General features: G+C 31.9%; 2 protein-coding genes across 6 annotated transcripts; one reads left to right on the forward strand and one right to left on the reverse strand.

The window, feature by feature from the left end:
- Positions 1-25,361: 25,361 nt before the first annotated feature.
- LOC132723427 (BMP-binding endothelial regulator protein-like) lies at positions 25,362-69,607 on the forward strand. Of its 3 annotated transcripts, none has more exons than XM_060708149.1 (14): positions 25,362-25,680; positions 32,159-33,151; positions 49,060-49,145; positions 51,489-51,597; positions 52,523-52,605; positions 54,335-54,425; positions 58,490-58,572; positions 59,084-59,183; positions 63,982-64,091; positions 64,690-64,827; positions 65,370-65,526; positions 67,276-67,945; positions 68,390-68,520; positions 68,890-69,607. In XM_060708149.1, exons 2-14 carry the CDS (start codon positions 33,046-33,048, stop codon positions 69,075-69,077), a joined length of 2,052 nt encoding a protein of 683 aa, XP_060564132.1. In that variant the 5' UTR covers positions 25,362-25,680; positions 32,159-33,045; the 3' UTR covers positions 69,078-69,607. The 3 variants fall into 3 exon arrangements, with proteins under 3 accessions (XP_060564132.1, XP_060564134.1, XP_060564133.1); XM_060708151.1 differs by lacking the exon at positions 25,362-25,680 and adding an exon at positions 28,504-28,650; XM_060708150.1 differs by lacking the exon at positions 25,362-25,680 and adding an exon at positions 28,722-28,975.
- Positions 69,608-96,917: 27,310 nt separating this feature from the next.
- On the reverse strand, positions 96,918-117,556 carry LOC132723424 (uncharacterized). 3 transcript variants are annotated; one of them, XM_060708141.1, is made up of 2 exons: positions 108,522-108,790; positions 96,918-98,082 (listed from the first exon to the last, which is right to left on the reverse strand). In XM_060708141.1, the coding sequence occupies exons 1-2, from the start codon at positions 108,560-108,562 to the stop codon at positions 97,557-97,559; spliced, it is 567 nt and encodes a 188-aa protein (XP_060564124.1). In that variant the 5' UTR covers positions 108,563-108,790; the 3' UTR covers positions 96,918-97,556. The 3 variants fall into 3 exon arrangements, with proteins under 3 accessions (XP_060564124.1, XP_060564126.1, XP_060564125.1); XM_060708143.1 differs by lacking the exon at positions 108,522-108,790 and adding an exon at positions 117,395-117,556 and having other exon boundaries at positions 96,919-98,082; XM_060708142.1 differs by having other exon boundaries at positions 96,920-98,082; positions 108,142-108,783.
- Positions 117,557-123,637: the final 6,081 nt, after the last annotated feature.

Here is a 123,637-nt window from a genome sequence, read left to right on the forward strand (position 1 = left end):
CACGGGAAGATATGCAACAGTTCAATAAAACTTAGACTCAGAAATATATATTGAAAATTTACGTTTGTGCTATTCTTAGCCCGATTTACGTGAAAAGCGATGCAACGCTTTTCATTTTTGGGTCATTTTTTCACAATTACAATGATTATTCTAGAAAAACTGATTGAGCGAATGATCTGAAATTTCGCACACAAGTTTTTAATAAAGACTAACATCTAATAGAACAAGATCATACGTGATCCATTTTCTACTGATGTGATATCAAACGTTCAAAGAACTTGCTGAAATGATCGTTGTTTCAGAGACCTTCTGAAAGCAATCAATGCCTTAACATTTTCTATATTTTCATTTAACAAATATTCATTTGTGTACTTTCTTATTTTTTTTTTATCCAATTGATAAGAAGTTTTAATAATCTTCGTTAACAATTCATCTCAGACTTTATTCCGAGTTGCGTTTGGACGGTTCGTTAATAAAACTGTGAAATCCGCAGTCTGTGTGTTTACGGTAGACCAGTCCTATGTCTATCCATTGTAATTATTGACATACGTCATTGCGCAAGTATAAGTCGTTACTGTGCAATGTTATTGTTATTGTGCTAACGTGCCTCTATGATATAACAATATAACATATTTCATAACAATCATTATCTTACCCGAGTAACTGTAGGCATCCACTTATCGGAATCACATTCTCCTATCATTAAGATAACATACTTATTGTTACCCAAATATATTCTATATAAAATTCACATGAGCGTAAGTAAATATCTTTTTACATATAAAAAGGCACTAGATAACAAAATTAATCTAAATATTCCAAAATTATTTTTAAATTTTTAGAGCTCTAGACAATATTTTCTTTTATAATAGATATATTTAGTTAAGTTATTAGTGATAAAAATTATAGTGTATAAAGTCAGATCTTTAATTGTTTTGTTTAATTATTATCTATTATTTATTACGATTTATAAGCTCAAAGACTTGCAAATGTACTATTTCGAATATAATTTATAAATGTATAGACTAACGTATTTAAAAAGATCTTGATAATTTAATTATTTCCTGTTTGACAAAATGTATTTTCTTAAATATTTATAGAAGCCTAACTAAGTGGTTAGTACTTCACAATTAGAAAAGTTTTACACAGGTTATTAAAAATCAAAATACATGTATGCAAAACCTGTATGCTGAATTGCGAGTCTACGGAAGTTGAAATTTAAATTAAATTATATTATGTTGTGAAAATTATTTTGTTTCGCAATAATGTTTGGAACAAAATTAATAAATAGCCAAGATCACTTTTAGGATTTTAATGCTCGACTAACAGGTAAGCTATTGAAGAGGGTCATTCAGAAGTGTTTACAAACACTATTTATTATTTACCAAATGTATTACGCAAGTTATTGAAAACGAGTATCACTTTTTTGTTAATATGTCCACGCTTTTCTGTTTGAAGATCACTTTTTATAAGTATAATTAATACAAATAACAATAAATTTTCTGGAAAGATTTTTATATAAAATTAATTTATACCATTATATTATGTGTCCTTTTTTTAATATTGTTAGAAAATATGTCATATTTATCATGCTTTGTACATTTATACATAAATGTTAAAAACTAAACCGAAAATTTTGATATTTGATGATGAACAAGTAAATAGTTATGCCAATAAACATTTTGACTTTGACTTTCCTATGGATAAAAATATAGAGTCATGCCAATCTGTTCAGCATTTAATATACAGCAAAACTTTATTCCGAAATCCTTTAATTCAAAAAAACGTAACTCTGTCACAGCGGCTAGTGCTCTGTGTGCCACGTATGCTATGTAAATAACTGTTTACTGCGTTAAATGTAGTATATATGTAGTAATTGTTAGTAATGAATATGTAGTATTTTTAAACATTTTTTTCTTCAAAATTACTTGTAAAATGTGTAATTAATGCATATATTTTTACTACGGAAGAGTATACTGACCCCACTTATATATCTTATATGCCTTAGAGAAAACAACTTTTTCATAATACATGTACATATTTTTTAAAAAATGACAGGTTATATGTTATTTAAATGATAGATCTTAAAGAGTTTCTTCTGTTATTATACACCCTAAAATTTCTTCGATGATACTTGGAAATTTATTGATTATGTCATCTCTATATCTGCCCTGAAAACATACTTTTTCAAATAAACGAAAACGGTTTAACACAAAGAAACGTCTGCTTTACAAAGTTACATTTCAATTTAAAGAAGAAAAAATCATATTTCATATAAATAAAAGTCTTAAGAAAGTCTTAAGTTTAAAATACGTATCTCTAACAGTATACGTTAGCCAAAGAAGAGAAACGACCAATATAAACTGTATAAATAACTTTAAAAAAAACATTACGAACCATGTTGTAATCGTGTATCGTCTTATTTAAAACAGGCATTTAAAATATATTAGGGGAGTCAGTTTACTCTTCCGTATTATACTGCTATACTGCAGCAGTCCTCTAAGTGGAAAGAAAGACAACCCTACTTTCCTTATATAAATAGTGAGTTAAAAGTAACCTCCCTCATTCTATCAGCGATTGTTATATCTTAAATAATGGTGTAAAATTTTTACTGCAACATTAATCCATCGCTTAAATAGTTGAATATTGTAATCATTATATTGATTTTCTCTTTTTCGAAAATGCAACTTTCACCATTTTGAAGGTCTTTCTAAAATATAATTTATCTGCTGAAAACATTATTTAAATTTTAATCTGATTAAAAATCTTCATCTTAGATATTGAATAAAATTTTATTATATTCCTATGGTTCTTCGGGATCATTGATTCCAGCACATTAAGTGATGAAAATTGAGTGCCGCTCAAGCCGGTGCTAGGGGTACGTGAGGAATGTTGCACTTTTCCATTATCCCTCATGTACATACTAAATCAAACCAAGTCTACAATTTTTATGTAATTGTGTTATTTTTTAACACTTTCGATGCATCTCTCTTTTTTCCAGATATTTACATTAGAAATGGAAGCAGACAATTGTTCGTGGACGAATTTTTTATTTCCAGATAAGTTTTTCGAAATTTATATTTATAAAATGAATCAAGATGGGAAATATACAATGAATAGATGGGAAACTAAGTAAAATGATTCTAAACAGTGGTGTTTCATGACAAAAATACATTATGTGACATTGCATTATTTGCTGGTTTAAGATAATGTTTAATGCTTGAAAAAATGATTAAAGGCTAAATAATGTAATGACTGACAAAATTGTTGTATTTGCTGTTGCTGTCTTTATACATTAACACGTTATAATGGAAATTAAAACTTTTTTCACAGGTATGAATCCTGGTGTCGTGATATTCTATTTCTCTTAAACATCATCATTTCTCAATTTCACTACAATTGTTAGCACCTGCAGTTTACATATGAAATGGAGGCAGGATTATGAAATGGTCATAAGATTTATGCAAACAATTGCACAGTGATATAATGACCATTGATTACGTTTAGCTTGAATGTTTGCTGCAATACACACATTAACTTTCTGTATACACATGTATATACATAAGAGGTTTTGTTAAATATATACAAGAGATATTGTTTACCGCCCATTTTATAAACATTTGCATACCTTTGGTAATAGAAAGAGCATCGACACACGAGGCTATCTGATTTGTTCGAGGGGCATGGTCCCTGAGTATAAATCAGATTGCTTTTGATTTTCTTTCTTTTTTTGTATCATAGGCAAAAATAAAAACACTTTCCCCAGTGTCGTCAAGTTATGAAACCCTAGAAAAATGAACCAATTTAAGAGCATCTTAATATGATTGTTCTGTCATTGTCCCTTTCCTTGTTGCCCCAGAATAATGAAGCCAATCAACGAGCATTGCTCTATGTTAATCCCCGACAGACAGTGCGGTAACCAGAGTGCGTACCCCAGTTGACGCCCCGTGCATTTTATAGGTATACGCTTTAACTCTGCCACATTTTCAATAGAAAAGTTTCCAAACTGTAATGCAAAAATGTTTTATAGTTCACATTTTATACATATATTAAGGTTGCATGCCTATTGATTCTATACATATATACAGAGGCTGGCTGAAGTGGTACATCTCATTAGGTCCAAACCTTAAAGTTCCTAATTTAATTTAACATTGCCAATGTAACAAGAGGTAACTGTGGTCAAGGGCGTGCAAACATAATTACACGTTTGTCAAGTATGTATATATTCAAAATATTTAAATTATATAAACTGTCGACTAGTTTATCATAAACCTATGTTTATTTATTAAGAGTTTATCAGTATTGTTTATAAACTTAATATGGATATGTTAAAATATGTAAATAACGGATTTAAAGACATATTTATCGTTATTATTCATGTTTGTTTAAAATCTTAAGTGCTTGCATTTCGGATGATCTCTGTTGTCCGAAATGTTGATTTTATCACATTTAAAAGTACTATACAACATACCAAGTACTCAAATACTGATTGGTTGTCATAAGATACTTATTTGGAGGACCCTACTAACTCGTTTCTTAACATAAGCCCCTCTGCATGCTCCTACTAATATGTATAGAAATCATAAATATGTTTTAATAAATCAAACTTAATTTCAATAAAGTAGTTAATGAATTTAGACACACCAATATTTAGAAAATACAGGAAGCGTAAAATATCCCGATTTACCCGTCGATCAAAAGAAAAACTTGTTCCCGGCGCAGCATGGTTCCAGTTGTCGGATGTGATTTATATAAAAGGATACTTTGTTTAATAGGCTGAAATATTATATTTCTTAGTGTTAGTCTCCCCCAGTTAACTGGTGCGTGTGTGTGTGTGTGTGTTTTACTAATACTTTTATTAGGTATATTCATAAAGTTTTAGGATGGTCATTTCTAAATGAACACTTTTTGAAAGCATTTGTCTTAACTAGACTCAGCTAACCCTGAAAGAACTAAGATCTTCATCTAATACTGCAATTAAAGCAGTGTCCGCTTTGTTACATTTGCATGGACAACGAATGAACTCAACAGAAAGTATAACGCTAGTAGTACCAAGGTGCCAGGAGAAGCCGTTGCATCAAAATCATTACGTCACTGAACCGGATGACGTCGAATAGGTAGCTTTCAATATCTTTTCATGAGTTCTCTTTTTATACATGACTTCATAAACAAATTATGTGTGAAATTTAAGTTCGATTTAAAACTGTTTGAAATTGCACTAGTTATTGTATGATTATTAGTTGGGGAATACTTAATAAAATGGAGAACCTTTAAAAACACCTGATTCGATATTCGAGGATAACTTTAACTTTAACTTTCAAGGCGTTTCAATGAAAATAGATGATATTTTTTCATAAACATTCACTTTGTTTTGTACTTTGTAAATAAACAGTTCCTTTCATATACACATTAGAGCAATACATTTTAAAATCAAATGCAATGCATGTAGCATCTGTCTTTGCATAAACACACACACATACACGCACGCACACACACACACACGCACACACACACAGACGAAACAAAACAAAATCCATGGTTTTATTTCTTAAAAACAAATATATTGTCAGTCACGTGATATTTATTCCTGTTTTTCCTCCAATCATTGTAGGACAAACTGGAAGCCATATCATACTAAAACAAACGTCACAGTCGTAACTGAAAGTAAAATAAGATAAATCATTTTAAGGTATGGTTGTTACCTTCAAAGCAATAAAACTCACAGTGTCACTTTTCAATTTTCTTAACAAGGTTACGACATTTATAACATTTATAAAAAAAAACCAGAGTCATAAGTGAGTAGTCAAATTGTCTGAAATTAAAATAGATTGCTTTATCTGTGTTATGTGGTGGTGAATATTATCATTATTGTTAAGGTACTTGGGAAAATAGCTTAACTTATTAACCCAACGAATACATTGATTAATTCACTCATTGATAATGAGAACAAAATATAAAGCACACACCAAAACGTTCTTTATTTCATGTATCATTACGTAATTCTATTGTTTCGACTTATTTTCATCTTTAAGGGTTTAAAAAGAGCATGTACATGGACAATTTTTGTGGCAACACCAATTTAATATGTGTAAATCTTTTTAACAAGATGGGATACTTTTGGATTCGCACATGGCCTGAGGATTCATATGAGGCTCGCCTGGCTGCTTGTTCAATATGTTTTCTTTAGCTGTGTACTCGTCCAAATATTTCCTATATAAAACCGTTCTAAATAAGCTATAAATATCAATATTACCTATAAATATCGTAATATACATCTTTAACATAAATGTATTATTGTATAAACTGACATTCCAGTGATGTTCCAAAAGGTGTTACTCTTACTTAACTGTAATCAGTACAGAAAAAAACCGTTACCGCCTATGAAACGGTGCCCAGTGGGTATTAGAAAAAAATTGATACAAAGTCACCATTGAACTCGGGCATCGTATAATGTCTGGGTAAACAGAACCCTTAATGCACCTGCTGCCTATCTTTAACCTTTGAGTAAATAGACCATCTTTCATTTACTGTGATCATAAAACGAAATATTAAATTATTGCCATACGCAGTACATAAATATAGCAATTAACTAAGAGCAAAATAATTGTAAATATACTATATAAATAGTTGATGCCCCATATAGCCAGAAGAGACAACGTTTTTATATAAAATACTGTCCCTCAATGCCAAAGAATTTCGACGGTTTTTCTACAAAATACCACCATTGACTGTAATGCCAGGCTTTGGATAACGAAAGAGGTCGGATGAAAGAGATTCGTCAAAAGTTAAAATTAGTGTAAAATATCTTTAACATGTTTATTGAAAATGTAAACGCTAACATTGAATGAACCATTTCATTTGCCTCTCTGTGTGACCCTTAGATCGTTAAACGTTCTTAAAAGATTATATGGCGTTTAAAGGTTTATTTAGTGCGATAAATTATCCAAACTCTTTGTTAACTTAAATGCATCATCTTAATATATATTTTTCACTGATGAAAGAATCATTTATGTGTATCAGTTGCTTTACATTTAACGATTTAACTTTCATATTTATTACCAGTTTTTATAAATTTTACTTAAAATAACTCATTTAATAACTCAAAAATAGTTTATTTTATCTTATACAATTCTTTTGAAGGATGCTGCTCTAGTGAAAAAGTGGGATAAAATATACTAAAGATAAAGATATTTTAGTAACTTTCTATAGACAATGTGGGACCACATAGATTGTCTATCTTATAGACTACCTTTTTATCATATCCATAATTATAATAATTATTATAAGTATCAGTGTTATTTGTTTGAATTGTCTTTCCATTTTGAATGGAAAAGGTTTATCTGGATTTGAAATTGACAGATAACTGAATATAATTTGAACAGTGAACACAGTCGTGTGGGGCGCTGTTTATTCGGGCTTTAGCAACGGTGCATTTTTTGTTGCACTTATCTATTAAGTAACTTAATAATTTTTCCCTAGAAGAGTCCATTGTTTATTTCTTAACTTAGTTTTCAGAAAATTTATGGTGGTTTAAAAAAAAGAATAGTAATATTACCGGTGATTTTAACTGATTAAAAGAAATAAAAATCTGGAAACAAAGTGATCCCTCGGAAGCATTAATCACAACAAAATTACAAGAGAACTGCAGACTAGGTTTGATTGAGTCTGTACATGAGGGATAATGTGCAGTGCAACATTCCTCACGCCCCCTAGCACCGGCTTGAGCGGTACTCAATTCTCAACACTTAATAGTGCTGGCATCAATGTTCCCAAAATCTGAATTTGAGAAACAGAAGGGATTCTATGGAAGTAATTGCTGTGTAAAATGTTTTATCATTGAAAAATTCTAAAATAGAAACTTATGTGACTAATATAGTTCGTATTATAACACGTTCTAGCCGCTATATTTGTAATTTTAGATAAACAGCCATTACTATTTAGTACATTGCAAAACACAAAAATTCAAAATCTAATGAATAACGTGAAAACCTATTGATAACACTAAGGTTCGAGTCGTTCAGGGTGAAGATGTGAGATAGTGATTAAAGGTGTCCGACTCTTATGCAGTTGTTGCGGGTCCCAGTCCTGTATTGTCAAGTGTCATAAAATATCAGCACCTTTTGTCGACTGCCCGTATATGTATTATATATAACAAAAAAACGGAACTTAAAAACGGCAAAATCGAAAATGTTGTAGGCTTACTTTGATGTAGCCTGTTCATAGATGAGAGTGAAAAGAGCAAATTACTGTCCTAGGAGGTGAAAAAAGCGAACTACCGTTCTAACTCCCCTAGCACCGGCTTAAGCAGTATTCAACGTCAACTTATGGCAATGGTGAATTGTTTAGATCATCGAGGCACAACTGCATGCATATAAAACATTCAACAGATAATAGACTTTTTGACTGTGTTAGTATTACATTTAATCCCCTAATCTGCTGAACTACGCATATAAATTACCTTATTAACAATTTACCTGCGGTTGTCCTAACCACATCAAAGTTATTTCCGTAGACTTATATTATTTTAGATAATACTTATGATTACAAAACATAATATTCATTACCATTATTCTGTCTAACTTTGGTAAATGAAGTAAGATATTCTTATCTTCAATTTCGTATTAATAATTGATAAAGTTGAAATTCCACTTGCCCATTTTTTCTGCATTTTAGTACACGTACAAATTAAAAGGTTTTCCTGCAGGGATAAATGTAAATTCCCGATTTATTATTGTTGCTAGTGGCGTTATAGAACAAATATTTTCGCAAGTTGCGGGATCCGAACACACAAATGAATTTCTAGCATAGCCATAAACTGTTTGCTAGTCTACCAAATAGTAACTCAAACATCATAAACACTTTCAAATAAATATAACTGCATACATTAAAAAGTTATTCTTGTTTCTTTAATATGAAGATGACTACATATGCATTTCCCAGTAGACTTCATAAACGATTTACTAAAAATCAATTAAACATGGTCGCTCAACCAATCATTTGAGGTTGACATGCCATGAACCCCTATATGTAACATAAACAGGCCATGTGTCCCTCCATTCCTCCATGCATCCAATACGATCCTTGATATAATCATCGTACAGATGTAGCACCTAACCAAAATTTAACGTCCTATCTTATCAAGCTCAGGCTCATGTCACATGTGGGCTTCTACAAGGATCTATCCCATGACCCCTCATATTTTATTATTCATGTTGTAATTCATATGTCAACATGCTAATGCTACAGAAACTCTATGTTTCCCCTCTTTGAGTCTGATCTAAAGTTAAGGTCTGATTCAAGTTTGATAATTACCCGTAATTGTAAAATATTTATGCTGCCAAGTCATCAATCAGGGTCTGTTAATGCCTGTTAAAATTATAATATCAGGAGAGTACATTTCTTACTCCTCATACCATAGATCTTCTTCAGAAAGTTATGGTTAAAAGAGTTTTGCATCCAATCGTTTTCTTTTGTAGAACAGTCTTCAACGATATGAAATAAATATTAGCTTCAGCATCAAATTAAGGGCTGGTCTACTTTAGTTTTATTTTTTTGTTTTATATGTAGCTGTTTTTTATTTAGTGTTGTTGTTATTTGTGTTGTTATTGTTGTTTTATTTGTTTGTGTAATATAAATCAGTGATATGCTTATCATAACAAAAATGCCATACTTAAGTACACACTAAATATTAAATTATAATCAAGCATAATATGCATAACTGAGATTATTACATACTTATGTACTTCTCTTTAGTAGTTAAGAACAACTATAACTAAAAGGGCATGACATATATGTCTTCCACATTGAAAATAAATTGATTATTGTATCGCCTTCTTTTTGACTAGCATGTCCGTGAAACATTTGATTTAATGTCTATTTTAATGTATAATTGCCTATTTAAAAGGCAATAAATAACAAACTATATAAAGTATAATGTATTCAAATGACGAAAGACAAAAGACAATTTAGAAATTTGACAAATGAAAATAAGACAGGTGTTAGATATGTTTTGTCAAGTAAGGAATGCTTAACATAGCAGAATTAAACAAATTTATCTCTCGGCGAACATTGTAAAGTTTGTACTTTTGTTGCTGTTGAATTAGACTTATTTATAACAAGATACTTGCCATTTGAAGACACAAATGAAATAGCATATTAACAAATAAATAAAACAAATCATAGTGAATGACAATAGGCAACATTGTTAAACTTGATATGTCATCAAAACAAAGAGTATTCAGGTGAAGCTGATGATACAGCAAAATTATCAGAAAACAATCCACAAATTGAGGGGTTTTTCATTTAAAAAAACAGCAACAAAAAATAAGAAAACAACATCAGACAAACGAACTCAGAACTTGGAAATGGCTTTACAGCAGGTGTCAAGTCAAGTACTGTGACGTTGCAACTGTAAAAGATTGTCCTGCACTTCATCTCAGTGTTCTGATACTGCTCAGAACAATCTTGTTCAATCCCTTCAGGTACAAGATCATTTATTTTAATCCTTTGGTGGTGATGCTTGAACGCTTGAGAGAGTTGTACTTTTCATACTTTTTTATTAACAACTTCTGTCAATCAGAGTAATCTTCAACTTTTATCCATATTACTGCTGCCGAGGGATCGCCGCTTATTAGAATGTTTTTAACTGATGGTATGGTTTTAAAAATAATTTCAAAATATATGGTAAATAACTCAATAAAACAAAATCCGATTTACGAAATGTTGGTTTGAATGCTGAAAAGTAAACACGGACCTTTTCATCAATGAAATAGACAACCTGAAAAAAGAAGAATGCCAAAAGAAATAACAACAATCGTCTTTATGAATGACAAAAAAGAAGAGTTAGTTAAATCTTAGAATAGTAAAGAATACATGTTTATTTCCTTTCAGTAATGGATCAAAGTTTGGCAAAAAGTACTTGGAGCCGATTTACTCGATAAAATCAATCATGAACCTGGGTAAGATCATGGCATTCAAGATGGAAATATTTGACTGCAAACTGTACAAAATGGAGCATCATCTCCCGAAAAACTGATGCAGTGTTCGTAACTCAGTATTAATGATATTTAAAAAGACTATATTAACTGATCAATCTTAGAATATTGGCATGATTTCATATCTGTTTATAAATATTATTACTGAGGTCAAGAAAAACGAACAACAAAATAGGAGAATATGTTGGTAGGTTGAATCTTCAGTTTTCTAATATTCATATCTGCTTACACAAGGTAATAATTATGTATATCATCTGCCAAAACATTCAGTTGTCTTCAATGTTATATATCATAGCGTATCTCATTTGTTAAATGTAACAATCTTGGCAAGAATTCAGTGAAGAACAAAAGTTCAAAACATATAAAGCGTTTATGAGGTAAAAGGGGTTTTGAAAGCAAATGCGGGGGTTTATTTGTTGTAAAAGGGAAAATGTCTAATGAAGTTTTTCAGAAAGACGTGATCTTGTTAATAAAAAATATTTTTCTTATAAAACTTTTTTATCTTTGCTCTAATATTTTTAATTACATTTTTTAAAAATTTTTTTTTTATAACATTACATTTTTTCATTTTTGAATTTCCCTTTTGACAAATCTGTGTCATGCAAATTACATAACATCATATTCTTCAGCAAAGAACATTGAAAGTTGTTGTTAAGACAAAGAAAACATTGCTTCCAGGTATGAGACCCAATCATGTGTACACGCTACAGAGTAAACTTTTGAGCTGATACAATTACGTCAAAATGAATTCCAATTATGTTGACCATTTTTGAAGTTTGTATTCGGAACTACAGGATGAGACAAGCAAATCTGATTGTGACATAGAAAACCTGAAGTTTTGTTTCTCTTAACTTTGCTTTGGTAACTTTTAAACCAAGTGAAAATTTATAGAAACAAAAATGTATGTCGTTTGTGTTTTGAACATTGTCAGCAAAATCCTGAAATCTCGATTCTTAATTCTCTTATGTATGCCTAAATGTTAGTTTCTTATATCCAACATAATGCCTTTACGGTTTGTTTTTTCTTGTTTTAATCATTTAAAAAGATGGATTTGATGAATATTCTATGACAAATCATGGTTACGCCTTGACGAGAACCACGAGTTTTTTTAATCTTTGACGAAGGGGGAATACGTTAAAGAAATTGAAACATTTTAAGCGAATGTGTAACATTTTAATATTCTTACAGCAATGTTAACTATTAGGTTGAATGAAACATTTGTGTTGCCAGTCAAAGCGATATTTCAATGTTCACCTTTTTAAAGGATTATACGGCGTTTAAGGGTTTATTTAGTGCGATAAATTATCAAAACTCTTTGTTAACTGAATTGTATCATCTAAATATATATTTATCTGATGAAAGAATCATTTATGTGTATCTACAGTTCGCTTTCTTTTTTATAAACTTTTGTGTTAAAATGGATTTAAAGTCACTTTACTTTTTTATACTTTGTACGTTTAAACATTTAGTATATTTTTTAAAATATTTTAAATTCTACGCTAAATCTATTTTATTCAATTGTGTACTCATTTGTAACTTTCAAATAAGATGTTTCATCTAAGATGGTAAGAAATTAACGAACGAAAGCCGAAAAGGGATGCACATAAGATAATTTTAACAAACAATGATTTTACAATGTTCTTTCATGCTCCAATCAGACAATATGCAATTGTATGCTGCATTGTCAAGTTATGCCACTCTATCTATATTAGAAACGTACATGGCATAGTTTTGTTTTGCCATATATACTTTACGGTGAATTTCATATAACAACATGCAAACAACACGGTCATATAAGATATAAAAAACGTTGTAAGAAATCTGTAATTCTCAATAAATGAATTTTTAAAGAAAATAAAAATTGATTTTACAACAGTTTAACATTTAGATAATGCCTTTGCTCATTGTTCGCCATAAAACGATTGCTTGAACGTTCGAAATGAAGTTTTTTATCAAAATAAAACTATCATCATATTTTAAAAGCTCCGAAATATATATATTGCTTGAGTTTAGAACGGACTGGGTCCATATGATGAAAGAATGAGACCTGGGCGATCTGCTCGTCCTATTTTAATTGTTTATATATCTCCGTAAAGCCTCGCACACGTCCGGAATGAGGATGTTTAAATTTGTTTCATGCACAATGCACTCGTTTAAATTTCAATAGGTTTATTACTTGCGTGTTCATAGTTAACATTCTCTTGGATATTTATCACAACCATGATAGTTTGAACTGGATAAAATCATAGTCAGATTGTTGCTTCAAACAGTAGTTTGTGTCTTAAGGACAATTTTTTCTCTAACAATTCAAGACCAACTTTGTCTTTTACCACTCTTTTAATAAATGACAAGTTTATAAAATATTTTGCTCATTTTATGTAAATATTCTTATATATTAAGGTGGAGACTATATTTGTTCAAAAGATAATATATTATGGTACTTTAGCCCAAGTCCATGCCTCCCGTTATAAGTTTAACGGTAACATTTACTTACTTGGGGAAAAAAACAGGGAGTGTACAACAAGATGTATTTGCACCGGTTCTTGTCTGTAGTCAAATTGAAGTATACCATCAACGCACGACTGCATTCATATACGAGATTCAATAGATAATAGACTCTTTGACTGTGTAAGTATTACATTAAATCACTTAATCTGCTGAACTATGCAAATATATTACCTTATTAATAATTTACCTGCGGTTGTCCTAACCACATCAAAGAATGTTCCTGTCACCTTCTTGCAATATTTAAAGAATTTAGGTACATAATGAATGAACATTGTGTTGACAAAGGAACACGAAACCGAAATATTGGTGCTGATTAAGCAAAATAGAATGATTTTGACTACTGAAAATTTTCTGTTAATGGGGTTTAAACTTTATAAAGACTGTAGATTGTGACGTCATTGAGGTTTGAGCCGAGAGTTACCGTATGTAAGCGCACAATGTTAATTTATAGCAGGGCAACAGAGTGGGTGCACTGCTCTAATGGTAACATTGTCTACAAGCTACAAAAGCAGGGTCGCGAGGTTCAATAACCCGATACTCTTGACCAAAATTGTTTACAAGTGTTTTGAATAAGACCTCCTCGGGCTTAAGATAGTTTCGTGTGCGAAAGCTATCCAGCTAGCTTACGAAACGTCGGTGGTTTTACTTTTACTTGGGTGCCGCTTGTGGCTTAATGCACGGAGGGGCACCTAAGGTCTTCCTCCAACCAGTAAAATGTTGAAAGTCGCAATAAACATTGCTCGTTGTTTCTCCTAGAAATAAGTACTGTCTTAATTTTCTATTGCTCTAGGTCCCAAAGCTAAAATTACAATCAGTCGTCCAGAGATTTCAGGATTTTATTAGCATGAATTTCACCGGCTCTTCTGTGCCTCGTGAGATCCTAGGTGGCAGGTATAATCCTCTCGAGACAAGTCCAAGGTCAAGGAACACTCTGGCTGTATGACAGATTATGTCGTTTTAGAACTGATTATCCCATAATCTATGTTGAAATCGGTTCGGAATGTCAACTGTGTTATTACTATTACCCCTTGAAACAGTTATTTTTTACCTTATCTGTGATCATTATTTCAAAAACAATCTAGACAAAAACCAATAGAAAAAGAAACAATACAAAAACCCATCATACTTTTCATTTCATTTTTAATCGATTCACGTTTGTTTTGTTATCATATACTAGTAATCTATGTATTTAGAATATGATATTCTTCTAAATGAAAATCTCAGACTTAAACATTCACTCTCATGCCTAATTGCCTATTTAAAATGTAATAAATAACAAGTTATATATGCAATGTCCTAATTAATGTATTCAAGTAGCAATAGACAATAGCAACTTGACAAATGAATAAGACAGGTGTTAATTATGTTCCTGTCGTATGCGGAATGATATTTCATGACTGACAAAATCAACTTTTTGTCACTTGACGAGAGTTGGGAAACACGTACATTCATATACAAGCAACATTTACAAAGAAAAGCAAATTTGCACAACAGCATATCTTAAGTTTTCCTGTATACTCGTATAAGACCTATGCACAAATATATAGACTTCCACAAAAAGTGTCAACATATTTTCTCTATTGTTGCGGCCATTTCAAACAATGTGTTAATAAAACCCTACCAAATAATTCAAATGGGGTCGATAATGACTTCGGTATATTTGACGAACATCCTCCCCCTTTTCGTGGACGGGACAGCTATAATTTGTATTTTGCAAAGTCCTTGCCAGAGGACAATCATATAGAAAAGTTGTATTATAATTTCCACAGGCGTCCGGTACATTTGCTTTGCCAATTATGATCAAATTATCATAAATAATATCCCCTTGATCCTCAAGAACAAAATTACTATCCAGTACCCGTTTACTTTATAAAATATATACAAGGTATTTAACTCGCCGTAGCGTAATACGGCCACGGTCAACATTTTGCTCTCGCATTTTTTTTTAAATAAGACCTATTTTCGTTTTGATACGTGCAAACATAGCAAAATAGATATATCTTTCAGTAACCGTTAAAATATTGAGCCATCTATCTGAATTTATGATAAATAAATTATCAAACGTGAAAAGTTACCTTAAAATTGCGAGGTCGACCTGTTTTGTGCCAAGACAATTTCCAAACAAATTTACTGGCAATCGTGCGACATTTAGAGGCAAATGCGACATTTAGCGTCGTTGTGACATATAACGCCGCCACAATGCCTCTGCTTGTATTGCATGATTTAAACACATATCACTTTAAATGTGTCATCAAAAACAGTCATTAGCTACTCGTTTTGTTGCTCTTTATTGTTATACAGAATAACTTATAAGTACATTAGTTTTCCCTCTTAACATTATATGTACCCTTTTACCTTAACCCTGTCTCTAGTTTTTACAAATAGATTCCCTTTTATGCATTCAAGTTCATCCGAAGCTATTCTTCTTATTTGAGAACAGCATTGAATTTCTCTTTATTTTGTCAAAAAATTCATATTTCAGATAGTCAGACGTAATCCGAACCTAAAGCATGCCACTTATCCGAAAGAAAAGCAATAAGCGCAACAAAAGAAACGAAAAGAGTAAAAATTCTAATTGATTTTATTTGTTCTCAGTGAAGAATGAGGGTATGTGATGCGTTCATAGAGGAATTTTCTTTTTGTAGGTACCTCGTCATAGTTTCATGCCTGATTACATGTAATTTATTCCTTTCCTGACATAGGTATGCACGAAATTCAATGCAAATAAGTACTAATAATACATGGACATGGTGCGGAACAAGGTAATGTTAAAACAAAATGATGATGCTGACGGTGATGGTGGTGGTATTGTTGTTTTTGCTATTGTAAAGATAAACCTTAATGTTGTTGTTGTCGTCGTCGTTGTTGTCGTCGTTGTTGTTGTTAATGATGATGAAGACGACGACGATCATAGTGATGATGATGATAATGGTGATGTTGTTGTTGCTATTGTTGTGTTAAAACATTATTCTTGTGGTGTTGTTGTTGCTTTTGTTGTTGTTGTTGTTGTTGTTGTTGTTGTTGTTGTTGTTCTTGTTGTTATAACTGATAATGATGATGGCGACGACGACGTCGACGACGACGAATATTATTATTTTAATAATTATTGTTCTTATTATTATTATCATCATCATTATCATAATCATCATCATCATCATCATCATTATTATCATTATTATTATTATTATTATTATTATTATTATTATCATTTTTTTTTCTTAATAGCAGTGCTGTTTATTGATGTAAATATTTTTTCCGTTTTATCAGAACATTATAAAATGAAAAGTGAAACGATGGTTTGAACGGAGGCCAATTTCTCAAATTGACACACGTACATTTGACAATTATGTGATGATAACTATATCCAATGACATTGATACTTATGTAATTGACTTTAATTAACTATTTACTCAGACTTCTGGATTAGTCATACTAACACAAACAATATTTTACAATATTTATCTAGCCCATGTAACCGCAGGCCGATAACGATAAATTTTACAGTCGTGTATTTGTTAACTCGGCCCTCTTCAGACGTTGCAATTGGACGCTAACAAGCTATCTGACCCAATGATCTGAAGGCGGCACCAATTTAGCAAATGATTCTAGATAACAAGAGGATTAACTTGAGTGAAATTTATAAAGATTAATGTATAAATATCTTATGCCAACATAACGTTTACTTATCCGAAATAAACTGCAGGACGATACTGCGTAATTGTATTTGGAAAGTAAGTATCATGAACTGTTAAAGAGATAAACGGTGAAATCTTCAATAAATTGTACAGTAAATCTTTCTTTCTTTCTTTGGTTCTTTCACTCGTTCCCTCACTCTCTCCTTCTTCGATCGCTTGTCCGCTCATACGTTGATCAGTCTGTCGATCACTCACTCACTCACTCACTCACTCACTCACTCAATCAATCAATCAATCAATCGATCCATCGATCCATCGATCCATCACTCACTTATTCATATATTCATTTATTCATTCATTCATTTATTAATATTTACTCACGTTTTTTTTAGCCTGTTGGTCACTCACTTATTCGTCTATTCATTCATTCATTCATTCATTTATTCGTTTATTTGTACATAAGAATTTTATTTAAATCTGACTTAAAGAAGCTGTTTCAGTTTCATTAAACTGGAAACAAAATTCATGTACAAATTGAAGTTTCTATAAAATAAATGAATATTACGTAAGTTCGTTATATGACTAAAATCATAGTCAGACCGGAAATGAAAGTATTGATTCATAACGTTTTTAGCTGTATCTATGTGTTAAAAGTTTTATATGATAGTTAAATGCAATAAAACAACTGAATGAAATTAAACTTCCGATGTCGAGTTTTTCAAGTATTACCAATTTATGAATATTTTTTATTCATTTGTTTGGTGGTAATTCAGTTAAAAACTTTCATTTGTCCTTTAAGGTTAAGATTGAAAAGGGCACCAGATGTCGCTTCATGCACCGTCTATGACCCAGGTTGGTACTTTGTACAGATACATGAGATATTTGTTGAGTCGTGCCATGTTTATATAAAAATTAAAATCACATTGTATTGTCCTGACAACATTTATAAAAACAATTTCGATATAGAGCAATTAAAGTGCTAAATTGACAATTCGTAGCGAAATAAAAAAAAATCAACACAAATTAATACAGGACATAAAAACAAACTTTCCTTTCTTTTTCTGACGAAATTGATTTAAAAAAATAAAACACTCTTAATTTATAACGATTACTAATCATTTTTGTAAAGAGATCAATAATGTCAATTTTTAAGACGACAATGTAGATGACAACGATTCATCAAATATGGTAAAACACACGGACTATATTTAGCCCTAACCTCAATATCTATATAGTTAATTAACAACGAATGAAACTTTCGTTCAATATTTGACTTTCATTATGAATGGAAAGTTTGTTTTCTGAATGAAAACATTCATCAAAATTCTACTTTTCTTTTTGACAGAATCGGAAATTGCCTCGTTCTGAATCATTAGAGAGGTACGCGTGACGGCGGCAAAAATTGTAAGTCTAAGACATTCCAATACAGTCTGAAGTCTAAGAAATTCCGATACAGTCTATGTAAAAAAACAACATAAAAAGCACCAAACTATTGTGTTTGGAGCACAGTGTGTATTTATTACGGAAAATCATCAACTATTATATTCTGTGATATTTCGGGCCTATTCCTGTAACTACACCTTTTAAGAGATGGTAATGAAACAAATACTGGATTACTTTGTTTTTTGCAATGTATATGTTATAAGGCAGCCTTAGTTAAACAACAGTACGCCTCAAGATTCATGCTTATTGTGGTGAAAATTTTGAAAATGTATTTAAAAAAATAAAATATTGTCAAGTGAATAAAGAAAATACACATTGCAAACGGCATATTCCAAATATATTTAACTAGAGCTTACTGCGTTATTCTCGCAGTAGAAATATGGTGATAAATACTGAAAATTCCGACATTAATTGTATATAACATAAATCTTTACTTAAATTGTGAATATCTTTTACTTTTCTTGAAATCTTAGTTTATTTTTCTCAAAGTTGACATTCTTGAAATATTTTGACTCATTTGGAGGCATGCAGCTTTAAGTGTATTGCGAATCAATGGCATACTTGAAAATTAATATCCAACAACGTTGTATATATCAAGAACAGGTTCGAGTGTAGTCTAAAAATGAACCAGGTTTAAAAATAACAATAAAACTTAATTCAAGTTACCGGCACGAGGCTTTAATCTATTTTACTTTTTTTCCGTCTCATGCGAGACCATTGTCTTAAAAGATTAGACAATACTGCCATAAAATGCAATAAAAATTCGTAAAACATTTTAAGTTCAATAAAACATGGCGTCAGTGTTGCTGAGGCGCTGACTCAGCGATATAGAAATAGAAAGTGCATAATTACTGATATGAAAAAGGTAAGTAATATTTTGATAAAATTGATTCATGTTAGAAGATAATCCGAAAGAAATAAACCTATTTTTATCCCCGAAAGCGCCAATAAATATCGTAGTATTTTAACTCACATTTGTTCTTAAATTCATATGTACAGCTTTTAAAAAGCTCTGGATATAGTAGACGTCTATTTCTATTAAAGTCCTAAGCATTATTTTAAATAGAGACCACCTGTCCATTACGACCACAATCTTTCAACCACTTGATGGTAGTTATGATTAAATGAAATATATGTTTCTGAAGTCGATATTAAATAATTAATATGTAAAAACAGCATTAATTTTTAGCTTTTCTTTTTGCGAGATTATTAAGCCAATAAAGTTCTTTGATTAGCGCAATCAAATGTTCACACAAAAACAAAAAGTATTGTTCAGAGTTACAAATTATCTGTCACAAATAAAACGACGGTAATGTTTTTATCATAGTTATCTAATGTCTGCCTGTAAATATTAATTACCTTCGAGCCTCCAAACTAACTCTAAACACATTTTTGCTCAAAGATTGACATCTAACCGTCAAAGTTATGATTTTCATTACCACTAGGGGGCGTCTGCGTCTCGACATGCGCAGTACAGTGGCGCGTGCCTAATAATCTATTGACGTCGATAAAATTAGACATAATCCGAATATAAAAAGCTTTCGTAACTAATAGCGGCTTGTTAAGAGATTAAATTTACAATATCGCGCAAATTTAACGTAATTTCGACTATGTCGGCTTTAAGTGTATTCTAAAATATTTTTAAGCATCCCTCTCTACAGGTGTAAACGCCCTGTCTGACTCCAAACAAGTGTCTACAATGTTATCATTAACCATATTTTATGATCCGAGAGATAATTTACACACAATGAAAAAAAACCCTACTCATCTTCTGATACAGGTTTTCAATAATTTTTTTTCAACCTATAGAAATACCAACCTGTATATTAAGCAATAGTTTCTAATCTTATCAACTTTTCGGAATTTCCACTTGATGCAAAATAACAACATACCCTAACAAATAAAATTTGTACTGCTTTGAAGTTGAACTTTTTATTTATGAATTGTATGTCAATCTACGATATGAAGTCGTGTTCTTGTACAAGGGTGTTGGAAATATTACCATTTATAAACAAATAACTTGATGTGTTGTATATGAATATGTAAATTGCAAAAGTTATTCTAAATTTGGATAATTCGCCAGTTTTCCCTTTAATCGATCTAGAAAATATACTTAAAGCAGTATCTTATTGCAAATGTCTATATAAAGGTCTATTAAAACAGTCAAATACAATGTCATGTAATTTTACCTTACCGCCCGCATTTGTCAAACTCTTATTACCTAAACGCACAGTCGCACATAATATTTTTACTCAAGTTAGCCACGGTTAAAAGATAGCTGCGTATATTACAGACTCAAATATAGAGTTGAAATATAATAGATAGGACAAAAATCACGAAAATAAACCCAATTACCATTTATAAATGATTGATCTACTAGTAGTTATGTCATGATAATAATTGCCAATCTCATATTATATGTACATGTATTATAATTAAGACTATTTACAATATAATTTGTATTTGGTGGGTGTTTTCTCTTACTATTTTCATCACTCAGTCACTCATTCACTCGCACGCACGCACGTACTCGCTCACTCACTCAGCACACACTCACTCACTCGCTTGCTTGCTCGTACGTACGCACACACACATTCACTATACTCATTTATTTCACTATGTGATGTACAACTATGCGAACAAATCCATTTCAATCAATAGTCTACTTGAAAGTAATTAATCAGTACAAACTAATAAATGCAAATTACCTACTTCCAGTCATCACATGTTTAGTTAATGACAAAAGCAAACATAAATAAGGTGTGTTTAGACAACAAATATATTAATAGAATCGTGAATAATTTATCGTTTATTCTCAAGTCTTAATCAGTGTGACGATTTAATTACTAAACTTAGTGAAATGAAACCATTGACTTAATCACACAAACAACAAATCAAATAACTTATAAATCATTGAATACCAACTCTGGAAAATTAAAGAAAAAAAGGAATAAAAGTGTTTTCTCGTTCAACGATGAAAATTTTATCATGATTATTGCGTTTCAGTGGATATCTCAACGATTTTCTTGCTTTTCTTTTACTTTTCGCTGGTATCTATTTGTAAGCTTATGCAGATATTTTCGGTGACACAAAATTAGTGACGAAATAAACAATAGTATGTTTACATGGTTTATATGTGGTTTTTTGTGTTGTTGTTTGTTTGCGTTAATTACATAGCATCGACAGAAAAGGGATCACCATTCATTAAAATTGCTGTTTTAGAGCCATCAATTGTACAGGTACATGTACTTGAATTTCAATCATTACAAAGTGCTACATTTGAATATACTCATATACTCTCCCCAAAATCTCAATGAATTCTTGAATGTCATTTCGGGTTAAAAATATACCAACAATTTTATTACAACGTTTCCATTTTCAGGCGATAAACTGCAGTATACCTTTTTTACAGCTACCACGTGGGAAATTAGAATACATGAAACAAATTGTACTAATATTTCTTGCAAAAAAAACCTGAAACAATGGGAGCGGGGGTGTGAAGTGGATCAATATCGTTACAGCATTGACGCATGTTGTATGTGCCAAATAAGAAATACACAAACCAAACACGAAACCTCTTGTTCGTACAGTTGCTGAAACACATTTTTTATTTAATTTAGACCTCTGTTAACAAGTTCACTTTGGGTTAAAGCCTGTCAAAACAACAAACAAGGTTAATTCTTATGACACGTGACAGATTACACAATTATTAAGTTCATTAACATTGTTAGAAGAGAAAGGAGTTATATTTTACATTTAAAACTAATTGTAGACAAATTTTGTACAAATGAAATTTGATGTAACCCGCAGACGTAATCAAAAGAAGTGTTACGAACGGTGTAGACAGCTACGATAAAATCTAAAACACTCCGCATGACCCTCTTCCTGCAAAAGAAAATGGCGGTCATAATTTGAAAAGGTGTTACATGGGTTAGGTGATAACATCTTAATCCCACGGACTAGGAAATATTTGATTTTATGTTGCCGTGTATAAAATGCCTTAAATACAGACATGCCGACTCTGAAAGCAGCAGGAAGTTTATGGCAAATTCTTGCATAAAGTTTGAGCAACATTTAATAATAAAAAACATTTTTATATCATAATAATTCTTATATAATGAAATTGTAACTCAAATACCGTCCTTTTTTTATTATGCAACCATTCCTTTCTATAAAATTTCATTTTGTTCGGGAAGCTATATGTAGTTATCTGCCTTTTATAAAAAGGAACTATCTATAGAGGTAATTAAATGGTTACATTTTTGTTTTGTTTCTTTTTGGTTTTCACTCGGGCATGATTAAACATAAATTCGCAGTTCCTTATACGTACGGACCAATTAATAGCACAATTTGTCTCATATAAAATGAATATTTTTTTACTTCTTTGGAAAAAGGACAAGAATGAGTTTAATAACGTTTAAACTATGGTTTTCAGAGCATGTTAGAGGCTCGCTACCTGAATAAAGTAGTTCTTAATGTGAAATCATTTGTAATAATTGTAGCACAATGAAAAACAAGATAGTATGACTTTCATACAAAATGCTAAACCAATATAACGTTACTAATTGCTAAAAAGCAACAGAAGAAAAAGATAGTCCAGGTAATTTGAAATGAGTAACATTTTGGAAACTATAAATTAAATAAGCTTTTGAGTAATGGAAAATAATAGCATTAATTGGGCATAATGGGCCTTTAACAAAACAACGTATTCCAACTGAACTTTTTCTTTCTTTCATTTTTACAATCGTCACTGTGCCGCAGTTTTGTAATTCCTTTTCTTATTTATTTTTTATTTTCAAGTGTTAACAAAATTATCGGCATCATTTGAAAATAAAATTGCCAGTTTAGTTTAATAATACCATTCGTTAAGATATTCATCTACGTAATATTCGACGGATAAAATATATCTTACAACTAAAACAACTCACCTATATTTTTCATTTGATAAGTTTTTAATTTAAATGTTAAAAAGTCAGGGTCAGAAATGCATGAATGTTTCGGAGACATTTTATGTCACTGGACGACATAAATTATATTTTTGTAAGGAAATGTAACATATTCAAACAATAAAACAGTACAAATTTATTTCTCGTAACCTTTTTTCAACATTTGTAGGTCAACAGGTCAATTTCAGTCAATAAACTTTAAATTGATAAAAAACTGAAAATTATCTTAACATGTTTTATTAAGAACCAATTCATATTGTTGAGTCATAACCACAAAGTTTTATTTTTAACTTTTGTAAACATTTAATGTAAACTTTACACAAGAAAAACTACGCGTTACATAGCTAGGAATATCGAGACGTCCGCATTAAGAGACTTAAAGTCTATCTTAACATAAATGAAACAGCCATAAAGTTAAGAAATTACATCTTAAGAAGTTAAGTGGGCGGGGCTTTAAATTCCCTTTCACCAATCACAGTCACCTGCCTAATCAATATTCATAATTTATAATGGTTTATTTTTGTTTTGTTATATTAACGTGACTAAAATTTTTCAACGCTCATACAAATATGATTATTAAAATGTTTAATGTATATATAATTATACACCGTTGTGTTGTATTGTAATCTATCCAGTGCCCCCAAATAAATATTATTTCGAATAAGTCCTCAAGATTTATGAGCACGGTCCTTTTGAAAGGCAAACGAGAAGGTAAAATTATTTGGCTAGTGGTAGACGCCACTTTAAAGTCACGTTAGATCTACTGGGCAAATGTGCTCGACCTATAAAATTTATTTTCTTTACTTTTTATGACTTAAGTGGAGGAGAAGGTATTGAATAAAACGTAAATGTTTTGTACATGCTAGCTATAGAAGGCGAATAATGATTGGCTACTAAACTAAGGTGAATGTTTGCATATGTTAGCTATAGAAGACAAATGATTAGTTATTGGGTTGAGACAATATAACTTTATGTGTTTTTTATTTATTTTATTTTCATGCCTGCTATAAGAGTATCTTAAGATACACTTAGCATTATGCCAAAATACGACATTTCCTATGAAAAAAGAAATGTGCAGTTTGACTTATACAATCTACTCCTATACGTAAAAATGAATGATTGTTATAGAAGAAAAACAATAGCAGCAACAGCAGCAGCAACAGCAACAACATCTCTGGACATTTGTAAGAAACATCACTACCATACCATATTTTTCTTTTCTAGTGATGAATTGTTTAAAAATAGGTCACATAAACGAAATAGAGTCTTCTTTTTCACTTACACATACTCATTGTTTCGATATATTTTTTTCTCTTTAAAAAAAGTACACATTTCTCAATTTACGATGTAAAAAATAAACTGAAAGTCCCAAAATTACATCAAATATCGAGAAGTTTTCATTAGTTTCGAAACATCTAAATTCATTAATCTATTGCATTTCGTCGAGTTGAACGTTTTAAATTTGTTATACCATTCCGAATGACACGCCCCCGATAAATATATTCACGCACCATCTTCAAATTAATTTAAACACGTTTTTCTAAATCAAAACAGCTTTCCAAAATTGATTTTTACAGAAGCTTTGAATTCTGAAATAAAGCATGTCAAAACATCATATTTCAAATTAAAAAATAAACAACAAACTACGATAAAAACGGTTTGTTTTGAAGAGATCTTAAAAAGAAAAAAACACGCGTTTATATACAAAGAAAAAAGACAGCGAGATTTACTATACAAAATAGACCCTACTTACGATGTGAATATAGGGAAAGTCGGACATTTAGCTCAGTATTCGTTAAGACTGATTGAATTGAGATAGTATCAGTTATAGAACAGAGTCTGCGCCGGCCGTATGCGCACTCGTTCTGTCTATGAAGGTGTTAGGGATCTGATAGGTTGGCGACGATAGTACAGTCGTAGCGGCTACGGGGAGTTTTTCCCTCTGTCGCTAGTGAGCGCAATAAACGATTAAACCCAAGTCAAAAATAGGTGATATGACGGTACTTGTTGGATAATATATTCCTCAGGTGGGAGAGATTTTTTTTAGGAGAAGAAAACCGTTTTCCTTTTAATGATGTTTATTGTTATTTACATTATGATAACTCTATTGGAGAAAACTCGGACATAGCTGATGGGGGATTTACAATAGTAATGGTAAGAGAAAGTAGTTACTATGTTAAATTGATGTAGATATGTGTTAAAATGTATATTGTTTATGTTAAATGTTCCAGTTTGTTTAAAACTTTTACCTTTTCCACTGGTAATTTCAGAAAAAAAGCACTTTAAATGTGATATTTATAACTGTTACAGATTTTTAATGGAATATCGCGAATTCAAAGATTTTCTAATTAATCTCTTAATTGTACAATGTAAGCTCGACTATTAAAGACCTCATGTTTTGTAAGTATGTCAATTAATACTAATTGATACATGGTTATATCAATTAATAAGTTCAACTATAACACGGTTTATCAATTTTCTAGTAATTATATCATTTAAGGTAAGAGTATTCTTACTGCAGGGAAAATGTATGTGATTTTTTTTTGATTTTGTTAAGTAAAAAATTAATAGGAAAAATGGTCGAGTGGGCACAGTGGTTCAGTGGTAACACATATTTCTACAAATGTAGGGGTTGCAAGTTCGATCCAACATTTTTTTTTAAAAATCGGGGAAAGTTTTTTAAACTGACGTCGCTTTTAATGGTTCTTTACATATTGCACGTGAAAGAACAGACCTTGCACGTGAAAGAACCGTTTGTTTCGTCTGGAACTTTCAGAGTGGGGAAGTTTTTTTTCATCTATTGCAATGTCATCCATTCATAAAAACATGTAAATTAAGATTACTAAAAGCATTCTGAACTGATTCCTATCTCCCGTGACATAAAAATAAACACATATTTTATCTTATTAACTGACAGGAAGAAAATAATGTTAATAATAAGTTCATACACATGTATAAATAAACTTTTCGACATACATTTTCTATACTAGAAATGTAATGATGTACATCTAAGCGTGTTTTATAAACGTGTATATCTGTTAGTAAATTTATCTTAATGGATATTTAAGTATTAAAGAATTTAATGGTAAAGAAAAGTCAATATTTATATGCAAATTTTATAATTTCAAAAGTTATTATGAAGGGAGTTGCTGAAAGGAAATTCTTTGAACGTTTTATTTTATTACATATTTTATCAACAGGAAAATTTCGAGGTGGGGGCGTAAATAATTTAACTGTCCTATAGAAGTGTCGTTATATATAAACTTAATATAGTATTGCATGAAACTATTTTATACAGATACACCCCTCACATATAACTCAAAATTCATTTTCTTGCTTTTTGTTTCGTTTCGTTATGTTTAAGTAAGGACTGGTTCGAACCAACGGCAGCACCTAGCAACGCAATAGCGGCTAAGTTTGTCCAAATCTGTCCGAAAACAGACTATAAACTTATCTTTAATTGGTAATAATAAATAATGTAAAGTCTTTATATTTAAATATCCCTCCTACATATAAATATTTCTAAACATTTGAACTTAGTAACCAACAATAAAAACAAAAGAATCTGTCGTAACGTCAAATTGGGGACAGAAAGGAATGCAATGATTAAACAATTAAACTTCTTCAACATAAAAAATGTGCAAATGAAGACAATGTTTAATTTACCACGTGCAGCGAGAGAATGATCTTGGTGCAACGTAAAGGCAAATGCCACTCTTTATTCTAGATTAAAGTATATGTGTGTGCATAAAAACGTTCGGATCTGAAGTCACTTTAAACAGAATCACTCTTGTTACAGGATAGAAAATGATATCAAGCGACAAATAAACGCATGCTTATCAACATATTTAGTTAATATATGAATAAAGTATCATGTTTAATTTATAGCACGTGCAATATGATATGATTAAAATGCAAACGAATGCAACGTTTGCATGAACGTCCGACCTTCTGTGCTGGTAAAGTTAGGTTCGGGACGGGGCGCGTCGATTCCGGAAGTACTTAATGTTCAAATGATGGTAAGCGCGTCGATTCCGGAAGTACTTAACGTTCTTATGGTAATATGTTGCAGCATGGCCGTGTGGCTAACACGTCGGACTAGAAATCTAAGAATCGCTAGCTGTGTGGGTTCAAACCCAGTCAGGGGCAAGCCGTTGTTTCCTTGAGCAAGAAATTTTACACTTATAGTTTAGCACTGGTTGGTTCCAGAAATGAATTCGAAAGTGTTTCTATAGATTTTTTTGCTTTTTATATAATCTGACTAACATAAAGGAATGGTAAAAATGATGGCAAAGTTTATCAGTGAAACAGTTTTTTTCCCAGTCTATGTCTTTTATAAGTCTCTCTTGTATATGACACATATCAATGCGCTAGAGGACTTTAACCTATAGGAGAAAGATAGAATCTTCAAAATTCATTTTTCTTGTTCTAGTTTAAAATCAACCACTAAAATAAATTTGAACACAAACGCAATAATGTTGAAACTGCGTACACACGGACGTACACATGTATTACTTGATCACAGATAATTATATTTAAAATGAAATATTACCTATAATATTATCTAACAAGTCCCCTTAACTTAGTGTCAATTCTAAAGACTTAAGAACCCTATATAAACACCTTTAACATAATAGCATTGAATATTGAGTGTAGCGGCGGACATAGAAACAAATATTTCTTTGTAACTTGCCTTAGAGTCCTGATCGAAGTATATAAGCGGTTCCGTCCCTGACTTGAATATGAAATCATGTTAAATGTTAGTATGATTATTCATGCAAATGTACGGCTGTTCCTTTTGATCACATCTATGATAAACGTACAGTTTTACTTTTTTTACTTGTCACCAAACGTCTTCAACTATGTAAGATTAAGCGTTTTTTTCCTACTAAGTATTCGTGTAAATTCATTAGATTTTATGAAAATATTATTTCGTATGCTTAACATGTGTGCGATACGTAAATGTTTAAATTTGTTTAAGTATGTTTTAAAGTAAGAATGTGAACGTTAAACTTTGTCAAAATAAACTTCGCACTCGACTGGTATTTCGACAGATTTTGTTATTAAAGAACATTGTGGAATAAATATAATTGTGTACTTATAACACTTCTCCTCTAATCATACGTACGTATTAATAACTTATAATATCGTCTTCATTGGCATTAACTTTATATTTCTATAACCTTGATTTTCATTGGTAGGAGTACTATTACAGTGCAAAGTTTTTAAAGTGTCATATTTGCTTAAGTTACGTGAAATTATTTCTTAATTTATCATGGTAGTCTGTCGGCGAATCATTTCAATTCATTTACAATTTAGATTGCACGAAGTAATGTTTCTTAATTGCGAATTACTTGAGGGGAGAAATCGAGTATTAAAATATATACACAGTGACTTTTTAAAACCATTAATGGATTAAGCGAATAAGGATATAAACATAACGAAAAAGGTAAATATGTAATGTGTGTACTAAATTCTTACGCTTACATTTATATAAACGAAAGTGAAAACAAAACGACATCCTATCTGTAAACTTTACAATTTGATTGAAGTGTAAATATTTATATTTTTACGAATAAGGTCACCAAACGATATTTATAGGATTATTACAGACTTAGGCATTTAGTCGCCATTGACCTAAAGACATTATTTGTTATTATCATGCTCGTGTAAATTTAACGCTGCAGTCAGCTGGCATTTTATCTTGTATCGGGCCAATTAATAAGTCTGTAACAAAAATTAATTGCTCTGTCCGATCCAATAAAAAGTACCGTGTCTCCAATTTATTGAAGTCTACATTGAACCATTTCGGCTTATCTATTTAACAAAACAATCTTTTAGATTTATTATTCCAATAAAAAATGGCATCTACCACGAAGTACTCGAATGAGGACCGAAGGCACCCAATTACCGACATTAGAACTAAATTAGCGCAACGACAAACCTAATTAGCGTCCATTAACAGTTTTGCGGGCCAACCAATATATAACACTGTCATTAAACTGTCAACTTGACTCCCCAACAAAGACACCGTTTTGATACTTGTAAAAATATTGATAGATTTCTCAAAAGCTATCAAATGTATCTCGGACTCGGATTTACGAGATCTTTAGGAAAACTATTACGTCACTTCCGCAGGGTAAGTTCAGCTTCGGCGTTTTTGAGTGTGTGTGATCTTCAGATCATTATCAAAGTTTATTTAATATTTAATTTCTTATTCAATATTTTGTTAAGCCGATATAATGGGTAGGGAGAAGCATTTTGTCTCAAAGGCGTTTAAAAAAACACGCGCGCATCTACCATGTGGTCGTCTGCTTTTTACCTTAAGATTTTAATCATCGTGATTCGCCTTTTGTTGTATAAAAAACACATTACATACGCATCACATTATCACATTATCCTAATATTATCTTTATTTAATATCTTATCTGAACAATAAATATAAGCTAAATTGAATACGAGTATTAAATTGATTTCTTTTTGTCTTAAAATAAAAAGTGAAAATAAAAACGTCCACTCATATAGATCAGTTATTAAAGTATATTAATATATGCCATATTGAATATATCAAACGTGTTTTATTGATGTCAATATTTCACTGAGACGATATCAGTTTTTATTGCCCCCTTTTACGTCAATATCAATCGTCAATGTATGTTGTCATAATTTAAAACGAATTGTAAGTCTGTTTAATATTAATTAACATGCAAGAATGTTAGTCAAGGATATTTTGATATATCTACGTAACCTACGCGTTGAAAAATAAAACCACCGACTTCTTTATATCCTAACTCCCATTTCCTCAATCGCAAATAACGGAAGGGATAAACGAATGGACGTTTTACCCGCATGTAAATGTTCAACGTCTACGTCACGTACGTCATTCAAAAAAAATAAAGAAAAAATGTTTTTTTAACCTTTTAAGTCAGATCTAAATAACTTATATATTTCAGGAATTCGTCAAATATTAATATAAATATATTTTTTTCGTATAAAATAAAACGAATTACTCAAAAGAAGGTACTATTTTGAAAACTGGGGATGGAAAAAGTGATATATTTCACCTCAATAAATATGCAGTAAAAATCTTTTTAAAAACATTTTATGTGCAGGAATTTAACTACCTGTCCACTAAAGTTGGAATTGTTCTGTTATATAAAAATTTCATTGATATAGGCAATGATTATTGAATTGTTGTATCATACCGAAATGTATTTTAAAGATGGTTTCATATTGTACGAAAGGCCGGTGGGGACATTTCAACTTCATGAATTTTCGATTACATCTTCGTGAATTCACAATTTTAACTTCGTGAATTCACGTGTTCACCATACGAAATTACGAATTTACGATTTTAACTTATTGAATTCAAGATATCGTCTTCATGAATTCACGAAATTCACGAATTCAAGATTTCATTTTCATTTTCACGAAGATGAAATCGTGAAATTCAGAACGTAAATTCTTGAAGTTGAATTTTGAATCACTGAAGTTGAAATCGTGAATTCGTGAATTTAAAATCACGAATTCATGACGTTGAAATTGCGAATTCGTGAATTCTGTATGCTGAAATCGTGAATTCATGAATTTGAAATTTTGCATTTGTGAAGATGAACCCGATAATTCAAGAAGTGGAAATTTCACCATCGGTCTTGCGTAATATTGTCACATCTTACAATTCTTACATTGTTCAAATAAGAAAATGAATTTTACCTACAGATATTGTTTCGGAGTTCAATATTCTCTTGAAAATTCTTTATGTTTTAGTATTGCGTGTTTTTCTTTCTTTCCCTCTTTTTAATTCTATTACTCTGGCTTTTATGGGTTAACTGTTATCCGACGAATCTTTTTTCTCTTTAAACGACCTGAAGAAACTCCGTTGAGGTCCGAAGGTCTAAAACTTAAATTTTGAATCTCTTACAAAAATCAACATATGCATTAAAGCGAAACAAAAACTGCCCAGAATTAATATGAAAATCAATATGTTTTAGCACGATTTGAGTTAAAACCGAGTGATTAACGCGTTGGACTAATAATTTTATTTCAAGAACATCTTGTCGCGTGCATGAGTTCAAATCCCATCAAGGACAAGGCGTTGTTTCCATTAGCAAAATACAACTTTAGACTCATACTGCTCGGATCAAGGAACTGATTCGAATCTGTGTTGTGTTTCAATAAGCTTTTAGCTTCCGACTCAATCGAACTAAATCAAATTTAGTATCAACTAAATGGTAAACGAATCACGAAACCCTTCATTACAAAAAAATCAGTGTAGCTCTTCTATGATAGCCCATTGCATCAGGGACAATCATATTATTTTCCTGATTACACGAAATTCCTGGTTATCATTTTAATAGTGAGAGTTTTTTGTTTACATGCAAGTTGCGTGTAAATTTAAATGATTTAGCATTTAAGAAATAAAACTAGATATTAAAGGACGTTAAAACGAAACAGTCTAGTTAATATGCTTAAATTTTGCGATATTAAATTTTGATTTATTACACAAAATTGTTTTTTCGCAGATCATTCATTTCTAGTGCAGTCCCGGATTTTAAGTCGAATGCATTTTTTTTTTGTTGTTGTTGTTTTGTAAACCAGTTGCTTTTAACGAATGCGTTTCTTCTTTTTTCAGTGAAAGTGTGGGGAATGTAAGTGCGGAATCAATCAGTCAACACTCCCGGTATAATACTGGAGGCCAACATGAAGTAAGAAAAAAAGCCGTAAAAAACGACCGACTGTCAAAATATTTAGTCTGTGTGAAGTCATACATATTGTTATTATGGAACCTCTTTTTAACGGATATCAGTCGGGCGAAAACATGTAATAAATACATGTATGTAACCTTATGTCTGCTACACAGAACCTGAACGCAGGGAAAAGAACGATAAAATATTTTTCATAATCGGCAATTGCCTCGGATTACAGGAACATTTTCGATGGCGCCGCTGTTCGAACATTTCACATACATTATGACTGATAATGCGTTTGTCGAAACTTTAAAAGGTATATGAAACGGTGTAGAGCGTAATAAAAGTGCACCATGATAATCACTTTACGAATATGCATGGCCGACTCTGAATCGATTAAATACTGACTTGTTTAAATCAAAGAGAGTGGGGGTAAACCGTTTGCGCCGTTCATGGTCATGAATTTACAAAGAATGTGTATCTGCATATTTTTTGTATTTTGTTAAATAAAATTAAGAGAACAGAATGGTTCTTTTTAAAGATTATGAAAAGACATAGATATTTAAAAACTTGCACCGTTTGATCCTGGGCATCACGTGGTATTGTCATGTGACCTAAAGTTTTAATTTTAATATTATTTAAAAAGGGATCTGCAGAAGAAGATACGCGTTTTTGGTGTGGTTCGGAATTAAAAATATAAAATAATGGTGAATAGATGTACGTTATTGTTTGAATTAACAGACATTGAGGTTTATAAAAAGCTGATAATATAAAAACTCGTATTGGATATGAACGTTTACATGTATGAAAACGAAAGACCTGCGAAGCTACTATGGTTACACGAAATGTTGGAATAATTAACAATTTTGTTGGATTTTACTGGTGTTTTATTTTATTAATTATCATGGGATTTGGAAGTGTGCAGTCTCAATTATCAGGTAGGTAATTTTTTTTTAATTTTGTTGCATTTGTTTTAACTCTTCACGAAAAAAAAAACAGAAGTAAAAACATAAAGAACATTTAATAACGAAATCTTCTCATATATTTGAAATGTCTGATATGGATAATTAAGAATGATTATAATGATATGCATTAAATGTATGTAAAATACACATAAACTGTTTCTACTGTAAACTGTTGCGGATACAATTTTCTATAGGGATATCATGCACCTTTTTTACTATGTTAATATTTTTGATATTTGTTAAAGATAACGAGGATGGTATTTAATATTTTTTCTCGGTACTTAACTCCCGAAGCTGTATTGGACTATTTGATTGGGAAGAAAACTTATATTTTGCTTATAATCATAGAGCGGCATACCACTTATACTTAGTAACCTCAGTACTTTCTATCTTAATGCTTACTTTCTCCGCGATTATTTTGGCAATTCAGTTTGCTTAAATTAGTTTACATCCCCCAACCACGCCCGAAAACAAAGACAAATCAAAAACACATTCATTTATTTCACACATTTTTAAATTGTTTGATTATAATATTCACTTATTTTCTCGGATTTTTCTAAATCCAGAAATTTCACCATTTTCATGTATCGCTAAAGCCGGTGCTAGGGGGCGTGGTCGCTAGCTTGCACTTTTTGCTAACGACAATGAACAGGCGTAATCAAACAATGTCTTTAACATTTGCGATTTTACCGTATTGGGCGTTCTTTAGAGATTTAACACTTTCCTATTCCTTGGACCATTTTTGTTTTTATTTTGTTAAATTTCTGCTGTTTCATTTGTTTCGGAAAAAAATAAAGTCATCTTTAATGCATAGCTTTTAATACTATAGTATTTTCTTGACAAACCGCTATAACACGTTGCAGGGATGTAAAATTTTCATTCATTATTTATGCATTGAGTGAGGAATTTCATTATCACAATTAATACATTAGCATTATATTCTATAATTAAACTATCAATTTAGAATTTGTGTAATTCTAAAGTTCGTATCTAATATTTACGAAACAATAAATCATTTCCGTATAGGTATTTATCATGTTTATGCATATTATGATTATGTTCAGATTGACAGGAAAATATGATATGTTGACTTAACTGAACTTTTAATATACGTAGAATTATATTTCTATTTCTATGTTGCAATGAACAAAACGGGACGCACATGCCATTCATATGTGACGTCAGAGAACAATATTGTAATAAGAGTGGTGCGTTACATATTGCACGTAAGCTAAACACTTCAACACTCCTGGAATGGAGTTCAAATGGAAATAAATAAATAAATAAATAAATAAATAAATAAATAAATAAATGAATAAATAAATAAATAAATAAATAAATAAATAAATCTCTAACTTGCATCTATCATTTTTTTTTGTTTCTGTAAAAATGCATTAATCAAAAACACATATTAAAATGTACATTCCCGTCTTTCTACATTTAAAGCATATAACTTAACAGATTTTTTTACAAAGAACAATATAAATATGGTTTTTAAAAAAATTGAGTTTTCAAACATTTACGAAACCCGTTAAAAGACATATAATAAATATAGAATAAAACGTTAGTGCAAAAACACACAAAAAAGAACAAGAAATAAAAAACACTTAATACTATTACACAGTGAGTAAATCGCAAACTTCACCATACAATATTAATCATCTTAACTTCTCTAATTGTATTCTAATTGCTATGTTTGAACATTTCTTAAATAGTTTTAACCCTTTTTTTTCTCAACCGTCATTGCATTGGCGCCACAATTTTTTACCTCTAAATAGCTATAATTTTGTGAATTGACGATGAAGACATTATCATTAAAACCCCTAGAAGCGTAACTATCTTCAACTGTTACTTTTAAATCATGTAATTACTAACATAATGTAAGACGATGGATTAGTGTTGCTTAAAATCAGTGAAAACAGCGGAAAAATGTTAAAAAGTTAAAACAACCGCAAAAAATGATATTAACTACCTCTGGGTTACTGATTTAACATGGAACAATGTCCAGTGATTTTTTATTTATTAATAATGTGGCTAAATTAGAATCTAAGGTTAAAAAAAAACTTTTTTATTTTTGATAATTCCACAAATACTGGTATTTATTAATTAGACCAACCATTCATTTAATGCTTAGCCAAAGATTCATCGCTTCTTTTCAAAACAAAAATAACTTAATATTTAAAATATTGTTAAAAGTGGCGATAATTATCGCAACAAAGACGTTACTTTTTAGACATTTTTTTTTAAACTTTGGTTGGACACTTTGATAACAACTCATTAATCTTTTTTAGTTAGTTTAAGGATATCAATGTTAACAAGACAAGGACTTTTAATATCAGATCATTTTCTGCGATTGATTTCTCCTCTGCCAGTTGGTATATCGTATTTCACTTTGAGCTATCACATATCGGAACCACTCGCTGTTTTTCGTACCCTATTACACACAGAGATTATCTAAGTAGACAGCAGTGGAATCTTCATTGTCACCTAACCATGAAAATTGTATTGTTTTATCTGACCCTGTCAACCATGTGTGAGCTACTGTCTTGTTTAATAGGTCACTAATTTTGAATTTTTGTTTTGTAACTGAATACTGCAGGGCAGTATTTTTTCGCATATATTTTTATTATGTAATACAATTCCATTGCAGGGGTCCTTTGGAGATAATTGCGCACAAACCCTTTTGAGGTATAAAAAAGTGACATTTGACAAATTGACACGTGAGACATCGAAGAAAGGCTTGAAACAGATGAATGATAAAACATATTTGATAGAAATTGAAACTCTTTATCCGCGAGATATATTATAACATTTATACCTCGTAATCGACATTTCTAAAATCTATTCAAAACAGTTACGATCTTTTTATTGTTAAAAAGACCTTCGGTTTATGACACTAAAAATGGAGACATCGCTAAACACGTGTATTTAATAAAGCCATCAGGGTCCATGGTACAGGTAGAGTGAAAGTAACATGAAAGTTTAAAAAAATGATTTTCATGCATTCACGTATAATGGTATAAGAAATAATAAGAGTCAAACAGGAAAACAATTTTGTGCTTATGAAATCATGAACATTTCGAAATATATCATAATAAATTATGTATTAAGCATTAAATGCAAACATTCATGGCCATATCAAATTGCATATTATACAAACATATAAATATATGTATTTTTTGAGTCAATGGGCGAATCAACACAAGTTTGAAATAATTACTTCACAAATCATAAGATTTTTCTGAAGAAAAATAAACAACAACAACAAGAACAACAAACAAACGTTTACGTATACGTTTTTTTAATTACTTTTATCATATATTCCTTCTACCCTATGCAATCTACATTGTATAACGTATGGGTACTCTAATATTGCACATTGATGGAATTTTATTTCAACAGCAGCAAAAAAAACACGAAATATTTATATTAGGAAATAAATAGAACATTTTTTTACAATCCTAAACACAATTTTAATTGTATGGTTGTTATGCAAAATATTGCATATTTTGTTGTATTAATCATTTTATTTTTATCCCGTTACTAACGGAATAAGGTCCATTTATGCATAATTAGTCTGACCCGTTTTATGTTACTTCTGTTACATATTGAGAATTCTTGCATGAATCTCAGGATTTGCATTGGTCAGTGTACATTCTATAATAGTTTTTAACCAATCAAATATCTGAAATCTGAGTTGATTCTAGAGAATTTCTTGATAACATCGGACTAAGAATTTGAACGACTGGCGGCAATTCTTTTATTTGAACAACTCTGGCAACATCTTTTTTCTTTTAAACGATTTTGAAATTTCCATAAAACATATAAATCTAGAGGCGGGTTGCTTTAAAACGTATTTTTTCTTTATTAAGTTTACTTTTTTACATGTAAAGTTTCGCCTCATATGTGCACGAATCGCTGAAAGAGATTGATCTGAAAGTTTTAAAAAAATCGTAATTCAAATTACGATCATAAAAAACAGAAGTCGCTTGTAAAAAGCTTGTTAAAAATGACTAACAAGTGTAATTAAAACTTGGCTAATCTTTTTCGTCAGTTTTTATTTCTTTTTGCAAAGTCACCGATCACATTTACATAATTGAGCCGCGTCACGACAAAACCAACATAATGGGTTTGCGACCAGCATGGATCCAGACCAGCCTGCGCATCCGCGCAGTCTGATCAGGATCCATGCTGTTCGCTTACAAACCCTACTACAAGTAGAGAAACTGATAGCGAACAGCATGGATCCTGATCACACTGCGCGGATGCGCAGGCTGGTCTGGATCCATGCTGGTCGCAAACCCATTATGTTGGTTTTGTCATGACACGGCTCATATTAATTGTGACACGCTTGAATCGTTTTTAAACAAATAACGAATTAATAAAATACATGTATATTGACTTAAAGATACAGACAATATTGTTTCTGGTGATTTTTTTATAGAATTTGTTTGAAATATATTAATGTGAAGGTTTTGCATATTTAACCTTTTATAAAGTTAATACACGTTTACTTATATATTTTCAAAGAAACTTTGAGAAATGTTAAAGGCCTATTAGGCCTCAAAAATGCTTCTTTGTTTTTATCATTTTCAAAAGCATGTTATTTTTGGCGTTCCGTTACATTTACAGAACCCACAAAAAATTTTAACTCCTTATGTTTTTGGCATATAGTACAATTTTAGTGATTAAGTATTATGTTTGTTGAAGTCAAAATACTAATTTGTTTATATTTTGCTACTTTTACGACAAATGGTGTCACATTCAGTGCAACTTTCCTCCGGTAATAGGCATCTTATATGTTCCAAATCCAGTATTCAAACAGTATTAAACACGTGTTTGCCCATGTTTAAGAAGACAAAAATTAATTCCTGAGACATAATGTGCCTTTAAAAAGTATTTATTTACGTGCTTGGACATACTTTGTTATAATGCCCTCATGGACATGCGCAACTGAAATAACGAATAAACTTCTATTTAATGCATGCACAAATATGACCTGACAAAAAGCAAATCCGTAATATAAGAGTACAGAACGGGTGTGATCCGGAATGACGTTGCTGACGTTATAAAGTTACGTTACGGCTGACAATTCAGTAGGTACATATTAGGATATTTAAATCTATAACTGGTATTTGGCTAATTGTCAAGAACTTTTACTAGAACGGGTCACTCAATCTGCGCTTTGGGGTCGCATGGGATCAAAGCACGGGTCTCTTGGATCAAAGCCCCAGTGTCCTGCCGGGTCTCCTAGGATCATAGCCCGGGTCTCCTAAGATCAAAGCCCGGGTCTCCTAGGATCATAGCCCGGGTCTCCTAGGATCATAGCCCGGGTTTCCTAGGATCATAGCCCGGGTTTCCTAGGATCATAGCCCGGGTTTCCTAGGATCATAGCCCGGGTCTCTTGGGATCATAGCCCGGGTCTCCTTGGGATCATAGCCCGGGTCTCCTTGGGATCAATAGCACGGGTCTCTTGGGATCATAGCCCGGGTCTCCTAGGATCATAGCCTGGGTTTCCTAGGATCATAGCCCGGGTCTCCTGGGATCATAGCCCGGCTCTCCTGGGATTATACCTCAGCGTAATCCATTCTATTGAAATTGAGTTTAGTATCGATCGTTCAGTATCAGTACTAATTATTTCATTAAAGGGACTCTACTGGGTTTTTTTATGACATGACAGAACTGAAAATAAGTTTTCGAGATTAATGATCCATTTGATGTAAATCTAAACCCATAGTTTATGTGCAAAATCACAGATCATTTTTCCAGAATAATCGTTCTAATTGTAAAAAATGATCCCAATTTGAAAGGCATTGCAACGTGTTTCACTCAAATCTGTCTTTTAAAAGGACTTAAATACGATTTTCATTTTATTTCTGAGTATATACTCAATATATTCTTTTGTATATCTTTCTGTTTTAAGTACTCCATCAGATCTATGTAAGAAGTTCAACTTTCTTGCTTAAGACTTATGAACCTGAGTGGAGTTCCTTTAAAGTAAAGCAATCAGTCAATTACAAATAGCTAGACCTCTGCTTGCTTTTGACATTAATATTTTACATTTTCTTTTTGAACATCATACACTCCCACCTCTTTCTTTCCCAATAGTTTCGATATTCCCAAAACAAACAGAGTAACCGTCGATCTAAAGCGTTTTTTTTTACTCCCCTAGTCTTTTTAAGTTTTTATCATCATATTTTATCAAAACTGTACTGCCTTCATCGTGTCTGTTACTTTATCTATAGACATTTTTAATCGCCTCAAAGTTGCTCTAAAAATATGGGTGGTAGACCCTTTAACAGTAAATCACGCTGCTCGATAGCTTTTCTGTATTAAATGCCCATAAAATTTGGTAAATCACAAGCGGGGTGGCTCCATCACTTGAATTAATCCCCGACCAATGAGGCGCGAAATTAACATTTCATTGATTTATGCACGCTGGGACCAGAAGACTCTCATTTCATATTTTTATTCCCCCTAAATATTTTCATAGTTGTCTGTTATATTTATATATATTTAATACATAGTTTAAATGGTTTTATACTTTATAGCTTTTGAAGAAAAAAACTCAAAGAATACAGGGGCGGTAAAAACGTCAACACATTTGTACAAGTCACCGCCGTTTTTTAAAGGCCATTGAGCCTCGGAAATATTATTTTTCTTTCTGTAAAAAGGGCAAACTTTTGTTTTATAATGTTGTAAATATGGATTAAGAACATTTTAGATGCTTATACCTATAGTTAATAAGGTCTACTGTGAATAATTTCTAATAACGGTAGCAAATTATAAACAGAGTGGTATTTTGTCTTCCATACAAAATACTAAATCACTTTAACCATACTAATTGCAATAAGATAAAGGAAGCAAAGGACAGCTCAGATATATGGCCAATTAGTACCATTTTGAACACTTTAATAGGACATTGAAAATAAAAAGCTTTTGGCGACTGAAAATACTTCCAGTTTTAGACAGGAGGGGCCTTTAATGAGGCAGGTTTTTGTTCTTGAATTTAAAACAAGCTCAGTGTCAGAGTTTAAATCCAACTTTCAATCAGAGCTCGGTACTGGATGATAAACGTGAATTATTCGAGTCTGATAACTTAGAATTGACGAATAGACTCGCTTAGGTCATGATAAATGATAAAATATGTTTATTTTTAATTTACGTAACAATTATAAATTCTTTGTCACATTGGCCAGGAAACATATTTCAATTGTGACGACATATTTGACGTGTCGAAATTCCATTCTTAAGATTTTGCATATATGTCTTCAGATAATGCTTGGCAGCTTGATTTAAATATTGACTATACAAGTAAATAATGTGACCTTTGCTTGAAATATGCTGCAAAACATGTCAACTTGTCATGAAGTTCTGAAGAAGAGAGGCCGAATTCTTCTTTGATCAAGGTCAAGGAGTGAAAACTGAATTTTCATGGTTGCCCCCAGTTCGAGTCTTTTGAAATACTGGCATTTATTTCCTGATATGGCTAGTCAGTGCGGGCACAATGCTTATAAATATACATATTTTCATGACAACTTGGTTAAAGCGGCCTTCAGCATTTTAAAGGTTAATTATGTTATTTTTGGATAAATCGTTTCATTTAATTGTCAAATCAAAAGAATTAAGGCCGTTCATTAATTTCATTAACAATAAGAACCCCCCTACAGGCCCGCTCTCAGTTAAGGTAGTACACCCCTAATGGGCACTATAAGGAATTGTAAATTTGACAACATAGGACAGTCATATGCCTTAAATGTCACCTGTATGCAAAATTTAAACAAAATTTACCGTGTAGTTTATGAGTTATGGACATTTTTATGAACTAAAACTTTGCCATTAGAAGGGTTTTTTTCAGAAATGAGGACACTTCTAAAAAATCTATAATATCATCATTATGAAAAATGTTTTCCTTTTGCTCATTGTTAAGAAATAAATAATGACATTTAGGTAACAAATTAAACAAGCAAAATGATTGTTTTTAAACGAAATGTTTTAATATGTATAAGAATGTAACCCTACCCCACCCACTTTTAACACTAATTTGACAATTTTCCCTATGTAAAAACCTTATTTAAAATATCCCTAAAATTTTCCAAAATGAGGGGCTATTTTCAAAGTTTTTCCTAAATTTTTCTTTAAATGTATATTGGTTGGTCTTGCAAAATATAAAATACTTTTACCGTTAGTTTTTATTTTATTAAACTTTGAAAATATCTGGTAGCATATTTGCTATTAAATTTGGCATTATTTAGTAAATAAATACCTACAATAATTATATAATTAAAATAAAACACTTTTTTCTTCCATAGGGGGGTCTAAGAGATTAAAAAAATGTGAAAAAGAAAAAAAAAGAAGAAAAAAAATTGCGCCTTCTGGGGTTTGAACCCACGCCCCCTCAGTTTCAATACACTTTACATTGATTTTAGCCTATTTGAATACTCTTCAAAGTGGAGACAGTGCATTAGGGGTGTACTACCTAAAGCCATTCGTTTCCCGATCTTCTATTTTTAGAAACGAACGTCACTGGCGCGCTATAAATAGCTCTCGTGACGCAAAAGCTTAACAGTGATAATTTTTATGATGCACTTTTTGAAATTACTGAAACACTTAGTTTGAATCAACACAGAATTGTGTTTCAAACAAAAAAATCTGATGGCCGCTTTAAAGAAAGCTAGCTGATTTAAGATGAAAATAAACATGCTCATGTAGATTAACATCTTCAAACATTTCATTAAAATATTTATAAAAAATACATAAACAATATTTTCATTCGAAAAAATCGATGTGTATTGATATCAAAAGATGGAATTTAATCTATTAAAATAGTCCATGAAATCGAGGCTGTTTCTATAGACTATAGCTACGCCACTGTTTATATCTGAAAAATGGCACACTATTGATATAGGGTGAATAAAACTCTGCGGGGTATTCTATATCGGTATATTAATTTATAGATCTAATTTCATAATATCTACATAGCTTTCGATAACTGATATGTAAAGCCAATATGAAATGTTTCACGTTCTTTTTTACATATTAGAGTGATACTAAAAAATCTAATTTCATTTGCAAATTTTAAATTATTTCTCTTTTCTATATACTTTTTGGCATAAATGTTGATGATTGCTTATATTTCTGTAGATCGCAAGCTTCAAAATTTTCGATTAGGGGATTATTTATATCGAAATGTATCTACATCCCTTTGATGCAATGATTTTTTTTAGAAATTTAAGACTTTAAACAAATGTACTTTAACATTAATATCTTGATAAGTAAAGTGCTTTTTCCCATCAAGAATATAATAAAACATGTGCAAGGTGGGAAAATCATAAAAAATTAGTGATTTAAAATTAAAGAGCCAGCAATTACGAGTACAAGTTCACGATGCGGTATCATTTGACATGACGGGTCAGGCATGGTTTTTAGATCCCACCTAAAGGCGGACGACAATGTTTCTTTCCTTCTTTTTTTTTTTTCGGCCGACGGCCGTCTGATTTCACCTTGACTTCCGCTAAAATTAACAGTAAAGAAATGAATATAGGCAGAATTTTCATTGGTCATTTTAACACTAATAGCCTGTTCGATTGATACTTTAGAAGAGCTTCCGTTATAGGTAGAGGTCTGTTCGATTGCGCGATGGCAAGAAGTGTTGGAAAAAATATGTCAGAATAAATATAAAAACACAAAAATGATATTTTTTTAGACGTTTCTAACAGCTTTTCAATAAATAAATATATGAAATTATATATGACAGATCGCCTTTTTGATACTTTTGCGTTCGATCGGGTTTCTCTTCTAACCTGTTCTAGTCATTATATTTTCTTCTCGAACCGATTGAAACGAACTTTCGACTAATTTACAGTTGAAAAATTCTCCGTGGAAATAGTTTACAGTATCTACTAAATCGTTGTTTTATTTATATAAATTCCTATTCAAATCAATTCCATTTTGATTAAAATCAAATAATGTAAGTAATATAGTTTAAATCTAAGATGACAATTAATGGAGAAAAACATTGCGGGTAAAAATGAACTGAAATAAAAAAAAACTATTGAGGACGAATAAAATGTTCTGTTTGCGGTTAGCATGGTAAGAACATTTGTAAGAACATTTGTCCTATGCAAGATAACAAATTTGACTTCGGCCGAGTATCTTTTTAAAGATACTTCTTGTTTATTGTATCGTGTTAATGAAATAATCTTCATATTTTTTTTCACATCTATTTTCATTTACAACAATTAATTACCCGGATTTAAAAGAAGATCTGTTTTTCAACGTTTTTGGTGTATGAAATAATTGTGGAGCCTGAAACTCTGTACAATAAATACTTGTTTTAGCGAACTTTTTTCTTCGGGTTAAGATAACGCAAATATTCTTTGTAATTAATCAAATAAAAGTTATGTTTTAAAGCGATATTCCAGAAGGGATTAATCAATGCTGAAGATTAAAATGAGCCGCGTCACGACAAAACCAACATAATGGATTTGCGACCAGCATGGATCCAGACCAGCCTGCGCATCCGCGCAGTCTGATCAGGATCCATGCTGTTCGCTATCAGTTTCTCTACTTGTAATAGAGTTGGAAAGCGAACAGCATGGATCCTGATCAGACTGCGCGGATGCGCAGGCTGGTCTGGATCCATGCTGGTCGCAAACGCACTATGTTTGTTTTGTCGTGACGCGGCTCAAATGTAATAAAGGTATTATAAGCCTAGTCGGCAGGGCGATTTCTGGAATTAGTTATTCATTTGATGATGAAAATATATTCCGAGGAACGTGTGTGAGTTTAAATCCTTTAATATTTACCAACGCTAAATATCTTAAATGAGCTCGTCCATGACGAAACCATTTCATCTTTTTAGGGGATATTAAAAAAATGTATTGACTGAATAGCGAACATTGCAGACCATGACCAGAAAGCAGGAATGTGCTTGCTGCATTTGGTCTGCACTGGTCTGAACTGGTCATGCCAGTTGCCACCAGCCTGGTTAAGGGTGGATATTTTCTTTTTCATTTAATATTATAATAGGATAAATATTATAATAGGAAAGATTTCAAAGATCTTGAACTCCTGCTTGTTATGCTTGTGTTTCTCTTCATTAATATTGATGCTAATTGCTTTTAAAAAGAATATGATGTTGGTAGACTAGTGATTTGATCTTAGACAAGTGTTAGAGTCTTCAGGTTTGTTTTTTAATATCACCAGCCCCTAACACTGAGGTAGATGCGTGGCCCTTTGCATCGAGACACATAATTACAGCCAACACTTGTTTTAACATCACTAGCCCCGTAGTTTCAGAATAAATTATGTTTTACATCACAAATATCACTTACTTTTCCCTTTAATATAACCAGCCTCTTTCTGGGGAACGGGTTCATTCCATATAAATTTCACATTACATAATGTCGTTTAGACTTAAAGCATGCCGGAGTTTTCAAAATATGCTAAATTGTGTATGAACCCCTGACTTAAGTCATTCCCACCCAGAAAGATTGATCCCCACCTTGTCGAGGTGACGGTATTTTTACAGAGTGCAAAATGGGTTTAATCCAAAAACATTCGTTTTATTTTCTCTATTTTGCTATGCACAAAGATGCAATATAAATTTCATTACTACGAATCTCAAGGAGAAATCAAAATCCAAACCAATGATAAACATCAACAGTGACATAAATGGGGAAATAAACACGTCGCATCTGGCAGAAATATATGTAATATCTCATAATTAATGCCCTGTATCACTTTAAATCGTGGCTTAGACACACTTTATGCATAGATACATCGCTCATCTTTAAGAAAAAAATGGGAGACACGAAGATGTGAAAATTGATAATTTGTTACGTATTTCATGTGGAAATCCTCACTTTATATCGTTTTATAACGTCTTGAAAAATGAATCGATTGAAGAAGAAAAACAAAATGCAACAATTTAAAAACTGCTGACCCCGCAAGTTCAAGAGAAAAGAAATCTAGTAAACGAATGCCTCATTTTTTATCAACATTTTTCTTTGAATCAATGTGTGAAAATTGAAAACTTAGGGAACGGCCAAAAACGGCAAAAAATGAAATCGTCCCGGATACCGGATATCGGAATGGCAGTCTATGAAGAAGTATTTTTAAAATAAGAAAAAGTCGGTGCAAGATAATAAATGTCAAAAATATCAGTTCCATACGTAAGACTCTTTAACCCTTTGTGTTGTTTTGATAAATATGATTCAAAAGATGTTTAAAAAATTTAAAGTTATCTTTTCTTAACTTAGAATGTCTTTAATTCATGATGAAATTGTAACGGTACTGAACGGTCATCAACATGTAAACAAGCAAACAAGCATTTCCTTTAAGTAACATTGGCATAATTTCATTAAAAAATTGTAAAAAAAAATGATAAGAAAAAAAAATCAAGATTTCAAGAAAATGAGAAACCATTATTTCAAAATGTAACCTATAATTGTAAAACCGATCTTTGTGTTGTTCTTTAACAATTTATTCACTTAAAATAAAAAGTGTAATCTTGCCGGTGGAAACAAAACTCTTTATGGATTTTTTACAGCCACGTTTAATACACTAATATTAGAATAACAAAAGGACTGTATTATAATTAAATTGATGAGATGGAAATTCGTTGTTTTCATCTCTATTGATTAAGCTGTATATTAAACATGTATAAAATGTCATTGTTTGGTTCTGACAGTAAGATAATTTAGATGGTTCTTGTAGATATAGAGAGACATGATTTTGAAAGCGGCTGTATCTTTTTTTAACGTGTTTTTGATTATCCTTAACGAACTTTTAAAGACCCAATAGACAGATAAGAAAACTCAATTGCCGCTCATTTGCAAGTGTTTATTCTGTTTGTTGTTAAGTTATAAAGCAGGTAGCAACTGTGGCTGCATGCGACAACTGGCCAGTTAATGGTCATCTGCAGGCAGCTGACGGACCTCGTGGTCAGTTTATTGTCCGGACACAGTGGGCAATGGTCATTTATGTGTCCATAATCACAAAATTATAGACTACCGAAAACACCATCAGATAACGCACAATGAGTCGAAAGTAGCCGAAAGTTAACAAAATGACCGGCAAGGTCATGATCCGAGTATTTTAACACATTAGCAAAAAACAGGTGGTCATCCAATAAAAGAGGTGGTCATCTAATAAAAGACCTCCGCTGTCTTCTTGAAAGGTAATTACCGGTGTAACAAGTATTCGGATACACGAAGTATCACTTAACATTCTACTAAAAAAAGTGATGTGAATTTTATGAGTTTTCAGATGTGTCAGTGATAAAAATTATCATCTGATCTGAATAAAAATAAATAGCGACCTTGACTATGGGACGAAAACCTATACGCAGTTTTATTATATTTGCTTCTTGTTTTTGTTATCCCAGAGATATTATTCCTATATATCGAAGAATATGAAAGTAATGCACAATTTAAAGGAGCTAAACTGACGACCAAGAAGTCTAAAAAATATGTTTTGAAATCCTTACATATATAGATCAAACAGAACGGAATAGAAGGGTTGTTGTTTTTTCGTCGTATGCAATGTCAAATTTGAGCACATGAAAATCATACAAAATATCAAAAGGAAATATGTATTGACTGATTTGAGTTAAACGATTTTAAACAATCTCAGACTTTGGGTCATTTTTGCAAAATAACAATGATTATTCTGGAGAAATTAAGAGATCGAATCATTCAAAAAATTACACAGTAAGTAATTTAGTTCAGACAATTATGATATGATACACATATCGAAAAGATATTTCAAGTTCCACCATGTCAAAGACCTCAGACCAAATAAATTGAGATGCAATCTCGTCGTAGTCTTTTTTATCTTTGTGTATATATTTATTTTCATCAGTTTTGTTATAAAGTATGTTCTTTGTTTACTTTTTGGTTATTTTTTGCTCATTTAATTGTTCACTTACAATCTTTTTAATGACAGAAAACATAGTTTAAGTGTTACCGCGACAATTCGAGTATTTTCAGATTTTATTTATGATATTAATTTTTCATGCATTATAGTATAATAATGCACGGTATCGTTCAAATGCTTAGTTTTAAATTAATCAGTTAGGTCTATCGGCCTTCGTTATTATATATTTCTGCCCATTTGAACTCGAACCGTGCATTATTCTGCAACAATACACTCAAAATTGATATCTGTTTCCTAAACAACGAACAAAAAGTATAAACGTGAAAAAAATGTTAAAAATGAAGATATTTCGGCAACTCATTGAGAAGATATACGGGGCTGTGAAGAATGCGTGAAAAAAAGCTTGGTAATGATTAATAATTAGCATTTTTGACACATACTAATTACTGACATGTCAAAAAACACTGTATTTATATTATTAATATGTTGCTAACGTGATAAAATACGCGCCCGTCTGTTCGTAACTTCGGATGAATTCCAACAGACATTTCGTTTATAGGAACTGGCAAAAATGTATGAAAAATATATGCGAAAATTATCAGCAAACTTGTTAATGTTTCAATAATGGGTAAACTATGTTTTGATTTGTAAATGAGCCCAATCAAATAGGCCTACCACACAGCGAGATGCATAAAACATTAAAATAAAAGGCTGTTAATTTTCCATAATCCGTGTACATTACTCTATGGAATTGTCTAAGAAAAAGTTTTTCATTCCGATATTTTGTTATATTGGATGAAAATACATTTATTTGAAAACAGCTGTAAATATTTCTGTTGAAGTTGTTATTTTTCTTGAACATATTTAGGAAAAGAATTTACAGACTACATAATACCGAAACATTTTGCTGTGGAAATTTCAGTAAATCAGACGAGGCAGTTTGCGATTACGTTTCTTAAAATTTGAAAAAAAATGACATAAATTAACTCCAAAATCGCCGCAGAGTGACAATCTATGTTTTCTTAAATGTAAATAAAGCTGATGTGCTTTTATCTCTCCCCTTTCAAAGCGCTATATTTACATGGAATTTTAGGTCTTTGCGATTATGGTGTGTATATGCTATGAAATGCATGTTGGCCACTGACCTGTGTTACAGACAGGTCAAGATGTTGTATGTATATATAAAATGTTGTCTTACACTAAAATCGTGATAACCAATACGTTCATGTATTACTCCGCCACCTGGTCAACCGCTGCCGGCCTACTTTTCATATTACTGACTCCCAGGCCGTGACCCGTTGTAACCGCAACATTGTCTGGCTTGTGAAAATAATAAATACGGAAGCGACGAGGAAACCGTGTAAATAATGTAAAATAAGCACATTACAATAGTGTCATTTTGGTATAACAAGTTTTAACCGCAAATGTTATTGATTTGACATACAAATTATTGGGGTCACAAAGGCAAAATTATAACATTATGTATTGAATGAAAAAAATGAACAATTGACTTTGTACTCTTAATGCCAACATTTTTTTCTAAAAATTATTCATTCAGGGAACAGATCATGTTTCAAACTCATAATCGGTCTTGTTTTCAAATCATTTCTTAATTAGAGTGAATGAAAATTCTAAGTTTTAAATTATATTTAATAAAATTTAGGCTTTAGACTTTTAAGAATAAGAGATTGTGTTCTTCAAAAGAATCAGGAAAGGAGTTTTTAGACTTTTAAGAATAAGAGATATTATTCTTAAAAATACCTCGGAAAGGAGGATCCCTCGAAAGCAACGGAAACAAAGTTTAAGAGTGAAAATTGCAGACTTGGTTTGATTGAGTCTGTTCATGACGTAACATCAATAACGCCCCCCCCCCCCCGACCAGCACCGACTAAGTTGATACCAGTAAAGCACGTGCATAATAGTGGGCATTTTATTTTTAAATGTTTAAATATGTAATGCAATAAAGTTATAAACAATGTTGATTTTTGTATATTTTACAGGAAGTTTCGCATCATGTAAAAATGAAGGAGAAATTGTTGAAGTACGAGGCATCTCAGAAAACCCGTGCATCACGTGCATATGTATGGTGAGTACCTATATTTGATATATCAATATATATTTATATTTATTTATCATCTTCATTTTACATTACTAAAATTTGTAAACATTCATAGCAATCTAGGAAAATGTGCAAGTATACCCTTTTCACATTTAGACACATTTTATTAGTGAGCGATATTGATGATGATGTTGTTGTTGGAGAAGAAACAATCGGTTATTTGTTAATTTTTGTCTGCGGATTACAGTAGACATCGTTTTCTTTCGCAGAAAAATATCATTTTAACTAAATAGTGGTCCTCTTAGTTTGAGTTTGTAGGTTTTGAATTTGTATGATACTTTCAAGGTATTTTAGATAGAAGAACTTGAAAAAAAAGATAACTGTTAGACTTCGAACAAACTTTGAGACTTAACTTTATATAAAAAAGGCTACTACAGAATTTAAAGTGTAATAAAAGAAAAAGAGGGTAAAATGAAATAGATATTTTTGAACTCACAAATTTGTCAATGTGAATTTTTTTAAGTATATGACTGAACCTTTCAAATGTGTCTTATGACATAGATAATTTTATGTTACGTATTTATCATTCATGTGATATACTTAAACATATAAGTCTAATAAAAGGTCTTTTCTGTTCTGTTTTGTTCTGATGGAAGAGTAGTTAGTAAACTCTACACTATCCATGTATATATGAAAGCGTATATTGATATAGGAATCCATCTAGTCCGCTTAGTGGGTGATTAAAACTTCATCACAGACAGAAAAGGGGGTCCAAAGTTCCTACCGAAATTACCATTCCTGCGGTTAAGGTAGTTCCTGGGAGGTCTATCCGAAAATAAAAAGACTAGTTACCTATTTTAGGGCTTTATATTTTCTCCAACAAAAAAGAAAATGAATATGTTATTGAATAGGAAAATGAATGCATGACGAGGACTCTATTTGGACGTTTAATATAGTATATAGTAATTACCCTAAAACTGATTCAAGTTATATAGGATTCAAAATTATAATTATCTTTTCCTCTATTTCGTTAAATAGCTTTCTATCATCTACAAAAGAATATTTTCACCCCAGGGGTAAATTGACGAGCAATTATATTCCGCCATAATGAAAATATCTTTGGTAGCAATCTTTAAAAATATAAGAATGTGTCTATCAGCGTAAAACACCCGTATTGTAATAAATAATATATTTGATGACACTTTTAAACGCGCAATAATACTTTAAAACCGTTTAATCAAACGAGATTTTGTTTTGACAAAGGGGGGACGTGCGTGATTTGTAAAGAAGACCGATGAAGAATTTACCTTTAATATGAATGAAAATGATAAATGAAAAGTGTGCAATGCAGTTTGAGCAAAATCAGATGATTTTTTTTAACAAAATTGAAATATTTGTATTTTATTAACTTTTATGAATGTTTTGAACCATGCTTTATTAATCAACACATATTAAAAAAGACGGTTCAGAAATATATCTTACCCCAATTGAAGATTTGTTCTCTGTTTTAACTGTGACAAAAGGTGTAATGAGTAAACGCATCTTTGGAAAATGTCCGTTCCAAATTAAGGAGAACAATTAGGCCATCCTTAAAAATATCTTTGTTTCCCCTCCCGCGACCCATGTTATGTTTGGATAGGAAATATTGAAATATTATTTTTTATCCAAAAAAATGTTTATATCTAAATTAAATCTAAATGTGAATTCTAAGCATCTGTTTTAAGTTTAGAACCATATATTTTAACATAAGTTTTATTCAACATTATACCTAAAATTCAAAAAATGAGATAAATATAAAGACATGATTCTCATTGACTCTCTTTGCTTCCATGTTTAGTAAAAACAGTCGGATAGCTGTGATCTTTTTGGGTAGGTAGCGGGAGGGAATTCTAAACAAAAAGATTTAAAAAAAAAACATTTTCAGAAAATTGCCCCTTATGATATAGTGCCATACAATATTAGACATGTACTAGTATACAATCTCTGGTGCCAAACTGTTTGAACAACAACAACAGCAACAAAACAACAACAAACGACATGTACAGTACTTTTATTTTTTATGTCGGACACATAAATAAAACAACATGACAGAAGATATTTTAATTAATAAATATACTGTTACGTGTGACATTGATAAATAATCTCATTATATAAGATTTTATTTATATATATTATTTTCATATATATCGCGCAAAGCAAAACAACAGAGACATATGTTTAGAGACATATTTACAGAGACATATGCTATGCTTGGACACCAAAAAGAAACAAACCTTGGGGACAGTGCCGTCACTTTATTGCACATCTTGACAAAAATATTTCATATTTAGATTTAAAAAAAAAATATTATGCTACCATTTTCTTTTTCAGAATAAAATTATTAAATGCACGCAGACACAATGTCCGAGTACGGAGGGATGTCATGTGATATTGTTTGACAGTTTTCGCGAGGAGCGAAAATGCTGCGAAGTATGTAAAGGTACGACAGTTAATGGAAGACAAAAAATGTCTGAAATTATATTTTAACACAATTTTTCTAATAAGAACATTTTTATCAAATATAACTTCAGCGGTATTCGTCAAAATAAAGTTACAGCTATTTTTTTTAAATGTAAAACACTAAATGTCAAGTTAATAAAATTGCGAATTGCTTGTCAAAAATGACAACATTTGTGAAACGTATATGTCATTTTTTACACATTTTGTTCTGTAAAAATCTGATGTACTTTTTAATCGCTTTATTTAAAGATTTTGATTTTTTTCTTGTCCAAAAAAATAAGTTGTCACATTGTCTTTTTTAATAAATCAAATTTTAGTCTTTATTATTATTATTATTATTATTATTATTAGACTACAATGTATACATATTTGACTTTACATCATAGAAGCTATTATAAAGTCGATTTGGGACTGAATGATTATTTGTTATTGAAGTGAAAATAAATAAATAAATAAATAAATAAATAAATAAATAAATAAATAAATAAATAAATAAATAAATAAATAAATAAATAAATAAATAAATAAAAGAAAAAAGAAGTAAGAAATCCATATATTTATGACAATTCTCTCTTCTCGAAAATGGCAGAAATTTAATTTTATTTCATAAATTTCGTGAATTATATTTAGAAACACAAGTAATGAAATTAATGCTTCGCCACTCATTAAAATGCAAATTCAAAACACGGAAGTTTTGTCTCTTCATGTTAAACAGGATGTTTATATTTTTATATATTTTAACAAAATTTGTCTAATTCTTTTTAGAATTCTTTATCATATCACAGGAGAAAAGAACAATATACTGTACATATATTCTATACATTTATATGCATATACATGTATTAATCTTAATGTTAATTATTTGAGATGATTCACAACATTCTAGTTTTCCAATTTGTTTGCAGGATGTGATTACGAGGGAAAATCGTACAACAGTAGCACAAGTTGGACAGATGTGAACGACTCGTGCACCCAGTACACGTGCAGGGTAAGACCGAAAACCTGATATTTCTAACCTTTTATTTCTTTCAAGTATTAAACTTCGGTTTGTGGTCATTTTTGGATTTAAGGCGAGCTCATATGATCGGCTTTATGTGTACATATTTGTGGATTTCTTTATCTGGTTTAATTGAAGGCCATATTGTAAATAAGACATGCATTTCTTAATAGGTTACCTTCATGAAACAAAGTGTTTACTATTATTATTATTATTATTATTATTATTATTATTATTATTATTATTATTATTATTATTATTATTGTTGTTGTTGTTGTTTTTCTCCGCTAAATATATGCATTCGTCAAATCAAGGGGCAAACTTTTCCCGCTAGTATATTACAAAAGAAAAAGTCAAATAAACTGTTTAGCGTTTCTTGACTCAAAGCTGTCTCAAATTTGGACATTTTCGACCATAAGTTATTTTTAAATGCTCAAATGACATCGACCTATACATCACACAGGACAAATGACTTGTTCCCCTTAAAAAGAGCCGAACAATGTGTTTATACCACTGTTCTAGTAATCACTTACAGATTTTTAAACTGTCTATTTTAATTACCCGCCGAAAGCTGATATTTTCCATGCACGGGCCATACCCCCACTTATCCTTATCAAATCTAGATCTAAGATCGAAACAAATTCATTGACAATGCACATGGGAAGCCTATATTTTCATTTTCAAATAGATAAGATCAAAATATTTTAATTGTCTCAAGAAATCCGAGGATCCGACAATTTACCTTGACAGTCCGTGGTAAAGGTACAATTATACTATAGCGTTACCTTTTGAAAATATTAATGTTCTTTTTCACTCGTAATCTGCCAAAAAATCTATCAATCTATGAAGTCCCATCTGCGCATCTTTCTTCATTATGTCAAAATTTGTTTTCTGGTTTTTCAAATATTTGAGCGATTTTCTTGGTCGTGAGAATTTAATATTGTATTGGACATGTTTATTCTATGACGGGATGTGTCATAGTGACACTATCCGAAAATAATTCATCCGAAAAATTGAAAATGATTTAAAATTGGACAGGTGGCGCACATTGAATATGTCAATTTCTTTAGGATACAAAATTTACACTGACCACCGTACAATATCTGTCAGTCTGACTTTCAAAAGTTTGTAATCATAATAATAGTATATCAATCTTAACAACTAAAATTGGCCATATACACGAATATCAGTCAATTATGTTAAGTTTTGCAGATATTTCATAGTATCAGGGGATATATTTATTATACAGTGATAAGATTCAGTTTCGGCTGCTGCAGACTTCATTGCATGTCCCTGAATACACATTCCTGATATTTTTCTTCTTATATATGTTTTAAATGACAAGATATGTGTTAAAAACTTCATTAAGAGTCGTTTCTATTTATTACACAAAATTTCAAGGATTTTAAATGCTTAGGATCCTTGGACGATAGCTTGCCAACTTCACGCTGCTAGGCCGTTGGGTCGATAGGCCAGCAAATTAACGACGCTAGGCCATTGGGCCGTTAGGTCGCCAAATTCACACACCTGAGAAAAAGTGTTGTTTTATTAAAACACATGTTTAGGATATACATCTATAACCAGTCTGTCGACATAATGAATAATATCCGATATAATAATAATAATAATAATAATAATAATAATAATAATAATAATAATAATAATAATAATAATAATAATAATAATAAAATAACTCAAATATTTAAATATTATTTTCCAGGCCTCCGTGGTAACAAAATTCAAAACTCAATGCTATACACCGTGCTATGACCCAGTTCCCGTACCCGGACAGTGCTGCCCGTCATGTAAAGGTTGGTATATATTTTTATTATCACGTCCCTTTACTCATACAAATGTCGTATTTAGAATTGATTTCAGGTTAAAGACAGAAATCGTAAAAAAACTATAAAAATCACTATAAATTTATTTATTACCAAAAACAGCAACAGAAACAAAAATGGGCCAGGTAAATGGCCATGGGAAACTTTTTTGAAAATAAAACAGGTCACACAAAATAAAAATAAAAACTTTTGAGAAATAAAAATAATGTTATTTCTGGAGCATAATGGGCTTTTAGATTATCTACTGCATTTAAGACAGCAAAATATAAATTACGAACGCAATATAAATACGAACATAAGTTCAAAACATTATTTCAATCTAGCTTTGACAAGTGCACCTTTTACAATTGAAGTGAATTATTAAAATCCATTCACATAAAAGTGAAATCTGTAATTTAAGAAAAAAGAACACCGCCGAGATTTTAATCTTCAAACACTTTGATGTCTGAAATCTCAGGACATAGACTTTAGAAACAGGGGAAGGAGACGTTGATAAAAGCACGTGCATATTTTCTTGTTTTATCAAACGCTGTCATCACATGTACTGTCTGTGTGAACTTCCGGTACAGTGTCGAAATGTATTATGGGAGCATGATGTTTATTATTCTACGTGCACAGCTCTAATTGAAAGTTACAGTTATACACATTTAGTTTCAAAATATATTTTTAATTTTTTTCTCTTTCGGAACGCGCATACTCACAGTTTTTTAATATTCTCCGGGAGTATGTGGGCCAGCACCCAGGAGTCGGTGCTTTGTATATTTTGCTGTTCCGTAATGACACAATCGAAAGAACATGCGCATTTTGTATAGAAATATACATAATAATAAAATAATGCAAAAATACTTAATAAAATGTTTAATGAGTAAATAATTAACAGTGTCTATACCTCAATCCACGACATGGCCGTGAGAGACATAAAATGAACATTTTGTAAATTAACTGACAACATCGATTTATAATGCATTACAAACGATTTTTCTATTTATTGAGCACATAATTAAAGAGGATTTCAAACGGCTAAACGTCAGTTATGTTTATTGAGAGAAAACTGGAAGCAATTTAAACATTCATCTACAATATAGTATATTTGATATCAAATATCTCTGTAGGTCACATTGTCAAAAGTAAGTTTTTAGCTTTTGCCATCTTAGATAGGCTCTGTTTTAAACAGCCATTCATGTATCTCAGAAAAGAATAATTGCCTTTGCAGAACAGCAAACTTTCCATAACACTGACTTAAAATGGAAACATGTTCGGAGCATTCAAGTCTCCGAAATCAGCCTATAGTAACCTCTTTGCTATTGAGTAACCATGTCAATCGAACTGCTTTAGTTCTTTTAAATAATATCCATTTCCTTGCAAAGAGGTATTCGGAACAATTTGAAAAAACACGTGACTCTATATTTAAGCTTGGTTTACTTTTTTTAATCAGATTAAATATGTCTGTCTATCGTTCATGGAGATGTACTCAAACATTCCGAGACGATTTGCACTTATAGTGAAGTGTCTTGGGTCATTTGATGATGCTTTAGATAAACAATTATCATGTTAAATACGTTTACTTCTGGGTCAAAACTGGGTGATTAGGTCATCATACCCGTCCTGGTTGTTTATTTTCTTTCAAGAGCTTATATATTTAACTTTATCAACTGTACATAATAAATGTTGAATGTCGTATCAAACATAATTTCTCATCGTGATTAAAGTAGACAAAACTTCACTACAACTCGTCAGATTTAATGTTTAGACTTTTAGCAGGGATATTTATTTTATTAGTTTTGAAGAATTGTTGCAAATTATATGCCCATATATAAACATGCTCGGGTTATATTATATGCAAACAACCGTTTATATACGTTCATATATCCTGTCAAGAATATTTAAACCGCAATGGCCCTTTTTTAAGAATCAAACGGGAAGACTTTTTAGTGCGCAAGCGCTGGTTCTGCTAGTCCAACACGCAAGAAAGACATGTTCTACCAATATATTTTATATGTGAACAAGTGAAAAGTTATTAAAACACTTCGCTTAATGAAATGCTATTTTCAAAATAAGGAAAATCAACTATAGGAATTCTCAAAGAACGGAATGTAAACGGAATGTAATGTAATACAATAAAATTCGTACTAAGATAAATTATCTTACGTCTCATTCAAATTAAATACCACGTTGTATAAAAACATATCACGGTTGATTCCAATTGAAATATACCCCCAAACACTCATATAAGCCTCTTTGAAATTCATTGTTAATTATGTCAACAGAAATTTCAAGGGTTCTTCAGAAGTGAAGGGGTACTTCAGGGCGGGGTTTTATGTCTGTATTTGTTTAGTAAAATAGACTCGTGTATCGGTATAGAGCAACATTATCACTAGGTATAAAAGACACTTTGTTAGGATTGTGTTTATAGATGCTCGATTTTTATCATTACATTGACTGAGATTGTCAATGGCTGAAAGCTAATGCTCAAAAGCTTGTTGTAGTCAAATAATTGCATTATTTGTGCTGAAACACTTTACTATTCACACAAAGTTTACTTTATTTCAAATTCATTTCATTTGCAAACATAGTTTGCAATTTTCAGGAGGTCTCAAAGTGAAATAAAATGATAATATTCAAACGTTATTACTACATCTGAATTTTTTTGGTTTGTTTTGAACTTTACTAGAAGAGGAAAGATCTTTCAGTTCCGAGTTTGTGCCCGAGTAGTACTGCACATGTACCATATTACGCCAGGTTGCTCCTTGCATTAGATATGCGCGATTTGACCTGTAATGTGTCAGTGTGTCGTGTCGTCACACCAAGCAATTGAATCAAAATTAGGAAAAATGGGCCTAATAGTAATGAGTGATGACAGGCTAATAACCAACGATGGTTCGTTGTCATGGAAACCCGTCTCCTTGAAGTAATGAGTTTGATACAGTAAGGATGATAATACCTAATTCATATGTAACCCCTACTCCAACTGCATGGAAGTTTAGGCGTAGTGAGGTGTAAGAGCCAGCCAAGCTGTTAACGCCCAGCTTTTCCTACGCTGCCGGGCAAAGGCAGTGGTTTTGCTTTTTGGCGTCACAGAACAGGGGATATGCCCGAACATGCAGTGTGGTGACATCTAGCTGGGATTTTTTATATACGATAGGATTGATTTAAACATATTTTATTGCCAAAGAAGAAACATATAAATACATGTAAAGACAGTTACAATTCAATGGTTTAATTGTAATAATGGTAAAATATGTTTGGAAAAAGGGTTTACCCACAAGTGCTCTAAACATTAGCAACGGGTCTTCCCTGATGCAATAAGTTACAATAACATATTTTACAAGAATGACTATCAGTTAGATAGAAGTAACAAAAACACACACACATATATAGTACTTGGCTTTCAAAAAAGATGATTTTAGGTAAGAAAGAACAATAAAAATGATTGGTTGTACATGTTTTCTAGTTTGAATAGTATTGAACAATGTTAACTGTTTTTTTATACAATTTACGTTTGAATGACTTAAAAAAAAAACATGCACAATTGCCAAATATAACAAAAACAATCAGAATGCAAATGATTTTATGATTGGATTGACTGTCCCGTAGGACAGTTCTTAAACAAAATGAAATAAATGGCTTGTAAATGTGATTATTGAAATGTGAATTCTAAGAACACGTTATCAACACGGAGACAAACGAACTGTAAAGTCACCGCTCATTGTCACCGCTTTCCTCAGAATAGGTTTTGAGACCGGATTTTTTAATGATTTGTGCATTTGTCACGAACTAGGTTAACGGTGTAGAGTCTACTATAACCTGTGTGACATATTGTAATTTTGGTAATTATAAGACATATTAACCTGTTTATGTCCCATAGAAGAATTGTTTGTAAAACAGTTAAAAGTGGTCAACTATTTAATCCGTGCCCTTGGTGATTTCTTGATGTCAATCTGGTTGATTGAATAAAAATGTTTATGAAATGGATTGTACTAGAATTTACACAGTGATATTTTGCACGTTTTTCACGTGTTTTGTGTCTACTTCAGGATGTTATTTTGACGGCAGAAAATTTTCAAATGGAGATAAGTTCAATTTATCAACAGATCCGTGTGTCCATTGCTCATGTCAGGTCAGTTTAGTTACTTTTTTTTTTATATTTCAGTTCAAACAATTTTACATACATTTATTCGTGTTCATTGTTTGTTTATTTGCTTATAAGGAAGCATTTGGCCTGTTTGGAATCGAAACCACGACCTCCATTTAAGGAGTTATGTGCTCTATTACCATGGAACCACCCTTCGCGATAGTTTCTCATGCTATACTATCAGCCATATTAGATTTATATTGCTTATTTCATACATTATGAAAAAGAGTCATATCGTCTTTCTTGAAAAGATATCAAAAGAAAGGAAGAGAGCGGAGACCCTAGCGGTACGTGCGTCAGCGCGTCAACCCAGGGATCATGGGTTCCAACCTGTATCTGGTCACAAGCATGTTTTTACATATGACATCGCTACTGGTATGGTTCATAAAACGGACGCAATTGCGAAGCTTAACTCAAGGGAGGTAACAGTTGTAAACCAACCTAACTGAATTAGATTAATTTATGTCCCTTTGATTATTTTTGTTCATCTCTTCAGGAAGGTAGTGTGTCTTGCGTGAAAGCGACTTGTCCAGTGTTAAACTGTCCTACAGAAAACATTTATAATGTGACTGGCGATTGCTGTCCAAGATGTCGAGGTAACTTATGTTAAACCAGAATTATTTAGTCTTAAAATGTACAAATGTATTAAGGTGAAGTATTTCATGTTTCAAAAGTTTACCTCTGTAATGAAAATTTCTTTGCACTGGTTTTAAGCCACACGGACTTTGTAAAGGTTGTTTAGTAACTTTTGGGGTTTTACTGGTAGATCTCGTATTCTAGTTTGTATTGAATTAGTTTCAAGCTTCGTGACATGAATAATTCTGAAGTCCCTGACAGGATTCGAACTCCTAGTGGTAAAACACATCACTTGAAAAAACGACCTGAACCACTCGACAACGAGGAGAGGGTTTCCGTCCTCTCCTCTTGCAAGAGTGATGCACAGGCGTATGATACTGTAACAATGAACTTGATACCTACAAATTGAGAAAACAAGATTCATCCGTCCGCTGACAGACTGACAGAGTATTGACCCAGAAAGAAAGGACTCGAATCCGAGTTCCGCGGACATTTCACATTCCCTATATACATGTTACATGATAATCGGATATGTTCTAATGAAAAGGACATATCTACATTTAAGATATTTTTAGATATTGTCAGATTTGTTTTCCACTTGTTGTGACGTACATTTGAATTACTTTTTATCGTAGATTTGGCGATACTGTCTTGATAAAGGTCTCATCCTTGATTACAAATTTGAGTGGGAGAAAAAAAAATCAAAATAGTTATTTAAGTCTTGTACGGATAACGCATATCAGTTCGTATGTGTGCGTGCCACAACTCTCACAGAGTGAAATGAGTAATTAGAAATAAATCTCTTATTGATCGGTATAATTTCTAATCAATATGACGGTTTCATAGTTTTATTCCATACAGTACGGTCCAAAATTCCCGGTTATGTAAAAGTACGGAACTCATATCAAGTACGGGCAACACTTTTTAGCATTGTGTCCAATGACAATCGCAAACTCTATAAATCGACAGAAATGCCAATCTGATCTCCTCGGCTTTTATGCTTCGCAATAGACTCTTATCCGAGAGCTGATTTTTAACTATTGCAGAAATGTTCAGTTTCAGTTTTTATTAAACCAAGGCATATAATATGCAACTGGTTATAACAAACAAACAAACAGAAAAATAACAGTCAAAAATCATTAATATCACAATATAAAAATACAATTATGACTAGCTAAATAAACAAAAAGGAGATCATATTGTTCATTTCAAGTACTGAATTCAATACAACATGTATTTTATATTGTAACAAATGGGAACGGAGAATGAGAAGTATTAGTTATCTAAATTTTAACATAATGTTTTTACAAAATAAAGATAATTTTAGTAGAATATTTTTATCACAACTATTCATTAATGTGTCAAGTTTAAAAATATTGGGATGAATGTAAAACCTGGGAAGAAGAGATTTACGTCTTATGTCATTAAAGTACGAACATTCAAATAAGTAGTGAAATTCATCACCAATAGCTTGATACGGACATAAGAGAGCTGATGTTTAACTATTGCAGAAATGTAAAGGAAAGAAAATAAGAGAAAAAAACGTAATGATTTGGCTTTATTGCAAGAATTTCAAAATGTGTAGGATGTAGGCCTCAAGATTTGTGTTAATTGTACTAAAAAATTTAACCTGTTCATATGAGTAAAACTGTTAATTGAGGGATTTGATAAACAGTGGATTAACGAAATTACTGTATCATTTCTTGCATGCGTCTACCATACCTTGCGATTACAACACCTGTTATTTCCGGTCTCTGTACCTTTCTTTGGAGCCAATATAGTTTAACTCGTATATTTCTTACGAAAAAACATATAGAGAGACTCATAAATCCACTATGGCACTAGGATATTGGTCTTTTCAGAAATTGCCTATGACTGTCAAATTATACAGAAATCTCTCTTTTTAACGTTAGTAACGGTGTAAATTTTGTTTGTAAAAATTGTACATTCCGGCATAATTTTTCATATATTTTAAATTGTCACCTTATATGTGTTTTTGTGAATATCTAAGTATTTTCTTAAAGTATAATTATATACACTGTACCATATATTAGTTTGATTTTCTTTTAATTTTGTTGAAATTCTTCGCGAATTTGTGTATCAAAAGTTTGTATTTTTTGTTTCTACACACGTAATGAAGACAACAAGTTTGTTATTAAAGATCTGTTTTCTTTTTTATCCGCCTTTTCACATTCGAATAGGCGTCGAAAAACATGTAATATTTTTTTCATATCATTTCTGCAACTATTGAGAGAGATAATAAGGAACAATTAAATCAAAATATTTTCTTTACAATGCAACGTTTTGCCACAGATTCCGTAACGATAGCCTAATTACTGGAGATTTCTCACACAATTGGACGTAATCTTGCACAACTGATATTCCGTAATATTTTCCGTCTACCGCATTTTTTTCTCTCAATCAAATTAGGTTTTTCTCGGCGAATTCATGTAGAGCCTGACAAAATGATTTACAAGATATTATCAGTAATTGGTTGACAGATTCGTAGATCAAAGTACAAAGGGGCGACAAAGTTACATTATTATTAGCGATTTATATTGTCAAGAGACCTGTAGATATGGCAGATTGTTCGAGTTACTCATGCAATTGTAAATGACAGTTACATGTACATCCAGAATTAAGCTTTGGTGGTCTGTGACAAGTCAAGTATTATGCATGAGTATGTAAAAAAGGCAAACCTGCTCAAGAAAACTGTCCTTATTGCTCTATGTTTAGTATCGCCGACTTTGGAGCTGTGAAACATTGCCACCTTGTTTATATCGCCGACTTTGGAGCTGTTAAACATTGCCTCCTTGTTTATATCGCCGACTTTGGAGCTGTTAAACATTGCCACCTTGTTTATATCGCCGACTTTGGAGCTGTTAAACATTGCCACCTTGTTTATATCGCCGACTTTGGAGCTGTTAAACATTGCCACCTTGTTTCTATCGCCGACTTTGGGGCTGTAAAACCTTGCCACCTTGTTTATATCGCCGACTTTGGGGCTGTTAAAACTTGCCACCTTGTTTATATCGCCGACTTTGGAGCTGTTAAACATTGCCACCTTGTTTATATCGCCAACTTTGGGGCTGTTAAACATTGCCTCCTTGTTTATATCGCCGACTTTGGAGCTGTTAAACCTTGCCACCTTGCTTATATCGCCGACTTTGGAGCTGTTAAACCTTGCCATCTTGTTTATATCGCCGACTTTGGGGCTGTTAAACCTTGCCACCTTGTTTATATCGCCGACTTTGGAGCTGTTAAACATTGCCACCATGTTTATATCGCCGACTTTGGAGCTGTTAAACATTGCCACCTTGTTTATAACGCCGACTTTGGAGCTGTTAAACATTGCCACCTTGTTTATATCGCCGACTTTGAGGCTGTTAAACATTGCCACCTTGTTTATATCGCCGACTTTGGGACTGTTAAACCTTGCCACCTTGTTTCTATCGCCGACTTTGGGGCTGTTAAACATTGCCACCTTGTTTTATATCGCCGACTTTGGGGCTGTTAAACATTGCCTCCTTGTTTATATCGCCGATTTTGGGAGCTGTTAAACCTTGCCACCTTGTTTATATCGCCGACTTTGGAGCTGTTAAACCTTGCCACCTTGTTTATATCGCCGACTTTGGGGCTGTTAAACCTTGCCACCTTGTTTATAACGCCGACTTTGGAGCTGTGAAACATTGCCACCTTGTTTATATCGCCGACTTTGAGGCTGTTAAACATTGCCACCTTGTTTATATCGCCGACTTTGGGGCTGTTAAACCTTGCCACCTTGTTTATATCGCCGACTTTGGAGCTGTTAAACATTGCCACCTTGTTTATATCGCCGACTTTGGGGCTGTAAAACCTTGCCACCTTCTTTATATCGCCGACTTTGAGGCTGTTAAACATTGCCACCTTGTTTATATCGCCAACTTTGGGGCTGTTAAACATTGCCACCTTTGTTTATATCGCCAACTTTGGGGCTGTAAAACCTTGCCACCTTGTTTATATCGGCGACTTTGGGGCTGTTAAACATTGCCACCTTGTTTATATCGCCGACTTTGGGGCTGTTAAACCTTGCTACCTCGTTTATTATCGCCGACTTTGGGACTGTTAAACATTGCCACCTTGTTTTATATCACCGACTTTGGGGCTGTTAAACCTTGCCACCTTGTTTATATCGCCGACTTTTGGGCACCTTGTTTATATCGCTGACCACTTGTCACGCTATATTGTCACGTCACACTTTAATACACCACTTAACTGTAACACGTCTGTCAGCAACGGTGTGCTTACACACACTTTCACACCTTTTTATGTTACAATATAATGTCACAATATACTGTCACACCTTTTTGTTAAAATATACTGTCACAATATACCGTCAAAACTTACTGTCACACCTTTTTTGTTACAATATACTGTCACGATATACCGTCAAAACTTACTTTCACACCTTTTTGTTACAATATACTGCCACAATATACTGTCACACCTTTTTGTTAAAATACACTGTCACAATATACCGTCAAAACTTACTTTCACACCTTTTTGTTACAATATACTGCCACAATATACTGTCACACCTTTTTGTTAAAATATACTGTCACAATATACTGTCAAAACTTACTGTCACACCTTTTTGTTACAATATACGGTCACAGTATACCGTCACGTTATTGTGTTGTCACAACACACTGTCACATGGCTATGAATGTTATGCTCTCGGTTTTTGTTAGTTCTTTTTCTGTAGTTGATACTCATTTTATACAAAGCAGTCTCAGCACAGACTAAATACTTATATCATGGATATTTCTTTTTTTCCAGGTGAAAGAAAAATCTATAATCTACCAGGTGGGAGGTGTTTCTACCAGAAGAAAATATATAGTAATGGGAGACAATTCCGTCCGGATAAGTGCACGAGATGTGCGTGTAAGGTATGCCTTTTTTATTTTATTTATCCACCTGATTCTATATGATATTTTAGTCATTGTGTATATTTTTATTTCGTTAATCATTACTTCCGCCGCTACGAGAATAGAAATTATCAAAATAGCAATATGTATAGCACATAGAACAGAACAGGACTCAACCATAAGCAATGTTAGATTTCATCATTTCACCCTTTATGTCTATTTGATACACGCATTCAACAGATACCTTCCCGCGTTAAATCTCTATTAAACACGTGTAACAGATAGTTTGTCCCCTTTATGTCTTTTTAGTAACACGTGTAACAGATAGTTTGTCCCATTTCGTTTCATATACATACGTGTATACATTTTTATAGTAAGTCTAAGATAGTTTTCCCCCTTTTTGTACAGATAGCCTACCCCCTTTCGTATTTTTCATACATATATGTAATATTTTTTGTTCTTTATGTGCCTTTTATACGCACGTGTAACAGATTAATAATGTCTCATGTGTGAAAGATAACTTTACCCCCTTTATGTCTGTTGTATACCTACATGTTACAAATAGCTTGCTTTCATATTCAAGTGCTATTTTGGTGATACATGTTTCACTGTTATTTAGGAAGGCACGTCTGTATGTGAGAGGGAAACGTGTCCACATCTTTCATGTACCGAAGAACAGAGAGAGCACGTGCCAAACTCGTGTTGTATGAAATGTCCCGAGAAGAAACAATGTCTGTACAACGGAATATTTTATATGGTACGTTTGCTGATTGTATGATTGTTTATTTGTGTTTATAACGAACATTTAAAAGGATTTAACTCATAACAGAAAAGATGAATTAGACCTTTCATGTGTAAAAAGGCAAGATTTAAGCATTTTATCATTCAAGCGCCTTGTCCGGTATATACCGGAATACGGTATTTAGTGTCGTGCTCCAATCCTTTTTTTAGTCACACTTCATTTAAAAATTATATTAGAGACTAACTTCGATTAAACTTGTTGTGAGAAAACACCTTACAAATCCTTTCTTTACTAACAGTTTTGTGAAATTCTAAACTTTGCTAAGAAACAATCAACTAATCATGAATATGTGTAAGTCTTTTTTATGTAAATGAATAAGATGATCTTGAAGATTGTTTAAAACATAATTAAACCTTAGTCATATTATATTATGGACAGTAATTAACAGTTCGATTCTATCAAATTGAATTACTACTGATTTATGGAATTACTGAATGTAAAAGTTATAAATGAAGAAATTTATATAGAAATCACGTGATTTGATTTTAAACTTCCAGCACGAACAACAGTGGAAGCCTGACACGTGCACAACGTGCGATTGTGATAATGGCGTCACTCACTGTCAGACTCAACATTGTAACAACGCCCTCTGGTGTCCACAGGGGTTTACACTACAGTTTGATGACACGGAGTGTTGTCCTAGATGTGTAGAATGTAAGAAGAGATTTTAATCTTAATTTTTACCTTAAGATAATTCACTTACTACAGTTCGTATCCGGACACTGCTCTCGGCATAACCGATTCATGATCACTTTCTCTCATATGGTCCAGCTAGCTTACGAAACGTCAGTGGTTCTACTCAGGTGCCCGTTCGTGCCTGAAATAATACACGGAAGGGCATATGAGGTCTTCCTCCTCCAGAAAAGCTTGAACGTCTTCATATGACCTATACTACGTTGGTGTGACGTAAACTTCAAACAAACAACTCTCGTAAGGCACTGAGGCACCAAAGCGCCATTAAAAACCAAAGGGCAAGGTCAAAGTTAAATACAGCATGCACGTGTTTTCCCAATTCATACGGCTTTCTTTGGTATTCTTGCATTAGAATATTGAATTTTGTAGAATTTTTTAAAAATGTAAATAATGAAATTTGAATACCTCAACCGCCATACTTTCAAAGTGACCTGTTGATATCAAATATATCTAAAAAATCTGTTTTGTCAATTTTTGAACCGAATACCTGTGTACCTGTGCTGATGATGGAAAAAAACTTAAGTTAATACATTTATCATTGTTTATTTTAAAATGTGTGGGAATAGCTCTAAATATTACTCTCGTGACAAATATGTATTGAACAAAACTATCCCTTAAAATGGGAATAACCCTTAAATGATACAAAACTATCCCTTCAGATAAATAATCTATTACAGAAATATTGTAGAATTGGCCATTCATTTAAAATTATTGAAGAAAAATAGCTCAAGTTCATAATTACATGAACTACTTCGCCTACAGGACCGGTGGACTAGCAAATACCGTGGTAAACTAGATTATGAGGAGAAAATGCGTATTTTTGTGGAGATAATTAAGCGCTTAATTGGAATTTAATCAGAATTTTCTCGAGCATTTTGTTTTAAATTTAGAAATTCACACAGAACGTAGGCAGAGTTTTACTTCTTCACGCCAGAGATAATGTCGACTTTGATTAGATAATGCTATCTACTGGTGGAAAAACTACAACATGCACATTAGCATGCATTGTAATGCGAATAATACGGCTTCCGTGTTATTTTTTATAGCCGATTAATGCGCGCACGCCTTCAGACTGTTATTTACTGCTATAAAAAACATAACCGTTACACAATTTATCGTGAATATTAAAGAAATGAACTTATAGAATTAAAGAAATACATTCATTTTTCAACAGTTCTTACAAGGTAGACAATTCTCAAGGCAATTTACGATATATGAAACATGAGGGCTTATGCATATATAAGAATTTCCTGATGGGGGAATCTGCTAAGTGTAAATCCCGTGATATTTAGTAACTTACAATTTGATTATAATCAAATAAATCACTTTTTTTTCATAAGGAACTTCTAAAAGTAAAATGTTTGGTTATGCTACAATCTCTCATTTAATTCATTTTTACGCAATTATTGCTGGCATTTCTTTTTCTTTATATTAAACTGAATGTTCCGCGCATGTGTAAAAAGGCATGGTCGGATAAGCAAAGGTGAACATGGAACAATATGACTAAAGTAATATTGTGTCGGGTCTTTCTGTGCAAATGAATGTTTTAAGTAAGTTCCTTATCATTTTTACAACGGGTTTTCACATATGTGTAGAACAAGTGCCAGTTTGTTTGTTTGTTTTTTGTTTGTTGTTTTTTTTTTTGTTTTGTTTTTTTTGTTTTTTTTTATAATATATAATTTTACGATTTTACAATGTATTTTCTTACAGCTCGAGCGGTATGTACAGTGTATGGTGACCCGCACTACAGAACGTTTGACGGAAGAATGTTCAATTTCCAGGGCCCTTGTAAATATATTTTAACTGAAGACTGTTTTGAAAAATCATTTTCCGTGCGGGTACGAAACGACGCGAGGACGAGTAGCAGCTTTACTTGGACGAAAATGGTGGTGATATTTATACATAACATTAAAATCAATTTGCATAAGAATTTACGGGTAAAGGTGAAACGAAAAGGAGTCAAGTTGCCATACAAACATAATGAAATACCAAGTTTTACTATCGAACGCAGAAACGACATGGTAGTGTTTAATTGGTCTAGTGATTTGACAGTCACGTGGGACGGAGACAGTTTTGTTGATATATCTGTTTCTAGTAGATACAAACGAAAACTTTGCGGTTTATGTGGTAACTTCAACGGACTCGGATTCGATGATCTCACAGGAAAAGATGGCCGCCAATATTTTACCGGTGAGGAATTCGGAGAAACGTGGCGTTATGGAAGTCGTAGCGCATGCGTGATTAAACCGGAAGTTCCTCCAGAATCTCAATGTTTGAACAATACTATAGCAAATCTACGTGCAAAGAAGGAATGTAGCTTTCTATTAGGATCTGTCTTTCATAGATGTAGGAGACAAGTTGATGTTCGTTCATATTATAGGTAAGTTAAGCATGCATCTCCATAGTTTTCCTATAAAACATAAAACTCCAACAACAATAATTGGGGAAGGAAGGTATCAAATTGTATAACACGTGCAGAAAACTATTAGGAAGTCGCGTGAATGCCTTTTCTTATGCAAAAAAAGCAAACGAGTGAAGATTAAATTCTGTGAATTTCTACAATCTTAACTGAAACTTACTCTTACCCTTTTAACAAAGTAGGGAGATTTTTCTTATTCTTAAACCGCAGTGTGTATTGCTTGAAACAAGCTAAATTTTCTTTTGAAAATAGCTTAATGATTTTCCTTATGGTTACGTCCATTTAAAGTGTACTTTCTTTGCCTCGTACAGTTTTAAGTCGTTAAAATATAAATATTATTATCTGAAAACATAATTTTTAATGTACCGTTCATTATAATTTTGTGTCTTCATTGTTTTTTCACAGCTCCTGTATAACTGACACGTGTGAATGTCCGACGGACAAAAGATGCGAGTGCGAGGCATTTCGAGCATATGCACGCGCATGCGCTCAAGATGGTATTCATATAAACTGGGAATCTGTTGCTCCTTGTGCCGGTATGTTTTTGTTTCGTGTTTATTGTGTTTTTTTACTTTCATTTACTAGACATATATTTTTAATTCCTCTGTTTTTGTTGTTGTTGTTCTTGTTGTTGTTTTTGACGAGCATGTAGTCAAAAGTTACCATTTCGTACATTTTTAAAGACGTTGAGCTGTGTTTCTTTGAAGAAAAGTTCCTTATTATTTTTTGTTTTAAATTACAAAACTGCATTTCTTTTGTCTTTATTCCATTATTATTCATTAAATTTTATGAATGACAATAATAATGGATTTATAATCATCGCATAACCATGGGCCTTTCGTTTGCAATGTTTGTGAACTAAAATGACTTGACCTAATATTTGTTAACTATTTTGTATCTTTTAGCTGAAAGCAAATGCCCAGTAGGGTCAAAGTTCAAAAAGTGTGCCACACCATGCCCTAAAACGTGTGAAAACTACAACAAAATAGAACCATGTTTAAAACCGTGCATTCAAGCGTGCCAGTGCCGATCCGGACTAGTTTTACACGAGAACGCGTGCATAGCACCAAATAAATGCCCGGCACGTAGATGACGCCATTAGAAAATTAGTTCGTTTTATCATTTTATTTAAAAATTTCTTTTCATTCGTTCTATTATTTATATATGTAACATTTGTGCAGGACTTAAGCACCATTTGCGTTTTAACAGATTTTCATTTTTTTTTTCAGCTGAACAATTTTTGTAATGTTTACGTTAGCTGATTCGTCAGAAAGCGTCAGTACATTAATTTTATAATAGTGCTATTACTAGAAAAAAATCCCCACAAAACATTGTTTTCATTGTGGTGACACCGCTTGAACTCGTGTTTTATATTAAGACATATTATGCATGGTTTAAAATAAAGTAAATTATATTTTATGAATATTTTTTCTTACTGTCACTCATTAGTAAATGTTTTTCCTTTTTCATATAGCTAGAAGAAATCTTAACGTAAATGTTTCACAATGAAACGGAATACATTTATTTTCAAGGGTTGTTCCTTGGAAGGTTTCTGAAATCAACATTTTTATTTATTTCTTTCATCACTGCAGTTTAATTATGTGTTATTTCTGGGACTTTAAATATTTTGCATATCATAAACAATAGTCTTTCTTATGATTGTTTTACAAATGGCCAGTGATATATTTTTATTTTATATTTGTAATTGGTTTGTATTTGTATATTGTTGTTTTAAATATATGTATTATTAAACGTTTTAGCATATCAATGGCGAACAACTATATACATGTATATAGTCCGTGGTTTTAAAGGGACTCGGCTGAGTTTTTTCCTCACATGATAGGACTATCAATATTTCTTTCAAGATTTTTATTCCATTTGACACAGGATATACCAATAGATTTTGTGCAAAAAATTTCAGATCTTTTGCACACACTTTTTTTCCCCAGAATAATCATTTTCATGTGCAAAATTATCTAAATTTAACTCAAATAGGGCTAAGAATTGTATCGATTTTCAATTTACTTCTGATGATAGTTTTCTACAGTTTTTCTACTTTTAGTGCACCAAGCGGTCTTTTTCAAATTTTATGTTTTTAGGCTTATGGACCTCAGTGGAGTCCCTTTAAACTTTAGTTTGAGCCCATATCTTTCTAGTGAAGCCAAACAAAAATGGATTTTTTTAGATATTTCAATATTTGAATTAGATAAATAGTATTCGCATTAAGATTTTGAAAAAAAAATGTATTTGGCAAGTCAGTTTTCAATAGCTAGATAAGTAAGGCGTGATTGTCTTTAAGGTGTTTAACTTTAACAGCCATATTTATTGATTTTATTGCGATCTGTTTTATATGTAATCTAACTAATTTTCCAAATTCTCGTACTTTCTTTACCTTTACTTATGAACTTTTTGTATTTTAAAACATTTATATATTTTACTATTTAATTCTTTTAAAAATTAGAAAAAGGTTTTATGTCATTTTCAAATAGGGTTTTCCCTTTTTTTGTTAATCATGCTAACTGTATTTTTGTATTTTCAAATGTAAGTTTAAGGTTTAAAAGGAGAAATAAAATGACTAATGCATCATCAGAATATGTAGAAACCTGTCTTGAATTATTTATGTATAAAAAAAGAAAAACATTATTTATTCTTTGTTTGGTACTAATATTACTTTAGAGTTATTTTTTGCAGTGCTTAAAGCTGCATGCCTCCAGATGAGCCAAAACATTTATAGAAAATCAACCTTAAGAAAAATGGACTAAGATATTAATAAAAGTAAAGATATTTACAACTACACTAATGATTTACGTGTTACATACAATGAATGGCCGATTTTGCAGTATTTTTCACCATATTTCTTCTGCGTGACTAACTTAGTAAGGGTTCATAGGCATATTTTTATTCTCCTTTTTTTTTTTTTTTTTTTTTTTTTTGGATTGAAAGTGAAAGTGCAGATGAAAGTGAAAGTGCAGTTAGCAAAGTGTGAATCATTTTCTTTGTTCACTAGGAAATAATTTAATTTTGAACACATTTTCAAATTTTTCATGAAAATTCGCATGAATCTGGAGACATGCTGCTTTAAATATGACAATGTAATCAGAAAATGAAAGAAAGTATCCCTTAAGAACCATATATAAATTGTTAAGATTTTAATGAAGAATTTTTAATAATTATTTTAAGAAATTATGGTGGTTATATAAGTCTATCTCTTATTTACCTTTTATATCACTATTCATATGCATACACAAACTTGAAAATCAACATTTTTAAATTAAAACAAAATATCAGGTATATCCTTGAAAAAAAGATCAAATTATTTAACAAATTTACCTAAAATATCAACATTTTACACAGTTACTTAAAATATCAACATTTTACACAGTTACCTGAAATATCAACATTTTACACAGTTACCTAAAATATCAACAGTTTACACAGTTACCTAAAATATCAATATTTTACACAGCTACCTAACATATCAACATTTACACAGTTACCTGAAATATCAACATTTTACACAGTTACCTGAAATATCAACAATTTACACAGTTACCTAAAATATCAACATTTTACACAATTAAATAAAATATCAATATTTATATAATTACCTTAAATGTCCACATTTAAACAATTGATATCTTAATTGTCAACATTTTCACAAGTACCTAATTTATCAACATTTTCACAAGTACCTAAATATCAACATTAAAATTTTACACAATTACCTAAAATGTCAACATTTACATAAAATATCAAACTTTTTAACCCATTGACAAGCTGTTTTGTTTGAATAATTCTGCATTTCATTCTTATTATTTGCTGAATATCTGTGGGTATGAAACTATATGTTTATAATTCAGGTTATTGTAAATAAGTACTAATTTATTTTATAAATAATAGTTTTATGATATACTTTTAAATTCACATTGTATCTTGTTTATCAATTTTGTGCCATTAAAACAAACAACTAAGACATAACTTGTTTTCTTCTTGAACTTTACATACATTCCATTTTCCTCGTCCCTCATAGACAGTGTTTCCCGTCCCACCAGCCCTTCCCCTGAAAATCACACAAGTTAATACTCAGTTATTGTTCGTTTGTACTCAGAACTACAAAACCCCCGTTTTAGTTGAGGAAAATTGCATGCATCAGAAAGGCATCTAAAGATTACCTCACACGGCCACGTTCTGAAGGGAAAGGCCATCGATGGCGTCTCGGGTCTTTTTATTTTCCACATAACAGTCGAGATCAGTATACTAGAACTGTTTTACCGCTTGATTAACAAAAAAAAAATTTCATTACACATGCAATTTTAATTCATATTTCTCTGCCTTTAATGAATTGATAGATCCCTCCTCTGACTTTTCATTTGAATAACAATAAATTTTAATCACAAACATTTGATAAAAAATATTTTGTGGTGAAATTCTTATTGTAAACCTCTAATCTGACAATTCAAATTGAAAATATTAGCGTCATGTATTTGGAGTACGGTTACTTTTTTATGGTACATATAAATTACCATTCCAAAAGATGGATTTAAAAATTGAATTTAATGCATGAGATTTGTATGAACTCAAGAACATGTACTTGAAAAAAAAAGTTGAAAGTGATATAGTTTTTTGGTGACAGAGGTACCCATCACCGAATTTCTTGAAGGAAAAAGGTCAAATAAGTGTCCCATGCTCTAGATTACCTAAGTTAACTACATGTATCTCAAAACTGCGTGCCACATCCCCATTCCCAGTCTCCATATATTTACTAACTTCCATTACAGACACGTGACCCGTAAAGTATGGCCAACAACGACCAAAGAACATCAAAAACAAATCACCGCAAAATATTTGGTATAAAGCAACATCTAATTGTGTTTTTGAACTCGTTAGTTGCAGAACAACAGCTTTACTAAGTTTACTATATCGGTGATTTTGTAATATATTTACCTAGCCAAAATATTGAGTAGAATTGAAGAATCTTCTAAAATAATTATTTTAAAAATTGCTCTATACATTCCCTTTTAATCCTCATAGAATGTGTCGTGAATTGTTGGCCTTGGGTATCACTTTTTAAGAGTTTGAGTTGTTTTTCTGTGTGAATTATGAGAAAAAATACGATGTATCATTTAGAGGTTTAATTATTGATACACAATCAGTTTAAGAATTGTAAATAAAATAGATGGGTGACACGTTTTTGCAGGAAATCGTTAAATGTAGTGTCAAATATAACTTCTTCTACCTAAAGAAGGAAGTTTATGATCGATATGAAATTCTTGACAAAAAGGCTTGGGCCTATGAGGGTAAAGTATGGTATTTTACAGTAGTCTTATGTGCTAACTATGTTAGAGACATTTACATAAGCTGTCAAATTGAATTCATACGTCCCAAATACTGGCATTTCAGACTCTATTTGATAATCAGCCGTTTCACGGGAAATCTTGTTCAATGTTCCTTGTTTACCAGGGGAAATAAAAAACAACATGATCAAATATTAGGCGTAGAAATATATAATTTATATTTTCTTCCAATAAGAAGTTACTACATCGACGTTAAAAGTGAAGCATCAGGGAAGAGGTATGTACCAACACTTTTAAGTACCTTGAAAGATGTATCTAACAAGTTAAGGAATTGCTAGATTCAATCCTAGATATGTTGCTTAAAGGAACTCAACTGAGGTTCAAAAGCATTGCATTAAAGCATTCAATCTGGATTTTATACACTGATCAGTTGGAGCACTTAAAACAGAAAGGCTTAAAGAATACAATATAGAAATATATCTTTCAAGCGATTAGAAAATCCATTGTAATGTATTGGGCAAACGAGCTATCTATGCGTTCTTGAAATGTTCTGAATCCGAAATCTTGATCTTGTACAGAACGTGGTGATTAGATTTGACCCCGGTTTGTACAGCAGAGAAGGGCACTGACACAATTTAACTTGGTGACTCTGGCAGCAGAGTGTCCGATGCGCACCTGCTCCTTTGTGTGGGATACAGCTTCAGATCTGATCATCACATCTTACAGGTGCACTTGATATCAGAGGTATATCCTATTGTTTGTGGACTTATGAACGGACATTTTAAAAGATTGTGAAAATTGTGCAGTTATCGGTCGTGTTAAGGAATAATATTTCCAAAATCTCTTCATCGTACCAACCTGTTTCAGACAAAACTATCTCTGCTAAGCCTCGATTCTTGGTCCCAGGCTGGGCATTCGATACAAAGATTTGACATTTCTTTCAAGTGAGCAGCGTATATGTTAGAAACATGCCTTAATGATGCTGTTCAATGTCACTGTTTTAGGAGATTTTGTAGAGGCATCTACATGTACTAGGGACAGAAACTCGTATTCCTGATGTCTACATAAAGTAAACCTTGTATTGATGAACTTTCTGAATCAGTAAACGAAGACATAAAGCCTCGGAACGGTAGATAAATATGAGGTTCAATTTTCCAGTATATCTCAGGTTCCGAGATTGGTTTTAGGTATCTCCGCAACATCTGTGCCATCAGAAAAAATATTTTCGGCGGCCGCACTCATTATCGTAAAAGTTGTTAAATCGAATGTCAACGAACTAAATGACACAATAGTTTTTTTTGAGAAAAGTTAAGATAAAATAAATAAAATAAATTTTCATTCAATGAACGAGTATCATACAAAGATATTTTACAAGATAGCGAATCATTTGAGCTTAATATGTGTTCAACAGGTAAAACTTATTTTGTAAAACAAACCAGTAATTTTCGTTAAAAAAAGAGTAACAGTCCTGTATAATGAAAGTGTTTGTCCTATACAGTAACTCTAATAGTTTGCGAAATGCACATACCAAAATATAATACAGCTACATGTATACAGTGATATCAAACCCATGAAAATTGTTCAATTTAGCCGTGTCTATTACTCCTTGAGCATTCTCATATAAGAAGATCTGAATACGCCGTTAAAATACGGTCTTATTATAAATAATAAGAACCGCGCTTTTTTTAATGACAGTAAAAGCATTTTTGATGATATATGTTCTGTTCTTAAGCAAAATGTCTTCTTCGACATTGATTCGTTGAATTGTTTTAAGAAATTAAAACTTGGCTCAGTTTCTACAGACCAAGTGATTGATTGTTCGCTGACAGCAGAAACGTCTAACAATGAAAGAAAGAGTTGCTAAATGATTCAACACTAGACAAAAACTATTCTTATAAGCGTCTCGTTAAAAGTGGCTTATACAATTCTATAAGTTTTAAGGTTATATGAAAATGGTATAAGGTCTGTGCTAGCTGCTATCCGCATCTGCTTACAGGCACGCGTGTTTTATGAGAATATGTTACTTCAACAGATACTAAATTACTGTATACTGTCTCTTGCAAATGTCATGACGAGGTATGGATGCACTCCTTTGAGCCCGAACGAAAGAGTCAGAAAAAATATCGACAACAATGTCTGGCAAAAGGTTATGCGTTATAACTATAAATGCCAAGAATGTAATGTATGACATTATCTTCACAACACAATAGTTCCAGTTGTTGAACAAAAAGGTAATCGGTAAGTGCAAAGTTTAATTTAATTCTTAGAAAACTTAAGATGTATAAATATAACAAAAAAATGTTATGCAATAGAATTGGCTAAAGTTAGATTGCTAAAATCGTATAAGGCGTCTATTGTTAGGAAAAGGTTTCTCTGCTCCTTCAAACTTCGTTTTTGTCTGACCTTGCCTTGCACAAATAAAAAAAATCCTTCAGTTTGAATCGGTTTGCAATATTTTTAGGTGTTCAAAGTTTACAAATAATATTATAAAAATTCACTTCAATGATTTGTTTAGAAAACTGAAACTTATGTATATCTCTTAGAGGTAAATACTTCAATGGGATCAAAAGCTTTGTATTAAAGATACATATTTATTTGCTTAAATGCAATGATAGTTCAGTATTCCTCAAACGCATTACTTCTGGGCTTGCAGAAAGTCCGAAAAGTGTCCGTTTTTAGCTGCAAGTCATAGTGTTTGGGTTTTAATGAACTACATGTGTAGCTATTTCATGTGAGCCACTTTTGGATACACGTAGGTCTTGTGTGAATTTAGTTTGATCTGCCATTTATTACCTCTGAACTAATAGTAAATTAAGGAAAATGTCTTTCCAGATCTTTGATACGTTTTTGAATTTTTCAAATCAAAATGTTTGCATAAGTAAATTTAGGAAAAATCTATCCAAAACTTTTTGAATATATCGAGTCAAAATGTACGTACATTTTAATCAGCAAAATAATGAAAGCAATAAGAACATTGATAACACGTTACCTGCATTAGAAATTTAAATTGACTTATTAAGCGCGGGATATTTATTGTATGAAGTTTTTTCAGGAATCCTTTCATATGTACATTTAAATTGAAATAATTACAGCCTGTACTGCGTCATATGTGGATGAACTTCCGATTCCAAGATCCCCTGTTTTACCCTACATGTACTTTAGGGGGTGGGGCATTTAGATTTGCCTTTGTCAGTCCGTGCCTCTGTTCTTTTCTTGTATCACATGTACCTCTTAATGTACTCCAGCTATTGTCATGTTATTGTTTTCAGAAAATATGGTGGTTAATGGTTATATAAGTTAATCGCGCATTTACCTTTTATATCACCATTAATATACATACACGTACTTAAAAATCAACATTTTCAAATTAACCATAATATCAGGGGTATATCATTAAAAAAATCAAATTATTTAACAAATTTACCTAACATATCAACATTTACAGTTACCTAAAATACAAGATTTTACATAGTTATTTAGAATATAAACGTTTACACAATTAAATAAAATATGAACATTTATATAATTACCTAAAATATCAACATTTTAACAATTAATATTCAAATTGCTAACATTTTCACAAGTACCTAAATTATCGAGATTTTCTCTGTTTCCTTAAGATTAAAATTTTACACAAATACATAACATTTCAACATTTACATAAAATATCAAATTTTTAACCCATTGACATGCTGTCGTATTTGAATAATTCTGCATTTCATTCTCATTATTTGCTGAATATATGTGGGTATGGAAATGTATGTTTATAATTCAGGTTATTGTAAGTAAGTACTTATTTATTTTATAAATAATAGTTTTATGATATACTTTTAAATTCACATTGTATCTTGTTTATCAATTTTGTGCCATTAAAACAAACAACTAAGACATAGCTTGTTTTCTTCGAATTCTTGAACTTTACACACATTCCCCTTTCCCCGTCCCCCATAGACAGTGTTTCCCGTCCCACCAGCCCTTCCCCTGAAAATCAATTAGGTTAATACTCAATTATTGTTTGTTTGAACTCAAAACTGTAAAATGCTCAAGTTTTACTTGAGGAAAATTGCATGTAAAAAAATGGTCAGAAAGGCATCTAGAGATTTTCTCACACGGCACGTTCTGAAGAGAAAGGCCATTGATGGGGTCGAGTTCGGTATACTATAACTGTGTTAGCCCTGATAAACAAAGAAGGTAATTTTCATCAGACATGCAATTTTAATTCATATTTCTCTTCCTTTATAATGAATCGATAGATCCCTCCTCTAACCTTTTATTTGAATAACAATAGATTTAATCACAAACATGGACATGTGTTCTTTTGATAAGAAATATTTTGTGCTGAAATTCTTATTGTAAACCACGAATCTGACAATTCAAATTGAAAATATTAGCGTCATGTAGGGGAGCTATGCATTTGGGGTACGGTTACATTTTTATGGTACATGAAAATTACCATTCCTAAAGATGGATTTTAAATTTAAATTAAATAAATACGATTAATTTATTAGTTTTGTATGAACTCAAATAAAAAATGAAAGTGATATAGTTTTCCTCGGTGACAGTGATACCCACCACCGAATTTCTTGAAGGAAAAGGGTCAAATATGTATCCCATGCTCTAGATTACCAAAGTTAACTGTCCCAAATCTGTGTTCCACGTCCCCATCCACAGTCTTCATATATTTAATAACTTCCATGACAGCCACGTGACCTGTAGAGTATGGCCAACAACGTCCAAGGAACATCAAAGACAAATTACTGCAAAATATTTGGAATAAATCAACATTTGATAGTGTTTTGAACTCGTTAGTTGCAAACATCAACTTTACTATCTCGGTGATTTTTAAGATATTTACAATGTACCTACAAATTCTGGACCCAACATTTTCAGTAGAATTGAAAACTCGTCTAAAATAATTTTTTTAAATTGCACTAAACATTCCCTTTTGATCCTCATAAAATATGTCGCAATTTGGGAGGTATCACTGGATACGAGTTTGAGTTGTTTTCCTGTGTTGATTATGAGAAAAAAAATACGATGTATCATTTTAGAGGTTTAATTATTGATACACAATCAGTTAATGTGTTGTAAATAAAACAGATGGGTGACACGTTTTTTGCAAGAAATCGTTAAATGTAGTGTCAAATATAACTTCTTCTAAGAAGGAAGTATATGATCGATATAAAATTCTTGACAAAGAGGCTTGGGCATATGAGGGTAAAGTATTGTATTTTACAATAGTCTTATGTGCTAACTATGTTAGAGACATTTACATAAGCTGCTAGATTGAATTCATACGTCCCAAATACTGGCATTTCAGACTCTATTTGATAATCAGCCGTTTCACGGGAAATCTTGTTCAATGTTCCTTGTTTACCAGGGGAAATAAAAAACAACATGATCAAATATTAGGCGTAGAAATATATAATTTATATTTCCTCCAATAAGAAGTTACTACATCGACGTTTAAAGTAATTCATCGGGGAATGGATATTTACCAATACCTTTAAGTACCTTGAACGATGTTTCTAAAAAGTTAAGCAATTGCTAGATTCAATCCTAGATATGTTGCTTAAAGGGACTCAACTGAGGTGCAAAAGCATTGCATTAAAGCATTCAATCTGGATTTCTTACCTTCATCAACTTGGGCACTTAAAACAGAAAGGCTTGAAGAAGACAATATAGAAATATACTAGTCAAAATTAAACTGTAAATCGTATTTTTGTGCAATTCTGAGACTTTTCATTTGTGGATTATTTTTTCACAATTTAGTAATCAATTTGGTAAGACGAAGTTATTTAATGACCTTAAAATTTTCACACAAGTTATTGCTCCAAACCTAAATCAAATGGTACACAAATCTTGAAAAAATCCACTCTCGTCATGTCAGAAACCCCTTGTGAAGTCCCTTTAAGATTTCTGCATTATATTTAATTTTTATTATCACTTTATGCACTTGATGCACGATTCATCTTCAACCAACAAAACAACTGTGATCAACTCAATACCTTAAATTACAACATATAAGAGCAATGAAAAACAATAGGTAAGTATGAGAATTGTTAACAAAATGCTTAAAAATAAATCGCAAGACGACATTGACACAGACATGGACATATCATGGGAAACAATTAATAAAATAACATAAGCCGAGAGACAGTCTTGCTGCTGGTCCTAAAATTATGACCGCACAATGATTTAAATATGTTTAAGGTCATACAATATTGTGTGCATCATAATGTTCATCCATTCCAGGGTCAGATCTTAAATTATCATTAAGATATGCACGTGACAAGGTGTCAGCGACGAACATATGTTTTTCTGGAACTAGCGAAAAAATATAGGCGAAGTCAAATTCATACAGTATTTATATCATCGTGGAAATTATAACAAGTTTTTGTAGTAATACTTGTCAATGACTAATTTAATTAAATCTCACAACTACAAAAAAAACGTGGTGAATAAACAGAGTTACTCGCAGTTTCTAAGACAAGATATCGAAAGAAATCATTTTATATTAAACGGCCTAGACAAAATAAGTTATTTGTAGTGAATGATCTAGACAATAGACCACCATCTTTTTAATGCTTTAGGACATTAATCGCCTGATGTTGTTAAGAATGCTTGTGACAAAAGCATATCAAGTTTGTCATTTTAGAATGAGATACATCATGCATGTGAATCACACGTTGTAATATGCAACAATTAAACAATAATTTATAGGCAACGCGATTGCTAACTGTCCTCCTTTCCTGTAAGGCGCTATTTCAGTGCTTCCAATTTAATTTACTTACGATATATTGGTCGGTTTACTTACCATGTTTCTCGTAACGGCCATATTTTACACATATTTGGCATTACTATCATTTCACATCCATTCGTTACGGAATATAGTAAGTAATTTATAGCGTAGTTCGATCCTTATTTGTTAGTAATCTTGTGTTGATTTCAAAGAAGTAGAACACTTTATAAAGCTGTATATTTATGGACTATAGAACCGTTCACTTGGCAGCTTTTGTCACAATACATGTATTAAAATCGACTTTATTTTCTGGTACAACAAGACATTAATGACTACGTTCAATGATGTCATCACAGCACAGGAATAAAAAGAACAAAAAATGAATAAAACAAAAAAAAATCAAACCTAATGGCTAGCTTTGATAACTCGTCAAAACATCTGATCGGTGTACTAGAGATACTTAAGCAATACCAGAACGCGGCGATAGCAACAGAGACGTGGACGTCAAATACTACAGATAGTTACATCACAGTCACAGAGCATCATGTTTCAAGTGTCTAGGAAATCCATGGTAATGTTTTGGGCAAACGAGCTATCTCTGCGTTCTTGAAATGTTCTGAATCCGAAATCTTGATCTTGTACAGCACGTGGTAACTAAATTTGATAGACAAAATGTTTGGACGGATTGCGCAGCAGAGAAGGGCATTGACACAATTTAACTTGGTAAGTCTGACAGCAAAATGTCCGATGCGTACCTGCTTCTTTGCGACAACAAGTGGGATACGGCTTCAGATCTGGTCATCACATCTTACAGGTGCACGGAGTCTTATGTGTGGATATCAGAGGTATATCCTATTGTTTGCGGACTTATGATCGGACATTTTAAAAGATTGTGAAGATTGTGCACTTATCGGTCGTGTTAAGGAATATAATTTCCAAAATCTATTCATCGTACCAACCTGTTTCAGACGAAACTATCCGCTAAGCCTCGATTCTTGGTTCCGGACTGGGCATTCGATACAAAGATTTGACATTTCTTTCAAGTTAGCAGCGTCTGTTTGCAGAGAAAATGTTAGAAACATGCCTTGATGATGCTGTTCAATGTCACTATTTTAGGAGATTTTGTAGCGGCATCTACATGTACTAGGAGACGGAAACTCGTATTCCTGATGTCTAAAGAAAGTAAACCTTGTATTGATGAACTTTCTGAACCAGTGAAACGAAGACATAAAGCATCGGAATGGTAGAAAAAATTAGGTTCAATTCCTCCGTATATCTCAGGTTCCGAGATTGGTTTTAGGTATCTTCGCAACATCTGTGCCATCAGAAAAAATATTTTTGGCGGCCGCACTCATTATCGTAAAGTTGTTAAATCGAATGTCAACGAACTGAATGACACAATACATTTGTAGTTTTCTTAAGAAAAGATAAAATAAATAAAATAAATTTTCATTCAATGAACGAGTATCATACAAAGATATTTTACAAGATAGTGAATTATTTGAGCTTAATATGTGTTCAAGAGGTAAAACTTATTTTATAAAACAAACCAGTAATTTTCGTTAAAAAAAGAGTAACAGTCCTGTATAATGAAAGTGTTTGTCCTATACAGTAACTCTAATAGTTTGCGAAATGCACAAACCAAAATATAATACAGCTACATGTATACAGTGATATCAAACCCATGAAAAGTGTTCAATTTAGCCGTGTCTATTACTCCTATAAGAAGATCTGAATACGCCGTTGAAATACGGTCTTATTATAAATTATAAGAACCGCGCTTTTTTTTAATGACAGTAAAAGCATTTTTGATGATATATGTTCTGTTCTTAAGCAAAATGTCTTCTTCGACATTTATTCGTTGTATTGTTTAAAGAAATTAAAACTTGGCTCAGTTTCCACAAACCAAGTGATTGATTGTTCGCTGACAGCAGAAACGTCTAACAATGAAAGACAGAATTGCTAAATGATTGTTTCAACACTAGACAAATTACTATTCTAGTAAGCGTCTCGTTAAAAGTGGTGTAGCGCCGATATATGTCCAAACGTCGAAAAATGTCCAAACGACGATAAATGTCCAAAAATTGACGATAAATGTCTCAATCGCCTATAAATGTCCAAAACTCCTTTCACGATAAATGTCCAAAAATTAACGAAAAATGTCGCAACAAATTAGGTGCTCATAAATGTCCAAATCGGTCAACGATAAATGTCTCAACTTTTCATATGTTAATTGCACTTATTTCTATGATCAACAGTAATGCATCAGCCAGTTATAAAGGTTTCCATAGGGATTAAAAGTACCGATTTAAGTAGCGTTCTCACCAGCATCCCGGCAAAGCCCAGGACCACCCCAGACGATCCGGGATGAAAATATTGTTGCAGTCTCAATAACCCCGGTAGCACTACGGCGATACCCAATTTCCATACTTATAACAACCAGGATGAACGCTGTTAAGTCTTCGACCAAAGAGATCATAAAAGCTGAGATCCATGCTAGCACAGCCCCGGATGATGTCGGCAGAGTCCCGGATGATCCCGGCAGAGGCCCAGTACGGTCAGATAGAGTGCCGACAATCACCGGTAGAGCCCCGGCAGAGCCCTTGATCATCCCGGACGTTGCCGACAGAGTTACGGACGTACCCCGGTCGTTCCTGGATCACCCGACCGACCACCGGGACTCTAGCGGGATGCTTGTGAGATTGTTAAAAAAGTTTAAAAAATGTATTTGAAAATAATTTGATTGTTGGATACAGTCTATCTCCCTTACTATTAAAAGGGGGAAAAATAAGTTAAACCGAGGTGCATTGTACTGGTGCTTTACACCGGGCACTTAAAAGAACCAGGGTCGCCTCTGGAACGGGGCGTCTTCTGTATCATGCACTATCCCCCCGAAAAATAATATACTAACAATCTTCAGGGGACGTTGGTCATATGGGCAACCGGTACCAACGATAAAAAAGTCAAATAAAATAAGTTATTATGCCCCCTTCGAAGAAGTGGGGGTATATTGCTTTGCCCATGTCGGTCGGTCCGTCGGTCCGTAGACCATGCCATTTCCGCTCAATAACTAGACAATGCTTTGGCTGATGGTCCTCATATTTGGTGTGGAGGTTGGTCATGACTAGTAGATGACCCCTATTGATTTTGGGGTCAGTAGGTCAAAGGTAAAGGTCACAGTGACCTCACCATGAAAAGCTTGTTTTTAGAAGATATTTTGTGTGTAACATTGTCTCATTGACAACTACAGGGTTTACTCAATTCATGGACCCATGGGTCATATTGGTTCTGCCCCATGGTAATGATATACATGTATTCCATAACAAATTTACTATGCATTTTTTATACACATTTAAAAATATAATGTTATAATATTAAATTGGCTGTGTTTAGGGGGGCATACATGTTTTACAAACATATCTTGTTAACATCTGCATTGCGCTACTTTACACTTATATTCAGTGTCGTCACTCGAACTCAACCTCCACTCAAACTCGGGAAAGGCTTCCTTAACCCATTGCTTCATGAGCATTTTGTGAAAAAATGGCTGTTTTCATTGAAAAGTCTCCCGTTACAAGTTCAAATTGCTATAATACTATAAAAACTGCTTCAACACTAATCAAACTTGGCACAAATGTTGACTGGACCATTGTCCTTGCAACAACATGCTCAGACTTAAATTTTCTGTTACCATGGCAACGAGGGGACATCTCAAAATTGCCAAAAATCACTATTTTGCGTTGATTTTTTCCATCAAAATTGATTTCAAAGTGCTGCAACTTATCAATGGATTGAGATAGAGTCAAATGCTTTTCAGCGTTGGTTACACGTTACCTTATGATCAATCTGGGGTCATTTACAGCCTCTCACAAGTCCAAAATTTTCTTGGCGATGAGGGGGACTCCGCCCCCCTTCAAACCCCCCAAAACAGAAGGGGGCACATCCCCCTTCTGGCAACCCCCTGATGTATCTTTTGGTTGGGGGGCCGCGCCGAAAAAGAGGTCAATTTTTTTAACAACATTTCTCAAACAAAAACAAGTGTTTGGGGCCTAAATAAGGCATTTTTTCATCATTTGAGACAACAAAAAGGGGGGGGTGAAAAAGGCGTTAAAAGGCGTGTATATGAAGTAATGGGTTAAGGACGAATTGAGGACGCCTTGGTCAATGTGAACTTAAGTGTAGAATTGGTATTCATATTTAAAAGTCTTCCTCGACTTACCCGAGAAAAGTTTGAATAGCAAATCACCCGTAAAACACTGTTATAGGTGATCTGTTCAATAAAATATACACTAATTACATAATTCGTACTACTGATGCCCTTTGTTGGTACGAGATTGCAGATATATGGTACAGAAGACCGTAAGAAATGGCATCAGTACATTACCGAAGTTGCAACCAAGACATAACCAAGTGTAAACAAGTTAATGTATGTGTAAAAACAGTTTAAAGATGAAAATATTCATTGACAAGTTGTGATAATTTCAAAATAACGTTTGTCGAATGGAGAAGAAATGTTAAAAGTTTTTGTCAACAGATTAAAATAAATATTACACAGTATTCGAATAGTAACAATATCATTGCTATATGATGGTGTCATTTAAACATTTATATTTTTATATCTCAATATATCCTTCAATGTAAAACTCCCATAGGGCTACAATGTGTTCTGATCGAATATCACCCTCCTAGAATATATTTCCCGGGGAATATTTCTTATATCACCTTGGAGCACAAAACTCTTACATAACTCATTCATAAAGCGAAAATGCCTTAGTACCCAGTTAGCATAATATTATTTATTTCCTAGTCTGTCTGTCTGTCTGTCTGTCTGTCTGTCTCTTGTTTTTATCTATATACATTATACTATTTTTGTGTACAGTCAAAACTGTCTTATGTGACCCTACAGGGGACTTTCTTAAGAAGGTCACATAAGACAGTGAGTCTCTTAATACAGGTTTACAATAAAACATCCAAACACTATTAAAAAGTTAAATAATACTAATACAGCATATACATTTAGTGTTAATACATTTATTTATGATAAGAGCAGTATAAGTGTGTACAGTGTTAAAATTGTATACATGTAAAATGCTATTGAATATTTGATTGTAAAATTGATTATTAAAAATTAATGTTCATATATTTAATAAAATTATTAAAATGTCATAATTATATTGTTTCTTTACCGTGTTAAAAATTTATACATGTACAATGTTATTGATATTTAAAATTCATGATTATGAAACTAATAAAATAATGTCAGAATCACATTGTGTCTTTCATTTAAGTTGTCCTATTGAAAAAATCACTTATTTTTTTACTGTTTATTTTTGCTTGCAACTAGACCTCTAGTTTTGACAGATGCTATATTATACTGGCATGTCCATGATGCAATGCATAAGATTTCAGTTGTAACACCATTTCATTTGCTTGGGTCAGTGATGGAGCATTTAGCATGACAGACCCTTGAGCGTCATACATTTCTCAATTTCATCTTCACTGTCATCAGAATCTAAGTTAAGTCATTGATTTTCTCGTCACCAGTTGCATGTCTCCGACATTTAGAATTCAATGGAACATTATTTTCAAAGTCCGAAATTACTTCCTATTTACGTAAACAAAGGTTTTGGATTTGTGTTTTTCCAACAAAAAGTTCTTCTGCCACTTTATACGCCGATATTCCTTTATCCAATTTTTGTAAGGCTTCATATTTCTGTTGAAGATCTAAAACAATACGTGTTTTCTTTCTTTCCGACATTTTTTTTCAATGAAACAGGAAGTAGGAACAGAGTTATCTTTCATAACAAAGTCGCTAAAAACAGTGCTTAGCCCGTTCCGGACCGTTCAAATCACGGTCGCTAGTCACGTAACACAGTGAGTCGTTTAATACAGTGCAGCTATATAGCCAAAATCGTTGGGCGGACCCAAATAGGGTCACATAAGACAGGAAGTCGCTGAATACAGTGGGTCACTATGGCAGTTTTGACTGTATATCGAAAATTTACAGATCAAAATAGCTATAATTGTGAAGTGATGATCTGTATTTTCTTTCAGGCAAAGACTGCTGACATAAGGGTGTTTTTTTTTTCGGTATAATAAAATAAATAACACATGGCTGTCGGGGTGATAGAGGATATTGCCAACCCTTGAACTGGCATACTACCCTCGGCTGCGCCTCGGTGTAATATACCAGTTCTCGTGTTGACAATATCCTCTATCACCCCGACAGTCATGTGTTAATTATATATTATTATAACGTTACTTCAATATATCCTTCAATGTAAAACTCCCATAGTAAAACTCCCCGGGGAATATTTCTTATATCACCCTGGGACACAAAACTCTTACAAAACTCTGTATTCATAATAGCGATACTGCCTTAGTAACCAGTTAACATAATGCAAAAATACACATACTAATAAAATTTAAATAGTTTATAAAAATCTTTATTTAGCAAAGAATCCCACGTGGAAAGCGAAAAGTTCTTAGACACTTAGACACTCGGACGGACAATGGCAACGCTATATGGGGCACAAAAATATTGAAGAACACAAACAATGCTAAAACGTATTGCTTCGGTGAGTTAAGAAGGCACATGCCCCCCCCCCCCCGCGCCCCATCAGGATCTGCAACTGGCCATGTACAATAATGTATGATACATTTTACGTCGGGGGTAAACCAGAGGGTAAAATCACGGGTTAGTTGGATAGACTGTTACAGTATCCAATACAATAAGTTACAAATTAGCATATGAAAAGTTGAGACATTTATCGTTGACCGATTTGGACATTTATGAGCACCTAATTTGTTGCGACATTTTTCGTTAATTTTTGGACATTTATCGTTAAAGGAGTTTTGGACATTTATCGGCGATTGAGACATTTATCGTCAATTTTTGGACATTTATCGTCGTTTGGACATTTTTCGACGTTTGGACATATATCGGCGCTACAAGTGGCTTATACAATTCTATAAGTTTTAAGGTTATATGAAAATGTGAAAGGTCTGTGCTAGATGCCATCCGCATCTGCTTACAGGCACGCGTGTTTTATAAGAATATGTTACTTCAACAGATACTTAATTACTGTTTACTGTCTCTTGCAAATGTCATGACGAGGTATGGATGCACTCCTTTGAGCCCGAACAAAAGAGTCAGAAAAAATATCGACAACAATGTCTGGCAAAAGGTTATGCATTATAACTATAAATGCCAAGAATGTAATGTATGACATTTTCTTCACAACACAATTGTTTCAGTTGTTGAACTAAAAGGTAATCGGTAAGTGCAAAGTTTAATTTAATTCTTAGAAAACTTAAGATGTATAAATATAACAAAAAATGTTATGCAATAGAATTGGCTACAGTTAGATTGCTAAAATATACACCATCGTATAAGGCGTCTATTGTTAGGAAAAGGTTCCTCTGCTCCTACAAACTCCGTTTTTGTCTGACCTTGCCTTGCACAAATAAAAAAAATCCTTCAGTTTGAATCGGTTTGCAATATTTTTAGGTGTTCAAAGTTTACAAATAATATTATAAAAATTCATTTCAATGATTTGTTTAGCAAACTGAAACTTATGTATATCTCTTAGAGGTAAATACTTCAATGGGATCAAAAGCTTTGTATCAAAGATACATATTTATTTGCTTAAATGCAATGATAGTTCAGCATTCCTCAAACGCATTACTTCTGGGCTTGCAGAAAGTCCGAAAAGTGTCCGTTTTTAGCTGCAAGTCATAGTGTTTGGGTTTTAATGAACTACATGTGTAGCTATTTCATGTGAGTCACTTTTGGATAATACACGTAGGTCTTGTGTGAATTTCGTTTGATCTGCCATTTATTACCTCTGATCTAATAGTAAATTAAGGAAAATGTCTTTCCAGAACTTTGATACGTTTTTGAATTTTTCAAATCAAAATGTTTGCATAAGTAAATTTAGGAAAACCAACACTTTTTGAATATATCGAGTCAAAATGTACGTACATTTTAATCAGCAAAATAATGAAAGCAATAAGAAAATTGATAACACGTTACCTGCATTAGAAATTTAAATTGACTTATTAAGCGCGGGGTATTCATTGTATGAAGTTTCTTTCAGGAATCCTTTCCTATGTACATTTAAATTGAAATAATTACAGCCTGTACTGCGTCATATGTGGATGAACTTCCGATTCCAAGATCCCCTGTTTTACCCTACATGTACTTTAGGGGGTGGGGCATTTAGATTTGCCTTTGTCAGTCCGTGTCTCTGTTCTTTTCTTGTATCACATGTACCTCTAAATGTACTCCAGCTATTGTCATGTTATTGTTTTAAGAAAATATGGTGGTTAATGGTTATATAAGTTAATCGCTCATTTACCTTTTATATCACCATTAATACACATACACGTACTTAAAAATCAACATTTTCAAATTAACCATAATATCAGGGGTATATCGTTAACAAAATCAAGTTATTCAACAAATTTATCTAACATATCAACATTTACAGTTACCTAAAATATCAACATTTTACACAGTTATTTAGAATATAAACATTTACACAATTAAATAAAATATGAACATTTATATAATTACCTAAAATATCAACATGTAAACAATTAATATTTAAATTGCTAACATTTTCACAAGTACCTAAATTATCAAGATTTTCTCTGTTACCTTAAGATTAAAATTTTACACAAATACATAACATTTCAACATTTACATAAAATATAAAATTTTTAACCCATTGACATGCTGTTGTATTTGAATAATTCTGCATTTCATTCTCATTATTTGCTGAATATATGTTGGTATGAAACTGTATGTTTATAATTCAGGTTATTGTAAATAAGTACTAATTTATTTTATAAATAATAGTTTTATGATATACTTTTAAATTCACATTGTATCTTGTTTATCAATTTTGTGCCATTAAAACAAACAACTAAGACATAGCTTGTTTTCTTCTTGAACTTTACACACATTCCCCTTTCCCCGTCCCTCATAGACAGTGTTTCCCGTCCCACCAGCCCTTCCCCCGAAAATCAATTAGGTTAATACTCAATTATTGTTCGTTTGAACTCAAAACTGTAAAATGCTCAAGTTTTACTTGAGGTAAATTGTATGTAAAAAAATGGTCAGAAAGGCATCTAGAGATTTCCTCACACGGCATCCGACTTGAATCACGTTCTGAAGAGAAAGGCCATTGATGGGGTCGAGTTCGGTATACTATAACTGTGTTAGCCCTAATAAACAAAGAAGGTAATTTTCATCAGACATGCAATTTTAATTCATATTTCTCTTCCTTTATAATGAATTGATAGATCCCTCCTCTAACCTTTTATTTGAATAACAATAGATTTAATCACAAACATGGACATGTGTTCTTTTGATAAGAAATATTTTGTGCTGAAATTCTTATTGTAAACCATGAATCTGACAATTCAAATTGAAAATATTAGCGTCATGTAGGGATCTATGCATTTGGGGTACGGTTACATTTTTATGGTACATGAAAATTACCATTCCTAAAGATGGATTTTAAATTTAATTAAATAAATACGATTAATTTATTAGTTTTGTAGGAACTCAAATATATGTACTTGAAAAAAAGTTGAAAGTGATATAGTTTTCCTCGGTGACAGTGGTACCCACGACCGAATTTCCTGAAGCAAAAAGGTCAAATATGTATCCCATGCTCTAGATTACCAAAGTTAACTGTCCCAAAACTGTATTTCACGTCCCCATCCACAGTCTTCATATGTTTAATAACTTCCATGACAGCCACGTGACCTGTAGAGTATGGCCAACAACGTCCAAGGAACACCAAAGACAAATCACCGCAAAATATTTGGTATAAAGCAACATCTAATTGTGTTTTTGAACTCGTTAGTTACAGAACAACAGCTTAACTAACTTTAATATATCGGTGATTTTGTACTATATTTACCTAGCCAAAATATTGAGTAGAATTGAAGAATCTTCTAAAATAATTATTTTAAAAATCCCTTTTGATCCTCATATAATATGTCGCAATTTGGGAGGTATCACTGGATACGAGTTTGAGTTGTTTTTCTGTGTTGATTATGAGAAAAAAAATACGATGTATCATTTAGAGGTTTAATTATTGATACACAATCAGTTAATGTGTTGTAAATAAAACAGATGGGTGACACGTTTTTTTGCAAGAAATCGTTAAATGTAGTGTCAAATATAACTTCTTCTAAGAAGGAAGTCTATGATCGATATAAAATTCTTGACAAAGAGGCTTATGAGGGTAAAGTATGGTATTTTACAATAGTCTTGTGTGTTAACTATGTTAGAGACATTTACATAAGCTGCTAAATTGAATTCATACGTCCCAAATACTGGCATTTCAGACTCTATTTGATAATCAGCCGTTTCACGGGAAATCTTGTTCAATGTTCCTTGTTTACCAAGGGAAATAAAAAACAACATGATCAAATATTAGGCGTAGAAATATATAATTTATATTTTCTTCCAATAAGAAGTTACTACATCGACGTTAAAAGTGAAGCATCAGGGAATAGGTATTTACCAACACCTTTAAGTACAGATGTATCTAAAAGTTAAGCAATTGCTAGATTCAGTCCTAGATATGTTGCTTAAAGGAACTCAACTGAGGTCCAAAAGCACTGCATCTGGATTTCTTACCTTCATCAACTTGGGCACTTAAAATAGAAAGGCTTGAAGAAGACAATAATATTATAGAAATAGACTAGTCAAACTAAACTGTAAATCGTATTTTGGGCAATTCTGAGACTTTTCATTTGTGGATTATTTTTTCACAATATAGTAATCAATTTGGAAAGACGAAGTTATTTAATGACCTTAAAATTTTCACACAAGTTATTGCTCCAAACCTAAATCAAATAGTAAATAAATCTTGACAAAAAAAAACAAAAACATTTCCATTCCTATCATGTCGGTAAACCTTAGTGATGTCCCTTTAAGATTACTGCAGTACATGTATATTTAATTTTCATTTCCACAATGAAGTGATCACTATATCACGATGTACATATCCATATCGGTACCCTCTTTTCGAAATCTACTAAATCGATACCCTTTGCCAAGGTACAGACCATTCTATGCTGAAAACAAATCAACGACGTACAAAAATCAATTGAATGTTCATTCCATTATGTGGTGTAAAAAGCTAGTAAGCCACGTAACTCTAGAATGTTTTCACTTTTTCTTTCTTTGGAATTTGTTCATTTTTCAATATTCATTATGGAATATTTATGAGCCGAGACGCACGGGTACGCACTTTTATGCACATGACTACAATTATTAAATCTAAAGCCACCACAAACCGTGGTGAATAAACAGAGTTACTCGCAGTTTCTAAGACAAGATGTCAAAAGAAATCATTATACGGTCTAGACAACTGAAGCTGTACTGGATGACCTGGACAATCGATAACCATCTTTGGGGAAATATTTAGGAAATTAATCGCTTGATGTTGTTAAGAAAATTTGTGACAAACCCATGCCAAGTTACATCATGCATGAGGACCACACGTTGTAATATGCAACAATTCAACATAACAGTTATAGGAAACGCGCGTGCTAGCTGTCCTCCTTCATTGCTTCTAATTTGATTTACTTTAAAAGATATATTGGTCCGTTTATTTACTGTGTTTCTCGTAACTTCCATATTTTACACATATTTGGCATTACGATCATTTCACTAATGCGTTACGGAATATGGTTAGTAATTTATAGCGTAGTTCGATCCTTATTTGCTAGTAATCTTGTGTTGATTTAAAAGAAGTAAAACACTATATAAAGCTGTATATTAATGAATTATAGAACCGTTCACTTGGCAGCTTTTCTCGCAATACATGTATTAAAAGCAACTTTATTTTCTGGCACAACAAGACATTACATGACTACGTTCAAAGATGTCATCACAGCACAGGAATAAAAAGAACAAACAAAAAATGAATAAAACAAAAAAATATCAAACCTAATGGCTAGCTTTGATAACTCGTCAAAATATCTGATCGGTGTTCTAGAGATACTTAAGCAATACCAGAACGCGGCGATAGCAACAATGACGTCAAATACTACAGATAGTTACATCACAGTCACAGAGCATCATGTTTCAAGTGACTAGGAAATCCATGGTAATGTTTTGGGCAGACGAGCTATCCCTGCGTTCTTGAAATGTTCTGAATCCGAAATATTGATCTTGTACAGCACGTGGTAACTAAATTTGATAGACAAAATGTTTGGACGGATTGCGCAGCAGAGAAGGGCATTGACACAATTTAACTTGGTAAGTCTGACAGCAAAATGTCCGATGCGTACCTGCTTCTTTGCGACAACGAGTGAGATACGGTTTCAGATCTGGTCATCAAATCTTACAGGTGCGGATGTATGTGTGGATATCAGAGGTATATCCTATTATTTGTGGACTTATCAACGGACATTTCAAAAGATTGTGAAGATTGTGCACTTATCAGTCGTGTTAAGGAATAAAATTTCCAAAATCTCATCATCGTACCAACCGGATTCAGACGAAACTATCTCCGCTAAGCCTCGATTCTTGGTCCCGGACTGGACATTCGATACAAAGATTTGACATTTCTTTCAAGTGAGCAGCGTATATATTAGAAACATGCCTTAATGATGCTGTTCAATGTCACTGTTTTAGGAGATTTTGTAGAGGCATCTACATGTACTAGGAGACGGAAACTTGTATTCCTGATGTCTACATAAAGTAAACCTTGTACTGATGAACTTTCTAAACCAGTAAACGAAGACATAAAGGCTCGGAATGGTAGAAAAAAATGAGGTTCAATTTTCCAGTATAGCTCAGGTTGCAAGATTGGATTTAACTATCTCTGCAATATCAGTGCCATCAGAAAAAAAATATTTTCGGCAGGCGCACTTATTTTCGCAATGCTTTTAAAAAGATTGTCAACGAGCTGGTTGACAATATCGCTTTCTTGAGAAAAGTATATATAAAATAACTAAAATAAATTTTCAGTCAATGAACGAGTGTCATACAATGATATTTTATAAGATAGTGAATTGTGTGAGATTAATATGTGTTCAACAGGTAAAACTTACCATTAATTTTCCTTGACAGAGTAACAGTCCTTTATAATGAAAGTGTCTGTCTTATACAGTGACGCAAATAGTTTGCGAAATACATATACTATAATATTAAAACTATATGTTTGTTTGTTTGTTTTTGGTTTTACGTCACATCGACGCAGTATAGGTCATATAGCGACGTTCCAGCTTTACTTTTGGAGGAAGACCTCAGGTGCCCTTCCGTGCATTATTTCAGGCACGAACGGGCACCTGAGTAGAACCACCGTCGTTCCGTAAGCTACCTGGATAGCTTCCTCACATGAAAGAATTCAAAGTCCCTGTCGGGATTCGAACTCAAAGCAGTGAGCTCGAGGGGCAAGTGATTTGAAGTCAACAACCTTAACCACTCGACTACGGACGCCCCAACTACATGTATACTGTGATACCACACCCATAAAAATAGTTCAATCTCTACATGAGCATTCTCATAAATGAAGTGAGTACGGCCTTCAAATCATTACATGTATTTAATTAATTATTGCATCTTGGTTAATTTAAATTGACTTATTAAGTGCGGGATATTAATTGTATGAAGTTTTTTTTCTGGAATCAATTTCTATGTGCATTTCAATTGAAATAATTACAGCCTATACTACGTCATATACGAATGAACTTCCGTTTCCAACATCCCCTGTTTTACCCTACATGTGCGTCACAATGCATTCCTGTTGTTATGTTCTGGCTTTATTTGATGACCTGTGAACTTTCCATGTGGTTTCCGTCTTTTTATTGTGCCCCCCACTTTAGCGGGTAAGGCATTTAGATTTGCCTTTGTTAGTCCGTCACTCCGTACGTGCCTCTGTTCTCTTCTTGTATCACATGTACCTCTAAATGAGCCGCGTCATGACAAAACCAACAAAGTGTGTTTGTGATCATCATGGATCCAGACCAGACTGCGCATCCGCGCAGACTAATCAGGATCCATAGTTTCTCTACTTGTAATATGGTTCGTAAGTTAACAGCATTGATCCTGATCAGACTGCGTTGATGCGCAGGCTGATCAGGATCCATGTTGTTCGCAAACCCTCTATGTTGGTTTTGTCATGGCGAGGCTCAAATGTGCTTGAGCGAGAGTCAATAAACTTTACAGGAATGTTTGTCAGCATGTGTAATTGTGCACGTGGGTATTTACGTGTAGAATTATTCAGTTTTGATAGAGTTATTGCCCTTGACTTGGTGAAAATTTGCAAATTTCAACTTGTGTCGTGCATAGCCAAAAAAGTATTTGAGATAGAGACATATAACTTTACAGAAATGTAGATCAGTATGTAAAGTTGTGCACCTTTGAGTTATGCGTGTGGATTTATGAGGTATTTGTAGAGTTATTAGTCTTGACTTAGTTAAAATTTGCAATTTTCAATTTGTGTCGCGTGTAACCTAAAAATATTTTACCTAGTCATGAAACTTTACAGAAATGTTGATCAGCATGTGAAGTTGTGCGCCTCGGGTTTTGCTTGTAGATTTATTTATTATTGTAGAGTTATTGTCCTTGACTAAGTTAAAATTTGCAATTTTCAACATATGTCGTGCGTAGCCCAAATAGGGTTTGACCTAGAGTCATGAAAAAAAACCTAATAGAAATGTTGTTCAGCATATGAAGTTATGCACCTGAGGTTTCGTACGTGGATTAATTTAGTTTTGTCAAGGAATTAGTAAGAACTTTGAAATTTCAACTTGTGTCGCGCTAAGCCCAAAAGATATTTTACCTAGATTCATGAAACTTTACAGAAATGTTGGTCAGCATGTGTACTTGTTCACATGGGGTTTGCTTGTATATTTGTTCAGTATTTTTATAGTTATTCCCCTTAACTTAGTAAAAACATTCCAGAATGTTATGTGACGCGTACATCTAAAAGTGCTTGACCTAGAATCAACAAACTTTACAGGAATGTTGATAAGCATGTACAGCTGTACAACTTGGCTTTTAAATGTGGATTTATCTAGTTTTGTCAGAGTTATTGTCCTTGACTTAGTATAAACATTTAATTTTCAACTTGAATTTGACCTTGAGTCATGAAACATTACAAGACTGTTGGTCAGCATGTAGTTATTCACTTTGCTTCTGGATTTCGCATCTGCAGTTAGTCAATACATGTATTAGGAAAAAATGGATGTCGTTTTTAAGGCCCCAACCGCTTAGAGGTATGAATGGTCATGTAGAATTCATTTGTCTGTCCCTCTTTTATACTGCCCTGCTGTACGTCAGTAGACAGCGGAAAGTGGGGGGGGGGGGGCACCCGTGTCCTATGGGCATGTATGTATGTAGTTAATGCTTAATGATGGCCCTATGGACACATTTATAGGTTTGCTTATATAGTGTTTTTTGTGGTCTTCGATTCAGACCGACCCGTTATATTTCATGACTAGTTTTATGCCCGCCTAAACCCATCTAGAAGTGTATGTATGACACACCTAGTCCGCGCATATAACGTGTTTAGTATTAAACTATACCGAGCTTTAAAGATCCTGTAACACAATTTTTTATGGTTTTAAATCATAAATATGATGCTCAAATTAAGATTTATCAATATTGTAGGTTCCAAAAAGCATTATTTGTAAAGATAATACCGAATTTAACATTTCATGTAAATAAAGGGCGGTAATAAAAAATCTATTTTCTGTAAAGTTTAAGTCAAATTTTACAATAAGAAGTGAATGCGTATATTTTAATGATTGCATATAATATGCACAAATATTAGCAGTATATATTTTACATATTCTTGGATGTTTGAAAATTGTTTTATTTGCATAATTATGTAGTGTGGTTTATCACTTTGATCACAACATACAGGGTCTTTAACCTTTTAGTAATAAAGATATCAAACGACTGTAGTTAATGTTCCTGCCAAAAAAATACCTGTACAAGGCATTTGTAGCACGCATTTCTATGTTTAATATTGAATGCATTAACAGGGTGAAATTTCGCAATATCTCTCTCTCAATTTCACGATGGATGGATGTGTTAATCAAACATGCTTGAAATAATGTCTATGAACTTTTGCGAATTTAGTATATGTTAAAATTTCTTTTTGTAATGAAAGGCTCTTTAAACACTACAGGCGCTTTGCATAATGTTTTTCATCAAATTAATTTTGCTTGTCATGTCAATTAAGTCCGGTTCCATCAAATGTAGATTCATTTATATACACTAGAACATATTTATAATCTAATGAAAAAAGATTGTCCTTCGCCAATTCGTTTTTATAGTTACGAGGGTGATATTGGTGCGTTGGCTGTGCTCTATTTGCCATTACTGAAACGGTAAGATATGTATTAAAAAAGAAATGTTGTCAAAGCGGTTAAGAAATTATCTCATACAATTTACTCACGGCCACTGGTTGAATTTAGAGCATTTAACATGACCAAATTTGACTAAAATGTACATTTGAATATGCAAAATAAGAACCGAGATGCGACGTAGTTCCTTAGTTTCAATGCCGAAGGCTAAAGAAAAAAAGAGGAGCGAGTGGTTCCATTGTTAACGTGGATGCCGCAACCAGTGGTCTTGGTCAGGAATCGATCACTATTTTTATCAGCATAGCGTATCAGCAAATGAACTGTCCAATGGTAAAACCTTTTTGGAGGATCATATATTTTTCAGACGATGGTGTTCCTAAAGAAAACACATCTGTTAAGGAAAATGGATAATATTAAATCAAGTTACACTTGAGCTAAAGACACAGTTCGAAAAAAGGTGAGTAGCCCAATCAGCTACTAATGCTCCGGAGTACAGGTAATGTTTTGTAAAGCCCAAATGATTGAAAGCAACTCGGAATTCGCATGTTTATTGTAAGGTAATGCTTTAATTTAATAATCGGAATTGTTAACATTTTTTTTACATTAAGAACATTTTGCATCTTAAGACATGTCCTTAAGTGATTTCCCATTTTTTGCAATTCAGTGAATATTTAAATATAAGTTTTAAAAGAAATATAAAATGTATCATTTAAACCCTAAGCCCTTATTTTTAATTTCTGAAAACAAAGTTAATGTTTCGGTAGAGAATATGCATGTGCCATTAAGGCGAAGTCAGTACACCAGCAGAAAGCTTAAGAAATGGTGCATTTTTAATGTACGTTTTGTTGTTAATTTCAACTTAATTTTGCGCATTTGTTTTCTTACTTTTTGTACATGTATATGCTTAAAAATAATTTCAACAATTCAAACTAATGTCTGATGGTAAAACATCTGATTTAGATAGAGGCATTATAATCCTTTTAACTTTAAATATTAACACTTTACCGTTCTTGTTCATGTACATCTAGATTAAAATTAAGAAATTATTCCGAAATGTTATCAAATTTGCAATGAAAGAAATTTCTACAGATCTCTCATAAAAATTTGATGACAGGGTTTAATTGTTTTGTCACAATTGTCACACAATTTTTTTTTATATTCAATAAACATTTGAAATTTCATGCTACTAATCTGACAAAGGATCTTCAAAATCCAATGAGTCGTCTGCTTCAAGTTCCTGCACGTGACCGACGTCACGACCAAATCTACCTCCGCCTAGAGAGTAATCTCCAAAGCCACGTTTACCGAATCGACCTCCGCCAAGTCCGTAATCATAATCCCATGATCCTTGTCTCTTATTTACATCAAACGTGTTCGAATTTCCATTCTTTGATAAAATAGCTGACAACAATGGACGTGCGTTCACTTCTGCAGACGGAAAACTTTCCATTGTACCAAAAGACGGGTGGTCTTTAATCTGACTCCCTTGAAATCTTGTATTTGATAATTCACTCCTTATGTTATTTGATTTTGAGTTGATGATAAGTTCTTTCCTTAGTTCATCTATAATCGTATCTAGCTCACCGGTCCTTGTGCCTGTGTTGAATGACGACGACGGAAATGACATTGCGCATGCGCAAAAAACTGTCAACACTGTTACACACATGATCACTTCTTTGAAAAACTTCATTATCGTACACATATTGCAGTTTCTGGAAAATAAGAAAGAAAAAGACAATTGAATAATCTCTCAAGCACATGATTGCTCCTACAAACACAAAATGTTATGAGATTTCTGAATGCTAGCCTTGTGACCCATATGTTTATATTTTATCCTATTAGCTAGGGAAAGTGATTTTAAAATAAAAGGCATAACTATAGCACCATTTTCCTTAAATGTATGATACCTTGGAATAAAAACATTTTTCTACAAATATCAGATCGACAAAGTGATGTTGAAGACTTGCTAATCATACCCCTTTGCTATCCGGAATCATTTTAATCTTTAAACATATTTTGGCCCCAAGTATGTTTTTTTTATCCCTAATGAAGAAACCTGTTCTGGATATCACATTATAGGGAAGGTGGCGTCCATTTCTCTTTTCAATTTATCCCCCATCCCAGTCAAAAAAATCGGACGCTAAATTAGCTAAACAAATAGGTTAGATACTATACTCCTGTTTAAATGTCGAATATCCTAAAATGTTAGCTAGCAATTTTTGTATTTATCGGTAATTTTGTTCTTAGCTTTATAAAGTTGTTTGAAATAATCAAATCACCTAAAATACTCATTTTCTCGTTCTACTTTTCCCGTAATTGATTTGATCATGTGAAAAAGTCAAACGTTAGTGTAACTTATGTAATTTGTATGTGTTGTAAGAATGTATATCAAAAGTAAAACATTTCGGAGTTTAATACAAATTCCAATAACTCTCGTATCATTTTGTTATAGAAAGTGTGGGCAAATTTATAATGGGCAAAATAAGTTGTTATGGAAAATAAAAAGGCGTAAACAGCGATATTATATTTACAGTCGCGTTCAATTTTGTATCAGAAGTGTTCCTAATGTTTCCACAAAGCGACTTCAACATTAAACTTTCACAACTGGATAATCCATAGATTAAGTTGGCAAAGAAAGATGCAACAGACATACAAGATTTAAATGCAGAAAAAGGAACAAAAACAATAATTATAAAACAACTACAAACAAACAAAAAAATGCAAACAAAAAACAACACAAATACAAACAATAAATCACATAAAACAACGATATATGTTCTCCTCCAAACCTAATTTCAAAAGCGTAGTTATAGTTCACCCACATTTTCCACTTAAATAACGTTTAATGTTTCTTTAATTGGTTTGCGATGACAAAAATTACATTTGATCGCCCGCTTAATCGAATTGTTGAAGAGCTATTGGTTTGTAACAAGCAAGGAAAAATGAATAAATTCGTTTGATGATTTCTTAAATTTCCGAATGATGTGTACTTTATTAAGTTGAGCCATTTATTGTTACATGTACAAAAAAAGAAAAGAGTTATCAGGACATTTTTAATTAATCAGACAAACATTTTACTTCGAAACAGGTAACAGGTAATCATTCAAAGTTTTTCATAGATAGAACCAGGTAACGTAAGAATAAATATTTTACTGGCACAATATTAGAATACTACGGAAGAGCATTAGTGCCAGGTGTATGTTTTTTATTAACTCGAAATTTCGAGTTAGTAACTCGAAATTTCGAGTTACTTATCTCGAAGTTTCGACTTAGTAACTCGAAATTTCGACTTATTAACATTACAAGAATGGCCAAAGTTATTAGTTAGATGGTATAAGATATAGTAGGCAGTGCCTTTGAATGATGGAGATGGAGAAACGGGTGCCTGGACAAAAACTATTGAAATTTAACTTAAACTTAGTAATGGCATGTACACACCCGACCTAAAAAATACAAGGCTTCCTTTAATTTGTACGTTCAGGCGTTCTTCAGACGTTGTATTGTATCCCATATGTTCGAACATATCTTTTCACTAATCATGTTCTTCTCATCCCTGTAAAAAAATCGATCCTATACTTCACGTGAGGGACATCTGAGGAAAGTATCGCGGCGTGGCCAAAATAGGGCGCGCTGAGGCCTTTGTCAAAATTGTTGGTCTGACTATATTTCTTGTAAAATCGGATGCTTTTATATTATTCCCAACATATATATAACAACAAGTATCACTTTTATCAACTTTTATCAACACAATATGAATCAAAGTATTAGTAAATAATGAATAATGTTACAAAAACATTATTAGTATAAAGAAACGTGACAGACTAACTGGCGTATACACGCAATTTAAAACTTATTTAACACATGATATTGCACAGTTTACAATAGGGTGGGTTTTGGACTTGTTGTTTCTCCACATGATGGTTGTATGTGTGCTTAAAAAAAGAAACACCCGGTTAACACGGAAATGTGGAAAGTGTGATTTTACAATACCCCCCCCCCCCCCCCCCCCTCCACAAAAAAGCGAAGGATATGTTCAGTATGTGTGGACAATTTGACCCTATAAAATTGTTCTGTTAAATAAATGTTAAAGGTGCTCTGTCAATGTGCAACAGCTACACACGAAAGAAAGTATCTTGAATTCAATCCTTGCTTTCACCGGCAACCAATGAAAGTCGTGCAATGTAAGTCGAAATTTCGAGTTAGTAAGTCGAAATTTCGAGTTAGTAAGTCGAAATTTCGAGTTAGTAAGTCGAAATTTCGAGTTAGTAAGTCGAAATTTCGAGATAAGTAAGTCGAAATTTCGAGTTAGTAACTCGAAATTTCGAGTTAATAAAAAGTATACACCTGGCACTAATGATCTTCCGTAGAATACTAATAATTAAAATAATAATAAAATATAGCAATAAAAAAAAATAAAAGGATAAGAATAAAGTTAGAACAACAGTTCGCCCCCGTGGATTTCCGTTGACGACTATCATAATTATAAAAATCATGATAAAATGTGATCCCTCAGAACCATTAATCACAACAAATTATATGAAAATGAGTCTGTCCAAGAGTGATAATGAAGAAATACAACATCCCTACGCTCCCTAGCACCGGTTTAAACGGTATTCAATTATCAACACTTAAAAATGCTGGAATCAATGATCCCGAAGGACCGGAGAAATATAACAACACTGAAGTTTTACATCATTACAATTTTAACACATTTTAACTTATTGATTTAGTACTTACAAAGTTTCTAGATTTAACGCTATTTGTGCCTATTATTGTTTTACATACAGACACTAATAAAAAATAAAATACAAGCTGTAAATCAAATATAATAAGAACAAATAGGCAGCTTATAATGTTTGTTCTTTTTGTTCAAAGCAAATAGCACACAAAGTAAAGTAATACATCTTTTGTCACTTTTTCCAACATAGTTACGTAAACACATTTTCTCTTATCTAATACCAACCGGTTTGTATTACTTTATTAACTACTTTCTATATATTGGAATGAGAAAAGTAAAAGCCTTTTTATTTTGAGAAAAAACAGAAATGCCTCAAGATATTAAGAAAAGTGAAATAATTGTTTGAAATGAGTAAAGTTGAATGGTTATTTTTACAGGTCGCGTATTGGTTGGACAGGGAAATAGTGGTTTATTGAGATGACCTATTGGTGTTTAAATAATAAAATATTTTGATAGAGTGTTTACAGGGGTGTATCACATTTGGGTGGGGGGGTCAGGATCTGACTCACAAGTGTCTGTGTTCTCAATGTAAAAAAGTCAGCAAATCTTTTCCTGTCAATGTGTAAATTACTTTCACATTTTTTACGTATGAATTCATCCCACTTTTCACCCCTTGTGTCTCATGGGTGCTCTAAGAGTTGGGGCATCAGAATGCCAGCCACTTTTTATATTCATAAGAGGTGACTATATATGTTTGAATACTGAAGCTTATGCATCTCTCAGCTCCAGCAGGTAAGGTGATTTTGACATGTGTTGTTGCTTTAAGTTTTGTAACATCGTGATTAGCCAAAACAATCTTTTCCTGTTTCGGCGCCATATGACCTAAATTGTGTTGGTACGCCGTAAAGCCAAACAAAAAAGCCTAGCATATGTTTGCGCTCTTGTTTCGCCTTTTGAGCCTGTGCCCACGCTATAATTCTCTCCCGACTAAACTTGTATCAAAATCATCACTTTCGGGAGACTCATTATGACCGCCAAATTCAAATATTTATATTATACATTACATAAAATAAAAAATAGGTAAACAGCATCTTGTGTAATAGTTTTATAACAAATAAAATGTCTTTTAAGACAGCTAACACGCGGGAAATGACGACAGTCGAAAGCAAGTACACTGTTTGTGTACCGGCTTGACAAGCGCTCAATGCAGAGACGGGAACTCGTCTCGTATTGCTTGGTCAGGACGCAAAATTTACTTTTTATTTTAATTAAATGTTGATTTTCATATTAAAATGTGATGTATGGATGTTTATTTTGATTACATCTAGAAGATAATTCGATATTCTCTTGATTTAAGCATTTATTTACCAGGTTTTATTAGTTTAGGGAATTCGGGTGTGCATTTTGGTGTCTGCAATATTTACTTTATTGAAACTTGATGGTAAACGTTTTTGTTTTTTTCATATATGTAAAATTGTGTGAAAACCAGTTTTATCGTTGTAAGAGATGTCCCATTCGTGTTTAAATATTAAAATACTTTTGATAGAGTGTTTACAGGCGCGTATCACTTTGGGGGCAGGATCTGACCCCAAGTGTCTGAGAAATATGAAATGACTTTAAACAATTCAAAAGTGAAGTGAGCTTTAATATTGAAAAAAGTTAAATGAATTTATGCATTAGGGAAAGAGGTACCACATTAAATCTACCATTGATTTGTTTTATATAATAAGGAGATAGTTGTATTCAATTGCCAATGCATTTTTGTAAAATATATTCAAAGTATTAAATTCAATATATGTTGTATTGCACTGGGATGTGCAAATGTGATATCGATCTTTCTTCTTCTTTTGGTGGATTAAGAAAGGGAAGCCCGGCACTATTTGAATTGTCAAATGTTAGTTAAGGTCCATCATATGAACAATTACAAGTTATAATGTAAGCCGACAAGTTTTAAGTAAAAACATAATGATAATGATAAATAATAATAATTATTAATAAAGATAACTATTATGAATGTGATAACAATAATAATAAAAACATCTAAATTAGTTTACATCATGAATGAATAACTACTATCGAATGGAATAATTATTTTTCAGTAAAAGAGGAAATGGAAAAAAAAGTACGAAAATCAAATAAGTTCTTATATATCATTTTGTACATCTGAACAATAAATAAATCGCATTTTTATTGCATACTTCTAATGATATACATTTACTGGCTTTATTTGAGCAAAGGAAACAATGAACCAATAAACAGATTATCAAGTCACAAACTTGATAGAACTTCTAGTAAATATCTAGGTTTTGATTGAGAGCGGTGGCGGGTGGGGGGGACGATTTCTGCATCATTTAACTAGTTTGATTTAGCATAATCATCAGAGAAGTTTGTCAGTAATGATAAAAATTCATTACATAGTTCATAATGAGATAATCATGATTATGTCCAGTGTAAGGTGTTACGTATATAGCGAACATAACATTGATGGGACTCCACTGAGTGTTGCTTATAGCCTAAAGATAATAGCACTGGATATGAAATAATTTGTCACAAATATAGCAAAACGGAAACAGGGGTATTTCTAGTATTTTGACTTCCATACAATATACTAAGTAACTATAACTGTACTAATTTCCAAGACACAAAAGAAGCAAAGATTGCTCAGCTGTATTGCCAATGGGTATCATTTTTTGAAACTTTGAACTCACAAAATAAAGGGCGTTTGAAAATATAAAAAATGACAGCTTTTTATGCTTAATGCACCTTTAACTTTTTTTTTCAAAAGGAAAAAAATTATTTCTTTTTATTATTTTTTTTTTCTCAAAATGTAATAACATACTAAATTACGATCCCAGATTCGTTCCTTATGTATGCCCCTATGAAAACAATAACGCTCAACATCGTTTACCATCATCTATTAGACGAAAGGATGACCAGGTCATCGAAAAGAAAATCCCGACTGCAAAATCAAAGCGCCTTTTTAACATTGATTTAGGAATAAGTTGCATCAGAATCGTCTAATGATGTAGATTTGTCTGTGTTTAACGCTTGTTAAAGACAGATATCACGGAATTTAGCATTTGTTTCCAGTTGTTACTTTTTGCGTGCAGAAAGATTCACGAAATAGGAATTTGATTTATATATTCCCTGTAATGAAAACTCCTTGCATAGCTATTAGATTTAAACAATTTACGTGTAGAATGATCATCGTATAGAATTTATTTTGCTTGATAAACATTGTTCGTAGGAATTTTTTGTACTGAAAGAAACAACAACATTAAACTTTACTTGAAAATGATATAAAGTAACTATTTTGTTGCAAATTGTATAATGTACATGTATCTGGTGTGCTATATGAAAAAAATATAAATTGATTTCCTTAGTTTGAAACAAGGTTTAAAGGCCCATTAAGCCCCAACAATGAAATTATTTTTATTTCTCAAAACGTTTTAAGTTTTGGTGGCCTGTTGCAGTTTCTACACAGTTATTTAATGGCCATAGAGCAGAATCACCATTTCCTGTTTTGCATCGTGGCATTTAGTAGTTTTAGCGTATTAGTAGTACATGTATTTTGTATGGAAGTAAAAATACCAGCTTGTTTATATTTTTTCTACTTTTATGACAAATTATGACAACTAATTTTACAGAGAGCATTACTTCTTCACGTGTTATGCCTCTAACATACTTTAATCCATTTCTACAACAATATTGAACACATATTGATTTTTTCTAAAAACGAACAATTTTATTCACTATTGGGGCTTAATGTGACTTTAAGACAAAACAAACCAACAAAAACAATTAAAAGAAAAAGCAGGGATATTTATACAAAGGTAAATCGCTTCAGCAATATATTGCATGATACCATTAACATATGTTCTATCAAGTTGGGAATTGAATTCTCACGTGATAAAAAAGAAATATTTCTTTTAATACATCATGCTAAAGAATGAATTTAAGTTACGAACTATCAATCACGTTGTCCAGTCGTGCACGTGTCACCAAAGGTAACGCTGTGATGACGTAGTGTGTGTATCTTACAAACTTAGAAAAAGAAAATTCATAACATATTCAAGGATTCTATCAGTTTCTAAGACAACGATATACATGTAATTGCCATGATTGTTGCCATTTTATTCCTTACCATGAAAAACAACATTCCATTGTTGTGAAAGAACATATAAACTATTCTTTTCATTCTCATCTATTGAAGACCCATTATGCCCTAGGAATGCTTTAATTTCTTTTTTCTTCTTTTTTTGAAAGTTTTTTTTTATTTTGGTGTCCTGTTATAGTTTCATTCACCAATAAGTACACAAACCATCCTTTTCGTCTGATGCGTTTTGGCTATCAGTACTTTTATAGTAAATAAGTATTGCGTATGGAAGTCAAAATACTACTTTGTTCACATTTTGTTACTTTTATGACCCATGATTTCACATTCAGCACTACCTTTTTCTAATGATAAGCATCTACCTTGCTCAAAAACCATTACCTTAACGTTATAGAACTCTTTAAAAGATAGAGACAAAATTGTTAATTTCTGAGGCATAATGTGCCTTCAATGACAAGAATGTATACATCAACATCATGCTTCAGTTGTTTTTTAAACACCAAATACAACAACAGTTTTACAGTTTAAATAGATATATGAAATATAAAAATCTAGAAAATCGGAGATCTTACGGAAAGAATGAAAAGAACAAAATTACATGAATACTACAGATTTGGTTCGAATGAGTCTGTTCGTGAGGGATAATGGTAAAGAGCATCATCTCCCATGTCCCCTAGCACCGGCTAAAGTGATTTATCCACCAATGACCTCGAAGGACCAGAAAAAATATAACAACACTTATGAGAAGTACGGGACAACTTTTTAAAGATGCCACACGTCACTTAACACCTGATGTTACGAAACATAAAAATGAAGTAACAAAAACAAAAAGCATTATATCTGTAAGAAAAGTCAATGTCTCGAGTCGAAATGGTTTCAATGCAACTTTCGCGGCCTTTAAAACAAATAGAAATACACCAACTGTCATTGTCCTCTAACGACTCCGAGCATTCACAGAAAAACAAAACACTTGATTCCGTCAGAAAACTATATAAAAATCTATTTGCTGTGATCACGAATTGCTTACTTATTAGCACATACGTATGTAATGAATTGTGTATGAATGTAGTTGGTAAGTCTGTAATACTACTTACCAAGTTAATAATCTATAATATAATATCTATATAAAGCAGACAATTGATTGTTGTAGAACAATATATTATTACTCATCGTACAAATGTTCATACTAAATCACTTAGAAGTCTATCAACATTTTGGCATGAAATATTAGAATACAAAAATGTATCTAAATGATACATTGGAGTCCATTGTTTGCATATAGTTTGAAAATACTATGACTTTTGAAAATGTGACCATTTTATTACAATAGATGGTGAATAATTTGGAAAAAAAATTCTTTACAAAGCATGTATATGTTAATGGTTTCAGAGAAAGGCAATTAAAAATTTGTATATAATATAAAAAGTTTTCAGCAGAGTTGAGCTTTTGTCCTTTTTCGTCCCTGAGCTTTTAACATTGTGTATCGTTAATGGGTCAAACTTCGTATAATAAATTTTTAACTTTATAAAACAGAATACAAATTCAAATGTTGTCCCCTTTGTTACTTATGATTCTTAATTGTGATTATTTAGTGTAAGCATTATTATATATATAAGATATATATGTATGAAGTTATTATATTTAATTTCTTACTTATACTCCAAGCTTGGATGCATTTTTAGAAATTCCTGATATGCATGTTTAATTTAAATTTTACATATAATTTAATACATCAATCTTAGTTTTACAACGGATGTTTTAATGTGATTTTCAGCTGATTAAGTTATAAGTTCGCATGTGTTGAAATAATAAGTACAACTTTCATTTTGACAGTCACGAACATCAAGTATATCAACTGTTTAAAGACACAGTTGGCCTCTGAAATCCATATTTTTTATTCTTGAGAAATGTTAAATATATGTTTAATAATGTTTTAATGATGGATTAAGACATGTTAGATGTTTACCAACTGAAGAAGGGAGCCCTAAACGTGCAGTAGTGTGTCCTATAGTTAGCAAAAAGTAGACAAAGTAAAAAAGTAAAATTTGTGACTTCCATACAAAATACTAATTCACAATAATTATATCAATTGCCAACAGAACAGAAGAAGCAACTTTAGATAGTTCATCACTATAGCAATTGAGCTACTTTTTGAAAATTGTTACAGTATATAAAATAGAAATTTTTGAAAATAGAAATAATGGCATTTCTGAGGCAAAATGGACCTTTAAAGGCAAAATTCAGCCTCAGAACTGAATGCAATTTTGTTTCTGTGGAGATGGCAAACACGTTTTTTATAATAATAGATTTAGAATATGTAAGATGCATATCACCTGAAGAAAGTAGGGTTTAAATGAAAAATAATTTCTGATAAAGGTTACAAAATTTAAATAAAGTAGTATTTTGGTTTCATACAAAATACTGAATTGAAATGAGTTTACCGTTTGTTAAAAGACAAAAAAGCAAAAGATGGTTCAGCTATTTGGTTAATGTGTATCTTTTTTTGGAGTCTGTAAAAAGGCACCAAAAAAGTAAAGCTTTTGAAAAATTAAACCAAATTATTTTTAGTTTTTATTGGCCTTTCAATCAACATGACAACATAGTTATGCTAATTTTTATGCATATTTAAAATTATTTTTACTGTTTTATGAATATAAAAGCAGTGCGCTTTAATAATGAAAGAACACCGTTCATATAATGATAGCTTAGCCTGCAAAAGCTGTAAGGAAAATAAAACACATAGGCAAACTGTATACTTTAATATATTGATACTTAAAAAATGATTTTCTTGTTTTGCCAAGATAATTTACAAAATAATCTCATAAGTTACTTAAAAATTTGAATATAAAGTTAAAACGTATTTTAATTTTCACAAATTCTTTCAAAGTCTATGTACTTTTGGTGGACATTCTCCGCCAGTGTACGAAAACATTTACACAAAATTTGATATATCAAATAATATCGTATTAAAATATTTACCTGAATATCGTATTCTTTATTCCAAATTGAAAAAGTAAGTCTTAATTGAAACAAAATTTTTGTTCGTGTATTTCCTCTTCTTTCCTGTTATATTTTAATGTATTTATTCGTCAAATGTACCACCAAACGTTGCCTGAAACTATTCTCATTCACTTTTCTTAATAAAGCTATTTAAATTTTAAGGCAAATCCTGCCGTAGCCAGAGGTGATGTAACTAAAGAACAAATGAAACTTTTACTGCTGGTATTTTAAATTTAAATATATGTGTGTATTGTTTGTCTATGACGTACTCCCCGTGGATTCTAATTTTCTTCCTCCGATCGTGAGAAATGTCAAAATTTTATCAAATTATAAAAAAATAATTCAAGTTATAAACTTACGTATGAAAAAATTCCACTAAAATCAACTCGTCACATTTCATTCATTTCTAAGTCAAAAATCAAATCACACTGATTCTTCCTTTACGTAATTCTGATCATCACGCGCACCTTTTCCTTTTTCTATGTATATGTTAGAGCGTTAAGAATGAAAAAAGGATTTGCCTGCGAGTTATTCAGTCATATATATTGTTTAAAGAGCCGAAGATTGACGAGCGATTTTCACTTGTAATGGAAAAGTTAGAGAAACATTTTGCAATCTCTGCGTACATATTTTTATATTTGTTCGCTACAAAAATTGTTCAATAAACTTAAACTAATTAGTCTCAGGCGCATGCGCATTAAGAACTATACAAAAACATAATGAATGAAATATTTTTAATGAGAACTATTTTAGATTCTATTCGTTTGTTTTTGGAATATTACAATATTTGGGTGTAGCAGAAAAATATCAGTTTCTACTGATGAAATTTATCATAACCATACAATATTAAAAGTGCGTCATAGCCCTACCTTTTCTATTCTTGATACATGCATTTTTTTATAATGATCAATTTGAGAAATATTATTTTAAAAATGTTTGAACACAAAAAAATATATAAGAAATAAGCGCATTGTTTGAGGAGGCACTCATTTTGTGTTAAATTGGATAGGATATTTGAAAAAGTACCTATTTTGTTTAGACATTAAAGTATCTAATTGAACATGTGCACTGTTCTTCGCAATAAAATGAATTATTCAAGATACACTTACACAAAACAAATCTGGTGACGCACAATTAATAAATTAATATCGATACCTTATTATCTGTCTTGATCGGCCTTGATAATTACTTCAAAGGATATACAAATAAAAGCACTAAAAGCGATAAGTCGGGTTTTAGCTCTGTTATGCTGTTTTTTATTTGCTTTTCCGGATGACTAACCGCTGAAGTTTTTCATTGGATTTGATAAAACATTATTGTTTCTTTTCCAAAATTGTTTTCATTTATCTGATAGCGAGTTAAAAGGAAAGGCGCATGATTTGGCAGAAAACCCTAAAGGCGATGTTTATTTTGCTCTACATGAGGACAACATGCCGCTTTTCATGGAATGTCAGGAAGTCTCACATGGTTCGAATTCCATGATAAACGCGGTACTGAAGATATTTGTGGATGATAAATTAATTCAAAACACATAATTATGTACATGTATTTTCATTTTTATCTTCTTCTCCTTCTGAATAAGCCGGTCCTTACTGACGTGGACGATAATTTATTTATATTTACCAAAGTTGTCAATGAACTGATCGACCGGACAGAGTCTGAAACAGTCTCAGTTTTTCCACATATCAACTCTATATAACGTTGCCTTTATATACTAAAAGTCATTAATATGAACTCACTGCGTAAAATGAAGTTTGCCCAAATCAGACAATGCCTAATTCAGCTGAAAATTTGTATGACAGAGTGGACAATTCACCAAAGTGGAAAGTAATGAGTGCTTCACCTCATGTGTGTTAAATGTTCATTATGCTTGTTTCTGTAGCAACTGTATGATTAATGGTGAGTTGTGATTTGTCCTGCTTGCAGTAAGCTGGTTGTCGCAAATTGTTCTTTATCGATAACGATACAATAATTATCTTAAATCGGTATCCTTGTGTCTTAAGACATTTACAACAATACTAAGCGAATGAAGACATTTGATATAAAAAGCTGATTTTGATATTATTGAAAATATCACAAGTTTTTGAATGGTATTATAGATTTCAATTTTAGGTCATATACCTGTTAATGTGCTTAAAATTTTAAGTGTTTTTGTTCACTACGGACAACAATGAGATCAGCTTACAATACTATGGAATAAATGAGCCCCGTCACGACAAAACCAACATAATGGGTTTGCGACCAGCATGGATCCGCGCAGTCTGATCAGGATCCATGCTGTTCGCTTACAGACCCTATAACAAGTAGGGAAAGTGATAGCGAACAGCATGGATCCTGATCAGACTGCGCGGATGCGCAGGCTTGTCTGGATCCATGCTGGTCGCAAACCCATTATGTTGGTTTTGTCGTGACACGGCTCAAATGCTTTCGAGGTAACAGAAGAGCTGCAGTATGAATTTGTAATTTTATAAATGCATAAACAGTTTCAACAGTACATATTAATGGCGTTTACTCAAAAGAAAAATACCACATGCAATAGAAGCAGATAAATGGAAACCGTTATTGATTAATACAAATCATTCAATTAATTCATTGATTAATTATTAGTTATTGATAATTAATGCAATAAAATCAAATCAATATGATTATGCAAACCGTTATTGATTAATACCAATAACTAAATATAGGTATACATGCAAACAGAGGGAATGTTATTACTTTAATGGAAGAATGACGGATACTTTTTATTTCTAAGATGCTATAAAAGGCACGTCTGCAAGATTTCTATGTTGTGCTAAAATATCATTAATGTTACTGTATTCTTATATTAAGTTTGCTTACATGCAATAACAAAATGATCTCATTCGGTATACGTTTTAATTGTTTTAGTCAGCGATTGCAGATCAGATAGTGTTGTTGTTGTTGTTATTGTTTGATTCTTACTTAAAAACATATTTTATTTTTAAAATTCAATATAGAAGTAGATATAAATAGTTAATTCAATATAGAAGTTGCATTTTATGGATGCTTACTATATTATCTGATAATATTTCAAATATCGGTGACCTTGTTTGGCTTTGTGACTAGGTACCAAAAAAAATTGTGCTTGCAGCGCTTTGATTTATTTTATTTTATTCTATTTCAAATTCTTGCCTACTGAAAGAATATCAATGATAAGCTTTCAATACAATAAATCAGTACACGAATCAACTATAATTATTTCTTAAATCAACAATTTGATAAAACACTATAAAGTCTTTTTTTTTCTTTTTTCTTTTTTTGTACATGTAAAAATTTCATTATACCGAGCGACAGCTTTTATTTTCTAACATTTCATTCTGTGAGAAACCACTGATAGATAGCAAATCTAGGAAAAAAGGTGGTACATCGTCATCGATAAACGAATTACATTGGAAAAAGATAGGCGTATTGTTTCAGAGAGGGTTTTATAAAATCGTATTACAAGTCATGCAAATTGAGACATCATCAAACTTGTCACTTGCCTGCTATGATACCAGAATTTTTAATTAAAACTTAATCTGTAGATGAACGATACACAGATAGGAAGCGTTGTACTTTAAAACCCTTTTGTAACTATATATTATATATAATCGCCAGGCGTATATGGCATTTCACGTGTAAAAATTCACGCGGGAAAATTACTTGGTACCAATATCCTCACAACGGGATGGTTTTGTATTATATGATAATGTATTTAGCTAATTGAAAGTGATATGACAAATTCACCGCTTAATATGAATTTATTTCATACCAAATGAAAGGAAAAGCATGTTTTAAATTATCCGAAACTCTTGTTACAATTATGCCATTAGGTACAAAAGCATATCTTATTTTTTTAAAAGCGAGAGATAGTAACGAGAAAAAGAGATTTATTGGCGACATCTGTTTCCAAATATGTTTTTAGCACTCCTATTTAAGTCCTTATTCTATTTTAGCAAAACAACACAAAGCCTCTATTCCTAGTAAAAACCGAAATTAAGGCAAATTAAGAACAACGTTTGTTAAAGTATCAAATAATAAACCTTAAAAAGTATCATCGACTCTGTGAAATAATTTAGCAATTTTACTGTCACGTGAGTGCAATAAATCAGATAGTAACCAGGTTTGCCTAAAAATAAGGTAATAACACTATTATCAATGTTATTTATTTGTAACTAAATATTCTGTAAAAGGTCGTAAATAACTATTGTTTAACTGGGATAAGGCATTCTATTGCTGACCATTTATAATGTATTGTTCTCGAACAATGCATGAACAGTTTCAGGGACCATATTGAGTAAATTGATTAACTTCCGCTGATAAATATTCCAAATGAATGAATTTTTTGTGTTTTTGAAACAAAGAAACAATAATTGAAATGGACCGCTCGATGTGTAAGTGTAGGAACTCCCAAAGAATTGTATTCTGAATGAAAAATATTTTTTTCCGTGTTTTAAAAAAGAAAAATATTTTAAACGTTTTGACCTCTCTTAAAATATATAACAAAAGGAGTCAGAATAAATGTTGCCCGAAATTATAAGAAAAAACGAAAGTCAAATTATTTTGTAAACTATTGTTAAATTATTTTTTTTTTTGAAGAATGATGCATAAATAAATAAATAAATAAATAAATAAATAAATAAATAAATAAATAAATAAATAAAAAATTAATCAATCAAATTATATTCTTTGAAAAAAAATGCCTGTTTTTGTTGTTGTTTTTTTCTTTGTTGTTGTTGTTGTTGTCTTTAATGACACAATTTTAAACATAACATTGTGTGAAGTCAAAACATCTTCACTTTATATTTACAAAGATACTGTGTAGCAATTATCAATATTTTCTTATATCGAATTTGACCATAGTATATCTTTAAGGGTTAGTAATGAATCATATGCACAGAAGAAATAGTATCTTTTTTCTGCAATCTTTTCTTTGAGTTAAAGAAATTCGTTCTGAATTAGAATATAGATTTTTTCTTCAAATAAACTCCTACATAAGTTATTTTAAACACAATATGTCCACTACGGTTTTTTTGCATTTTTCTCTAATAAAGTCTACTAATCGTTTTGTATAAATATAAAACGAACTAAACAGTCAAAGGGAACAAAACTTTTCTCTATTATAAAGAATAAAATGGTGTTTTTCCTAACTTGACCCGCGTGGGTCAGGTTGAGAGCGCTAAAATTTCACAATGGTTGTTACACTGTACTCTGGAAATGTTTAAAAACATGTCAAATCAATTACTTATACTTGTTTCAATCATACAATATCCACAATACCTGTTATTATAACTTCAAGGGTTTGTTCAAATCGCATGACTTGTTTTTAAACTATTTGGTGATTCTGTTCGCGTCAAAATTTCGTTCAACATATAAAGATATATTTAAACTTCAAACCCAAAATATATAGAATTTATACAGAAATCCATGCTGGGACGTTAGGAAATGTCACTTTAGGGTGATTTGAGTACAAAAAATCATTTTTATATTTTTGTCATTATTTTGCCTGAGTATCCCTTTAACTCCTACATAAGTTATTTTAAACACAATATGTCCACTACGGTTTTTTTGCATTTTTCTCTAATAAAGTCTACTAATCGTTTTGTATAAATATAAAACGAACTGCTGTCGATCTGAATTTTGAAATTGATTTAAATTAGTTTTTTTAGTTTATGCATCAATTTGAAACTGATATTTTTGATATCTTGATTTTTGTTCGCTATTTAAATGTGTTGCTTTTTACGGGGACGTATCTGTCATTTTAGTAATTTGTTGTTTTTTGGCTTTTTTATTTTTTTCTTTAAAAAAAAAATTGAAAGTTCCTTTATCTTTAAAAAAATTAGCCACAGATCTTCCTTAGAAAATCATTAAGAAAATGTAAAAAAGGGGGAAGAAAAGAAAAGCAAAATCATTCTACATTTTTATTAAGGCGATATTTATAGTTCCGAAGATTAAAGTCAGTCGAACATTCATTCAGGTATATTTAAATGAAACTGTTTTCTGTGCGTTATACTCTTTATTCAATATCTAGCTTGTAAGAACTGAAGCACAAAAATCCAAGATTCGCGTAAATGTTCAGCTATTTCCCTCATTTCTTCTGATCAATACAAGAACTTATCCCTGTTATTACAAGCCAATTAGCGCAATAGCGGCGCAATTTATTAATTTTACACGTCGTAACAAAGAACTGATACTGTTGTTCAATTAAGCATTCTGCATTCATAATTTGCTTGTTTCTCTTAGAAGTTCACACGAAGATGGATATCAATAGATACTGTTAATAACTATTACTATAATGAGGAACAATTCACACTCTCTTCATTTAATTTTGCACGCAATTTTGAGTCTGATTCGTGAAATAATCGAATTTGACCTATTCCAACAAAAATGACGGGCCGGAGAAAATTGCGACTGTGATTTAAGCGGCATAAATACAAATCAAAACGGACAAAATGTATTTCTATTTATGGTAATTTTTCTTAAACTGTTCCCAAAAATAATAAATGTTAGAGACTATGCTTGTAAAATACACCAAAAAGCCAGTGGTAGAATGGCATTGTTGCTTTAGAATTATCCCGAAATTATCTTACTGCCAGATTCAAACAGTTTTAGTTATATGGAATCATTACCTTTTAAAACACAACTTTCACTTGCCTTGTACCACGTGACATAAAATGCATGGCTGTACACGAAACATATGATAAATAAATATCCATTTCACAAAGTTTATCAACCTCCAAATGGAATTTATAAACTTTGTGAAATAGATAGTTATTTATTCATTTTGTTTTCTAATCTGTACACGAAACAAAAATTATCAAAGTTACTGTAACGAACTGTTGGCTTCTTCTACACAGATCTCATAAATTATAAATAAAACACTTTAAACATTTTAAGTTATCGCGGCAATTGCTTAATGAATTGAAGGAACTCCACTGAGGTTCAAAGGCCTAAAAACATGATCTTTGAAAACCTGACATAGAACAGCTAGGGCACTTTAAACAAAGTTATATGCAAAAGATAATTAAACAATATGCTCAAGAAAATATTGAAAATCATATTTTGTGCTACTCACAGCTCGATTGAAGTGAAGAATAAAAAATGCAACGGTTTTTAATTTTGGGTCGTTTTCTTTTCGCATTTAGAATGACTATTCTGGAAAGCCAGGGTGAATGAACGACCTGAAAGTTTGCACATTTTATTGGCCTACATCTACATCAAATGGAATATTTATCTCGAAAAATTATTTCCAGTCCCGCCATATCAAATAACCTCGGTGTTTCATTTTTTTTCTAAATCAATCTCAAAGTTCATGAGAATGTTTCCAATAGTTTAAATTCTCAGTTATAGTGATCTAAATGCACTAAATTGTCTTCTAAATATAAACCACGCAGATTGTTTCATGTAAAAATGTTTGTTGGGTTTTTGTTGTTGTTGTTGTTGTGGTTTTTTGGGTTGTTTTTTTTTTCAACGATGAATTACTGAACCTTTGATTAGTTTACTTTTAATCATATGACGTCACTTGTTTGCCATGTAATATAACCATCACGCATTTCTCTAAATTGCACAAATTTAATATAACATCACCGTGTGTGTCTTTGTGTAACTGTGTTAAATACAAACTCATATTCAATATATAGCAATTTCTTAAACTCGTTTAATAGATTTTAATATTACAGATCATGCGACTCATTTGAGGTTCATTATACAGCTCTTATCTTTAACTTAATGAATGCTTTTTAGAAACCTTTACAATATATCGAAAATAAAAAGTTTTTCAGAAATAAAAAATATAATATTTCTGAGGCATAATGGGATTTAAATTGAATTCTCGCGTAATCTAAATTACGTTAGTCCTTTTTTAATTGTTTACTTTTTCTTTGATTGATTGATTGATTGATTGATTGATTGATTGATTGATTGATTGATTGAACAACTGTAACCATAATTCTGACTGAATATTTATATATTTCTGGTTTCTTTGCCTGTGATAATTATGTTTGAATTGATTTAAAGAGAATAATAATAAAAATAATAATAATCATACTTTTTAATACCCATTATGCCTCAGAATTGTTATCATTTTTTCTCATTTTTATTTTCGCTATCTTGCTGCAGTTTCCGATCAAAATCACATTTGCCACAAACATGAACAATCTTTTCTTTCTTTCCCCTTTTGGCAACTGGTATAATTATAGTGAATAAGTATTTTGTATGAAAGTCAATTCTTTGCTTACATTTAGCTCCCTTTACGACACATTACTGCACAGTCATACTTTCTTTAGTTTGTTAAACATGCTCTTAATTCATTATTGAAAAACATTTGAGCCGCGTCACGACAAAACCAACATAATGCGTTTGCGACCAGCATGGATTCAGACCAGCCTGCGCATCCGCGCAGTCTGATCAGGATCCATGCTGTTCTCTTACAAACCCTGTAACAAGTAGGGAAACTGATAGCGAACAGCATGGATCCTGATCAGACTGAGCGGATGCGCAGGCTGGTCTGGAGTCATGCTGGTCGCAAAACCATTATGTTGATTTTGTCGTGACGCGGCTTATTTTTTTAACACATGTTTGACATTTCAATAGATTTTTTTTTTTTTAAAAAAGGTTTACCCTTTACATTGAAGACATGATAACATGAGGGGTGAGGTAAAAGTAGCTTTGTCACTATTGACGTACAGTAGGATGCAATCGGATATAATGTATTTATACAAGTATAGGATTTTAATTTATGGTTATTTTAAGAATTTAACCTCAAGTGCTATACTGTATTTCTGTTTAGTTTCACAACTTTTATGGGGAAAAATCAATATATATCAATTTTTATTACTCTAAAACGCTGATGAAATCCGTTAAAAGTGTTCCATTATAAAATGAGTCAAAGTTTAGATATTAATGCGCGAAGCTTACAGCGTAAACTCTATCGATTGAACATATTTACATTAATGGCATCGAGTTGTTAATTTTTTTTCCTTTTTTATAATTATCACAAAGTAGATCTTTTACAGTTGAACAATGTTTGAAGAAAATTTGTTAATATTAATAAAAAAATGATATTAAATGACATTATTTGAGAATAAACAATATACATGTAGAAGCAATTTTCGAACATTTTTGGTGTATTAGTTTTGTCATTGATTTCACAAATAAGGTATATTTTTATGTTGAGAAATCCCGCTATGTTTTCCATTTGATAATATATATTACAAACTATATCAAATCCTACCTGATCGCCGGTTATTCTGTCCGTAAAAACTTTTTCCCGTATCACTATTAATACTGATTTATTTGCATATTGAAATCTATCGTATTCTGTGCAATATATATAATAGTGAGTACAGTCACTGAAATGACCACTCCGGGTACTTCCTTTCTGTAAAACAAGAAACAAGCCCATGTGACGTCATACAAATTGATGAAACTCATTAAGCAAAAACCGTAATGGTCGATGGACCGCAAATTAGTAGTGTGCCTCCAAGTAACAAACCAATTTGCACAAAAGAAATGAAATTATTGAAAATATTTAAGACAATATTATTATATTTGCACATTGATTTGGTCGCCAATTGATTTTAGTGGCACTTATTGTTAGCAAAACCCTTTGAAATAGCACCGACTTCAAAGACTCCTGCAAAGCTATAAACATACTCGTAATTGTTTTCCAAAGTATGCATAATTGTGTGACAAACCGTCGTAAATTTGGTATCTTTAAATATCTGTAAATAATAATTTGACATTTCTCTGAAATGGTCCGTGATGCCGTAAATATTCTGATAATGTGACAGTGATAAGGGGGGTGTTGAATGCTTCGTTGAATACTGAATCACCGTATGTGTAACTATTTCAATATGTTTTTGTTTGTTTATTTTATTCGAACAAAGCACAACATACTCATTATTCTCTGAGGTTACTAAGACAAGTATAAAGAAAAGAAAAAATTATTTTGTAATCTGAATTTAAAGAGTTTTCGACCATGCAGTGTTCTATGATAACGAAAATTAATACCCAATTCACTTATCCATCCTTTCTTTAAATATTACTGAAATATGATTTATTATGTTTTCATGTTGTTTATGATAATTCAATAAATGAAATATAACTTAAAGCGAATTGAAAACAAATTGATTGTAAAAATCATCAAAGGAAACAGGCACTTTTCTATAAATTCCCAAATGTGCAATAATCATGGTATACTCTTACATTTAATTTCTTCAATCCAATTTAATAATGCTATAGATTCGTGTCTCTTAAACCGTTTGAAAATAACTGTCATTAAAGAGTTAAAACAAATCCTCAGAGTACTTCTTATACGTTTCTTAAAAAGGAAATTAAAATTCAAAAACTACAGACGAAATCAAAGGAAAAACTACCGACAAAATCAAAGGAAAACTGTCATTCAATTTCATCTTTACATATATATTGTTTGAAGCAATTTATCAAGTAATTATGTTGAAATAATGATATTATTATATTATTCCAATACTGAAACGGCATGGAATTCTCCTTTATTGATATTGTTCAACGCCATTTAATATACGAAGATATGTCTCTAGACCTTTTGTAAAGACAGCTTGTTTTAAAAAGAATACCCAAATGTAGCTCAATGGACAAAAAAATACAAAGGAAGATCATGAGCAAAGCTGCCATTGCATTATTTTTTTCACCTCTACTAAGCTTTTGTTTGATACTTATTTTAAAGGAAACTTGTTAAAAGATGATAACATTCCATTATTTTAAAATTGACTTGATTGTACTATGTTCATGAAATCTATTTGAATCCATGCATGTAAATAAAATATGCTTTGCTGATCATTTTAAGATCAATTACTATGGCCCAAGAGATTTGTGACATATCATTTGCAGCTTTGGATATCACTGTCTAATTGTTAATGATATGTACTACTAAGTAAATTTAAAACTATGTTTATGAGATAAATTGGGTTGAATAAAATATTTATGACCAACTAAATTTTTTGCTATATTTTTCCTCTATATTTTTGTTTTTCTTATGGATGTAGAAGTCCCCCTTCCACGTGCATCTTCTATATTCCAAAATACTTTAATATTTTTTTTAAATGCGACCTAAACATGGACCACCTATCTGTGAGTACGAATTGGATAACAATAAAGGACATCCTCGTCCAATTATTGCAAGTTTCCTTATGTATATACGCAATAGAACGGAGGCTGCAATAATCATTGTCAGTTGAATAGATTAAATTGTTCTTAAGGTATCTACCCCTTTTCGGAGTTCACCATACTTTTCCTGTCTTATGTGATCAATGAAACTTCTAACACTTTTTTATGTCAAAGACTGAATATTGCATCTTTCATATATCGAACAATTTTGATTAAATGTTTTCTTTGCTTCTGAGGGATCTCTCTTTTCCAATGTTTTGTGTTATTTATAGATTATTGATCAATATTTCATAGAACCATTGTTTAGTTAAACAATATTGATTTACTGCTTTTTTATATCAGTATGTATATCAATACTGTCTACTGTACAACTTGATATGTTTAACAAAAATAGTTCTGATACAGAAATAATTCATATATTTATAATTGGTTTTATAACTGTTTATTAAAAATCATTTATTAGGTAGAAAAAAGAGCCAGTCAACGAGCATGCTTAATTTTCATCCCTCCCGACATACAGTGCGGTGGTAACTGGAATGCGAGTAACTTATACCTGCACTTCATTTAATGCACTGTGCATATCTGACACATTTTCAAAGAAAGGTTTTCAAACAATGATACAATGTTCTGTTTCCGTTTGGTTTATACTTGTTCAGAGACAAATGATTAGTATGAAGTTTCATCAAAGCAATTAAAAAAACCCAAAAAACAATGAACATGCATGGATGCGAGAAGCGTTTACTTCCTTTAAAAACAATATTTAGTGACAGTTTTTTTCCATCACTTTGTCCAAAACATTTTATTAAAAGGCAAAACGCAATAACATTGACCTTCCTAATTAAGATAATAGTGCAGAGTTATTTCGTGATTATCATTCTTAAGGTAATAGAAGTATAAAACTATACATTTTTTTCAAACCAAGGGAATGTGACTGTAAGATTACGATAAAATTTCAAAAAATTAGAATACTATTCATACAGATGGAATAATTGGTAAAGTATGAATTGTAGACTTTTTTTAGAATGAGAAAAGAGAAAAACAAATTACCAATCATCATGTATAAGTTGGCCTCATTGTTGTACAATTTTATAAACGTTGATTTATGTTTTTCTAATTGTTATGTCAACTTGATCAAATGTAATTTATCTTTAATTGTCTCCATCCACCACTATCTTGCAAAAACAAACAATTGACTCACTCGAACACATGTCTTTATAAAATAACTAATGAATTTAGTAGCAAACAACATATTTATCAAGACCACAAGCTTTTGAAATATCTCTTTGATGTTTCAACATTCATGTAAGATTGTACTGGAATTTTTTATTTACTTAAGACATTTGTAATGCGGGAGAATTTGATTATTCAAACAATTATGGGAGCTGATGTTTTTCAGAGAAATAACATGACTGTGTTGTATATAGATTTTTTTTAGCAAGACATCCCATTTTTACAAACGCATTTCTTGATGCTTGCACACGAACCTCCAGATGACAGTAAATAACGATATCAAAATTTATCAATATTTAATGCTCTTAAAATAACAGGACACTCTTTAAGAACAATGTATTTTTCGCTTTGTTTGGGTTTTTTAATTTGCACCCCTGTAAATATAGTTATATTTATATTATCAAGAAAAGTATTTACTTAAATTGTGCTTACTATAAAAAATAGATTTGTACAATATGTCTATGTTATCTGGTATAGACAATGATAAATTATAATTGTAATTGAGATGCATGAATAGTTTAAAACTGACATAATTACAAAATGTGTTACATAATGAAACATTACTTTAAATTATCAAAAACGAATTTTGAAATATATTACGTATTTAATCATAATATAAACGATGATAAAATTATAATAGGATCAATGGTGTTCAAGCCTGCACTTATTAATAATGCTCTCAAAAAGCAATGTTTCCAGAAAGGACATCTTCTCTCAAAAATGTTTATCAATTTCGTGGATTTGAACAACACTCAAAAAATTTCATTTTTTCCTGTTCTAATTCTTTCATTACTATTTGATTTTATTTTACATGTGTCAATCTTGTTGTCCTCTGCCCAAAACAAACCCAAGTTCTAGTGCATATTTAATTTTAAGACCTTTAATGTATTAAATTAGTTAAAATTACCTGACTTTACGGTTCCTAGTACGGTTTCATCGGAAAAACACGACAACTCCAGGGAGAAAAAGGATTGCCATTAAGTTGAAATTTGACGATCCTCCAATTCCCCACGTTGAAATATACATCGTAATGTTACCCGGTACTTTGCAGCTCAACTCAATCGTATTTGTTATAAACCAAAATTAGTATAGGTGCCTTAATAAACAAGGTCTGTATATGACAACCAAACCAAAGTCTACCGATTCTCTTTGGGCCAAAATGTACCATAGCATGTGTTACACGGAACGTATTGGACCCTGACTCCCGCCACCCCCCACCCCCAAAATCTTTAGACAAATGAAAATCAGACAAAGCTAGCAATTTCTTTCCTATGTATGACTTTTTCTTTACTCCGGTTAATTCGGGTATAAGTTAAGATGTGTTTATTGTTTTAACGTTTTACTTTCAACATAAACGCTAACAAAGATAATAGAAAACCAACAAATTCCTTTTGTAACAGGCAGATTTTACGAAGCAAATTTGTTAAGAAGGACTATGTCAAACATAATTTGAGCATCGAGAGATTTGACATTGGCATTCCTGTAATGGCACTAGGTAAAATCAATGTTCATATAACGTTTCCATACGTATTTTTTCCGCGCATTGAATGCTGTATATTATTAATTTTTATTTATTTTTATATATCGTACTTATAGAATTTTATATTAACTAATAATGAATCGGGAATTAATTTGAATAACAAGGAAACTTCAGAAGTAACATTTATTTCTAATTATTCCCAACCTGTACAATAAACGTGTGAAATTCTCTGCCATTTTAATTGCTCATATCCATTTATATACAACGCCATCTCTGTCAACTGTTGTGTAAAGAAAACTAGTGTTGAAGCAAAAGCTCAAATTACTCGTTTTAGTCGGCAAGTTGAAAAAGACAGTATATAGGAAATAGAATGAGCAAAAATGACATGGTACTTCTTTTTCATCTATAAACATCAATGTATTTTGAAGCTTTTATCTAACAAACATGTTTTAGATGTTAACAGCTAAAACACTTAATGTACAAAAATTTAAGTCTGTAGTTTATAATTCTACAAGGTATTTTTAGAATATTTGAAATGATTTGTGTATCGTGGACTAACCAGTTCTCAAACCTCTAAGCATTCAAGAGGTATTTTAGTGTAAATAAAAATATATCTTTATTAAAATTCTTTACATATGTACACTTTAATCTTTTATGTAACATTTCTGTCAAAATTTGACTGGAAATCCAACAATTATAAAAGCTCCATTTTCATCTTGGAAAAGCACAACCCTCTGTTTTTAAAACTGACATGGCCTCTTTAAAATAAAGAACCTAATCTCAAACCCCTTCAAAATTTTCTAAATTCTACTGTTTCATTTTAGCCAAATAAGTGATTGTTATATGACTATCACATGACAGTGAAGTATTCCTACATGATGCAGCGTACATGCTTTAAGATATTTTTGTCTATAATATTCTTTTCACAATAGTTAATGGTGTATGTTAATGGGACTTACAAAGGTAATCAGCAATTTGTATGAAATTACGCAAAAGTAATAAATATGTTATGTAAATATTTGTTTCCTATGCACTGTTTTCAATTTGACATCAGCAGAACATGTCTATCAGAAGCTAAGCTTTTATGCACACAAGTACAGGACATCATAGTCACTTCTAGTAAAAAAATAACAGCACATGAATGAAAGGTTTGAGAATAGGTTGGGTGTGAGAATAGGTACTTATACGATATATTGTAAATTGAAACATGTATTTATATTCTGAGAAATAAAATATGTTTAAACTAAGATATTTGATCTTGAGTGGAGAACCATACAATAACATTCAAAGTATCAATATTCAAAGCAGCTTGTATATCATGTCCATGAACAGGTTCAATCAAACCGAACATGTAACATTTTTAATATTAACGTGATTTGGAAACATTAAAGGATTCAATTTAATCTATATTTACTTAGTAGATAAAATTTTAAAATGTGACCTAAAAAGCATTTCCATGACGGTGTTCTTTTGAGTTCCTTCATATAGTCCTACCTTGTTAATTGTTGTCACTGATATGCATTTCCTATTCTTTCTCCCTCATTTTCCATTTCCCCCAACCCCTGATTCTGTTGCTTTGTCAATATGACCGAACGAATATCCATTTAATTTTTAAATTCA

The sequence above is a fragment of the Ruditapes philippinarum genome, unplaced genomic scaffold, assembly GCF_026571515.1.
Source record: "Ruditapes philippinarum isolate M1 unplaced genomic scaffold, ASM2657151v2 ctg4476_1_1_1_1, whole genome shotgun sequence".
NCBI lineage: Eukaryota > Metazoa > Mollusca > Bivalvia > Venerida > Veneridae > Ruditapes > Ruditapes philippinarum.

Bases quoted from the DNA above. Each gene is read 5' to 3' on its own strand.
- LOC132723427 (XM_060708149.1), top strand. From the start codon at position 33,046: ATGGTTACACGAAATGTTGGAATAATTAACAATTTTGTTGGATTTTAC. The intron at 51,598-52,522 runs GTACGACAGTTA...ATTTGTTTGCAG, and splicing joins ATGCTGCGAAGTATGTAAAG to GATGTGATTACGAGGGAAAA. The intron at 64,828-65,369 runs GTACGTTTGCTG...TTAAACTTCCAG, and splicing joins ACAACGGAATATTTTATATG to CACGAACAACAGTGGAAGCC.
- LOC132723424 (XM_060708141.1), bottom strand. From the start codon at position 108,562: ATGAAATGTGACGAGTTGATTTTAGTGGAATTTTTTCATAC. The intron at 98,083-108,521 runs GTAAGTTTATAA...CTTATTTTCCAG, and splicing joins TTAGTGGAATTTTTTCATAC to AAACTGCAATATGTGTACGA.